This window comes from Dreissena polymorpha, chromosome 1 (assembly GCF_020536995.1).
Source record: "Dreissena polymorpha isolate Duluth1 chromosome 1, UMN_Dpol_1.0, whole genome shotgun sequence".
In the NCBI taxonomy this organism is placed as follows: domain Eukaryota; kingdom Metazoa; phylum Mollusca; class Bivalvia; order Myida; family Dreissenidae; genus Dreissena; species Dreissena polymorpha.
The window spans coordinates 7808001-7930389 of record NC_068355.1 but is presented as its reverse complement, the minus strand read 5'-3'; the positions used below and the strand labels follow the sequence as shown (position 1 = coordinate 7930389).

At 36.7% G+C, this 122389-nt stretch overlaps 1 protein-coding gene and 1 long non-coding RNA gene across 2 annotated transcripts; both read left to right on the top strand.

Annotated features, from left to right (window-relative positions):
• The first annotated feature begins 4055 nt into the window (after positions 1-4055).
• LOC127870204 (uncharacterized) lies at positions 4056-6505 on the top strand. The gene is made up of 3 exons (XR_008044695.1): positions 4056-4087; positions 4703-4839; positions 5216-6505. It is a non-coding gene; the product is annotated as an uncharacterized LOC127870204 (long non-coding RNA).
• A 16871-nt stretch (positions 6506-23376) lies between these two features.
• Positions 23377-92026, top strand: LOC127870087 (eukaryotic translation initiation factor 3 subunit M-like). The gene is made up of 10 exons (XM_052412750.1): positions 23377-23501; positions 35255-35390; positions 42672-42813; positions 44989-45112; positions 73060-73154; positions 73468-73551; positions 74495-74594; positions 78303-78384; positions 90045-90188; positions 91223-92026. Exons 1-10 carry the CDS (start codon positions 23460-23462, stop codon positions 91429-91431), a joined length of 1158 nt encoding a protein of 385 aa, XP_052268710.1. The 5' UTR covers positions 23377-23459; the 3' UTR covers positions 91432-92026.
• Positions 92027-122389: the final 30363 nt, after the last annotated feature.

Genomic DNA, 122389 nt, shown 5'->3' with positions numbered 1-122389 from the left:
AATTGTTAACTTAAATATTGTTTTAACTAAAGTAAAAACAATAAAAAGGTAATTTCAACGCGACTAAGCCAGCTTTAGCGACTTCAGGTGTAAAATATACTTGTAGAATCATGCTTGTAGAAAATAGCATGATACATCGTTATAAAAATAGTATTTCACTCGCCTTATCCGCTACCATTGCGATCTGCTTGTCGGAGTTTTCTAATCACTAGACCACGTGACTATGTGGGCGGAGCGATCGATAATTTGGCGACTGGTCAATTATGTCGGATCTGTTCGAATGGGACATTCCCCTTGTCTTACGTTACTGTATGCAGAGACGTAGTTATCTACGTCTCTGCTTTATTCTAAGTGCGCATGGCGCATTTTTGGAAACGTGAGCTTAGCAATTTCTCTGCAGCAAGAAAAGCATTAAGATATGTTTAGAAAACTGTCGAGAGTAATGCTTCTGGTAACCATTTTGCACGATGTGGGGCGCATCACATAAATTACAAGATGAAGATGCAATGTGAGAAAATTTCATAAAGATCTGCCTGTGGATTTTTAGAAGGTGCTGCACTTTGAAGTTATGACCGTTGGTTTCTGAAGTATGAGGAAAACGGGCCAAGCTCACTCACATTTGACATTTACAACCTAAAAGACACAATATACACCAATCTTAAATTCATTAATAATTCAAATCTGTTCGGAACAGTACAAGTACATTTACACGCTTTGTTCATGTTTTCTACACAAAAGATATATCGTATCGCGGTGCTCATTTATAACTGTAAGAATCGGAAAGCATAGTCTCAATCTCAATTATAAATTCTTCTTTTAGGGGTACTATCTCTCTATTGGAAACATTTGAAATATTTATAAATGTCCGCACTGTTTACTACTGAGATACAGAGCAATAGTCCTTCGCTGAGTAATACAATTGTAAACAAATACAGCGAAGCATAAGAAACCTCCACTAAAAATTGTTTGGTCAACAACTACTCTGTATGCAAATTTTAAATGTTTCGATTACGTTTGGCGATGTTTGTTCATTTAATTACGCCATGTGTCGTTCTGGTGATAACGCATAGATTTATGTCACAGAAAGTCATTTATAAAGTTGTATCCATTTTAATATTGATAATATCATCGAATCTAGCCGAACTTAACCATAAACAACTTGGTTCTTTTTTGGTAAAAAAATTGTCAAAATGGTTGTCCCTGGTTTTGTATCTGCAACAAACATACCTTGCTCCTTGATATAATAACATTGTGAACCATAAAAAAATGAAGTTTTTAATATTGTATTTTAAAATCTGTAAATTTCGTTATATATATATATATATATATATATATATATATATATATATATATATATATATATATATATATATATATATATATATATATATATATATATATATATATATATATATATATATATATATATATATATGGGGCACACACCTTTTGAACGTTTATATCAACTATGAAGTATGAATGAACTATTGATGCAATTATGCCGGTTTCTTGATTGACGTCTTATTTTATTATATTTTCCATAAATTTCAATCTGAGATATTCAAAATTTATATAAATACACTTTACCGCCATATGTCCGAATGTATAAGTGTTTCGTTGACTTACACATTTTTTCAATTGCCTTATTTAAACCCACTGGAAACACAAACACAAGTGACTTTGCTATTTGAAATATTTTGTCATATATAATGACCCTCTTCGACACATACTTTTGTTTCTGCAAAGAGACACGCCAAAGCACCTACTCAATGCGCACTATGGATATAAACATTCTTAAACTTGTGTTTGAAACACCTTGAAGTAAAGAATGTCAGTATACCAATAATTGCATCCGTATGGTTTTTGTCACGAATTAATTAAAAAAAAAAAAATTACCAATTTCAGTTTGCTCATTTAGTAATTAGGGAGTGTTTATGTATTTGGTTTTCAAGAATGACTCAGAAGCGGAAAATGTGTTGAGAAGTTCAATGGAAAAAGGACGCACAATGTTCACTCAATGAACTATTCATCGACTCTTTCCCAGTCCTAAAATAGATTCTACTCAACAATATACATTCGGCAACTTAAAAGTTTATAAAATGTTCTGGTCAAATAAATTGCAAACAAACTTGACCCTTAAGATCCAATCTATACGAAATTAATTCGATGTCTATGCACTCTAAATCTAGCCGAACCCTAAATGCTCTCATATACAATATTTAAACTGCTGTATATAATGAACAAGCCAATTTGTTGATTGCAAGAACAACACATGCCGTCGCCAGTGACATAAAAATGTAGAATGATGGTTTTATAAAAACAAGCACTGTTCCATAGAAATTGTCAAAAAATACATATTTGGAATGAAAAAATGCGTAAGTAGTAACATCAAAAAGTCATCACACACTTTATTATATATAATTTTCTTAATTAACAATTCGACCATATTATGTCTTATGTATAACTGTCTTGGTGATTTGAAAAAAAATGTCAACAAGTGTTTAAGATAACGTGAAAAATGCCTTAACATTGTATTCGAAACATTTGCTGATTGTTATTTTATTTTTTGTATGCCGTTTTTCGATTTTAGTTTCTACCATTTATGTTTCATTTATTTGAGACGTTTTTCCTAATGTATTATATTGATATTGTGCACAAATTATAAAACATGTTTTTTTAAATAATGTAGTTTTGTCAATGCTTTGTTGAGAACTCTCTTTAACTGAGCTTCAAGTTTAGGATATATATGCATTTGACTGCTTATCAGCATGTTTATATGTATCCATGTCATTATGTCATGCATTTTAAACCATTACATTGCTGGTGTAAAGTAAACTCGAATGGACGTCCGTAAGATATGATACATTATAGTTTATTTGCTAATGCAATATTATATTGTATTGTAAGGATTTCGATTATAAGTTCACAATTAAAACACGAGTTCACGTTTCCGCTTCATCATATTTATCATATTATGGATTAATCATCCCAGCAAACATGCACATATGGGTCCCATATGGGCTGTTTCTGGGCAAACCATATGGGTAAGCCCATATGGGAGTCATTTGGGACCAATATGGGCTAGCCCATATGGGAATGCCCACAAGGGTCCCATATAGGTCCCATATTATTGCGCTATCGGGAAAATATGTAAACTTGTATTTATTTGATTAAAAACTCATTTCTTAAAACGTATGTAGGGCTTACTTGATCTAAACTGCTAATATTTTACCCAAAAATAGAAATCAATGCATAAGCAAATAATATGCGGCCCATATGGGTCCCATACGGGTCCCATATGGGAGTCATTTGGGGGCTATATGGGCTTGCCCATGTGGGAATGCCGATAAGGGTCCCATATAGGTCCCAAATTATTGCGCTATCACGAAAAAGATGTAAACTTGTATTTATTTGATTAAAAACTCATTTCTTAAAACATATGCTGGACTAACTTGATCTAAACTGCTAATATTTTACCCGAAAATAGAAAATCAATGCATAATCAAATAATATGCAGTCCATATAGGTCCCATTTGGGCCGCCCAACAAAGCACAAAATCAGCTACCGGGCTGTTTCTGGGCAAACTCATATGGGTAAGCCCAAATGGGAGTCATTTGGGACCTTTATGGGTTAGCCCATATGGGAATGCCATTAAGGGTCCCATATAGGTCCCATATTATTGCGCTATCAGGAAAAAGATATAAACTTTTATTTATTTGATTAAAGACTAATTTCTTAAAACGTATATATGACAAACTTGATCTCAACTGCTAATATTTTACCCAAAAATATAAAATCAATGCATAAGCAAATAATATGCAGCCCATATGGGTCCCATACGGGTCCCATTTGGGCCGCCCAACAAAGGACAAAATCAGCTATCGGGCGCACATTTTTTGAAAATTCTGTTTTTGATATTGCTTTGTTTTCAATAATGTATATACTATGATTAATATGTAGTTATTTTCAAGAGATAATTTTAATTTAAATAATCGCGCAGAAAAATAGTAGTATTTAAATAATATGCGCATGCGCAGATGTTAATTCCGCCTCGCGAAAACATTCAAAACAAAAACACTCGAAACGGTAATTTGTTAAATTGTATATTATACCAAAGACCTATAGATTACAATCTATAGGTCTTTGATTATACACGTAATTTTATATTTCTTTTAAAATCAGATATATATTGCTGATCACGCATTATTTATTTATCTGTTACTTCAATGAATGCCTGTGTGTTTAATAATTTGAACTGCAAATTATTAGATTTCTTATTCGCTTTGCCTTTGTCATGTATTTTCGCGAAGTAAGTCGTTACGTACGATTGTCGCCATAGATCAATCTCTTAGTTAAACTGCTTAATTCAACTTGATTCTGCCTAAAATTCAATACAAACTTTTTATAGCAGACAGGCGCATGTCTGAAAAAATGGAACACTTAATTAGTAATTATGCTAATGCATGAGAATCTTACTCATCTCGTACATTGATAATATTAATTTAAACGTATTACATCAAAGACGTATACTATAATGTTTTTTTATAGGTCTTTGATTACTTGCACGCAAGCCAAGGTTGTCTGCCTGTGGGCAAATTTTAATGATTATTTAAATTAAACACATATTTGCAGATTATTAAAACAGTCTGTGTATTAAGAAATAATTAAATTCGTAATGTTTATTGTACAAATTTATTTCAGAAAATAAAATATTCACCACCGCCTCGTTTGCCAACATCGTCTTTACAAGGAATGTCCAGCAGTGCATGACAGAGGCCGGTCACTCCATTAAGTCCAGGCAGCTGAAGAGCCTTCCCAAAGACAGTTCATAGGACAAAGTAACTGATTTTTGTGCTTGAAACTTTAACTTAAAATTATTTCAGTTTTGGAATTACTGCTTATAAAATACCTGATAGTTAATTACATAAATAATTGATGTAAACAGATAATCTAATATAAAAAATATATAATACACAGTCATTTAGTGATCTATAATAATATATACTTCTTTTAATAAAAGAAACAAATTGACGTTGACGGGCATATAGGTGTAAGTTGCTATAATCAGCCCTAGCTGTACAACAGCTGTTGGGACAAATCGGGCCCGCCACCGTTATATCGTCACACATCCGATATAATTATATCCGACCCAGCTGTGATATATATTATTGTCAACATAATTTTAGGTACAGTTGTTTTTTACTCTGTCGTCAGATGCAGTTACACAGATTTTAACGGTGTTGGAAACAATCAGAGATGAGAACAGGGAAATGAAGCGGATGCTGCAGCGGCTCTTGGCGAGGTCAGCTACTGATGACGAGCCAATGCAACTGCCAGAGAACATCAGTCTTCCAATTGGAACATTTGAGTAAATGGATGAGTTTGAAGAGCATCTTGGTGATGAAGCTACAATCCATCTTTTCTAGGACTGCTGCATAGTTCAAGCTTTTTTATCAAATATATTAAGCAATGTTGTAAATGTAATTGACAGTTTTTTCTCCATTGATCCTAAACCATTCCTTTAAGGCTCATCTTCTAAGAAAGCATACAATCTTTTTTTATCTGGAAATGAAACGGTATATATTCCTTTGCAAAAGAAGAAACAGCATTCCAGTTTTTGAAGGTTTTAAAAGACATATATATATATATATCATGTGCAGTTACGAAAAACACTAGAATGTATGAAGATATCAAAGATAATAATGTGGACTTGTTCTCGAAAAAGGATTTGCCATTTATTTGAGTTTTGGATTTTTCTGCAGGGTTTTTAATTTGTAGTTTATAAAATATTTGGTTTAGTCTCGCAAGTATGTTTTCTACGAATGTTCTTTGAGTACATGGTGTGTTATTTGTATTGGTTAAAGATTTAATATGCATGGGCAGAGCTCCAGATAAGGTTTTGTGAAATTCTTAAATTACTACCAGATTTTCAAAAAGAATTCTTAACTCTGAAATTTTATTCTTAACGTTACTACTAAGTTTTGGAAAATAATTCTTATTTTTTGTAAATGACCTAAAAATAAATAATAATGGTTATTTTCATGCAAAAAAAATCAAAATAAACATACAAGCAACTTTATTCATACTAGTTCAACAGCGTCTTTTCAGTATTATACAATTTTATTTTTCAAAAACCTTCATATGCCCAAACTGCTCAGATTGCATGCCTTAGATGAATTTTTACATATTTCACAATTAAAATGGGTCTCCCCTTCAATCTTTTCAACGATTAGCCACGGGACTTGTCCCTTCCACTCGTTCAATGTTTTTTGTGTGTTTAAGTTTGGACCCATCGTGTCGCATTTTTGTTTAGCTTTTCCGACTGTGTCGGCAACTGAACATACAACATCATATAAGATCTTTTCTATAATGTCTTTCTAAACATTTAACTTTGGCTCACTTTGTGTACAATATGTTAAACGCGTGTTTTTGGACGCTTTGCAGTTTTTTAGGACGCTCTCTGGGCGCTGCCATTGTTTTTTGACAGATAGACTGTATACGCCGCTTTTATTGGAAAAAATGCGCTTTGTTAAACAAACCCGATAACCATTCTATAGTGTTTTTTCCAGGCCGTTTTAGCGTGGCGAATCGCCATGCCCCTGTTTTGTAGCGCCACGCTGCCCCATTCAAAGCCATTTAGCGCCACGCTGCCCTTTCCAAAGGCCGCCGCCCTGCCCTTTTATGAGTACCCGCTGTTTTCTGTCCATATTGATAACATCTTGACCAAATTTCTAAGCCGACTAGTATCAGATTATGACCTCCGAGGCAGCGCGTTTGTGAATTAGTCATGCGTGAATAACCCCATGTCAGTATCAATCGATATGTTATACCACTAATCGGTCGGTAATGTGTATTCCTCCACGATAAAATCGTGGACTGTTACTTCAGAGACTTTTGATGAAAATTTCGATGTTATCCTCGTGGCATTTCATACATAATTCAGTTATATCAAAACATATATTTTTACCCATAATGACATTTAAAAACACAAACAAATTAATTATTATTCGATATCGTCTAAAAGATAATTATTTATTGAATTAATTACTGAGACGTACACTAATTAAACAAAATGAGAATCGCGTATTAGGCGGACGTAAAGACGAATTTACGTTGCTATGCGCACCTGTCGCTTACATCATTTGACATTTTGACAACATGGCGGACATACAGAATTAAATTGTGACTCGGCAAACATGGCAAATAACGTCGTTAACGATCGAATTAACGATGGAGATTATACACTCAGAAGGAATTAATGAAATGTCTGTTATAATCAACGATGCATAAACATGTTTTTGATAGCAACAACATACTTATTTGTAATCTACTCAGTGGGTGTATCACGATATTTCACGGAAACGAGTGCTTGCATATTGTTTGCGATCAGTTTACTCGCAATATTAGACATCTGCAAAGAGTATCGTTAGAAATGGAATAAGACAAACATGGTTTTATTTATATGTTAGTGGATCTTTGTATAATCAGATTCATATGCATATATTGCTTTATTTTCCCCACGTTTTTCGGAGAAAAAGTGGGGATATTGTCGTGATGTGCGTCTGTCCGACCTGGCCACCTGCTCCTCCTACACTATTAGCACTAGAACCTTGAAACTTACAAACATGGTAGCTATGAGCATATGTGCGACGGTGACAGTGACAGAATTTTGATCTGACCCCTGGGTCAAAAGTTATGGGGTAGGGGCGGGGCCGGGTCAGAGATTTTCACTCATTTTTTTTATGTTATTTTACATTAACTTCTTCATTTTTGCACCGATTTACTTTAAATTGATACTGAGCCTCTCTTATGACAATACGGTCAATCTCAACTATGCATGGCCCCATTACCAACCCTGGGGCGCCCCGGCCTCATAAGCCACGCCCACCCAAAATTGCCTTTTACTATAATGTCTTCATTTCTACACTGATTCACTTCGAATTGATACTGAACCTCTCTTATGACAATACGGTCAATCCCAGCTATGCATGGTCCCATTACCAACCCTAGGGCACCCCGCCCACATAGGCCACGCCCACCCAAAATTGCCTTTTACTATAATTTCTTCATTTCTACACCGATTCACTTCAAATTGATATTGAACCTCTCTTATGACAATACGGCCAATCTCAGCTATGCATGGCCCCATTACCAACCCTGGGGCGCCCCGCCCACAAAGGCCATGCCCACATGGGCCACGCCAACCTAAAATTGCCTTTTACTATAATTTCTTCATTTCTACACCGATTCACTTCAAATTGATACTGAACCTCTCTTATGACAATACAGTTAATCTCAACTATGCATGGCCCCATTACCAACCCTGGGGCGCCCCGCCCACATAGGCCACGCCCACCCAAAATTGCCTTTAACTATAATTTCTTCATTTCTACACCGATTCACTTCAAATTGATACTGAACCTCTTTTATGACAATACGGTCAATCTCAACTATGCATGGCCCAATAACCAACCCTGGGGCGCCCCGGCCACATAGGCCACGCCCACCCAAAATTGCCTTTTACTATAATTTCTTCATTTCTACACCGATTTACTTCAAATTGATACTGAACATCTCTTATGACAATACGGTCAATCTCAACTATGTATGGCCCCATAACCAACCCTGGGGCGCCCCGCCCATAATAGGCCACACCCACCCAAAATTGTTTTTGTCCCCACGCTTTTTGAAAAGCGTGGGGATATTGTGGTTATCTCCGCCGTCCGTCTGTCCGTCCGTCCGTCCTGGCCACTATCTCCTCCTACACTATTAGCACTAGAACCTTGAAACTTACACACATGATAGCTATGAGCATATGAGCGACCCTGCTCTATTTCGAATTTTGATCTGACCCCTGGATCAAAAGTTATGGGGGTTGGGGTGGGGCCGGGTCAGAGATTTTTACTCATTTTTTAAGGTTATTTTACTATAATTTCTTCATTTCTACACCGATTGTCTTCAAATTGATACTGAACCTCTCTTATGACAATACGGTCAATCTCAACTATGCATGGCCCCATTACCAACCCTGGGGCGCCCCGCCCACATAGGCCACGCCCACCCAAAATTGCCTTTTACTACCATTTCTTCATTTCTACACCGATTCACTTCAATTTGATACTGAACCTCTCTTATTACAATACAGTCAATCTCAACTATGCATAGTCCCATTACCAACCCTAGGGCGCCCCGCCCACATAGGCAACGCCCAGCCAAAATTGCCTTTTACTATAATTTCTTCATTTCTACACCGATTCACTTCTAATTGAAACTGAACTTCTCTTATGACAATACGGTCAATCTCAACTATGCATGGCCCCATTACCAACCCTGGGGCGCCCCTGGGTCAAACATGCGGCGTGGGGATACGCGTCGGCCTCTGCCGCGCCATTTCTAGTTATGTTTGTCGTGCTGTACAGTGTTTTGAAACAGCTTGGAACTTAAATGTACATTGCAAGGTAAATATATTAATATAAATCATAGTAGGTTAAATACATCAATTACTATATACCATTTAATGTGCTTGTTTATATTTTATGTTTTTTTCCACAGCTGCTTCTGATGCGATTACATGTTTCTCCCTTATTCAGGTATTCACGGAACGTTTTTGCCCTTTTTTGCCTAAACTGCGCGCTAAAATGCCCTTTTTGAAAGTAATGCGCCATGCCCCTTTGCCCTCCTGGGAAAAACACTATTCTATATAAGCACCGCAATGATCTTTAATACGTGAAAAGAACTCAATAAAAATCGATACGAACCGATGTAAAAATAATATTCGTAACTTGATTTTGTAATTCTTAATGGTATGACAAGATTTTAAAATAAATATGTAACAGACTTGAAAATAATTCGTAATTACGAAAATACGACCCTTATCTGGAGCTCTGCATGGGTATGCTTTGTAGTAATGTGTAGTACATCAGGAAAATACTTGAAGGTATTCTGTATATGTAATATATATTTAATATCAAAATAATAGAAGTCCTTAATTCTATAGTCGTATAACTGGTCGACATATATAATGTTATAGAAAAAGGTCTTATTGTTTGAAGTTATGTCTTTATTGTTCCATAAAATAGATTTACTGTTGGTTTGGGTTTATAGATTATGAGTAACATTACTCAATGCGGATAGAACATTAGATAGAAACATGTTTTTGTTAGCAACTTCATGTATAATATTTTTGCTCATGTTACATTTAAAAAGTTAGGAATCACCATATTATTTTAGAATTTTCTGGTAGAATAGTTAACGTGGGATCCTCCTGCTATGTATGTATGAATCCATGTATATGTGTGTAATACTTTATGTAAATAAAAGTTGAGAGTACTTTAATAAATGTTTAAGTCTTTTAACAAAAACCTTGTATTTCTTGCAGGATAATGCTATTAAGCTCTTAAACCCTTTGATATCAGTCTGTTCCAGTAAAAAGAAATAGATAAAACATTTATAAAAAAATGAAATTGGAAGTACATATACAAGAATCTTTTGTCTGATGTTCAATTTGAACAAACAGTATTTCATGTTTGCAGCCTACATATTATTTCTAACATAACCTGAATTTCCATTAATGCGTTGTCCAAAATTTTACAGGCTCTGTGTACCCATATTGAATACAATGCTACCAGTTTGTAGCCCAAATTGAGTACAATGCTGCCCGTATGTAGCCCATATTGAGTAAAAGGGCTACCCGTCTGTAGCCCATATTGAGTAAAAGGAATGCCCATGTTGGACCTATATGGGTCCCGTGTGGGCACCTATATGGGCCCCATGTGGGCTGCCAACATGGGACCCAGATGGGTAGTGCAACCGGGCTCCATATGGGCCCCATCTGGGCTGCCCCATATACTTTAATGGGGCAGCCCAGATGGGACCCATGTGGAGCCCGGTTGCACTTCCCATCTGGGTCCCATGTTGGCAGCCCACATGGGGCCCATATAGGTGCCCACATGGGACCCATATGGGTCCCATATAGATTGTTTGCTGGGATTTTCTTCCTTTCAGGCTCTTTTGATCATATGCAGTTGAAATCTATTACACTTTCCTAGATGTATCGGACTTGTTCACAGATTTTCGTATTTTAAAAACATGTCATATTGCCTTACACATCTATAATGTTTTAAACATACTTAACTTATTATAAAAGCAAGAAAAAAGTTGAATTAAAAATATTGCCTAGCCCAGGATTCGAACCCGGGTCAACATGAAGCAAAAGCGAGTGCGCTACAAATGAGCCACGCTGCCTTTCACGTTCAAAATATGTCAGTGTGCATTTCACAGTTTATTTACAGGTACCCGCTGCATATAGTGGCTGACCTCTTGTTTGAAATTAAAACATAACGCCTATACAAGTTATCGTTCCTGCTGTGACATAGTCAATAAACATACACACAGACCATTTTAGTGTTTATAGCGATTTATTTTTACTGATTTAATTCCAAAACAACGTTTTCCAATGTTCGTAATTTATTCTGAACTACACTCTTGATGTATCGGCCTTTTGACCCAATAACAAATTATATGACCGCAATATCCGGCCGTGCGTATGATTTTGACCACTTTGCTGAACAACAGTATATTAAAGGGGCCTTTGCACAGATTTTGGCATATTTTGAAGTTTGTCATTAAATGCTTTATATTGATAAATGTAAACATTGGATCTTAAAAGCTTCAGTAAAAAATCAAAAATAAAATTAAAAAAAGGAAAAAAAAGTAGCCGGTACCAGGGCTCGAACCAGTAACCCCCGGAGTCCTGGAATTAGTCTGAAGTAAAAACGCTTTAGCCCTCTCGGCTATTTCGCCCGGTATACACAGTTAAAGTATTTTATACGTTATATAAGCAATCTTCGTAGTTTCGCAAATTTAAACGACAACAGAACTCTCCAAATCATTCAATCGTTTTGCGTTGCAACGCTTTATAATTTTTAGGTTTTCAAATCGTCAAAAGATACATATAATGGCTATATTGGACTATGGTAAATATTCAGTAATACTGGTTCCTCACAAATATCATAACTAAAACGAAAATTTGCGAATCTGAAACAACTTTTTTTCAATTTTGTCAATTTACCAAACCGTGAAAAGATCCCGTTAATATAGATTGGAACACCCAATGGTGACGGGTACAATTTTCGAAGGGATCTTGTGCAAAACCACGTGCCCAAAGGTAGCGAAGCAATACGATATATGCGACAAACGAATAAGGATAGCAGTCTGCTATTTACATGAAATCATACAACAATCAATGGACTGCCCGCATACTCAAGACATGTCTAATTATCGAGATAAGCAATGAGTAATTAACTTGGTGTGTTATCATCTGGCATCGCTCTCAAACATGTATCATTAATAAGCTTAGCTCATCCATAATTAGATCGGTATTGATCCAATATTGACACCTCTCCAAAGCATATAGTAGGAATTTGCCAATTTCGTGACCCGCTAATAACATTGAATTTCTGTTGTTTATAATTTTCCAAGGCTTATAATATTTAGTATACATATATTTAATATGATATTAAATTTAATAATATTTAATTTCTTTTTGTTGGTAATTTACTTTGTAACTCTACACTGCGAATGAATTTTAATATTTGTTAAAAATACCAAAACTGTTCGAAATTGAAAACTAGCAATCTGCTTAAAGCTTTCCAATTTACATTAAACAGGAATTTTAAATTACTTTCGTTTTAATGAATTAAAGGTTAATTATTCAACCAATTCTGCGTGGGCTTTTATTAATAAGGGTACAGCAGTGCGATTTTGCAACGATATTTACAGCGCGTGTTCAGCGTGAAACAATGTCATCTCTTGGGTGTTCTCCTTTTTATTGTTGGGTCCAGAGCGTTTGTACTTAAATACTTTGTTATCATATTAAGTCATTAAAACTTCGATTCATTCTGTGAAGAGTATATTTTATATTTATAAGCGTTTTGTTGCCTATTGTTTTGACCGAAATACTTGAAATTGTTTACAAAATTGACCTTTAACACGTAAAAGTATAAGGTTTTAAACAAGCTGTCTTTCCAGCATTATAATCGTAACCTCACTTTAGATTCACTGCATCTATCACTCAAGGTATAGATAATCGGTGATTTTGGTGTGGCAATGATAGATTTTTAATGCGTTTTTAAACAATTAATGCGTTTTCAATAATTCATTGATGCATTCATTTTTTTGATTAATTTAATTTCAAATATTCCACCATATTGACCAATCAATTAAGGATTATCGCAATGATTCCCGATACTATTAATAATCGAATCAAGTAACGATGTCTTTCCACTAAAACAGGTTTGCTCGAAGAACGCGCGTACACATATTTCAGCTATATATGGACGATTCGCGTGTGGTTGGCGTTCTTGTATGTTTTTATTTAATTTCGATTCTTCCTTTGTATTTCCGTTCTGTATATAAAGCTACAATGCAAGCTACAAAATCTGGTTCAACATCCCGTAAATGAATTGGGTGTGATGAAGCTTAATGATATTTTAAAGCTGGATAACCTTATTAAAGGGGCCGTACAACGTTTTGGTAAATTGACAAAATTAAAAAAGTTGTTTCAGATTCGCAAATTTTCGTTTTTGTTATGATATTTTTGAGGAAATAGTAATACTGACCATTTACCATGCTCTTAAATATCCATTATATGCATCTTTTGACGAGTTGAAAACCTAACAATTATAAAGCGTCGTGCGACGCGAAACGATTGAATAATTTGGAAAGTTCTGTTGTTGTAGTTATATTTTGGGAAACTACGAGGATTGCTTATATAAGTAAAAAATACATCCGCTCTAAGCATGAGCATGGATGGTCGAGTGGTCTAGTCGGGAGACTTTCTACTCCAGGACTCCAGGGGTCTTGTTTTTTTACTGGAGATGTTTAGGTCAAATGTCAAAATTTATCAATAGAAAGCATTTAATGAACTTCAATACATGCACAAATCTGTTGGACGACCCCTTTAAACGCTACAAAGCGTTTGAATACTGCTTCGCACCTTATTCTTTTAAAGCGAATTAAACAAACACAAATCCGTAGCTGTAATTTTTCAAAACGGAAGTCATATTTCAAATACTCGAATTGTGACTTTTTGTATCCTATTACTGAAATATAAAATATATATTAAGAGTTATGTTGAAACAAAACATATGTATTTGCTAAACTTTTTCTTCCCGCTGTTTAATAATCATGATACAACTCAGCATAAATAACTTCTCTATACATACAAAAATTATTGTTCATCTTTTATTAACTAATAAAAAGAAACCGTACTGAAAAAAGCAATAACATTCTGTATACAAGTATTTAATACATATCGTGGTCAACAAGAAAACAACGCAGTTAGATGATGCCTTTTATTTAAGAAATAAATCAGGTAAAAACTAAAACGGTAAACCACATATTTGTGACAGTACATATCAACTAAATATTAAATACACACAAAACATTCATAATATCTTCTTAAATGTAAAGTTTATATCGATTTTAAAATCTCTTTTAATTCCTTACATTGTGATGCACATTTTTATTGGAAATGTGTAAAAATATCGCCGGTATTATTTATAACCAATGTGTTTGTACATTATGTGATTTTCAATTTGTTTCTCAGTAATATATTTTGGAATATATAAAAACCAGCAATTCCATGTTGGAAATCAATGCACTTTGAATATATTTTGATGTAATCGTCTGAAAATAATGTGCATACATAACAAGTAATGCAGCAGGGATAACGAACTTAATTGTAGGTGTAGTACTCATGACATGTTCCCATACGTAAGAATACTATGATATTGGTTAATTTGTCTTATAATGACTTTGTAAACCCAATGAGATTTAATACTCTTATAAAATAATGTATGTGTTGCGGTCTGTTCTGCTCTTTTCTTTTTATTGGCGTCGCACTGAAGTGCGGCGACTCGTATGTAATACGTATTTTTCGCTTAAGGGAGGAAAAGTTATTTTACGGATCAATGTATATATTTTTGTTGTCAGAATATCTTGCATAGTGGTGATTTTTGTGTGTAAATTAGCGTAAATAAGTACTGCATTTGTGCCTATTACATTTCCTACAACATTTATTGCCAATAATGCAAAGCTTATTCTTTTTATTAATAACTGATCACAGGGACTTGTTTGTATAAAAACAAAACATAATCAAAATATATTTATTTTGTGGTTTTTCTAACAATAGCGCAGACTTTTGCTGTTCGAGTTTTGGTTAACGCGTATTTTCTTCCATTTTACAAGACGACAGCGATTACACGTTTATTGCTTTATTGATAACCGTTACACTACAGTCACTTATTAATATCTTAGTTAGAAGGTGATTTTTCAAGCGGTTCCGTAGTGTAGTGGTTACACGCTCGCTTCACATGTGAGAGGCCCAAGGTTCGAGCCCCAGTGGAATCAAATTATTTTATTCGTGTTCTATGTTAACTTTTTGTTTTGATGTAGACATTTTAGTTTAAATAAATATGTTTTTTTATTGTAACCATTTTTTGTTTATATTATGCCCATGAAATATATGTGTGAGAGGGTGGGGGGTTCGTAAACACATTAAAACATTTACAGTGTTTTCATATCAATGAGTACTCAACCCCTATCGTAAATGAGCAACATAAGAATAGGTTCAGAATCATCTCCCATTGAAGTTGAGAAAAATATGAAATTACGCTTACAAGATGAAGCAGATTGTTTAAAACCTGCACAGTTCTGTTCCATTAATGAAAACTGCACACGGATGCCAGTAAAAAAGGAAACCAATTTTAATAAAAAGAACTATGAAATATTTGGGGGTTACAATACAAAATCATATTTAATGGTTATTTAGGGGTTATAACACAACATCATAGATAATGGTTATTTGGGGGGTTATAACACAAAATCATAGATAATGGTTATACCAGTATCTTTTTCTATTTTTTTTTTAAAATAATCGGCCATTATATAAATATTTGCAGTAGAAAAAAAATCGTCCCATGTAATTTCATTGAGTGCCTTTTGCACTAAAATTCCCGACGCCATTTGATGCTTTGCATCAATACTTATCTTGTAGGAGACTTAATTTACGAAATAGAATTATCAATGTTTACCATAAAGTATTAACACTGTTTTAAATACAAGATAATCAATTTACTGTGATTACACGGTTAAAGCACTCTAGATATAGTATGAAACGGTGGCTATACATGAACATTTATGTATTTATTGCATGCACCTTTGACAGTATAATAAAATTGTGTAATCGCATGTTCTTCTGAAAGAATGAATAATACAGAAGTTTACAAAATTAAACATGAAAATAATTATCTTTGACGGTATTAAATTGTGATATTATCGTTAACAAGTCATTTTATTAATTTGAACACTCTTAATTGCTTCATTTGCTGCTATCTCGCAGATGAAGTTAAGGGGCCAGACACATGTGCGTCGTGCCACATTTTTTCAGTGGTCGGGTGCTTAAATATAAGAAAAAAATACAATATAAAGCAATACGCTTCGCCAACAATAAGAATGTCGAATTGGATCTCCAAAAATGTACGTCTGCATAAAATGAACACACAAAGCTACGCATTCGTAAACGTTTATTTGCTAAAATATGCCGTATAATAGCATTACCTAAAAGTAAGAGTCGCGAAAAATAAATATTTTTGCTAAAAAACGGGGTGTCCGAAAACTTAGAGTGTCCGAAAACATAGAGTAATTACGGTATATAAGCAGTGAAATGGCGACATTTACATAACAAACAATAGAAAGTATAGTGCAAATAATTCAAAGGAAAAATGAATATAAAAGACTCTACCCAAATGGCCATGCAGTGTTCCGCCCCTTCGCTTGGTTGACCTGGATGCCAGTAACTGACAGACGCGTTCCATTTTCCTAATGTGAGCAGCTTCCACATACCTGTAATCCGCAACTCCGAGGCTCCTATCCAGTAAGTTGGTTCTGTAAGTTTATTATTATGTATATACATAACTGATTTTGATTCAACAATATGACCCAGATCGTTATTAACTGATGTTTATATTTTTATATACAGCAGCCTTGCTTGTCCCAGTTTATATAATCGACACACACAGAAACAACAGGTACTCCGCTATTTTTCGATAAATTTAAATTTACAAATGGCACTACAAAGTTCAATAATTCTTAAACCATAGAATGGTGTTGTTTATTTATTTGAAAATGTACAAATTTATACTTGTCTTTTACAAAACAAAGACGATTGCTCAAATCGAATCACCTAATTTTGATTTATGATAAATACTACGTCTAATACCTACGTCACCATGATATTTTTTCAAAACAATTGAAGTATGTTTTAGTGATGTGGGCTAATGCAAAACCCGTGGGGGCGGTATTTTAAAAAATGTATCCATGATCAATATTTCTTTAATAGCTAATATATTTTTGTAAGGCCAAATAAGGCCTTTTTTGTTAACAGTACCACCTTAGATAATAAAACCGTGTTTAATGAGATGTGAACATATTTTAAAGATTAATGTGTTAATCGACGATGATAATGATTAAATGTTTACAAAAATACAATACCATACTGGTAACATGGCTTTAGAATTGGTATAAACTACCATTAACGTTGCGTTTTGCTTAAAAAATCTATCAAAGCTGAATGTCTGCATAAGGAGCACTTAACTATGGATTCAGTACGTTTCAGACAACTTATAAGTAATAAGGAGCACTTAACTATGGATTCGGTACGTTTCAAACAACTTATAAGTAATAAGGAGCACTTAACTATGGATTCAGTACGTTTCAGACAACTTATAAGTAATCAGTTCAAGACTCTTGGACTGAGCTTAAAAATGTGCAGGTAAAGTTATTGGCTTATGTCATTATATTTATTAAGATATTATAGGACGATTTGAATAATACGAATTAAAAAGACAAATAAACAATTACATTACAAAATAGCGCACAATACAAAAAAAATGTGTGTGCATATACAATTTTCCACCAAATAGAACTTTTTCCACATAACTATCCTTACTTTTAGTTTCCAGAACATGTTGAAACAGGAATTTGTTCTCTTCCTGGTCGTTGATTTCCACAAGATTCGATTTGTGTGGAAAGAATGCCTGCTGGCATGCTACCTGTACGCAATATACATCGAGTTTGAAGCAACTTGGCCGGTCATGTTACCATTTGTTACTTGTACATAAGCTTATCGAAAATGAATGAGAAAGAAGTATGTTCACGGTTCACATGGAGATGCAGACTTTATTGACTGGCACACTGTTAAATTTTTGTCGCATGGCTATTGCAGTTTTAGTTGGTCGCGTTAGCGGCCAGCTAAATTTACAGAGCATATTTTGCATATCAGTATGTGCTTAGAAGCCTTAAGTACGGTAAGAACCACAACTCACTCTGCAAGGGACGAGTACCGCTGCCTGTCTGCAGCAGACGATAAATGATTCTGCTCTAGCAGTGAGTGTATATAGCCTCTAGCAGTGAGTTTATATACCAGCTTGTAAGTCGACATTGCGACATTGGCCAGTCTAGTAATTATCATTGAAATCTGTACATATTGGCTGCTTTCAGGGAAAACGGGGCTTAATGCACGTCAAATAAGATTAGCCTGTGCAATGCGCACAAGCTAATCAAGGACGACAACAGCGAACAACTGCAGTACCTTCAGCGCTTTGATTTTGAGAGCCTAATTGGGCGTTACCATTTACTCGTTCTATAAAATTAACATGGAGATTAATTTGAATTAAAAGTGTAATAACTATTGCTTTATGCTTTTATAACTTTTTGCGGCAAAGCGTCTAATGTTTGCACACATTTGGAATGTGCAATACTGTGCAATAAAGCCGCTACGTCATATGATTGTTTATATCAGTGCAAGGTTTTAGCTTTATAGTAGAAATAGAAATGGTAGGTTTTAGTTACGTGCTTCACTTGTTAAATTATCATTTTTAAATAAAATTACCCAAACTCCGCTTATGTAAGAAAAATATGCACTAAACTACTCAGCTGCACAAGATCACAAGCGGATATATATTGTAAAGTTCTGTCACTCGCAAATACCATTATTCGCGACCCAATCATGTCGGTTGGTTTTGTCCTTGCGGTTTAGCGATGTAATACTGTGGATATATTGCTAGAAAGTGTGTTTGGTATACACCCACATCACGAAAAACGTGGCTCAAATCGAATTTATATAAGAAGCGTCTTACTTGTTCAAGATATACCAAGGGTGTAAATACTTAATTGAATAATGGTGTGCTGCATTTGTTAAGAATATATATGTATTTGTTTTAATTAAGCATTTTCCTCTGCTGACTTCAAGAGAGAATAGTTCAGATTTAGTTTTTAAAAGAAAAAGCCGTTCAGAGGTTATACCAAGTATAAAAATTGCCTTTGCGTTTAAACTCAAATCTTGTTAATATATTAAATAACTAAAATACAAGTGATTGCTAAACCAAGAACATTATTTGTCTATTATCATATGCATGGAAATCAATCATTTAAAATGAAAAAAAACTCGCATTACATTGTCGCCATAATTAAGAAGAAAATACAGTTGACACTTTTCATAAATATACATCATTCGCCACATTTGATTGATGAACTCACATTTACAGCTTTGTAAATGAAGTAAATTTAAGACGAAATCACCGAGCATAAACATAACACTTCAGTTTCAGAACGCTATGCTATTCTGCATTATATTTATTTAATTTCCGATCATCGTTGGCGATTTTTTGGATTATACGTACGTTGTCGTTCACAGAAGCAATTTTAAACCATGTAGTCAAATTGTATATACTCATTTTTCTTGCACGGACGTGTTTGGTATTGAAACTTGTCGTGGTAGTGGTATTATGTTCAAACACGCTGGCCATATTTAGCGATAGCAAAGTATTGTATTTAGGCCACAGTCTTTGAATATGCATTTAATCAAAACTTTTTTTCGCACTCAATGTAGCCTATTGGATGACGATAATTTGTATTTGTATACTTAGTCTTGTATTTCTCATCGAACCATTGTATCCTAAAAAACTAACGCATACGTATTAAAGTGCTCAAATGCTACTACTAGAAAGACATAACCAATTTAAACAATGCCACGAGACACGAATGCATTCAAATTAACTGAATTGTTGTTTTACTTTACGCTTATGTACAGTATTGTCTTTAACGGCTATTATTATGGAGATGTTTAAATTAAAAAAACGCCGCATCTCAAACGGTCTGAATAGACCATACATTAAAACTCTTTAGAGACAATATTGATACTCGGTTTGTTATTGGTGGCTTTCTGTTTGATTTATCGCCGTAATCATTTCCATTTCAATAAGATTGTTAGAAATGGCATTTCGTTTTAAAATTGATAGCCTAATATAATAATGCATTTCTGGTGCAACGCAATTTGCAAAAGCAATCTATTTCTATTAATCTTATTTGCATCTTATTACGTAATACATCTTAATTATATATATGTGATAAACGACATACTCAACGTCACATTTCCAACATTTTGCACGAAGAGAAACACGTTAAACAAGTAATTGGTTTGTAATTATGTACTACAATTCTTATACAATAAAAGTATCAATCAAGTATTTTAGAGTGCACAGAAGCAATTTGCAGTTTAACTACAAAAACAAAAACATGCTCTGTAAATTTTATATTAGTTTAGCAATTGCAGGGATAAACTGTTTTTAACAAGTTCTTAGGAATCATAAATGTTTAGCTTACTTAAAAACTAATCTGAAAACAACAACAACAACAACATCGCTTGGTTTCGCATTTAAATACAAAGCAATACATAAATGCGTTTCCGCTAAATTGTAAAATAATAAATATGTTCAGTTGAAGTATAAATAAATAATAATGCTTTTGCAAAATAGCGAGATAAAGTTTGTGTAAAGCATTTAAACACACGCATGCCCATCAGATGACCAGGATGTTTCATCATTTAGGGCAAAATAAACAAGGTCTTAACGTAATACAATATTATATACATACTATCAATAGTTGTTAATATAATAACCTAGTATTTAATAGTATATGTATGTATTGTAGCAGTGAAATGTATTTCCTTAATCATAAACTATTTACTTTGTAAACACTGAATTCTCACGATGTCCATTTGGGATTTTTATCTACGGGATGTTGTTTTTAATAATCTTGTGATAAGAAACATCCAAAGAAAGAAAAAGACATATTTAATTTGAAAACATTGTTTAAACATAAACACATATCAGATTATCAACATGCAGCGCCACTCAGTAAATGTTGGCAGCGTTTCACCCCTTGACGAATCATTTTTAAATATTGGTGATCTAGATATCTTCTTGTACACCATGAAACATCTCTTAATTTGTAACGATGAGAGAAATATGCTATTAAAGACTAATAGGTATATTTTTAAGTACAAATGCACAATAACCTTTAGATAAAAAATACTGTTAAAATTTAATAAGTTAATGTTTAGTATTAAATCTGGCGTATTTTCATTTGTGAAAACATTTAAAACATTATTGAAAACGATTGTATGTGTATTTCCATGTGTTACAACCGTTTTAAAGACACATAGTATTAAGAAACTAAACTGCCATGTTTAAGCTGTCGTCCGCGAGGCTCTCGAATGTTTCGCGAAACTGAATGAGGCACAATCGGTATGTTTTGTTTTGTCTTTGTGGCGGTTGGACAAGCCTGTCTCTGATTTTAAAGGTACCTTTTCAGATTTTTGCAAGTATTGAAATTTGTCCTTAAATGCTTTATATTGATAGATTGTAAACATTGGATCTAAAAAGGTCCAGTAAAACAACAAGAATAAAATTAAAGAAAGAAAAAAGTAACCCTCAACTGGGCTCGAACCACTGACCCCTGAAGTAAAAAGTCTATTGCTTAGACCACTCGGCCATCCGTGCTCATACAATGAGTGATGTATTTTAAAGCAATCCTCGTGGTATCACAAAATATAACGACAACAACAGAACTCTCCAAATTATTCAATCGTTTCGGGTTGCAACGCTTTATACTTTTCAGGTTTTTAAATCGTCAAAAGATGCATATAATTGATATTTTAGAGCATGGTAAATGCTCAGTATTACTGTTTCCTCTCAAATATCATAACTACAACGATAATTTGCGCATCTAAAACACTTTTTTTATTTTGTCGATTTACCAAAACGTGAAAATGCCCCTTTAACGCTTCTAGCTTCTAGGATCTTCGGTGCCTGATCGGAATCCAAAAAGATCCAGTATCTTTATATTAAAGTTGCACGATATCGATGCCGAATGTTATATTCGCAATGTAGGAACTCATCGCATTAGACTCGGCAACTCTGAAAAGCCTTCTGCGAAACTACGTTGTATTCATTACGCCAGGAGATGGTCATGCATGGAGCGGAATTACATCAGAAAGCGAAACGAACATGACGATTGGAAGAGTTCCATCACTGATTTTTCTGCAAACTTCTAGAATCTTCGGTGCCTGATTGAAATCGGAAAACTTTCGATCTAAATCTTAATGTCAAACGTTGAACACTTTTGACATCAAATGTTGTATAAACTTCGGTTTCGGTTTATTCGGAACACTTTTCGGAATGTTTTTGTAAATCAGCGGAAAGCCGAGGGAGAGGAGATGACATTTTCGAGCTACTTAAGAGCTGCGCTACAACAACAACAGCAGCAACAACAACAACTAATACTACTACTACTACCACCACCACCCCCACCACCACCACCACAATTACCACTACTTTCACTACTACACTACTCCCTTTTTACTTCTGGTTTAGTATTTGTGTGAGTGATTATTTCCTGCATGCTGTGTGTGTGTCTGCAACAACTTTGAAATATGTTTGCTTGGGGTGCGTTCATTGAAGTACGGTGTTTCGTCGAAACTGTGTTTTGGGAGGCTGCTTGCCCTTAAGCGAATTTTACTTTCTGAGTAGTTGGGAAACGGTATGTTTTTGACTGAAATTATTGGAAGATAAATATGTTTCTAAACAGGATACCAGACTTGAAATATTCGATATATAGTAAGTACGCGACAAATGCTTTGAAAGTTTTTTTAGGACTCTATGGTACGGTAGCACTAAGGTGACATCACCGCTCCCCCCCCCCCCCAAAAAAAAATAAGTCGGGAAAACACAAGTTTTGTTTTCCCGTCTCCAAACAAAATTAACTCGGGAAAACACAAAATAAGTCTGTTTTCCCGAGTGTATTTTTTTGGAGACGGGATAACACAATCGCTATATTGTGCGCATAAGATAATCGAACAATCACAGACGCGGATTATATTGAGGGAACAAGATACTATGAATGTAATGTACCGGTAACCGTCATGCAAGAGATTGCGTACTATGGTAATTGGAATTAGTGTAATCCTACCTGGTGTCTTATTTAACGATATTTACAGCACAATAATTTCTGATCACCGTTTACCCACACGTGCGCCATTTGCCGGTTGCTCACCAAAATGAGCATCCCTACTTTCATTGACATAAAGGTTGAGAACCAGGTATATCATAGTGGCCATACATGAGGATAACTCTAATAAGTTTTATACATTGAGCAACTTGTGTTTATTTAGATTAATCATGTTTGTTAAATCACAGATGTCACTATTTTTAAATCATATTTGCATGGGAATTATCCATATGCCAAACCACAGGCAGCAGTATCATAAATTTGCCCCCCTCCCCGGGACCCTACCCCCCCCCCCCCACCCCCCACCGAGCTTACCCCAGGGGTTCCAGATTGTTAAATGTACACCTATTGTGTATGGTTTGACTTTTCAACAACGAATATTGACAAAAATACACAGTCACTGTGAGGTCTCTGTATTGATCCCTTAAGTGGGGCCATCCTTAAAAATTCTTTTGTTTGGCATAACCCGACCGACCCACTAAAGTCGGCCTGACTGAATTTTTTTTGTGTTACTTTCCCCCCCAAATTTTTTTGCTCGCTGGAAATTCTTTCCGCTAAATTTTTTCCTTTCCGCTTAATTTTTCCTTTCCGCTTTTTATCCTTTTCGGTTATTTGCGTCATTTAATTGAATGCTCTTTCAAGGATATCTAGAAAAGCAATGGACAAAACGCGTACCGGTATTTATTTGAGTCGCCTATTTATTTGACATGTGCTTATGCGATTAATTAGACTTTAGATACAATTAAACCGCTCCTGTTTTTCTCGTATCCTTTTAATTAAAATACGCTGCTGTCGTTCAGGATAGTTTGGGAGTAAAGAAACAAATTAATTTATTATCACCGTTCAATTCTATTCGGCAATCGGCAGAGATGTGTAATATTTTCAGCATACACTGTAACTCTAATTTAACGCGGATGACGGGGTCCAAGCCACGCAACAGCCTTATAACGGATCCGCATTTTAAGTTTTGAGCTCATTTATTGCAGAGTGGCTATAAAACAGGTATAGTATAGCCTATAATATAGGTACTGTGTATTACCATTCTGTGTTGTCATCCGCAAATACATGCATATAAACCGAATCGTATGGATAACATTATACATACTGCTCTTCTAATGTGCACATTTATCCGATAATCCAATAAAATTACAACATCACTTAAAAAATAATAATCTTCAACATTTATGACAATAAATATGTTTACGAATTTCGTAAACACAACTATATGCATACGCCATTTTTCAGAAGTGTAAAGAGAACAGTGCATTATGGGGCAGGGCTTTCATTGGACGAGCGGATTTAAATTTAGATTTAATGCAAAACGATACGTGTACAAAGAAAGGTTGTATTGCGTCATACACCGTCATGCAAAAAACGTGCTTTCTGGGGACTTTCTGATACCGGGCAAAAATGAAAGTGAATCTCTGTTAACAATTACACTGCGTTAGCATGTAAATAAATTGTCTTGATTATTTCATTAATTTCTCGTACAAGAACTGAATTAAATGACTAAATACTAGAATGATAATAAAATGACAGAAAAACTTGTTTTATACTTTGCGCGGTATATTTCAAAGCCGCTCCTTTATTACAGAGGCGAACTGCAATAATATCAAAGTAAGAATGTTTTTATCGATTTGAATAACTTTAATTTTATAATTATCCCGCTTGCACTTAACATTGAAATTAGCGCACTGTACCGCTCTGATAGGGAATACATGTAATAAACACTGACACGCGAGTTTTTCACACCTTTATTGACATTACACAACAGATTAACACCAATTAGCTGTCGATGTTGTTTAACCTCGAAGCGATTAAAATCGGTTCAACGGATGGTATAATGAAGCAATCAAGATGTGATCGCTGCCATCTTTGAATTGTCTGAAAATAAATTAACTTGCATAACATGGATTTTAATCAGAAATGGAAGGTTGGAGAAAAAACGGGATCCAAGACCCACCAGCATTATATTGGATTCAGCGTTATAACGGAGAGCGTTATATTGGAGTTACAGTGTATAACTAATTATTTAATTATCACTCTTTAATTCAGACCGGTAAATATTCTGTAGAAAGATAAAAAGTTGTCAGCTTAGAAATATTTATTGACGGGTATTGTCACGTTTGTGTTTCATTTGCTTATCTCTTTATACGACTTTTTGACCGGTCGCTATTTTGGAGGCAGACAGCGATATTAAATGTGTATTCAAATTATACAACATCTACGCATAAATGACCCAATATTATCCGATAGCTCCACCCGTCCTCACGCTTCATTCGACAACGTCATGTCATGTGTAAGCGAGCTCAATGCTGATTGGCCAGCTACCATTTGCACTTCATTAACAATAAGGTCAAGCAATGTCTAATCGGGTACAGACCGGGTTTTGTTAACTGTTCGAATTGCGAACACTTTCATTGAAACAAGGAGAAAAATATAGAAAACCAGTCCGGATTAAAATGGCGGATGTTTTCAACGAAATTTTACTAGATTTTCGCAATTTAGATTTTTCTTGTGCCAAATTCTCAATATTTTTGCAAATGACTCAAATGGCGAACGACAGCGCAAGCATTGCGAACGTGTTATTATTGGAATAAATGCTCACTATTACAGGGCTCCGGCTGTCGTTCGCCATTCGCGAAAGTATAGCGAATTTGGCTCAAGAAAAATATAATTTGCGAATATGCTTAAATCTTGTTAAATTTAATTGAAAACATCCGCCATTTTAATCCGGAGTGTTTTTTAAAACTATTTTTCTGTTTGTTTCCATGAACAATTTGAAGCGCATATGGTAGCTGGCCAATCAACATTGAGTTCGCTATGGGGTAATATTGGGTCATTTATGCCCAGATAATAGAATACACAGTTGATATTGTCGTCTGCCTACAATATAACGGCCGATGGCAAAAGTCGTATAAAAAATAAGCAAATGAAAAGAAGCGTAACACTCAATAAATTATTTTTAAGCTTATCACTTTACAAATTTCTACCGATAATTAAATAATTAGTTACATGTCGAAGATGTTGCACCTTTCTGTTCTTGATTGAAATTAAAATGTTACAATTACTTTCTTGTTTTTTACTCACAAACTATGCTATTGTAAAGTAATATGTCAACCAAATAGTATATTTATTACGTATTTGCAAGGTTACTTGTTTTCATTTCCTGAAGTCAAACGATATGCACATTTTATTTCATGTGCAAAATGCGTACAATTTTTCGGACTGTCCTTTTCAGATAAAGTATTTTTCGTCGATTATATTATATTTTCAAAGTTCTTTATTGAAAAAATAGACTTACGAATACACATGCGGTGATACGGACGGTGCAGAAAAATCTTTACCAGAGGCAGAAGACTTGGAGCTTTATTTGATAATTACCTTTAAGTTTGGTATATGTCGGAGTTCAATGTCAGAAAAAAAAAATACTAAAAAAAAAAAAATCGCTACCTACCTACCCACCAAAATTTACCTGGGATGGGTTATGCCAAACAAACAATTTTTTAAGGATGGCCTGGGAGCATTCTTTAGATAACCCTAAAGACATACTATGGCGTACCATTTGGGTTGAAAGTCAAGAAGACCTACTAGGTAAAAAGAGAAATGTACGTCGAAGTACAACAATTGTACGTCGACATACAAATATAAAATACACTTCAAAGTATATGTTTGTACGTCAAAGTACAATTTGTACTTCGACATACATGTTTGTACTTCGACATACACATTTTCTGAACAGCCAATTAAAACACTTATCTATTGAGCCGCTTTTCCTTCAGATTTATTCATAATAAATGTTTAAAATCTCTTTTTTAATTAAGGACAAAATGAATAAAAATATCAGAATGGCAAAAAAAAACACATAGAAGTTTCAAGTATTTAATGCATTGAAAAAGATTATATACAAATTTGAAGAAAATGCAATTGTTACCTTTTTAAAATTAAAATTATTCAGCATATTGTGAGTATTTATTAACCAGGTTTTCCGAAGGAAAAAACTGGTTATTAGATTGGTGAATGCGGGCGGGCTGGCTGGCGGGCTGGCTGGCTGGCTGGCGGGCTGGCGGAACAAGCTTGTCCGGGCCATAACTTTGTCGTTCATTGTGAGATTTTAAAATCATTTGGCACATTTGTTAACCATCATTAGACGGTGTGTCGCGCGAAAAAATTACGTCAATATCTCCAAGGTCAAGGTCACACTTTGAGTTCAAAGGTAAAAAATAGCCATAAATGAGCTTGTCTGGGCTATAACTATGTCATTCATTATGAGATTTTAAAATCATTTGGCACATTTGTTCACCATCATGGGACGGTGTGTCGCACGAAAGAATCACGTCAATATCTCGAATGTCAAGGTCGCCACGACTAAAAAAAGATTTATTTTAAAACAAACTTACAAAGGGGGTTAATTTTGTTTGTTCATTTCAAAAGTTCAGTTTGAGTTGTCTCCCTTTATCAGATTTTTTTTCACAATGAAAACCTGGTTTTGTGACAATTTTGTCCCTTGTTGATCATGCGGGGCGGAGTATCACGACCGTCCAGCCCATTACTGTGTAGGAAATTCCCAACGGTAACCAAACAGTTACCAAACATTAACGGGATAAATAATGTATCATAACCTCCCCGTTGGTCATATTTTGTAATAACCATAACTTGCATAAGTAAGAGGTTACTTCCGCCACGCCAGGTCAATTAATACGCACAATGTTCAATGGCAAATATCTCTAAAAGCAACAGATGTAAGGTGTCTTCTGATTGGCTAACACTCAAGGGTCGGTGAAAATTGTACGTCGAAGTACATTTCTTGTTCTACCTAGTAAGTCTTGTAGACTTTCAACGGCATGGTACGTCATACATGTATAGACACTAAGTACTGGTCCTACCCCGGAAACAGTTTGTTCATCAAATGTCTCAATCAACTTGACAGCTTGCTTAAGCAGTTGCATTTAGCATACAGTACATTGATTTAACATAATCCACTAAGTTTTTGACTGTCAAATAACACACACTACGTATTGAAAGCCATACCTGGAGCTTTCGTCTGTATACCACTGACTTCATCAGAAGAATGATTTCTACTGTTGGGAAACGTTAAAGGGGCCTTTTCACAGATTTTGGCATATTTTGAAGTTTGTCATTAAATGCTTTATGTTGATAAATGTAAACATTGGATTTTAAAAGCTCCAGTAAAAAATCAAGAATAAAATTTAAAAAAGGAAAAAAAGTAGCCGGTATCAGGGCTCTTAATAATGATTTATATGATGATTTGAATTATTCTAAAGAGGTATATCAAATTAGAATTTCCAAAATCAGTGGACTTGCATCTCGCGAAAAAAGAAGGCTACTGAATTTATTTTCCCAATTTCTTGAAAATGCCGCTAAAATGCCCTAAAATTCCAAAGCCATGGGCTATCTTCCCAAAAAGTGGGAAAAAAACCCTGAGAAGCTGTTCTGCCAAGGCATCACACAAGCCATTCTATCCAGCAAAACTGACAGTTTTGGTTTACAGAAATCAACAAAGGAAGGATTCCTGAACTATCAAAATTTCCAAGCTATGCACACAGTTATCATCTTTGATGATCTTTATTGGTTCTGTTGGTTTACTTGGATGGAACATGTGTGAACTTTTATAGAACTTTGAAAAGTCTATATCTGTCTAGTTATAAACAAAAATCAGCTATGTTATAATAAGATCAGATGTGCAAACAATGTCAAAAGGTTGTTAAATTAACAATTTGAAGGCAATTTTGCTGAAAAAATATGAAAGTTCCCATGCAAATTGTGTCTGTATATCGACAAGTGTCTGCCAATAAATGTCAAACTAGTAATACAAAACTTACCACAAGTATGTAAAAGCACTAAGTACCTGTTGTGATCATTTTTAGTAAGATAGTGTAATTCTAAACAGTAGCAAATAGCTTGTTTAGTAAATGCATAATGCAATTAATATGATTTCCATTCTATTGTGTAATAAATAAATTTGTTGTTACTTGTTAATCCATGATAAATGTTTTATGGCTAGTACAAAACCAGCAATGTTAATTCTGTAAAAGGTAATACAATAACACCACTTTTTACTTTCATATACGTAAATATTCTTGTACTGTAGGTTGATGACAGTGTTTTAGTATTACTTATTTTGTAACTATTATTTTATGTGAAAATAAATGATGTGAAGTGTTTTGTATCTCCACACAATACCACATACCTTTTTAACCAGGTTTTCCGAAGGAAAAAACTGGTTATTAGATTGGCGAATGCGGGCGGGCTGGCTGGCTGGCTGGCTGGCGGGCTGGCGGAATAACCTTGTCCGGGCCATAACTATGTCGTTCATTGTCAGATTTTAAAATCATTTGGCACATTTGTTCACCATCATTGGACGGTGTGTCGCGCGAAATAATTACGTCGATATCTCCAAGGTCAAGGTCACTGTTTGAGTTCAAAGGTCAAAAATGGCCATAAATGAGCTTGTCCGAGCCATAACTATGTCGTTCATCGTCAGATTTTAAAATCATTTGGCACATTTGTTCACCATCATTGGACGGTGTGTCGCGCGAAATAATTACGTCGATATCTCCAAGGTCAAGGTCACACTTTGAGTTCAAAGGTCAAAAATGGCCATAAATGAGCTTGTCCTGGCCATAACTATGTCATTCATTGTGAGATTTTAAAATCATTTGGCACATTTGTTCACCATCATGGGACGGTGTGTCCCACGAAAGAATCACGTCAATATCTCCAATGTCAAGGTCGCCACGACTAAAAATAGATTTAAAAAAAAAAAAAAAACTTACAAAGGGGGTTAATTTTTTTTGGTCATTTCAAAAGTTCAGTTTGAGTTTTCTCCCTTTATCAGATTTTTTTTTCACAATGAAAACCTGGTTTTGTGACAATTTTGTCCCTTGTTATATATGAACTGTGTTATTTGAATGTTTAAATAAAAAATATGGATGATATAACATGATGCATTCTAATATTTGCATTCAAATTGTAACTATAGAGCTAAGTGTATGCAGTTTAGACTGTGATTTTAGAATTGCTACGAAATGGCTAGTTTTTTAGTGGCGACAAAATTTAAACTATTCAACAATAGTATGCGAAAGAAAATTAGAAACCTGCAAGATACCTGTATTTATTAAATATTTTAATTGCGAAACAAGTATGTTGTTATGCTGTTACACATAATTATACATTGATAATAAATAAGAAGACAATTAGTGGTGTTAATGTTTCCCAACAGTAGAAATCATTCTTCTGATGAAGTCAGTGATATAATACAGACGAAAGCTCCAGGTATGGCTTTCAATACGTAGTGTGTGTTATTTGATAGTCTAAAACTTATTGGATTAAAAAAAAATCCTGTCAAATTTGTTAATCAAAATTGATTTGACACATCACATGATTTTGATTATGTTAAATCAGTGTACTGTATGCTAAATGCAACTGCTTTAGCAAGCTGTCAAGTTGATTGAGACATTTGATGAAACAAACTGTTTCCTAGGTAGGACCAGTACTTAGTGTCTATATGACGTCGAAAGTCTACAAGACCTACTAGGTAGAACGAGAAATGTACTTCGATGTACCGACCCTTGAGTGTTAGCCAATCAGAAGACACCTTACATCTGTTGCTTTAAGAGATATTTGACAATGAACATTATTATTATTATTATTTATACCGAATTATGCGACTATCGACCGCTTACTCATAGATATAATATTGTGCGTATTTATTAAACATTATTATTATTATAATTTATACCAAATTATGCGACTATCGACCGCTAACTCATAGATATTGTGCGTATCTATTGACCTGGCGTGGCGGAATTAACCTCTGACTTATGCAAGTTATTGTTATCACAAAAAACGACCACCGGGGAGGTTATTATACATTATTTATCCCGTTTATGCTTGGTAACTGTTTGGTTACCGTTGGGAATTTCCTACACAGTATTGCGCTGGACGGTCGTGATACACCGCCCCGCATGATCAATAAATACTCACAATATGCTGAATAATTTAAATTTTAAGAAGGAAACAATTGAATCTTCTTCAAATTTGTATATATTCTATTTCAATGCATTAAATACTTGAAACTTTATGTGTTTTTTTTTTGCCATTCTGATATTTATTCCTCCCTTGGAAGAAGAGGGGATATTGCTTTGCACATGTCGGTCGGTCTGTCGGTCGGTCGGTCCGTCCACCAGGTGGTTTCCGGATGATAACTCAAGAACGCTTGGGCCTAGGATCATGAAACTTCATAGGTACATTGATCATGACTCGCAGATGACCCCTATTGATTTTGAGGTCACTAGGTCAAAGGTCAAGGTCACGGTGACCCAAAATAGTAAAATGGTTTTTGGATGATAACTCAAGAACGCATACGCAGCCAACAGGGCGAACTCTGAACAATATAACTGAAGCAACTGGTCTGTAATCCTAAATCTATAATTATCAGTCCAATGAAAAATCATCATTTGAGTAAAATAAAGTGGATCAGTAAAAATATTATCAGAATATGAGATTTTTTTGTATATTTTGTATATTAAATATTGTGTTAATGTTTAATTTTGTTGATTAATATAAATATAAGCAGGACAGGGGAGGTAATACACTATTATATCTTTCTTATATACAAGGGAAACAAATGCAATAAGTTTAAATTTCATGTTTAATAAATAGACGATATTTGTTCATGTCAGTGTGAGATCATTTGTTATTTTTTTCATTGTCCCTTGACATATTGCTTTTATATTTTGCATACTTGTTTACCAACATTACCCCAACCTATATTTCCCCCCCCAACCTCAACCCTCCCCCCAATTTTTTTTTTAAACATCATCTTATAAATTACCACACCCACATTATACCCCCCTCTCACCCCCCACCCCCCGACCCCCCCACCCCGCCCCCAAGGGGGGGGGGTTTAAACATCTAATAAATTACCACACCCCACATAGACCCCCCAGCTCACCCCCCCTACCCCCCTACCCCCCACCCCCCCCCCCCCAATTTTTTTTTTTTTTAAACATCTTATAAATTACCACACCCCACATTAGACCCCCTCACTCCCCCCTACCCCCCCCCCCCCCCACCCACCCCAGGGGGGGGTTAAACATCTAAGAAATTACCACACCCCACAGGAGACCCCCCGCACCCCCACCCCCTACCCCCCCCCCCACCCCCCCAAAAAAAACAATTTTTTTTAAACATCTTAAAATTACCACACCCCACATTATACCCCCTCTCACCCCCCCCCCCCCCTACCCCCCCCCCCCACCCCCCCCCATTTTTTTTTTTTAAACATCTAATAAATTACCACACCCCACATTATACCCCCCTCTCACTCCCCCTACCCCTCCAATCCCCATTTTTTTTAAAACATTAATAAATTACCACACCCCACATTATACCCCCCTCTCACCCCCCTACCCCCCTACCACCCCCCCTTTTTTATTTTTGAAAGATCGTCTAATAAATTATTGAATATGAACAATTTCTCCATGATGGCTTACGTTATACTGTCAAGCATTAAATAGTCGAGCGCGCTGTCCTCTGACAGCTCTTGTTAGGTCACAAGGTCAAAGGTCAAGGTCACAGTGACTCGAAATAGTAAAATGGTTTCCGGATGATAACTCAAGAATGCTTACGCCTAGGATCATGAAACTTCATGGGTACATTGATCATGACTGGCAGATGACCCCTATTGATTTTGAGGTCACTAGGTCAAAGGTCAAGGTCACAGTGACTCGAAATAGTACAATAGTTTATGGATGATATCTTACATTAGGTCAAAGGTCAAGGTCACAGTGACAAAAGACGTATTCACACAATGGCTGCCACTACAACTGACAGCCCATATGGGGGGCATGCATGTTTTACAAACAGCCCTTGTTATTATTCATTTTGTCCTCAATTAAAAAAGAGATTTTAAACATTTATTATGAATAAATCTGAAGGAAAAGCGGCTCAAGAGACTAGTGTTTTGATTGGCTGTTCAGAAAATGTGTATGTCGAAGTACAAACATGTATGTCGAAGTACAAATTGTACTTTGATGTACAAATATATACTTCGAAGTGTATTTTATATTTATGTCAACGTACAATTATTGTACTTCGACGTACATTTCTCTTTTTACCTTGTAGGTCTTCTTGACTTTTAACCCAAATGGTACGCCATAGTATGTCTTAAGGGTTATCTAAAGAATGCTCCCACTTAAGGGATCAATACAGAGACCTCCCAGTGACTAAGCCAGTTAGCAGACACCCCATTAACTATACCACAGACACCGAACCAGCTATAAATTCCTGTGGCTAGAAAACAAAAAAATTATAAGATGCAAGATCTTTAAGCTTCGAACATGTAACTCGTTTTAAGATTGATTTTTTTGGATGCATTACTTAATTATTGCAACAATTATAATATTTTGAACACAATCATGTCCATATATTTAATAAAAATACATGGTTATCAAAAAAACTTAAAAAGCTTTTGCCCGTAAATTAGGTATCACCTATAATCATATTAGTGATATGTAACCTTTCGGGATATTGGTAAAGTGCAAGCAGACAAGGTGTAAATACGTTAAAAATTAAAGCTAAAAGACTAAAATGTTAGATTGGAATATCTTTAAATTTTGTGAATAAATGTGTTTCTAATGGATAACAACGACAACTTACCAGAAAATTGCTCATGATCACACGTACAACTTCTTTCTGAGAGCGAATGGAAAATGCGTTACGAATTCTTACAAATAAACAGTAGGTGTTGTTATTGAAATACCGCGATAATACTGGAAGAATAGAGATGCCAACTGTTATGTTTAAAACAAATAATTTTTTAACAAGCGTTTGTGATTTGTCAGGATAATAATTACAATAAGATATCGAAAAGATCAAAGCAATTAAATTCGACAGAAATCTGAGATTCTGCAATATATTTAAGACGGGTTATGTTCAGGTAAAATGCGTTTGGTAAAGACTGTCACTATATGTAGTCAACCAGTCTTCGGCTTATACCCACTGAAGATGAGTATTCAGGGGAGATAATTGAGTAATGACTTAATTCTGGAACGGTTGCAAGAAAAACAAATAATGCGAGAATATTTAGTGCGATTCGCTACACAATTATGATGTCATTGATATAATTTTTCCTGAGGTATGTATTTACATGTGATTTAGCATATGTCAAAGTGTTTTTGATTTGTTCAAGGTCATAAATAGCATCGCAAAAATATATGTCGCGTGGCAAATTTTTTTGAGACGCATTCATGTGGTATTCTTATGTAATTTTATGTCTAAATTTCCATATGTATGAAGGGTCAACGCCCGCTTTGCGGGCTTTTGCCCGTATTTAATTACTAACTTAACAGATTAATGCAATGGGAACATTAACTATTGAGAATAAAGAATAATAAGCAGAAAAACATGTGAACAACAGTTCTTTCCACTATTTGCAATTATTCAACTCTCAGCAAAGGGTTAATGAAAGTTGTAATTTGCTGTCTATTGTCCAAATGTGCAAAATTTGATCATTGCTGCTAGGGCTTAAGAACAGTGATACTTCAAAAACCTATCAACGTTTATCTTTGTATAGCACAAACTCATGCAAATGGTACCATTTGATTAAAGCAAGAAATAAGTGTTTTTTTATCTACTTTGTTTTTCTTTTGTATGCTCTTCCACCATATTTGAAGACTGTGGTAATATGGCCAACTTAAAGTGTCGCTATCGATTAAGTCACACTACACCAATCTTTTGCACATCTCGATAATTGATTGATGAGACTTAAACACTTCAACTTAAATGCGATGTTTCAGACAAGTACATTTCAAATTTCAGACAAGTGAATTGCGTTCATACCTGAAAGAGCTTGGTGCAGAAATCTCTGAAGAAAATGTTGAGGACATTGTCAAAGACTTGTTACAATGTATAGAAGTGAGCGATGTTTGCTGGAAAGAGGTTACTTCAGACAGTGGTAAGTATTATAAGCAGCAAGTTTTGTTTAATCAGGAGTGTGTTAAAGATTGGGACAAATTTATTATTCTGAAAACTAAGTGTTTTCAACTAGTTATACAAGGCATATTACATTTGTAGAATGTATTTACCGTAAATCCGCGAATATAATACGCCCTCGTGTATAATACACACCCCCCGAGTTTGGTCAAAATTTAGAAGTAAAAATTGAAAATCCGAGTAAAATATGCACTAAAAAATCAGTGTCTGAAATCGGCCATTTCCGAAAAAATGTGTCAATTTATTTTTGGGTTGTGAAAATAGCAAATCAATTTGGCGTTATAAAACATCTGTTTCACAGTAATACCCCAGTATATTGATCGCGAAGTTGACAAAGTGGTAACTTCCATTTTTATAGTAGTCTAGATGAATTACTCTTCCGAAGTGTTACAAACTTGGTACTTTAATTAAACTTTAAATACAATTAAACCGCTTGTGTTTTTCTCATATCCATTTAAAATACGCCGCTGTCATTAAGGTTAGTTTGGGAGTAAAAATCGAATTAATTATCACCTTTCAATTTAATTCGGCAGAAAGGTGTAATATTAGCGTCAAAGAACTAATTATTTAATTACCACTCTGTACTTCAGATATGGTAAATATTCGGTAGAAAGATAAAAAGTGGTCAGCTTAGAAATATTTGTTAACAGGAATTGTCACGTTGTTTTTTTTCATTTGCTAATTTTTTTATACAACTTGGCGTCCGGTCGCTATTTTTGTAGGCAGACGACAATATTAACTGTGTATTCAATGTATACAGTGTCTGCGCATGAATAACCCAATATTATCCGATAGCTTCACCCGTCTCACGTTTCATTTGACAACGTCATTTCATGTGTAAGCGAGCTCAATGTTGATTGGCCAGCTACCGTGTGCACTTCAATAACAATCAGTTACAAGTTACGGGGTTCGTTTACTTTTCGATTTGCGAACACTTTCATTGAAACAAAGAGACAAATATAGAAAACCAGTCCGTTATAAATTGCGGATGTTTTCAACGAACTTTTACTAGATTTTCGCATTTTTGCAAGTAAGATTTTTATTGAGCCAAATTCTCAATATTTTCGCAAATGGCTCAAATGGCGAACGACAGCTCGAGCCCTGTTGCCCCCTTTGATGTAATGGTGCAGTTCAAAATGGCTGCCACGCAGCAAATAACAACGATTAAGTTGAAAATATTCACAGGAAAAATTTTGTTCTGATCTAAACTCGTATATAATACGCACCCCCTACTTGAAGAAAAATTCGGCAGGTAAAAAAGTGCGTATTATATTCGCAGAATTATGGTATAAATTGTTAAAACAACAACAACTGGAATTATTATTCTATATAATTAGTTTAAAATAATATTAATTGAGAATCCCTCTAAGAACAATATGAGAACTGCACGAAACTCCTGAAATTGGGAAAAAAATTGCGTTGTGAAGTCTTCATATTTGGAAATGGTGTATTTGATGTTTTGCTCCCAAATACTTTTAAATTGATAACTAAGTGTTGTCAATATTATATTTACCTAGGTTCAAGCCATAGAGCTGCAGATATGTTATTTTTAATATTTTTGTGTGTGGAAACCTTCAATTGTGATTTATAGAGAGGCAGTTTTGCAAGTCAGTCTGCTTTAGATACGCTAGGATCGATAACTGCAATTCTACTACGCTAGAAACGATAACCACTGCCTGTCTGCACTACCTGAAGTAAAATTATGCAGACGACATACTGCTCTAATACTGCAGTGTGTGTATTTATCAATAATGTTTACAAGCTTGTAAGACGACATTGGCCAGTCTAGTGTTTGTCATTAAAATCTGTACATATTGGCTGCTTTCAGGGAAAATGGGACTTAATGCATGTCATATAAGATTAGCCTGTGCACACTGATTAGCCTGTGCAATGCGCACAAGCTAATCAAGGACGACACTTTCTGATTGTATGGTGTTTTTCGTTTGAAGACAGTCTCTGGTACTGGGATGACAATTATTGCATATGCATTTAGCCTTTTTTTCCCAAAATGAAGCTTAAATTATCTTTTTATGCCCTGGTAGGGTGGCATATAGCAGTTGAACTGTCCGTCAGTCTGTCTGTCCGTCTGTCCGTCCGTCCGTCCGAAAACTTAAACATTGCTCATGACTTTTGCAATATTGAAGATAGCAACTTGATATTTGGCATGCATGTGTATCTCATGGAGCTGCACATTTTGAGTGGTGAAAAGTCAAGGTCACCCTTCAAGGTCAAAGGTAAAAAAAATAAATTCAAGGGAAGTAACAAGTTTTAAAGTGAGATAATTTAAGTACTTCCTTGTGAAAATGATCTGTACCTGCCAAATGATATAATCCAAAGGGATATAATAAATATAAATATAATTTAAATCAAAGCTGCGTAGTAGGTGGCATTGTGTTTCTGACTAAAACCTCTCTTGTTTATTAATGATTTGAAAAAAACAACACATCTCAACCTGTGCTTTAAGATACACTCTTTATAAATTTGGATGGGGTGTGTTCATTTCAAACTTGCGATATGAAAAGCTATAACATAATTTTGAAAACTGAGTTGCATCTAAGATTATACAACAGCGAACAACTTCAGTGCCTTCAGCGCTTTGATTTTTACAGCAGAATCAAAAATTTGTAGTTTTTTAGCTCACCTGATTGCTCAGGTGAGCTTTTGTGACCGGTCTTTGTCCTTCGTACGTCCATCCATCCGTCCGTTAACATTTGTTCGTAAACACTAGAGGCCACATTTATTGTCCGATCTTCATCAAACTTGGTAAGAAGCTTTGTCTAAATGAAATCTCGGTTGAGTTCGAAACTGGGACGTGCCGGGTCAAAAACTAGGTCACTAGGTCAAAAAAAAAGAAAAAACTTGTAAACACTGTAGAAGTCACATTTCATGCCCAATCTTCATGTAACTTTGTCAAAATGTTTGTCTTAATGATATGTTGGTTGAGTTAAAAAATGGTTCTGGTCCATTGAAAAACATGGCCGCCAGTGGGCGGGGCAGTTTTCCTTATTTGGCTTTAGAGAAACCTTGTAAACACTCTGGAAGTCACAATTTTTGCCCAATCATCATGAAAGTTGGTCAAAACATTGGTTTTATTGATTTCTCGGACGAGTTCGAAAATGGTCCAGATCGGTGAAAAAACATGGCCGCCAGTGGGCGGGGCATTTTTCTCTCTATGTATATAGTGAAAACATGTCAACACTCTAGAAGTCACATTTTTGGCCCAATTTTCATGAAATTTTGTCAGAACTTTTGTTTCCTAGATACGTGAGTTAAAAGTTTGATAATGGTTTCGGTCTGTTGAAAAACATGGTTGCCAGGGGGACGGGGCAGTTTTCCTTATATTTATATAGTAAAAAGGCTTGCAAACAATCATGAATTAAGGTAATGTAACATGCGAGACAACTCTTCTAAAATATTGCATTTAAGTTTACAGTAGTTACTCCCCTTTGATTATTAATGTTTTCATAATAATACAGTGTAGTTGTGTTTCAGTTATGTGTTAATTAATATTCGAGGTTGGATGTTTTTATGCCCCCTTTCGAAGAAAAGGGGGCATATAGTGATCGGACTGTCTGTCCGTCTGTCTGTCCGTCTGTCCGTCTTTCCGTCACACTTTGCATTTAGGTTTCCAAATATGCTCATAACTTCTATGACCCTTGAGATATAACCTTCATATTTGGTATGCATGTGTATATGGACAAGGCCTTTCCATACACACAAATTTTTGTAGCCCTGTGACCTTGACCTTCAACTTAGGGTCCGCGTTTAGGTTTCGAAATCTGCGTTTAGGTTTCGAAAATGCTCATAACTTCTATGTCCCTTGAGATATAACCTTCATATTTGGTATTCATGTGTATATGGACAAGGCCTTTCCATACGCACACAATTTTTTACCCCTGTGACTTTGACCTTAAACTTAGGGCCCGCGTTTAGGTATCGAAATCTGCGTTTAGGTTTCGAAAAATGCTCATTACTTCTATGTCCCTTGAGATATAACCTTCATATTTGGTATGCATGTGTATATGGACAAGGCCTTTCCATACGCACTCATTTTTTTACCCCTGTGACCTTGACCTTGAACTTAAGGTCCGCGTTTAGGTTACAAAATCTGCGTTTAGGTTTCGAAAAATGCTCATAACTTCTATGTCCCTTAAGATATAACATTCATATTTGGTATGCATGTGTATATGGACAAGGCCTTTCCATACTCACAGATTTTTTTCCCCTGTGACCTTGAACTTGAACTTAGGGTCCGCGTTTAGGTTTCGAAATCTGCGTTTAGGTTTCGAAAAATGCTCATAACTTCTATGTCCCTTGAGATATAACCTTCATATTTGAAAGCATGTGTATATTGACAAGGCCTTTCCATACGAACACAAATTTTAACCCCTGTGACCTTGACCTTGAACTTAGGGTTGGCGTTTAGGTTTTGAAATCTGCGTTTAGGTATCGAAAATAACTTCTATCAAAGCGTTTATAGGGGGCATATGTCATCTATGGTGACAGCTCTTGTTTTAAGCTCACCTGTTTGCTCAGGTGAGCTTTTGTGACTTGTGACTGGTCTATGTCCGTCGTCCGTATGTCCGTCCACATTTATTCGTTAACACTCTAGAGGCCACATTTATTGTCTGATATTCATGAAACTTGGTCAGAAGATTTGTCCCAATGATATCCCGATCGAGTTTGAAACTGGGTCATGCTGGGTCAAAAGCTAGGTCACAAGGTCAAAAAAAAAGAAAATACTTGTAAACACCGTAGAAGTCACATTTAATGCCCAATCTTCATGTAACTTTGTCTATATGTCTGTCTTAATGATATGTTGGTTGAGTTCAAAAGTGGTTCAGGTCCATTGAAAAACATGGCCGCCAGTGTGCGGGGCAGTTTTCCTTATATGGCTATAGAGAAACCTTGTAAACGCTCTAAGTCACAATTTTGGCCCAATCATCATGAAAGTTAATCAAAATATTGGATTTTATTGATATGTTGGACGAGTTTGAAAATGGTCCAGATCGTCGAAAAAACATGGCCGCCAGTGGGCACGCATTTTTCTCTATATGTATATAGTGAAAACATGGGAACACACTAGAAGTCACATTTTTTGCCCAATTTTCATGAAATTTGGTCAGAACATTTGTTTCCTTGATACGAGAGTTGAGTAGGAAAATGGTAATGGTCAGTTGAATAACATGGCTGCCTGGGGGAGGGGGGGGGCAGTTTTCTTATATTTATATAGTAAAAAAAAGCTTGTGAACACTCTAGAAGTCACATTTTTTGCCCAATCATCATGAAACTTGGTGAAATGATTTGTTATATATATATCTCAGATGAGTTTGCAAATGACCCGGTGGGTCAATAAACATGGCTGCCAGGGGGGTGGGGCAGTTTTCCTTATGTGACTATATAGAGAGAAACCTTGTGATCGAACACTATAGAAGTAACATTTTTTGCCTAATCATCGTGAAACTTAGTCAATAATTGGTTTTATTGATTTCTCGGATAAGTTTGAAAATGGCTCAGATCGGTGAAACACTCTTTTTAGCTCACCTGATTGCTCAGGTGAGGTTTTAGAATTGGTCTTTGTCCGCTGTCCGTTCGTCCACATTTGGTTTGTAAACACTCTAGCATTCACACTTTTCAAGCATTTTTTATGAACGTTGCTGAAAGATCTCAGTCAAGTTTGATAATGATCAAAATCACATAGTTAATGCCATAATTATTGCCCTAAGATTGTCCAAATTTTCATTATACTATACAAAATCCTTGTAAACACTCTAGAGGTCACAATTTTCTTTCAGATTTTATGAATCTTGGTCAAAATATATTTTTTTGTAAGCAAAGTTTGATGTTTGGTAAGGGGGGTCAACTCAAAATATAGGTCACCAGGTAAAATATTACAAAAACAAAAACACTCCATACGCCAGAGTTTTGGTTCAATAATGATGAAACTTGACCAGGATGTTTGTCTGGATAATATCAAGGTCAAGTTTGATGTTTGGTAAAGATTAAATGAACCGACTCCTCTCAGGTGAGCGAACTAGGGCCTTCTTGGCCCTCTTGTTTTTCGATAACTTTTGCTGTTGTGCGACATGGTGGAATACGTACGTTTTGCGGTAGATGTCGTAAAGCCTAAGTCGTGATAGTGAACTACGTACGGTTTGCGGTAAAGGCTAAAAGAAAGTAAACATGCGGATGCGGCAGTTCAGGGAAATTATAATAAATAAATTTGTAACGAAAGACGTATTTAAATGAGGTATTGATGAAAATTGAATAACACTTCTGAGAGGGGAATTTTTCAAATATTATGGGGAAAAATATATACTCTAGAGATGGGGGAATGGGGCCGAATAACGCCGAATATTTCATCCAAAAAAAAAAACACTGCTGAATATGATAAATATTGTCTTCTAAAAGGCTATTGAAAATATCAAAGAGAAATTACATAAGTAATCAAGGAGATCGATTCCGTCCAAACACTGGGTAATTGTTTATGGAAATTTATCTTCATTTGCATGATTTTCAGGAAGTCCCCGAAAAGCAAATTTTTTGCATGACAGGATGACACAACAAAACATTGCTTTGTATCTTATTTCATTCAACCTAAATTTAAACTCACTTGTCCATTGGTTGTTATAATTGATTTGAATAGTGCCTCATTAAACGCTGTCCCTAATGCCATGTACACTTTACACTTCTCAAAAATGGTGTATGTTTGTATTTATGAAATTCTTAAACACATATATCGTCATAAATGGTCAGAATATAGATATTTTTAATTGGTGCAGTAATTATATAGGATTATCAGATATATATGCACATAATAAAGCAGTATGCATACAGTTATCGATACGGTAGGGTTAATATGCATGTATTGGCAAATGGATGAGCTCAGAACCTATAATGCAAATCCGTTTTGTGGCCTCAACCCCATGATCTGCCTTATGTTGGAGTTTCAGTGTAGTCGAAACATATTACTACCAGTAATGAGTCTGTCTCTGTTAGGTACTCTTTATTGCAATTATCAAACTTTAAGTAATAATAACTTACATGTTTATGCGTGTGGGTAATATTGACACTAACACCAATTTATTTCTTGATAAATGTCAACATGATGAAAGAAATTTATTAAGACCAATTTGTCTGGGTAGATTAAATGATTATATGCATGGATAACAAAAATATGTAATAGTAAACTGACAATTAAGGGAGACTACGAGAAAGTAAAGTTGACCAGATTTATTTTCAGATTTGGAGATGGTTTTCAATGGTATAATCTCCATGCTGCTGGTAGTACCTTCAGATCGAAATGATGATCTGGTGCATTTATTCTGTAAAAAAGTTGCCAACTTACCCAAGGGTGACAAAAAAGGAAGTGTTCGATTACGAATGTGAGCATATTTGTTGTTTATTCTCTTCTTGTTAATAAATATACATTTTTAGCTCATCTATTTTTTGAAAAAAAATTATGAGCTATTGTCATCACCTTGGCGTCTGCGTCGGCTTCGGCGTTGGCGTCCGGTTAAGTTTTGCGTTTAGGTCCACTTTTCTCAGAAAGTATCAATGCTATTGCATTCAAACTTGGTACACTTACTTACTATCATGAGAGGACTAGGCAGGCAAAGTTAGATAACTCTGGCGTGCAATTTGACAGAATTATGTGCCCTTTTAATACTTAGAAAATTGAAAATTTTGGTTAAGTTTTGCGTTTAGGTTCACTTTTCTCAGAAAGTATCAATGCTATTGCATTCAAACTTGGTACACTTACTTACTATCATGAGGGGACTGGGCAGGCAAAGTTAGATAACTATGGCGTGCATTTTTACAGAATTATGTGCCCTTTTTATACTTAGAAAATTGAAAATTTTGGTTAAGTTTTGTGTTTAGGTCCATTTTATTCCGTAAGTATCAAAGCTATTGCTTTCATACTTGCAACACTTACTAACTATCATAAGGGGACTGTGCAGGCAAAGTAATGTAACTCTGACTGGCATTTTAACAGAATTATGGGCCCTTTCATACTTAGAAAATTGAAAATTTGGTTAAGTTTTGTGTTTAGGTCCACTTTATTCCTACAGTATCAAAGCTATTGCTTTCATACTTGCAACACTTATTAACGATCATAAGGGGACTGTGCAGGCAGTTATGTAACTCTGACTGGCATTTGCACGGAATTATGGGCCCTTTATACTTAGAAAATTGAATATTGGTTAAGTTTTGTGTTTTGGTCAACTTTACCCCTAAAGTATCATAGATATTGCTTTCATACTTGAAACACTCGCAAACTATCATAAGGGTACAGTAAAAGGACAGGTTGCATAACTCTGGTTGTCATTTTGACGGAATTATGGCCCTTTTTTGACTTAGTAACTTTGAATATATGGTTAAATTTTGTGTTTCGATCCACTTTACTTCTTAACTATCAAGGCTATTGCTTTCAAACTTCAAATACTTTCATGCTATCATGAGGTTACTGTACCTGGCAAGTTGAATTTTACCTTGACCTTTGAATGACCTTGACTTTCAAGGTCAAATTATTAAATTTTGCTAAAATTGCCATAACTTCTATATTTATGATTAGATTTGATTGAAACTTTGACAAAACTACTCTTACCTGACATACCACAATAGACTCCACCAAAACCATCCCCCCCCCGAATCCCCCCCCTATTTTTTTTTTTTTTTTTTTTTTTTTTTTTTTTTAGATCATCTCACAAATGACCACCACACCCTCACACTATACCCCCCCCCCAACCCACCCACCCCCCAAATTTTTTTTTTTTGAAACGGTTAAAAAAAACAAATATTTATTTTTATTATTTTATGTTTGAAATACCGTCTTCCTTCGCACCCAAGAATTCCAACCCCCCCCCCCCTCCCCCCACCCGAATCCCCCCCCCTAATTTTTTTTTTTTTAAGATCATCTCACAAATGACCACCACACCCTCACACTATACCCCCCCCCCCCCCCCCCCCCCCCCCAAATTTCATTTAAAAAAACACAAATATTTATTTTTATTATTTTATGTTTGAAATACCGTCCAACCATCGCACCCAAGAATCCCCCCCCCACCCCCCCCCCCCTCCCCCATGTTTTTTGTTTGTTTTTTTTTTTTGCATTTTTTTTCGCATTTTTGGAAAATAATGTAATAAATGTCCACACCCCCACACTATACACCCCTCTTCACTCCACCCCTCCCTCCTTTGTGATTGAAAATGAGAGTCCCTTCACCTTTAAAAAGAAAATAGATGAGCGGTCTGCACCCGCAGGGCGGTGCTCTTGTTAAGACTGGTCTTGTTGAATTTCAGATGAACATATTTTTATAGACTAAGGGAATGATTTAAAAATAAGCACAATCAAAATGTGAAACACTTATATAGAAATATACTATTTGATCATTCCTTGAGATAATAACTTTGTCACTTAATTATTGATTCATACAGTATGTTTGAGCAGCAATCATTAATTTATCATAAAAAGTAATTGGATAAGCTTTGTCATTAAGAACATCATAACTCATGATAAAGAAGAATGTAGCTATTATCTGTGCCTTTTTTCTTGCTAGACTATCCAACCTGTTCCACGGGCTTGGAGATAAGTCTGCGTTAAAGGCAGATATCTACCTCAGCTTGTTGCGGCTCTCCAGAGATGCAGATCTGGCCTCCATGGTGATCACAGATCTTGACCAGGTCAGCTCAAGTTTTCTTTGAAATATCTGATAGAATTCTTTTTAGCTCACCTGGTGAGCTTTTGTGATTGCCTTTTGTCCGTCGTCCGTCGTCCGTTGTGCGACGTCAACATTTGCCTTGTACACTCTCTAGAGGCCACATTTATTGTCCAATCCTCATGAAATTTGGTCAGAAGATTGGTCTCAATGATATCTTGGATGAGTTCGAAAATGGTTACGTTTGCTTGAAAAACATGGCTGCCAAGGGGCGGGGCATTTTTCCTTATATGGCTATATATGGCTATAGCAAAATCTTGTTAACACTCTAGAGGCCACATTTATTGTCCGTTCCTCATAAAACTTGGTCAGAAGATTCATCCCAATAAATATCTTGGATGAGTTCGAAAATGATGTCGGTTGGTTGAAAAACATGGCCGCCAGGGGGCGGGGCATTTTTCCTTAAATGGCTATAGTAAAACCTTGTTAACACTCTAGAGGCCACATTTATTTTCCAATCTTCATGAAACTTGCTCAGAAGACTTGTCCCAATGATATCTTGGATGAGTTTAGAAGTGGTAACCTTTGCTTGAAAAACATGGCTGCCAAGGAGCGGGTAGTTTTCTCTATATGTATTTAGTGAAAACAGTCTAGCCATAATGTTAAAGAAAGATAACCTGTACATACTTTCTAATAGTTAAGTAATAGTTAACTCCCTTGTATAAACCTGGGACTTCTTACATAAAATGTGGTGTACATAAAGACAGTAGTTTGCATGCAATTTAATAAACCTTTCTCATAAATTAAATGTACATGTACTAATGCACTGTAGAGCTTTATCTTTGATCTTTACTGATAAGCCAAGTTAACCTACTGTGTTTTGGTGTATTTAGCAGACTACTGTGCTATGAAACTGTTTCCATGGCAACCTTGTTATTTGGCATTTTCTAAATTACAAAGACTCTTTTGATTGAAATAACTTTTTTAAATTCTTCTTATTTTTTACATTTGAGTAACTGGAGTTTTCCACTCTCCATAAATTGTGTTCTTTAGATTAAGTTAGACTTATTTTATAAACTTAATTTTTGAAGCAACTTCTAGACTAACAGAAACTAATATTTATATCAGTTTTTTTGACAGATTGCGAACTTCTTGGATATGACGGTTGAGTTCGAAAATGGTTTGGACCGGTAAAATAAATTGGCCGCCAGGGGGGGGTCATTTTTAACCAGGTTTTTCGAAGTAAGGAAGGAAGGGCCATAACTTTGTTGTTTATTGTCAGATTTTAAAATCATTTGGCACATTTGTTCACCATCATTAGACGGTGTGTCGCGCGAAAGAATTACGTCGATATCTCAAGGTTAAGGTCATAATTTGAGTTTGAAGATAAAAAATGGCCATAAATGAGCTTGTTCGGGCCATAACTTTGTCGTTCATTGTCAGATTTTAAAATCATTTGGCACATTTGTTCACCATCATTAGACAGTGTGTCGCGCCAAAGAATTACGTCGATATCTCCAAGATCAAGGTCACAATTTGAGTTTGAAGGTAAACAATGGCCAAAAATGAGCTTGTCCGGGCCATAACTTTGTCGTTCACTGTTAGATTTTAAAATCATTTGGCACATTGGTTCACCATCATTCGACGGTGTGTTGCGCGAAAGAATCGCGTCGATATCTCCAAGGTCAAGGTAACACTTTGAGTTTGAAAGTCAAAAATGGCCATAAATGAGCTTGTCTTGGCAATTACTATGTCATTCATTGTGACATTTTAAAATCATTTGAAGGTCAAAAATGGCCATAAATGAGCTTGTCTTGGCAATTACTATGTCATTCATTGTGACATTTTAAAATCATTTGGCACATTTGTTCACCAGTATTGGAGTGTGTGTCGCGCGAAAGAATTACGTCAATATCTCTAAGGTCAAGGTCGCCACACCTAAAAATAGATAAGTGTTTTTTTTCATTCAAAATCGGGTCTGGTAACCGGACCCATTCCCAATGGAAAAAAGTATATATTTTTCCCAAATGGGAGCAAAAAATTCCCAATGGAACCAAAAAAAAAAAACATTTTTTTTTTTTTTTTTAGATCAATATTTTGTTCATCTCCCATCCACATAAGATCAACCTTAGTAAATATAATACTGGACACACTTGTATCCTCAATTTTGAAGCATGTGTTAGCAAAACAACAACAACACTAATTTCCCAATTTTAATAGCTTAATTACGTTACCTGATGTCATATGCTTACTTACTCCGATAGGATCGTAATTTATCCGGAATTTTTCGTCCGAGGAATCCCACACTTTTCATAAACCCATCAGGTAGGTCAGAACGGTCACATAGTGCTGTGTAGCCGTACAACCAAAACGGGACATTACCCAGAATTCACTCTTATTCCGGATGGCGATATACTAAGGCCGACATTTTTGTTATTGACTTAATTGTTGCTTCTGTTTCGCTGGATTCTTCTGTTTAACAGAATAGAGAAGTTTTTGTATTGCGTTAAAACATTCTCCGTATATATATCCGTGTATTTCTGTATTGTTTTGTGTATTTGTTTGTTTGTTCAAGGCAAAATATGCCTCAAACACGTGGCACATGTGGACACATAAGGGCAGCATGGTACAACCATGGTAGCTGCCTGTCGTGTGCAGGATGTACCCAGGATAACTGCTGCCCTTTCTGTGAGCATTGGTCTGCAGATACCTGGGCCATAAAGCGTCGACCCTTCAAGAGTCGTGGACGCAACAAGAATAGTTCAGATCAAAGTAGGGAAAGTTCCGTGTGTCGGGACTTTTCACCACACGATCTTGACCATATGCCACCAGTAGCTGCCAGGCATCGGTCCCTACCCCGTGACGACACCAGACAAAATTTGCCCGGTCCGTTCATCGGGAATGACCAGTTGAATGACTCGGCATCAGATCAACGTAGGGAAAGTTCCGTGTGTCGGGACTTTTCACCACACGATCTTGACCATATGCCACCAGTAGCTGCCAGGCATCGGTCCTTACCCCGTGACGTCACCGGACAAAATTTGCCCGGTCCGTTCATCGGGAATGACCAGTTGACCGGTCCGGAGACTTCACCGGTCACCGGTCAACATTGACCGGTCCGGTCACCGGTCATGCTATGACCGGTCACCCGGTCACCGGTAAACCGGTCACTGACCGGTCCGGTCACCGGTCATGCTATGACCGGTCACCGGTCACCAGTCATTGACCGGTCCGGCCACCGGTCATGCTATGACCGGTCCGGTCACAGGTCAACCGGTCACCGGTCATTGACCGGTCCGGTCACCGGTCATGTAATGACCGATCCGGTCACCGGGTACCGGTCTGTGCCACAGACAGTTCCGGTCACCGTAGATGTTGACACTACCTTGTCAGTACTCCACAAAGGTAGACGCAGCCGCGTTTCTACTGTGAGTCACAGACGTAAACGTGTAGTGTCTGATGTTTCCGGCTACTCCTCCACCTCGGGCTCGTCGTCGTATGACTCATCGTCTACTTCAAATAGCCCTCATCATTATCGGAGGGGACGTCGTTCACGCTCACCGAGTGTTTCTCGGCGTAGATTGCCTCGTAAAAAGCGATCACGCCAGCGCTCGGGGAGACGTTCGATCAGGAAACATCATTCCCAGCGCCGCCGAACAGTGTCTCGGCATCGCAGGGATAAGGGACTTAGACCTTCCTCTATTAGGCGCTCTCGGACTCCTAGGTCCCCTAGTCGATCCTTCTCTGAGGAATCTATTGACACCCTTCCACGTGTGTCGGCCTATATTTTGGCCTCAACACACACTTCAGCCGTTCCTACAACCACTGAGCATAATTTGTATTCAAACACTAGTTTGCATACATATCAGGCTCAAGGTACAGGGGTTAATCTAACCACTTCGGCTGCGTTTTCAGCCCCACGGGTCTCTTCCACATTGCATAGAAGTATACCCTGGGCTGCCGCTACACCATCAAATCCCAATACTTTGTGGATCCAACAGTCGCCGGGAATCTTTGTCCCTTTTTTGACTGATCCTTTACCAGCGACCTCTGGTATTCAAAGTGAGTCTGCTGACTTGATCTCTGAGAGACCTAACTTACCAGCTATATCTTTGATGGTGCCGGAAAACGATTCTCTCATGATAGAAGCAAATGAATCTATTATTCCTACTTCTATATCCACCGGTTTCAATCAATCCAATGCTCCCGCAGACGGTTCGATTGAGGCGGGTTCGGAGTCTGATGAGGCCGAACTTTATTATTTGGCCTCCATCAATCAGGTATACGAACTTATGTTCAATACCTTAGATGAGGACTTCTGCCCCCGCCCTTCCTTGTCTCTTACAGGATCTGCGGTTACCGTTACAGAGCAGGTAGCACGCAGACGAGAGCCCGGCAGGATAAGTAAGGCTACTTCCCGAGTGGATCTACGCCTTCCTATTGGCTCTTCCACAATGGCTGTTTTCCAGTCACTTGAACCAGCCAATAAGCCTTCGCCATCTCCATGGAAAGCCCCTAAGGAGCTGACGGAGCCTAAACAGATGGACGGCGGGAAAAGTTATAAGGCCCCGGTACCCGACCCTGCTACCGGTTTGGACCTTTCCAAACTTCCAGTTCCTGATGCTGACATTAGTAAGCTGTCACTTACAATGCCTTCATCATCTACCCATACATCAGTCCCTCTTTCCCTGTTGGAAAATTGGGAGCTGAGAGAACGCCGTTCCATAGGTCTGGCTAACCAGCTAGATCTCATGGCAGCCACAGCCTTAGACTTGGTTTGGGAGCTCTCTGATTCAATTCCAGAGGAGCTCCGGGCCTTGTTGATACATCTTTCACGTACTACGCAGTGTTCATCTCACAATGCTGCGTCGTCTATGTCTGAGATGTTAAGGCTTCGGAGAGACCTCATCCTCTCTTCCTTGCCCAATAATTTCCTTTTGGAAACAGGCGTAAACTCCCTTCGAACTGCTCCACTAACAGCAGAGTCTCTTTTCGGAGGGAGGATACAGTCGGCACTTACTGCTGATCGTGAAGATCAGATACATGCCTCCTTAGCTAGGAGCAACTCTGGCCAGGGCCCTGTGGTTTTTAAGCGCCCTGCTTCTAAGCCCCCAGGAGCCCAACCGGCCAAGAACGCTAAAAGGGACAGTTTCCCTACTAAGCGTCCGTCTGCTCCACGTCAGCCCACAAATAGGCCTCCTTTTCAGAACAGAACAACTTCCTATCGGAAGCCTTCTGTAAAACAAAATTGGAGTAAGGGCAAACCCAATGCGGACAAGAAGTCATTTAATCCTTCTTCCGGCAAGGGTGGACCTCCTAAAGGTCAGCCCTAGGTCATACCCCTTTCTACCGCCACAACCTCTGATGCCGGAGGTACCAGTCGGGGCCAGACTTATGCACTTCGCAAATCGATGGCTCCAAATAACTTCAGACGCGTGGGTTCATTCTCTTGTCACACAAGGCCTCACTTTTCAATTCGAAAAAAGGCCCCCACTCTCTCGCGTCCCAATAGATCTGGTATCTCCGCATCCACAACTTCCAGACTCCATTCTCGGACTCCTGGAAAAACAGGCGGTAGAAAGGGTTCATGACCCTTGTTCTCCAGGATTTTACAGTCGCCTTTTCCTTGTTCAAAAGAAAAGCGGCTCCTGGAGACCAGTCATAGACTTAAAAGTGTTCAACACGTTTCTAGTCAAACCTACTTTCAAGATGGAGACTCCTGCCTTCATTCGGCGCTCCATCAAACCCATGCAATGGGGGGTTTCCTTGGACCTGGAAGATGCATACTTCCATGTTCCTATCCATCCCAACTACCGGAAGTACCTGCGCTTCTCCTTTCGAGGCCAGGTCTACCAGTTTCGGGCGATGCCCTTTGGATTGGCCACAGCTCCACGAGTTTTCACCAAACTCATGGCTGCAGTGAGCGCACACCTCCGATTACACGGGGTTCAACTGCTTCAGTATTTCGACGATTGGCTCTTACACCAGCTCGATCGTCAACTGCTTCTGCTACACCCAGAGTTCTCTTGGAAGGAGCTCCTCTCTTTAGGACTCCTTCTCAATGTAGCCAAGTCAGACCTCATTCCCTCTCAGGATTTCATATTCGTGGGAATGAATTTTCTGACCCACATCAATCGGGTCAGGGTCTCACCGCAACGTATATCAGACCTCCTTTTGAAGGTCAGATGGGTGCTGTCCCAATCTCATATCACAGCTCAAGATTTCCTCTCACTCAACGGTATCCTGAGCTCTGTAGCAGACTTCGTGCAGTTGGGACGTCTCTTCCTACGTCCTCTTCAGCACTATCTCTCAGCTCGATGGAAATGGTCTCCAGAGAATCTGCTAACACAGATTCCCATCCTTCCGTCCTTAGTCCCCCACCTTCTATGGTGGCTAGACGAGAAGACCCTGTTGGCAGGAGTACCGCTTCTTCCCCCGCAACCGTCTTTACATCTCATAACGGATGCGAGCATGGAAGGTTGGGGCGCTCACCTGGAACCCCACAGCCTGACATTATCAGGATTGTGGTCTCCTCAGGAGTCTCTCCTGCACATAAACAATCTCGAAATGCGAGCAGTCTTTCTAGCTGTTTCTCAATTCTAATCACATCTTCGGGACTCCTGTGTGATGGTATCGACAGACAACACATCAGTCGTGGCTTACATCCAGAAACAGGGCGGTACACACTCTCACTCCCTGTATCTGGAAACAATGAAATTACTTGTTCTTTGCAAGAGCCTAAACGTCTCTCTCTTGTCCAAACACATACCAGGTCGTCTCAACGCCCTGGCGGACGGTTTGTCTCGCAAACACCAGTTACTTCCATCGGAGTGGACACTTCATCAGGAAGTGGCCAATCAGATATTCCTCACATTCGGTTATCAACTGGTCGACCTGTTTGCGACCAGATACAACCACAGACTTCCTCTGTATGTGAGTCCAGTGTACGAACCAGCAGCGTGGGCGGTAGACGCGCTTTCGTTCGATTGGGATCAACTGGACGCTTACGCTTATCCCCCACCCATTCTAATTCCCCAAATCTTCGGGAAAATCAGTGTGAGCTCTTGCCGGATCCTCCTGATAGCCCCTTGGTGGCCCAGGAGATCCTGGTTCAACGACCTTCTCGGTCTCCTGTGCGAATTTCCCAGGGAACTCCCGCACAGGTCAGATCTCCTATCTCAGAGAGGCAGACTTCACTTGGATCCAGACATGTTCCACTTACACGTCTGGCCGTTATCAGGCAATCCCTGCAGAAGAAACGCTTTTCTGTCAGGGCTTCAACGCTCGTTGCCTCTGCAAGGAGAAAGTCCACCAGAGCAGTCTATGATGCTCGCTGGAAACTCTTCTCTAATTGGTGTGTTCGAGGGAAAATTGATCCCCTCAATCCCTCTGCTAGACGCATAGCGGATTTTCTAATCTATCTCTTTGATATTAAGAAACTTTCTCTTAGCTCCATCAAAGGATACAGGTCTGTGCTTTCGCATACCTTGGCTTTTCGTAAGTCATCACAAGTCTGTGCTGACCCAGCCATTTCGGAACTGATCCGAGCCATGGAACTTAAACGTCCTGTGTCTCGTTCTCTTACCCCCAAATGGGATTTGGCTTGTGTTCTTGGATCGCTTATTAAAGCTCCCTATGAACCCCTTAATCAGGCTTCTTTACAGTTCCTAACCTGGAAGACCGTTTTCCTTCTTACCATGGCTTCATCCAAACGTAGAAGTGAAATTCATGCTCTTTCTATCGAAGAAAGCCATCTTCGTTTTGATTCCTCCGATGGCTCTGTCACCTTGTTGTGTCAGCCAGGATTCCTTGCTAAAAATCAACTCCCCTCAATGGCTTCTAAACCCTTCAAGGTCCCAAGTCTTTCTAGAACTTGTGGTAATGAAGATGAAGATAGACTCCTCTGCCCTGTCAGGTCTTTGAAGTTCTATCTTAGTAGAGTTAAGTCTATTCGAGGTTCTCACAAGAGACTCTTCATTCCCTTAAAAGGGGGGGCGATGTGTCTGCGGCTTCTATTTCCCGTTGGGTAGCCTCGACTATAAAAAGGGCTTACTCTTCTCTTTCTTCAAGGGATTCATCCCTTTTTAAGATTAGACCGCATGAATTACGAGCAATGTCGGCTTCGTGGGCATATATTAATCATACCCCACTCTCTGACGTGCTTCAAGCTGCTTTCTGGAGGAATCAGACTACTTTTTCATCTTTTTATCTTCGTTCTCTGGAGTGCCAACAGGACAACTTGTATTTGTTGGGCCCCCTTGTGGTTGCACAAACGGTAGTATCTTCTACGGCATAAGTATATTACGCTTATCCGTGAATTAAGTTAATACCGTAATAACGAAGATTAGCTGAGAACCCGAGATATGGGTTCCGCTTTGATGGGGAGATTTTCGCGAACCTTCCCGCCTCAGCTGCAAATTCAGCATATGATATCAGGTAACGTAATTAAGCTATTAAAACAAATTTTTCTAGTAAAATTCATTTTGATTAGTAATTACTTACCTGATATCGGTAAGTCCCACCTCCCACACCGCTCTTCGTCTAATATTTCATATTTTTTATTGGAATAAGAGTGGATTCTGGGTAATGTCCCGTTTTGGTTGTACGGCTACACGGCACTATGTGACCGTTCTGACCTACCTGACGGGTTTATGAAAAGTGTGGGATTCCTCGGACGAAAAATTCCGGATAAATTACGATCCTATCGGAGTAAGTAAGCATATGATATCAGGTAAGTAATTACTAATTAAAATGAATTTTACTAGAAAAATTTGTTTTAGTCAAAACCCCGCAAATTTTCCCAATCTAAAGGGACGTGGCCCCATTCCCAAAATGGTGAAAAAACCCACTGTAGATTGATTTTGAAACAACTGTGTAACTATTAACAATCAGTAACAATGCACATTTTGATTTCGAGTTGTCTCTCTTTATCAGACTTTTTTTCTAATTGAAATCAAGGTCAATTTTACACAATGGGGTTAACGATACACATTTTGAATTGTCTCCCTTTATCAGACTTTTTTTCAACTGAAAACCTGGTTTTGTGACAAATTTGTCCCTTGTCCTTATATTTATTTAGTAAAAAAGGCTTGTGCACAATCTGGAAGTCACATTTTTTGCCTAATCATCAGAATTTTTTAAATAATTCTTTGAATTACAATTTTTAATAACTTTTAAATTCATTGATGATAGTTAATAACTTATAAATTCATTAATGATAGATCAGGTATATTTTCGATATTTCGTAAGAAATGAAATAAATGCTTTAAACTCTCTGTAAGTGCAGATAGTTTACATCAGTGATCAGTGATGATCTTTGATCAGTGCTTATCATTGCCTGGATGCTAAGAATAGGAGTGCTCTCATTCGATTGGATGTTTACCTATGTTACTTTGCCTGCTACACTTCAGAATCAGGGGACTGGCACATTGTTGACCTCTCCCATAAGAACTAATCAACCAAAACATCGGGGTATACATGTGAAAGACTAATGCTAGACCCCCTGGCTCTAAGTTGAACGAGTTAGTCCACTAATTGAAAGATTGGGGTTAGTGAATTACTAATCTGCCAGACCTGTTTAATGTAGCAACTGTTAGCCTGTTTAATGTAGCAACTGTTAGTTTTATCATGGAGGTGAGTTTAATGTTCTAAGTTGAAATTACACCAAGTAAAAGTGACTTAGTCTTATTTTTCTCTAAATGAAAATTTTGAATTAATGATTTACTGTGTTTCACTAACTGGGAATGTTAAGTTAGTGGAGTTAGTTTAGTTGTTTTAACTAAGTGCAATTATTAGTTAAGTGATTACTTAGGCAAAGTGAATTCAGGTTTTTTTTTCCACTTTTTGGGAAGATAGCCCATGGCTTTGGAATTGGGAATTTTATCGGCATTTTCATGAAATTGGGAAAATAAATTCATTAGCCTTTTTTTCCACACGAAAAGTCCACTGATTAGGCAAATACTAAATTTGATATAACCCTTTATAATCATTCAAATTAAAAGAACAAAATCATATAATACTTTGTTATATGTAATTGAATTAAAATTGAGATAAAATACACATAAGACTTCTCCAAAAAAAAAAAAATATTTTTTTTTTTTTTTTTTTTTTTGAAATTGGGAATTTTTTGACACATTTTGGGAAAAAAGTATACTTTTTGGGATTGGGAACATAGCCAAATTTCGGCTATAAAATCGTGCCAAAAAACCCCTGGAATTAGTATTTTTTTCTCTAAGTGAAAATATTGAGTTAGTGATTAAATAAAGAACAGGACTTAGTGAATTTATGCAACAACAAGTTAGTGTTTTTAATAAGTGATGAGTGAAAATAGTGAATTTATTAAATGACAAATCTCAGCTAATCTTTTAATAAAAGTGATTTAGTGTGTTGTGATTAACACAAGCTATAAGTGATTAATCAAAGCTGAAGAAATGGATTTAAACTGTTTGTTTTCTGAAAGTGACTTACATTAGACTAAAGTGAATAATACAATGAAATTGAGTTCTTAATTATTTGTTTAGTGAAGTGAATTGAGTGAATTCAATTATAGTAATCACGGGTGTTTGTTTATCCTAGTGCTTTATACAGGCATTTGCCTCATACTGAACACAAACTGTTGACCAAGTTTAGACATGAAAGTGTAAAATTGTTTTCAAAACCTTGTTTTAACTATGATTAACTTTTGAAAGTTTATAAATTGTATTTCTATATGAATTGTTTGTATTGTTTGCATTATTGCTTAAATATAAATGATGAATGTTTGGAAAGAATAAAAATAGTTTAGTCACATTGTTGTTGAAGAACAGGTTATTCTCTTTATCTCAGGTGAGCGACTTTGGGCCTTTCAGGCCCTCTTGTTTACATTTATTTTATATCAAATCGTTTCACTATTGAATCTCTGAATTAATATTCCCCAGATAAAATTAGTATTCAGTGCTCGACATTAACTTTTGAAGCCACTGGTCCCATCGGACAAGTAGACCAAAATTTCACTTGTCCTAACCAAAAAGCAACTTGTCCTGACCATTTTATCTTATTCTACTCAGTACTTTGCAAAATAATGAAATAATACAAAATGCTCAAATCATAAACTTTAATCGTTCAAAAAACATGTTAACATAATTGTAGGCAATTTCAATACAAAAAGAATTGACTAGAATAACAGGAAAACTCGAGATTATTGATTTTTAAACATTATACAAAGCCATAATACCAGACAAAAACTTGTGTTTTGCCACCATAAAGCAGAAAATGTTCAAAGTGATGTATATGTACAGTATTGAACTGATATGTTAAACCACGGACTCTAGATGATCAATATACCCTCCGTGGTTAAACAACATACACATAGGTCAACCCTACAGTCTATCAAGACTCATGACCTTTACCGGAAGAAGAAGAAGATGACGTCACTACGTTAATTGTCTGTAAGATTGGTGTGTACCGGTGTCGTAAAATGCATATTCTTTACAAGGGCAAATAACCTTGTTATCTTGGCAAAGAAAAATGTTAAGGGTTGCTTCCCTTGTGAACAGTACGGTGTAGTATCACATGGAACTATCGGAATATCTCGCGCTTTGTCGTTTCAACGTAAACAAAATATAATGGTAAAACTTTTGTGGTAACTCCACAGAAATAATGGATTTAAAGGCATTTATTCTAAGTAATTAAATTATAACAACCACTTGTCCCTTCGGACTAGCAAATTCTTTATTTACTTGTACAGACTTACAATTTGGTTGTCCTGGACAGTCAGACTACCGTAAATGTCGAGCCCTGGTATTAAATAGAATGGGTCTTCAAGAATGAATTTGTGGCTCAGTTCTTTTTATGCCCCCAAGGGAAGGCATATAGTGATAAGGCCGTCTGTCCGTCTGTCTGTCTTTCCGTCACACTTTGCGTTTAGGTTTCGAAGAATTCTCATAACTTCCATGTCGCTTCATATGTAATCTTCATATTTGTTATGCATGTGTATATGGTCAAGGCCTCTCCATACGCATACTAATTTGTACCCCTCACACGTTGACCTTCAACTTAGGGTCTGCGTTTATGTTTCGAATTCTGCGTTTATGTTTCGAAAAATGCTCATATCTTCTATGCCCCTTCAGATGTAACCTTCATATTTGGTATACATGTGTATATGGACAACTCCTCTCCATACGCACACTAATTTTTAGCGAGGCTGTTTTCGGGGAAAACCCGAGCTATTGTCATAGCCAGCTTGTCGTCCGCCGTCCGCAACAGGCGTCGTGCTAAAACCTTAACATTGGCCATAACTTTTTTAATATTGAAGATAGCACCTTGATAGTTGGCATGCATGTGTATCTCATGGAGCTGCACATTTTGAGTGGAAAACTTTCAAGGTAAACATCATCCTTTAAGGTCTAGGGTCGAAAAAACAAAGTCAAGGTAAGTAATAAGCTTTAAATGGACATAGTTATCTGACCTGCCCACGTATATATTTTTAGCTCACCTGAGCACTACGTGCTCATGGTGAGCTATTGTGATCGCCTTTTGTCCATCGTGCGTTGTGCGTCGTCAACATTTACCTTGTTAACACCCTAGAGGCCACATTTATTGTCCAATCTTCATGAAACTTACTCAGAACATGTGTCCCAATAATATCTTGGACGAGTTCGAAAATGGTTCCGGTTGATTGAAAAACATGGCCGCCAGGGGGCATGGCAATTTGCTATAGTAAAACCTTGTTAACACTCTAGAAGTCACATTTATTGTCCGATCTTCATGAAACTTTGTCAGAACATGTGTCCCAATAATATCATGGACGAGTTCGAAAATGGTTCCGGTTGGTTGAAAAACATGGCCGCCAGGGGGCGTGGCAGTTTTCCTTATATGGCTATAGTAAAACCGTGTTAACACTCTAGAAGTCACATTTTTAGTCCAATATTCATGAAACTTTGTCAGAACATGTGTGCCAATACTATCTTGGACAAGTTCGAAAATGGTTCCGGTTGGTTGAAAAACGTGGCCGCCAGGGGGCGTGGCAGTTTTCCTTATATGGCTTTACTGTATGGTAAAACCTTGTTAACACTCTAGAAGTCACATTTGTGGTACAATGCTCATGAAACTTGGTCAGAATATTTGAACTATTAATATCTGGGCTAAGTTCAAAAATGGTTGAGATCAGTTAAAAAACATGGCCGCAAGGGGGCGTGGCATTTTTCCTTAAATAGCTATTTACTACAAAACCCTGTTAACACTCTAGAAGTCACATTTATTATCCAATCTTTATGAAACTTGATCTGAACATTTGTTCTAACAATAGCTTGAGTGAGTTTGAAAATGGTTATGGTTTGTTGAAAAACATGGCCGCCAGGGGGGGGGGGGAGCAGTTGTCCTTATATGGCTTTAGTGAAAACTTGTTGACACTATATTAGCCACATTTATTGGCCAATCTTCATGAAACTTGGTCAGAACATTTGTCCCAATGAAATTTTGCCAGAGATTGAAGCTGGGTCATATGAGCTCAAAAACTAGGTCACAAGGTCAAATAAAAAAAAACAACATGTTAAAAGTCACTTTTTTGGTCCAAAATAATCTTCATGAATCAGCTTGCATTTTTTTCTGAATAGTCTAGTTCCTTTGGCTTTCAGGTGAGCGCCTTAGGGCCTGATGGCCCTCTTGTTGTTAAATATCAAAGCGGCGCTGTAGGCGGCATTGTGTTTCTGACAAACACATTGTGGTAAAAAGTCAAGGTTAAGGTCATCCGTTATGGTCTATGGTAAAAAATACAGATTTAAGGGAAGTAATAAGCTTTAAAAAGGGAGAAAATTATTCAATATTGAACATAGCCACTTTATATATTTGGCATGCATGTGCATCTCATGGAGCTGCACATTTTGAGTGGTGAATCTACATTCACGGTGGTGGCTTTTAATTATTTGCTACTAAAAATAGAGATTTGTTAGAGACAATTATTTTCAAGGTAATTTATATAATTATAAATCTCATATATTTCCGAACCAAGAATTGAAGTTGTTTTCACAGTCACTGTACAGATTTATTATTTTGATTATTTATTATCCAAATGATTGATTTGTCAAAGTTTTTTTTAAAATGATATAATTATAATTTCTTTGATGTTCATTATAAACCTGTGGACTTATGCCCATAGATACATGATAAACTCTGGCTATGTTCTCTTTTTAACCACAGGCTTTGGTTGTCAGTGATGTCTGTCATGGTCATAATTGACTGTGAGACCCCCCCCCCCCTCCCCCCCCCCCCCCCGGTTGGATTGGACAAAATTCAAGGGAAGTAATAACCTTTAAAGGGAGATAATTTGTATACCTGCCAAATGATAAATAGAAATTTAATTTAAATGCGGCGCGGTAGGGGGCATTGTGTTTCTGACAAACACATCTCTTGTTGGGCCACTAGGCCAAAGGTCAAGGTCACTGTGACCTATAAAAAAAAAAAAAAAAAAATTCTGACAAGCTTTCGCAGCCGAGCGTGGCACCCGTTATGCGGTGCTCTTGTTACCCCTCTCACGTTGACCTTGAACTAAGGGTCCGCATTTAGGTTTCAAAATCTGCGTTTAGGTTTCGAAAAATGCTCATATTATCTTCTTTCAGATGTAACCTTCATATTTGGTATGCATGTGTATATGGACAACGCTTCTCCATACGCACACTAATTCTTACCCCTAACACGTTGACCTTGAACTTAGGGTCCGCGTTAAGGTTTCGAAATCTGCGTTTAGGTTTCTAAAATTGCTCATATCTTCTATGTCGCTTTAGATGTCACCTTAATATTTGGTATGCATGTGTATAAGGTCAAGGCTTCTCCATACGCATACTAATTTTTACCCCTCTCACGTTGACCTTGAATTTAGGGTTCGGTTAAGGTTTCAAAATCTGCGTTTAGGTTTCTAAAATTGCTCATATCTTCTATGTCGCTTCAGATGTAACCTTCATATTTGGTATGCATGTGTTTATGGCCAAGGCCTCTCCAAACGCACACTAATTTTTACCCTCTCATGTTGACCTTGAACTAAGGGTCCGCGTTTAGGTTTCGAAATCTGCGTTTAGGTTTCTAAAAATGCTCATATCTTCTACATGTATGTCGCTTCAGATGCAACCTTCATATTTGGTATGCATGTGTTTACGGACAAGGCCTCTCCATATGCACACACATTTTTACCCCTTTGACCTCGACCTTGAGGTTAGGGTCCGCATTTAGGTATTGAAATCTGAGTTTAGGTTTCCAAAAATGCTCATAACTTCTATGTTGCTTCAGATGTAACCTTCATATTTGGTATGCATGTGTATATATGGACAAGAACTTTCCATACGCACACACATTTTTGACCCCTTTCACCTTGACCTTGAACTTGGGGTCCGCGTTTAGGTTTCGAAATCTGCGTTTAGGTTTCGATAAAATGCTCATAACTTCTATCAAAGCGTTTTTGGGGGCATATGTCATCCTATGGAGACAGCTCTTGTTGTTTTAGCTTTTGTTTAAATTTTGTCAATAAACCAGTTTATATTTTATATTATAAAAAAATAAGCACAAATTCTTTTCGGAAAGCCTTTTAGCAACTTGAGACGCAGAGCTCTCATTAAAAATTATTTGGCTATTTTCACCATTTTGTGAATATGGTCGCCGTTTTCAATGTTAAGGAGCTATTTAAAAGCAAGTAAATCTTGTAAAGCTTTACCCATGATAGGTAAAGCTATGACAATTGAAGCCATATCTGTTGATTGTTTTTTTGTTTTTTCAAACAATGTTTTCTGGTAACAAAGAAGTAAAAAACTTGTTGCTACATATTTTTGCCAATTTGCATCAATCTTCAAAAATTGCATTTTAACCCACCAAGCCTGAATTATTATACAGTGATTTTTAGCTCATCTATTTTTTGAAAAAAAATTATGAGCTATTGTCATCACCTTGGCGTCGGCGTTGGCGTTGGCGTTGGCGTTGGCGTTGGCGTTGGCGTCGGCGTCCGGTTAAGTTTTGCGTTTAGGTCCACTTTTCTCAGAAAGTATCAATGCTATTGCATTCAAACTTGGTACACTTACTTACTATCATGAGGGGACTAGGCAGGCAAAGTTAGATAACTCTGGCGTGCATTTTGACAGAATTATGTGCCCTTTTTGTACTTAAAAAATTGCAAATTTTGGTTAAGTTTTGCGTTTAGTTCCACTTTTCTCAGTAAGTATCAATGCTATTGCATTCAAACTTGGTACACTTACTTACTATCATGAGGGGACTGGGCAGGCAAAGTTAGATAACTCTGGCATGCATTTTGACAGAATTATGTGCCCTTTTTATACTTAGAAAATTGACAATTTTGGTTAAGTTTTGTGTTTAGGTCCATTTTATTCCTTAAGCATCAAAGCTATTGCTTTCATACTTGCAACACTTACTAACTATCATAAGGGGACTGTGCAGGCAAAGTAATGTAACTCTGACTGGCATTTTGACAGAATTATGTGCCCTTTTTATACTTAGAAAATTGAAAATTTGATTAAGTTTTGTGTTTAGGTCCACTTTATTCCTACAGTATCAAAGCTATTGCTTTCATACTTGCAAGATTTATGAACTATCATAAGGGGACGGTGCAGGCAAAGTTATGTAACTCTGACTGGCATTTGGACGGAATTATGGGCCCTTTATACTTAGAAAATTGAAAATTTGGTTAAGATTTATGTTTTGGTCACTTTACCCCTAAAGTATCATAGATATTGCTTTCATACTTGGAACACTCACAAACTATCATAAGGGTACAGTAAAAGGACAAGTTGCATAACTCTGGTTGTCATTGTTACGGAATTATGGCCCTTTTTTGACTTAGTAACTTTTAATATATGGTTAAATTTTGTGTTTCGATCCACTCGAAGTATCAAGGCTATTGCTTTCAAACTTCAAATACTTACATGCTATCATGAGGTTACTGTACCTGGCAACTTGAATTTTACTTTGACCTTTGAATGACCTTGACTCTCAAGGTCAAATTATTAAATTTTGCTAAAATTGCCATAACTTCTTTATTTATGATTAGATTTGATTGATACTTTGATGAAACTACTCTTACCTGACATACCACAATAGACTTCACCCAAACCATCCCCCGTGCCCTCCCCCCCCTCCCCCCTCCCCCCCCCCCCTAATTTTTTTTTTTTTTTTTTTTTTTTATAAGATCATCTCACAAATGACCACCACACCCTCACACTATACCCCCACCCCACCCCCCCACCCCCCCCCCAAATTTTTTTTTTGATTTTTTTTTTTTTTTTTTTTTTTTTTTTTAAGATCATCTCACAAATTATCACCACACCCTCACACTATACCCCCCCCCCCCCGATTTTTTTTTTTTTTTTTTTTTTTTCGCTTTTTTGGAAGATAATGTAATAAATGTCCACAACCCCACACTATACACCCCTCTTCACTCCACTCCTCCCTCCTTTGTGATTGAAAATGAGAGTCCCTTCACCTTTAAAAAGAAAATAGATGAGCGGTCTGCACCCGCAAGGCGGTGCTCTTGTTTTTCTTCTTTATTAAGTACCAGAAAATGGCACTTTCCCAACGAGGAAAAAACTGCAAATTTTTCAATTGCTGACAAAAAAATTCCCAATTGATTTTTCTAAAAAAAATATTTTTTTTCAATAAAGTGCAACATATAATTAGTTTCCCTATGCAGCTCTATGACTTGAACGTAAGTAAATATAATTTTGACAAGTTGACAGCATTTAGTTATCAATTTTATAGTATTTGGGTGCACAAATTAAAATACAGTAATTTCCCAATATGGAGACTTCACAACGTTAATTTTGCCAATTTCAGGGTTTTTCGCGCACAATTTATCCAATTGGGCTGGTACTGGTACGTTTCCCTATTGGGCAAAAGAAATCGATGTTATATTATTTCTTCCCTCTGCTTTTTCATTGACCGTTCCAAGGGTAACTGGTAACTCCAGTTTTAAGCTCACCTGAGCACAACGTGCTCATGGGTTGTGCTCATGGTGAGCTTTTGTTATCGTGCGGCATCAACATTTTGCCTTGTGAACACTCTAGAGGCCACATTTATTGTCTGATCTTCATGAAACTTGGTCAAAACATTTGTACCATTGATACCTCGACTGAGTTCAAAACTGGGTCAAAAGCTAGGTCACTAGGTTAAAAAAAAAGAAAAACCTTGTGAACACTGTAGAAGTCACATTTGATGCCAAATCTTCATGTAACTTTGTCAAAATGTTTGTCTAAATGATATGTTGGTAGAGTTCAAAAATGGTTCCGGTCCGTTGAAAAACATGGCCGCCAGGGGGTAGGGCAGTATTCCTTATATGGCTAGAGAGAAACCTTGTGAACACTCTAGAAGTCATATTCTTTGCCCAATCATCCTTAAACTAGGTCAAAACATTGGTTTCATTGATATCTCAGACCATTTCAAAAATGGTCCAGATCGGTGAAAAAACATGGCCGCCAGGGGGCGGGGCAGTTTTCTCTATATGTATATAGTGAAAACATGTGAACACTCTAGAAGTCACATTTTTGGTCCTATCTTCATGAAATTTGGTCAGAAAATGTGTTTTCTGCATATGACAGTTGAGTTCAAAAATGGTTTTGATCTGTATAAAAACATTGCCCCTAGGGGGAGGGGGTCATTTTCCTTATATTTATATAGTAAAAAAAGCTTGTGAACACTCTAGAAGTCACATTATTTGCCTAATCATCATTTTTTTTTTCTAAACATCAATTATATAGATATCTCGAATGAGTTCGAAAATGGTCATGATGGGTTGAAAAACATGGCCGCAAGGGGGTGGGGCAGTTTTCTCGATATGTATACAGTGAAAACATGTGAACAGTCTAGAAGACACATTTTTTGCCCAATCTTCATGAAATTTGGTCAGAACATTTGTTTCCTGGATAAAACAGTTGAGTTCCAAAATGGTTTGGATCGGTAAAAAAAACATGGTCGCCAGGGGGGGGGTCTTTTTCCTTAGATTTATATAGTAAAAACTTAGTGAACACTATAAGTCACATTTTTGCCTGATCATCATGAAATTTTGTCAAAACATTAGTTATGTTGATGTCTCGGACGAGTTTGAAAATGGTCGTGATCAGTGGAAAAACATGGCCGCCAGGGAACGGGGCAGTTTTCTTTATACATATTGTAACACCTGCCTTGTAATTGTTTACTTTGTTTTTGACGATGCTGGAACAGCATCATCCAAGGTATCATAACCATGAAATTTTTTTTCACAATGGCGACCTATGTAAAAGACCGAGCCAGTCCGATTGAGATAACTCGATTTTTCAGTTACTTGCCTTTTGCATTCGCCATTGCGTAGGAGATTGCTCGTCATTGATAACATTCTCCTAGCAGAGTTGTCGTTCGTGTTTCAACATTCAACAATGGCCGCCCCCATGAGAGTCTCGATTCAAAACTTTCTTACTGCATAAATTGGCTTTGTTCGCTATTTAGAAGCTGTCATTTAGGATATATGATTTATTTATTCACTAAATCTCCGCTTATGACAACAATAGTTGGAATTCGAAGGATATATACTCGATGTGAATAAAGGACTTTCTGGATCGTAACAGATGGACACGGCAAAACTGGCATACTGGTATTTTTAGTTATCAATATAAGTCACATTGTGCTTTATAAATTGTATTCGAGCATTTTGCGACTATGATACCCGATATCAACATTTCATCGGGGATTTGCAGATCACCAAGCTGTCCTGAAATTCAACATTGATTTCAAACTCTTTACTGGTTCGTACTCTTTCTTAGTGTTAGTACTTTTTATCATTTTAAAGTTAAATGAACTGTGTCACAGTAAAAGAGACATTAAGGCGATTGTGGCCAGTTTGGATCTAGATCAGCCTGCAGTCGCTTGAAAGCTGTTTGCTTAAAAGCGTTTTTTTGACAATAACAAATAATTTAATTGGATACTGATTGACTGCGCTTTTCCTGTGACCTGGCTCAAATAATAGAATTGTCATTAATCAAATTATTTATTTCGAACATTAATCAATTGTTTTTCTTGTCCCTCGGGATCAATGACTCCAGCACTTTCCTGTTGAGAATTGAATACTGCTTAAGGCGATGCTAGGGGGCGTGAGAGATGTTGCACCTTCCATTATCGCTTGATTGTTCATTGTCGGCTCGGGTACTACGTACATGTACCCCGGGTACCCTTAAGTATACTTACATGTATCCCGGGTACGGTAAATATACTAAAATGTACCCGGGAAATTTAACCCTAAATCAGTCGTTGTCGACTATTTTTTTGTAATTACACATTTATGTCAATTTTCTGTAGAATGGCCTCTATATTATCGGAACACATACTCAAAAAGCATGTTGATGCAGAGTTTTTTCCAAGAGAAGTGTGTTTAAGATAATCGGTTGCGTGTTTTACAACATCGGATTTTGGGCGCGAATACAACTCGGGTACAGTCTAATATGGACCGAGTACAATTACATTTATTTACCGTACCTGGGGTACATGTAAGTATACTTATAGAGTACCCAGGGTACATGTAAGTATACTTAAGAGTACCCGGGGTACATGTAAGTAGTACCAGAGCCGACAATGACCAATCAAGCTCCATTATCCCTCATGAACCGACTCAAAAAAACGAGTCGGCAATATTTGACTTAATTTTTGGTTTGGTTGCTCTCGAGGGATCGAAAATTTCAGAATCTTCCTAAAAGCCCTACGGGTTTGATCCCCAGAAGCGACATTGAAAACTAGCATACTTTGTTATCTAAAAGGCTGCTAAACCTGATATACAATGATAATGTGAATTTTCTCTCACATGATGTTCATCAGTCATATTATATAAAAACTTACAGCAGTAGTAAACAACTGGACAATAATGAATGAACGCATCTTTCATTTGTCTTTGACACTTTGATTTTGACATGGCCTAGATTTAAATATGTGACTGGACTTTACCAGCACTCTTGTAACAGAGCTAAAGTTTAAATGTACCATTGAAGATCACCTAAATCCAGATTTGCTATTATAGACGTGTGAAAAATTTTAAGGGTGTGACAAGTAAGCAAAAATTAGTCATTACCCAGAGGCCACAACTGATCTATGACTGTATTAAAACAAGAAAAATCAGTGCCTGATTTAGATTTCCTTAGATAGTTCAATAAAAACTAATTTCATAAGCCTGGTAACAGTTTAACGGTAATGCTACCAATGTGTCACACCAGGGCCTTGAATTTGAAATCTAGGACATGCATGGTCATTTCTTCATGAAATCAGGACACAAAATTGTATTTTAAGTCCTTAATTGACCTGGCTATAGTTCTCAGATTATTATAAGCTCAATCAGTATATTTATATCATTATTTATGCTTTGTGTATTGTAAACATATACACAATCATGCAGTTACATCATAGCAATAAATAATATCAAAGCTACCCATACTATAAAGGTCATTGACAAAGCCTATGGTCAAAATGTGAACACATTGAATGTAATCGCCCTCTCGTGCCAGCAAAAACAACACGTTGACAGGTTGTCATTTTTGACAGTTCTACTTTCACTTTCATTTTGTGATATTAAACTATTAACAATTATGTGGCTGAGAAAAATATCGCCATTGCTTTTTATGCCCCCGGTAGGGTGGCCTATATCAGTTGAACTGTCAGTCAGTCAGTCAGTGTGTCAGTCTGTCTGTCCGTCCGAAAACTTTAATGGCCATAACTTTTTTAATATTGAACATAGCAACTTGATATTTGGCATACATGTGCATCTCATGGAGCTGCACATTTTCAGTTGTGAAAGGTGAAGGTCATCCTTCAAGGTCAAATGTCAAATATAAAGCGTCTGTCTGTCTGTCCGAAAACTTTAACATTGGCAACTTTTTCAATATTGGCGTGCATGCGTATCTCATAGAGCTGCACATATTGATTGGTGAAAGGTCAAGGTCATCCTTCAAGGTCAAAGGTCAAATTTTGCAATATTGAAGATAGCAACTCCATATTCGGCATGCATGTGTATGTCATGGAGCTGCACATTTTGAGTGGTGAAAGGTCAAGGTCATCCTTCAAGGTTAAATGGCAAAGTATATGGCTTCAAAGCTGCGCAGCAGGGGGCATTGTGTTTCACAAACACAGCTCTTGTTTAATATATTTTCTGCACATTCCTTTAAACAACTTACATCAATACATGATTTTCTTCGTTAATTCAATCATTCCTGACAGACTTGTGTACATATTTCGCTTACATTTTGACGCGCGTAGGAAGGACCGCATTCCTTCCGAAATGTGTATTCATACTATTGCCTTCGAGGAACTTATCTGATGTTTGACGGAAAGGGCCGAAAATGTGCGAGTGTGGGTCAAGTTCCCCACAGGTACTACTTTCCCGTTCCCCCATTTTTTTTTCCGTACCCAATTTTTTTTTCGTTCCCAATTTTTTTTTCATCCCCAATTTTTTGTTCGTACCCAAATTTTTTTCGGTCCCAATTTTTGTGTTCCCAAATATTTTTTCGTACCCAAATTTGTTTTCATACCCAAATTTTTTTTGCAAAATTTTTGTACCAAATTATTTTTTTTCGTACCAACCTACACAATTGTGGTGATTGTGGTGATGTAGATAAACTTATGTTTATGCTTTTATATTCATCCTCTCAAAAGCATCGTCACACCAGTACTGTCAGTACTTTGATTATTCTTACAATAATGATAATTTAAATTACATTTTTTAATAACTTATAAATTCATTAATGATAGTTAATAACTTATACATTCATTAATGATAGATCAGGTATATTTTCATTGTAGGATAATTCTTAAGAAATGAAATAAATGCTTTAAACTCTCTGTAAGTGTGGATGCATATAGTTTACATCAGTGGTCAGTGCCGCATCTCTTCTGACCAGTGCTTATCTTTACCTGGATACTAAGAATGGCAGTGCTCTCATTTGATTGGATGTTTACCTAGGTTACTAGCAATATATGCCAGCTACACCTCAGAATCAGGGGACTGCTCGGTCAGCAGCTGGAGCGTCCAAGGCGAGAGTCTTCAAGTTTCAAGTTTGTTTATTTGTGATATAGGCCTCCGGCCCCTGACACATATATATTACAATCCATGCAAAACAATGGTGTGTGCACAATTGGTTGGAATAACATGTAAGCATATAATCGAGTGGTCAACGATTCTTACAATAACATGCTAAAAGATTGTACAACATTTGTATTTAGTAGAGCGGAAATGTATATTATATATAGATATACACATACATTCACAAACATATACATATACATACATATACACATATATATATATATATATATATATATATATATATATATATATAATTATATATATCATACATAGAAATATATACATGTTATAAAGTAAATATACAACGTAATGGTCCCTGCATATAACCTACCCCAATAGAAGAGACTTTCGAATAGTATTCTAAAAAATGTATAGCGGACTTTAGGTTATATGGGTAGGGCCTATAATACATTGACACACATGGTATACCGAGTAGTAGGCCCTATCGAAACAAAATATAGGACTTTGTCGGTAGGAACTACATTTTAAACATAAGTACACTTTTACAATTATTTAACACAGAGCCAAGTCTTGTGGAAACCCACATAACTAGGTTATATCAAAGCTCAAGAATTAATGTTCGCGTTTCAATGGCGTTAACAATGTAAGAAGAAGTTTGTTTTATTGTCTGTTCATTTTTACTTGACAACAGTATGCACAATTTGAGTATACTTGGGTTTATGAAAAAATTTACGTTGTATATATGTTTTTCGGATATCATGCAATGCAGGGCACTTTAATATGAAATGTAATTCGTTTTCTACTTCACCAGTTTTGCAAATTGGGCAAAACCGTTGTTCTCTAGTTATACCGCGATAACTGCCCGTTTTATTTTCTATCGGAAGAGTTCCGCAACGAAGTTGTGCAAAACTGCGCCTAAATTTACGCACAGATAGGATGTCTAGGTATGCTTCATGTTCGTACTGGGACTTAATATGTTTGTAAAGTTCCAATTTGAGGGATGTATGTACTATACTCCACCAGTTCTGTAAGTATTGGGACTTAGCCCGTTCTCTAAATTCATTTATAAATTTGAGTGGGTTTGAGACATGCTGGTTCATCCAAATGTACTGAAATCCATTTTTGCTTAGTAAGTCATTAATTTCATTGGCCCAATTAAAGAAGAGATTTATGTTTGTGTTCAATAAGAAATTTGTAGCATTTTTTTAGCCGAAATTGTCAAAAACTAGGTCACCGAGTCACTTAGTGCGTTTTAAATATTCAGCATGTTGTCCGCTCTCTAATTCAATTAGTTTTCATCCAATCTTCACCAAACTTGGTCAGAAGTGTAATCCAGTTATTTGTTTAGTGAAAGTGAAGTTTGTGAGTGAATTCAATGATAGTGATCACAGATGTTTGTTTATTCTAGTGCTTTATACAGGTATTTATCTCATACTGAACACAAACTGTTTACCAAGTTTAGACATGAAAGTGTATAATTGTTTTCGAAACCTTGTTTTAACTATGATTAACTTTTGAAAGTTTATGAACTGTATTTCTATATGAATTGTTTGTATTGTTTGCATTATTGCTTGAGTATAAATGATGAATGTTTGGAAAGAATAATAAAAGTTTAGTTATATTGTTGTTGATTTTTCTTGTGCCTCAAGCTAGGCTCAGCCGAGTCCCAGTAGCTTTCCTCGTCACAGTATGTGATAAATAAATAATAATTAAAATTATTGACTTCATTTTAATTTGATAGGCGGCATGACGGGTGAAACGCTTCAGTTTATAGTGAAAACATGTGAGCGACTTTGGGCCTTTCAGGCCCTCTTGTTTAATGTTTGTGCCTTTGTAATCTACAAGAGTGTTGTTTTTAGTCCATTTTTTGTGTCTCACTTCTTTGGCATAAATTAAGGACTGCATGGTGTAATAAGGGGGACTGCATGGTAAAATAAGGGGGACGGCATGGTATAATAAAGGACAGCATAGTAAAATAAGGGGGACTGCATGGTATAATAAATGACTGCATGGTATAATAAGGGGGCATGCATGGTATAATAAGGGAAATGCATGGTATTATCAGTCTTGGCATTAACTTTTTTTAGGCACTAGCCCAGCCGGGCTACCAGCTTGGAAATTTCACTAGCCCGAATCAATTTTAACTAGCCCGAAATAATTGTTGTAATTATTTTACATTTTTAGCTATATTTGCATTGAAGAAACATAGAACAATAAACATTAAACAAATAAACACTTGATTCTGTTTTATTCACAGTTAATATCAGACAAAAAATTTATCACAAGGTCTCAAGACATCTCCATTCATGGTCATTGTCTGAGTCACCGACATCCAGGTCTGTCATGTCAGGTATGCTCTTAAAGGCGGCCTGAAAACAAAAACAAATGTTACAACGTATGAATTTTCCACTCAAATATCTGAATAAGTAAATGCAATGTCAAACTAGCAATAATACCTGTGCATAATAAGTAGAGCAAGAAGGTAACTTTCTGCCCTAACTTCTGAGTCAGCTTGATATAAAACGACTTGTTTAGCAGTATTGATCCATTGCCTAAGCCACATCTGCTTTGTCGCCAATTGTACCAGCATCTAAAATGCAGTATTATAAAACATTTGAATTTAATGTCAGGAATCGTAAATTGACAGATAAATGTTAAAAACTATACTTGTAAGTTAGTGCATGATATTTAATTGCATGTTGTTTTCTTAAATTATGTATGAATTGCACTTACCAGCCAGTCGGCAATGATGGCTCAGAATCAAAGTCTCCTTGGAGACATCAAAACGAAGCCATGACTGATTATTCTTCCATAACTGTTGCAATTTTCGTTTTATTGACTGTTAATAATTTTTGTTGCAACCTTCATTCTCATTTTGCAGTTGATGTGTGAACGTTGCGCGCTCAAAATAACGCAGAAAAGAAATTAAAACAAATTTTTCGCCGCATGTTCTCCACCCAGTAGTAATAAAAGTTATAGCGTCTCGCGAGATTGACTTACAACACTGTTCGATAAGCGTCTAAATCAATGAGTGCTCAAGGGAAATAACAAATGCAGTTTTGAATAAGCAACTATATGAATCTATTTCGGACATGTTACTAAGTTCGGACATGAAAAAATGCATTCGACCGATCGGGCTACCGGCTTAGAATTTTCACTCGACCGACGCAAAAATCACTCGACTCGGTCGACGGTCGAGTGGGTTACGTCCAAGACTGTATTATAAGGGGGAATGCATGGTATAATCAGGGGCAATTGCATGGTATTATAAGGGGGAATGCGATGTATAATGAGGGGGTCTGCATGGTATAATAAGGGAGTCTGCATGGTATAATAAGGGAGTCTGCATGGTATAATAAGGGGTCTGCATGGTATAATAAGGGAGTCTGCATGGTATAATAAGGGAGTCTGCATGGTGTAATAAGGGGGAATGCATGGTATAATAAGGGTGAATGCATGGTATAATGAGGGTGATTGCATGGTATAATAAGGGGAATGCATGGTATAATAAGTGGGGACTGCATGGTTTAATAAGGGGGAATGCCTGGTATATTAAGGGGGTCTGCATGGTCTAATATGCAGGGCTTTTTATGTCCCCCACTATAGTAGTGGGGGACATATTGTTTTTGCCCTGACTGTTGGTCTGTTGGTTGGTCTGTTGGTGGTTTGCGCCAACTTTAACATTTGCAATAACTTTTGCAATATTGAAGATAGGAACTTGATATTTGGCATGCATATGTATCTCATGGAGCTGAACATTTTGAGTGGTGAAAGGTCAAGGTCATCCTTCAAGGTCAAAGGTCAAATATATGGGTCAAAAGCGCTCATTTAATGTACTCTTTTGCAGTATTTCAATATTCAAGATAGCAACTTGATATTTGGCATGCATGTGTATCTCATGGCGCTGCACAATTTGAGTGGTGAAAGGTCAAGGTCAAGGTCATCCTTCAAGGTCAGTTGTCAAATATATGTGGCCAAAATCGCTCATTTTATGAGTACTTTTGCAATATTGAAGATAGCAACTTGATATTTGGCATGCTTGTGTATCTCATGGAGCTGCACATTTTAAGTGGTGAAAGGTCAAGGTCAAGGTCATCCTTCAAGGTCAGAGGTCAAATATATGTGGCCAAATCGCTAATTTTATGAATACTTTTGCAATATTGAAGATAGCAACTTGATATTTGGCATGCATGTGTATCTTATGGAGCTGCACATTTTGAGTGGTGAAAGGTCAAGGTCATCCTTCAAGGTCAAATATATGGGTCAAAATTGCTCATGTAATGTCTCTTCCGTAATATTGAAGCTAGCAATTTTATATTTGAAATGCAAGTGTATCTTATGGAGCTGCACATTTTGAGTGGTGAAGGGTCAAGGTCAAGGTCATCCTACAAGGCCAAACATCATATAGGGGGACATTGTGTTTCACAAACACATCTTGTTTTTTCTTCTGTGAGTATGGCCGTTTTTCACAATTTAAGGAAAAGCGACTCAAATTTTTACAATTTCAAGACATTCGTGACTCAAATTTTTACAATTTAAAGATGTTTGCAACTAAAAATTTTCACAATTTTATAAAGTTCGCTACTCATTTTTTCACAATTTCAAACAGTTCGCAACTCATTTATTCACAAAATGGGAAGGCCAAGGCCACTTCACAAAAACATGAAAAAGCCCTGATATGGGGGACTGCATTGTATAATTAGGGGGTTTGCCTGGTATCATAAGGGGGGTTTCATGATATATAAAGGGAGACTGCTTGGTATAATAAGGTGGACTGCATTGTATAATAAGGGGGTCTGCATTGTATAATAAGGGGCAATGCATGGTATGATAAGGAAGAATTCATGGTATAATAAGGTGGTCACTGATCACTGTGATATACAATTACTGCATAAAAAGTATTATTCAGAGAAAATTGCGATAAGATAATCTGTATGTTTCTGTTTCAGGTAAAGAAATGGATATCTGAGTGGGATATTGGCACACAGAAGATACAAAACATATACAGAGCTCTCCATGAAACTCTAATAGCTGCTAGAATGAGGTTGGGGCAACCAGGAATATATACATGAAAAGCTTTGACAATTCTCACATAACAACTTTTGTATTCGCATCAGATTAAAAAAAGTAAAATCATTACATACCATTCATCTTTAGTAAAACAGATTAACAACAATAGAATTTATATAAGATATTTGCAAATATTTTTTTTCATAATTACTGATCTTCTCACTTCTGCAATTATAGCTTAATTTTGACCATGTTATGTACCTTTAATCTAAGCTTATAGCTCCAAGTTAAAATAAATATATTTACTAGAATCAGTTTCATGATACTTAGGTGTTATCATATTACAGTGAGCAGGCAACCAAGGTGATGATAGAGTTGTTGGGAACTTACACAGAGGATAATGCTTCACAGGCAAGAGATGATGCTCAGAAGTAGGTTTAACCTGGCTAAACCATTATGATTGTTGTTACAAAATGTATGTCCATTGGTTGAAATAAGCCCTTATCTGCAAATTTTAAGGTGGTTAAGCTTTGCAGATAGCTTTCTTAGGATTTGCAAGTAAGGAAAATGCATAGCAAGAATTAAGTCTTACCAACACAGTTAACAAATGAGCTTTGCTCTGTGAAAAGGGGGTTTAATGCATGAGCGTAAAGTGTCGTCCCGAATAAGGGACTTATCAGGGACCACACTGTCCGCTTTTATGATATTTTTCTTTAAAAAAAAGTTTCTTCTTAGCTAAAATCTAGTTTAGGCAGAAAGTGTCATCCGGGGGGACTGTACAGACTAATCTGGGACAACACTTTACGCACATGCATTAAACCCCCTTCTCTGAGAGGGCGGCTCAAATGTTTTTACAACATTATCTTGTAACATTTTATGATGAGCATTCTGAAATTCAGAGCACAATGTCCTTCATATCTTGTTGTTTGGTTAATTGTTAGTAAATCTCAGGGCAATGAATAACATGTCTGTCTAGCTATCCAGGAGGTCCTTGATATGATCACCACTCAGTGAGTGTTCTAAGGAACTTAAACAAAGTAGCAAACTACTGTTTTGACTCAGGAAACTGACACAAGTGTCTCAATGATTATTATACTTTTTATACTTTTAAGATTTGGTATTTTACATTCTATCATGGTTCTCTACAAATTTTGTACAAATAATGGCACAGGGGTCAAACTGGCCATGCTCCAGGATCAATGTTTATTGTAATTACTTGCTACATATTACTACATGGGGCGATGAAGGATATTAGTGACAGCATTTTGTGGTTAAGTTTATACGTCCCTGATTAAAGAGGCATATATTTAGAGAAAATACTGCTCTTAGCACAAATGCTAATGTGCAAATTGATGAAATATGTGCTTTTTTCAGGTGTATAGTGACCTGCTTAGAAGATCCAAACACATTTTTGTTGGACCATTTGTTGACATTAAAACCAGTAAAGTTCCTTGAAGGAGCATTAATACATGATGTAAGTTTTTACAGTGAGGCAGCAGGAGTTCTCACTTACATTTATTTCAATAAAATATGGCTCTATTTTATTTAAAAATTACATTTATGCCCGTTAAATATCATAGTTGACATAACCTAAAACTGCTCTTGTTGTTGCCTTCATGGTGAGCTTTTGTGATCATCATTGGTCTGTTTTTCATCATGGGACCTGCATCGTCTGACAGCAATGTTTGACACACTATAGAGACCCACTTATTTCCTAATCTTCATGAAACTTGGTCAGAACATCAGCAGAGGGGGTAATCACATGATAAACAAAATGGCAATGTCCATGCCAATACAGGTATTTTTCGCCGTTTTATACCCTTTATTACTTGTATTAAGTGTTTGAATGCCGCTCACTTAAAGCCACGCACCTTGAAATGAAAGTAAATTTAAGTAGAAATAAAGAACATATTTTATCTATGCCAATTAGAATATATCTGGTGGTTAACGGAAATCCGTCTTTTTGCGCTTTAAAACTTAAAAATAATCGCGTTTGTTGAAATGGACGTATAAGTATAGAAATTCTACTTTAGGTTTTAAAATTGAAAAAAATAATTAATTACTTGCTAACTAGGCTAAAGATTTAATTTTATCAGTGCCAATTAGGATATATCAGGGCGGTTACAAGGTAGAAATCCGTATTTTTTGCGCTTTAAAACTATTAAATAATCCCGTTTGTCGAAATGGACGTATACGTATTGAAATCCTACTTTCGGTTTAAAAATTTAAAAAAATAATAAATTACTTGCTATCTAGGCTATAACCCTAACCCTAAAATGACAATTTTGCACACATTCAAATTGTGTCTATATGTATTGATTAACATGTATTTCATTTTAAGGTGTGTGGCTTTAATATCAGCAAGAAAGTGATAAGCATTTATTTCATATAAATTTTTATGCCCCCTTTTCGAAGAAAAGGTGGCATATAGTGATCGGACTGTCCGTCTGTCTGTCTGTCTTTCTGTCACACTTTGCGTTTAGGTTTCGAAAAATGCTCATAACTTCTATGTCCCTTGGGATATAACCTTCATATTTGGTATGCATGTGTATATGGACAAGGCCTTTCCATACGCACACAAATTTTGACCCCTGTGACCTTGACCTTGAACTTAGGGTCTGCGTTTAGGTTTCGAAATCTGCATTTAGGTTTCGAAAAATGCTCATAACTTCTATGTCCCTTGAGATATAACCTTAATATTTGGTATGCATGTATATATTGACAAAGCCTTTCCATACGCACAACAATTTTTACCCCTGTGACCTTGACCTTGAACTTAGGGTCCGCGTTTAGGTTTCAAAATCTGCGTTTAGGTTTCGAAAAATGCTCATAACTTCTATGTCCCTTGAGATATAACCTTCATATTTGGTATTCATGTGTATATGGACAAGGCCTTTCCATACGCACAAATTTTTTTACCCCTGCGACCTTGACCTTGAACTTCGGTTCTGCGTTAAGGTTTCGAAATCTGCGTTTAGGTTTCGAAATCTGCGTTTAGGTTTCGAAAAATGCTCATAACTTCTATGTCCCTTGAGATATAAGCTTCATATTTTGAATGCATGTGTATATGGACAAGGCCTTTCCATACGCACAATTTTTTTTACCCCTGTGACCTTGACCTTGAAGTTAGGGTCCGCGTTTATGTTTCGAAATCTGCGTTTAGGTTTTGAAAAATGCTCATAGCTTCTATGTCCCTTGAGATATAACCTTCATATTTGGTATGCATGTGTATATGGACAAGGCCTTTCCATACGCACACAAATTTTGACCCCTGTTACCTTGACCTTGAATTTAGGGTCCGCGTTTAGGTTTCGAAATCTGTGTTTAGGTTTCGAAAAAAGCTCATAACTTCTATCAAGCGTTTATAGGGGGCATAAGTCATCCTATGGTGACAGCTCTTGTTTGCTCTTCAACTGTACTTTACTCGCTTGGAATTTTCTTATTGGGAGCTGTAATTTTCTGACCTGCTAAGAAATTTCGCAGTTAGTAAAGTCCAGATATAAACTAGAGCAAATATTAATATGATATATACGCTAATCACTGTTTTACTGATATGGCTAGAAAGAGAGTGGCATTTTAACAATTAATAACAGAAATAAAGGATATAAAACCGCGAAAAATACCTGTCTTGCTTTGCATGGAAGTCGCAATCTTATTTGTCACATGATTACCCCCTCTGATCAGTTTCATAATTATATTTTGGTTGAGATTGATTGACCTTGGTTACATGTACATAGAGTGAAAAACTAGAACACTTTGTCCACTTAAAGATAAAAATTGTGAACACTATTTATCAATTTTTTTTGCATAATCATCATGAAACGTGTTGAGAACATTCGTTTTAATGATATCTCAGCTATGTTCAGAAAAGGTTTTGGTCTGTTAGTAATCTGTTATCATTTACGCCAGGAACAGCAGTTTTCCTATTATGGCTTTCTTAAAATCTTGTGAACTGTCAAGTTTTTGCCTGATGGTCATTCAATTTGTTCAGAATAGTTGTTCAAATGATATCTCAGCCAAGTTTGGAAATGGTTCTGGTCCATTTAAAAACTTGGCCACCAGTTTTTCCTATAAGGCTATAGTGAAACCTTATGAATGCTCTTGAAGTAGCAGTGTCCATGAAGCAAGCTAATAACATTTTAAGAAATTGTAATCGATTTTTATCTATCGACAAAGGTAGAATTGAACCAAATACAAATTGCCAATCAACATTTTAATATATTCTCTTGACAATTAGGTAGATATTTTAACATAGATCAACTGATGATGAATGTTAAAAACCTGATCCATATTCACATGTTATCCATTAGAATTATAATTAAGTAGTTTTATTAACCAGGTTTTCCGAAGGAAAAAACTGGTTATTAGATTGGCGAATGCGGGCGGGCTGGCTGGCTGGCTGGCTGGCGGGCTGGCTGGCGGGCTGGCGGAATAAGCTTGTCCGGGCCATAACTATGTCGTTCATTGTCAGATTTTAAAATCATTTGGCACATTTGTTCACCATCATTGGACGGTGTGTCGCGCGAAATAATTACGTCGATATCTCCAAGGTCAAGGTCACACTTTGAGTTCAAAGGTCAAAAATGGCCATAAATGAGCTTGTCCGAGCCATAACTATGTCGTTCATCGTCAGATTTTAAAATCATTTGGCACATTTGTTCACCATCATTGGACGGTGTGTCGCGCGAAATAATTACGTCGATATCTCCAAGGTCAAGGTCACACTTTGAGTTCAAAGGTCAAAAATGGCCATAAATGAGCTTGTCCTGGCCATAACTATGTCATTCATTGTGAGATTTTAAAATCATTTGGCACATTTGTTCACCATCATGGGACGGTGTGTCCCACGAAAGAATCACGTCAATATCTCCAATGTCAAGGTCGCCACGACTAAAAATAGATTTAAAAAAAAAAAAAAAACTTACAAAGGGGGTTAATTTTTTTGGTCATTTCAAAAGTTCAGTTTGAGTTTTCTCCCTTTATCAGATTTTTTTTTCACAATGAAAACCTGGTTTTGTGACAATTTTGTCCCTTGTTGCAAATAAGTTATGAAGATTTACTTACTTAAAAAAAGCTTTGAATGAATGTCAGATTAGAACTATCAAGCATATATTTAAAACATTCTGAAACCTTTTTTGCTGTGGATGTGAATGTTAGTATTTCAATTGTTTTATCTTTTCAGTTATTGACAATATTTGTGGCTGGGAAGCTTACACAGTACCAGCAGTTCTATAAAAACAATCAAGAATTTATACAGTCATTGGGTATGTATTTTCTAGAATACAAAAAAACAAACAAATTAAAATAGTATTGATGTTTGAAACTACTCAGCAGTGCAATATATACTAAAAACTAAAATGGACTTTTTTGACTTCATTTTCCCCTCCTTATTTTGCTATATTGTTGTTTAATTGAAAAACGTTTTATGAACAATGCACTGATCATATTTTTGCTCATTGTCCAGTGTAAAATCTCATTTTCATCTTCTATGCATTGGCTACAAACACTTATAAAAATGCCCATTTAGGTTTGCTCCAAGTTCATTTTCACCCTTCATACATGTAAATACATTTGTAAAATGACTGTTAAATTTATGTTCAGCACTTAGTCATTGACTCATTTAATTTTTTGTTTAGTTTATATAGTCAAAGTGCTAGACTAATGGGAGATATCCAGGCAGTCAAATTGAAAATCCTGGCTTCATTTTCCATACAAATCTGGCAATATATTTGAAATTAAATCTGTTTTCTTGAAAGCTGTCATTTTCTTTTTTGATACATCATGGGTTTTGTTTATTCATATTGTCTGCACATCATTAACATTTTATCTAAGCCTATTATTGCCTTGTGTACAAGTTTAGTGGTGCTCTTAATATTGCTCAGTTATGACAATGATTTTCACCTTCAATAAAATCTATGCTTATTTTGTGGTCACGCTGCCTTTTTTTTTTTTCATTAACACATTTGTCCCCCAAATTTATATTTCACTTGATTTTGGACGCAAAAGTCTTTGATTTATTAAAGGGACAGTCAACCACGAATGACGAAAAAAGAAAAGTTCTAAAATACTTTTTTTTTTTTTGCAATGATTTGTTTCTATTGATTTAAATATCACGACTGGTATATAACATTTATACTTGAAAAAAGTTGTTAAGTCTTCATATTTTCAGTATATTCGGTAATAAATTTTACTGGGTACAGCTACCAGGTAACTACCAGTTTAGCTATAAATAACGCAAGTAGATTGATCATCATCGTCACGTGGTAAACACAGGAATGCAATTTGTGCATGCGTAGTGAATTGTATATACTTTATATATAAAATGATCTACTTGCGTTATTTATAGTGTGTATATTGTTGTGTCACCTATTTTCGTGATGTACTTTCGCTTTCACATTGCAAAATTTTATTACCGAATATACTGAAAATATGATTTTTTTCAGGTAATGTAATATACCAGTCATGATATTTTAATCAATATAAACTAATAATTGTAATAATGTAAAAAAAAAACGGTATTTTAGAACTTTTCTTTTTTCGTCATTTGTGGTTGAAGGTCCCTTTAAAGGATCAATTCAAACAATGTCAAATGTACACTACTTTTAATACGTTTGATTTATACTTCACTTGTCCTCTTTGTTTTGTTAGACATCATCATCATAATAATTATAATTTTGTTATGCCCCTGGATCGAGTGATTGGGGGTATATTGTTTTTGACCTGTCTGTTTGTCATTGTATGTGTCTGTCTGTCACAAATTTTAACCTTGGTTAAACTTTTGCAATAACTTCGTGTAATATTGAAGATAGCAACTTGATATTTGGCATGCATGTGTATCTCATGGAGCTGCACATTTTGAGTGGTGAAAGGTTAAGGTTATCCTTAAAGGTAAAAGGTAAAAAAAAAAGCGGCGCAGTAGGGGACATTGTGTTTCTGACATACACATCTCTTGTTTTTATTTTTATGCCCCCCTTCGAAGAAAAGGGGGTATATTGTTTTGCACAGGTCGGTCGGTCCGTCGGTCGGTCCGTCCACTTCATAGGTACATTGATCATGACTGGCAGATGACCCCTATTGATTTTCAGGTCACTAGGTCAAAGGTCAAGGTCACAGTGACTCGAAATAGTAAAATGGTTCCCGGATGATAACTCAAGAATGCTTAGGCCTAGGATCATGAAACTTCATAGGTACATTGATCATGACTGGCAGATGACCCCTATTGATTTTCAGGTCACTAGGTCAAAGGTCAAGGTCACAGTGACTCGAAACAGTAAAATGCTTTCCGGATGATAACTCAAGAATGCTTACGCCTAGGATCATGAAACTTCATAAAAACATTGATCATGACTGGCTGATGACCCCTATTGATTTTCAGGTCACTAGGTTTAAGGTCAAGGTCACAGTGACTCGAAATAGTAAAATGGTTTCCGGATGATAACTCAAGAATGCTTGCGCCTAGGATCATGAAACTTCATAGGTAAATTGATCATGACTGGCAGATGACCCCTATCAATTTTCAGGTCACTAGGTCAAAGGTCAAGGTCACAGTGACTCGAAACAGTCAAATGGTTTCCTGATGATAACTCAAGAATAATTAGGCCTAGGATCATGAAACTTCATAGGTAAATTGATCATGACTGGCAGATGACCCCTATTGATTTTCAGGTCACTGGGTCAAAGGTTAAGATCACATTGATTAAAAACGTATTCACACAATGGCTGCCACTACAACTGAGAGCCCATATGGGGGGGGGGGGGTATGCATGTTTTACAAACAGCCCTTGTTAGAATATAAGATGCATATATCAGTATATAAATATTTAATCTGTTGGTTGGTTGGTTTGTTTGTTTGCTCCAACTTTAACATTTTGCCATAATTTTTGCAATATTGAAGATAGCAACTTCATATTTGGCATGCATGTGTATCTCATGGAGCTGCACATTTTGAGTGGTGAAAGGTCAAGGTCATCCTTCAAGGTCAGAGGTCAAATATATAGCTTCAGAGCGGCGCAGAAGGGGACATAGTGTTTCTGACAAACACATATCTTGTTTTTCTAGTTTTTGTTTATATTATGCTTACAGAAATTAGTGTAAAGGATGCATAGGGAAGTAACAGCAATGTGGTGTTATTGCAATCTCAACAAACAGTTAAAAGTGAATTATCTTTACTTATTATGACAGTACTTGAAATATTTTAAACTTTGTTGTTACACATTGTATGTCTATCTTTTTTGTGTGTATACAATCAAAGTGCAAGAATAATGGGAGATTTCCAAGGAGTCCAGTGGCAAACCTTGACTTCAATTTTACCCTTCATACATTAACATTCTATATTTAATATTGGTTCCATTGTGAGTTGCACAATGTTGCTTCACATTATATTGCTATGTTTTGTGTACACAGTCAAAGTGCAAGAATAATGGGAGATATCCAAGGAGTCCAGTGGAAAATCTTGGCTTCATTTTCACCCTTCATACATTTACATTATATATTTAATCAATTGATTCAATTGTATATTGCACGATGTTGTTGCACATTCTCTTTATTTTTTGTGTGTATAAAACACTCAAAGTGCTAGAATAATGGGAGATATCCAAGAAGTCCAGTGGAAAATCTTGGCTTTATTTTCACCCTTCATGCATTGACATTCTATTTTTAATCCATTTGTTCTATTGTATATTCCACACTGTTGCTACACATTATATTGTTATGTTTTGTGTACACAGTCAAAGTGCAAGAATAATGGGAGATATCCAAGGAGTCCAGTGGAAAATCCTGGCTTTTTTCACCTTTCGTACATTGATGTTCTATTTTTAATCCATTTGTTCTATTGTATATTGCACCATGTTGCTACACATTATATTGCTATGTTTTGTGTACACAGTCAAAGTGCTAGAATAATTGGAGATATCCAAGGAGTCCAGTGGAAAATCTTGGCTTTATTTTCACCCTTCATACATTGCCATTCTGTATTTAATCAATTGGTTCAATTGTATATTGCACGATGTTGCTACACATTATATTGCTATGTTTTGTGTACACAGTCAAAGTGCTAGAATAATGGGAGATATCCAAGAGGTTCAGTGGAAAATCTTGGCTTTATTTTCACCCTTCATACATTGACATTCTATTTTTAATCCATTTGTTCTATTGTATATTGCACGATGTTGCTACACATTATATTTCTATGTTTTGTGTACACAGTCAAAGTGCTAGAATAATGGGAGATATCCAAGGAGTCCAGTGGAAAATCTTGGCTTTATTTTCACCCTTCATACATTGACATTCTATTTTTAATTCCATTTGTTCTATTGTATATTGCACGATGTTGCTACACATTATATTGCTATGTTTTGTGTAAACAGTCAAAGTGCTAGAATAATGGGAGATATCCAAGGAGTCCAGTGGAAAATCTTGGCTTCATTTTCACCCTTTGTACAAGGCTGTCAATTTTTATGTCCCCCACTATAGTAGTGGGGGACATATTGTTTTTGCCCTGTCTGTTGGTCTGTCTGTTGGTCTGTTTGCGCCAACTTTAACATTTTGCAATAACTTTTGCTATATTGAAGATAGCAACTTCATATTTGGCATGCATGTGTATCTCATGAAGCTGCACATTTTGAGTGGTGAAAGGTCAAGGTCATCCTTCAAGGTCAGAGGTCAAATATATGTGGCCAAAATCGCTTATTTAATAAATACTTTTGCAATATTGAAGATAGCAACTTGATATTTGGCATGCATGTGTATCTCATGGAGCTGCACATTTTGAGTGGTGAAAGGTCAAGGTCAAGGTCATCCTTCAAGGTCAGAGGTCAAATTTATGTGGCCCAAAATCGCTTATTTAATAAATACTTTTGCAATATTGAAGATAGCAACTTGATATTTGGCATGCATGTGCATCTCATGGAGCTTCACATTTTGAGTGGTGAAAGGTCAAGGTCAAGGTCATCCTTCAAGGTCAGAGGTCAAATATATGTGGCCCAAATCGCTTATTTTATGAATACTTTTGCAATATTGAAGATAGCAACTTGATATTTGGCATGTATGCGTATCTGATGGAGCTGCACATTTTGAGTGGTGAAAGGTCAAGGTCAAGGACATCCTTCACAAGGTCAAGGTCATCCTACAAGGGCAAACATCATATAGGGGGACATTGTGTTTCACAAACACATCTTGTTGTTTGTTAGAAAATCAGTCTTGATAAACATAACTTTTTTGTTTTGACACCTGGTAGGGATATTTGTATGGTCAGCGCATCATAAAAATTCTATGTAAGGCTATTGTCTTGTGTAGAAGATCAATGGTGCTATAAAAATTGCCCTGGAATGATAAAAGAGTTTCACTCCTTTGAAGTTCTTACTGCGTTTAGTGCAACACTGCCTTTCTTCTTCATTATTTGAAGCCAGACATGTGTCCCCCCCCCCCCCCCAACTTAAATTTGAATAGATAGATGATTGTTGCCCTTACATGAATTACAGACAAATGGGATGAAAAAATGTGCAAGAGCTTTACTTTTAGAGATGTCAAAGAGGAATATCAACTTCATTTTTACCTTCATATAATATGGTCAGCTAGGCTCTATATGTATTTGTATGTCCATAAAGTACAATCATTGTTATTCATTTGCATATAAAATATTTAGTTAGATTTCTAAATAATTGATACATTTTTAAGGAATTTAGTGGAAATCTTTGATTCATTCATTAACAGACATTTTGATTTTAATAAATCCTTGTCTGCACCAATGTTGTGACAGCATTCTTTTTATGCTCCCCATATATATATATATGGGGAGCATATAGTTGCCAGTTTGTCCTTCCGCACTTCCGTACAAACTAAATTCTTGTCCGGAGCATAACTCTTAATCTACTAAAGAGATTTACTTGAAACTTTAAATATAAACAGATGGCAAGTAGGAGAAGTGCAGTGACTAAGAACCATAACTCTATCTACCTTAGTTTTTGAATTATCTCCCTTTATTTAATTTCAAAGTAAATTTTTGTCCAGAGCATAACTCTAAATCAACTAAAGGGATTTACTTGAAACTTTAAATATAAACAGATGGCAAGTAGGAGAAGTGCAGTGACTAAGAACCATAACTCTGTCTACCTTAGTTTTTGAATTATCTCCCTTTATTTAATTTCAAAGTAAATTTTTGTCCTCTAAATCTACTAAAGGGATTTACTTGAAATATAAACAGATGGCAAGTAGGAGGAGTGCAGTGACTAAGAACCATAACTCTATCTACCTTAGTTTTTGAATTATCTCCCTTTATTTAATTTCAAAGTAAATTTTTGTCCGGAGAATAACTCTAAATCTACTAAAGGGATTTACTTGAAACTTGAAATATAAACAGATGGCATGTAGGAGAAGTGCAGTGACTAAGAACCATAACTCTATCTACCTAAGGTAACTGGGGTCAAGGTCAAGGTCACCTAAGCTAATAATAGATTTTCCTTCACTTTTGTTACAGTTTCTCATAGCGCCTTCAATACTTTACCGATCTCTTTCATATTTGGCATGTAGGTACCTTGCATGAACCTCTACCGTTCGATGACGTTTGAGGTCACTGGGGTCAAGTTCACCAAGGCTAATGATAGATTTTTCCGTCACACTTTTGTTACAGTTTCTCATAGCACCTTCAATACTTTACAGATCTCTTTCATATTTGGCATGTAGGTACCTTTCATGGACCTCTACCTTTTGATGACGTTTGAGGTCACTGGGGTCAAGGTCACCAAGGCTAATAATAGATTTTTCCGTCACACTTTTGTTAAGTTTCTCATAGCACCTTCAATACTTTACCAATCTCTTTCATATTGGGCATGTTGGTACCTTGCATGGACCTCTACCTTTTGATGACGTTTGAGGTCACTGGGGTCAAGGTCACCAGAGCTAATAATAGATTTTCCTTCACACTTTTGTTATAGTTTCTCATAGCGCCTTCAATACTTTAGTGATCTCTTTCATATTTGGCATGTAGGTACCTTGCATTGACCTCTACCTTTTGATGATGTTTGAGGTCACTGGGGTCAAGGTCTCCAAGGCTTATAATAGATTTTTCCATCACACTTTTGTTAAGTTTCTCATAGCACCTTCAATACTTTACCAATCTCTTTCATATTGGGCATGTTGGTACCTTGCATGGACCTCTACCTTTTGATGACGTTTGAGGTCACTGGGGTCAAGGTCACCAGAGCTAATAATAGATTTTCCTTCACACTTTTGTTATAGTTTCTCATAGCGCCTTCAATACTTTAGTGATCTCTTTCATATTTGGCATGTAGGTACCTTGCATTGACCTCTACCTTTTGATGATGTTTGAGGTCACTGGGGTCAAGGTCTCCAAGGCTTATAATAGATTTTTCCATCACACTTTTGTTACAGTTTCTCATAGCATATACTTCACCGATCTCTTTTATATTTGGCATGTATGTACCTTGCATGGACCTCTACCTTTTGATGATGTTTGAGGTCACTGGAGTCAAGGTCACCAAAGCTAATAATAGAATTTTTGTTCACACTTTTGTCACAGTTTCTCATAGCGCCTTCAATATTTGACCGCTCTCTTATATATTTGGCATGTAGGTACCTTGCATGGAACTCTACCTTTTGATGAGGTTTGAGGTCACTGGGGTCAAGGTCAAGGTCACTGAGGCTAATATTAGATTTTCTCAAGGTCTCACTTTTTATGCCCCCCTTCGAAGAAGAGGGGGTATATTGCTTTGCTCATGTCGGTCGGTCTGTCTGTCGGTCTGTCCGTCCACCAGGTGGTTGTCAGACGATAACTCAAGAACGCTTGGGCCTAGGATCATGAAGCTTCATGGGTACATTGATCATGACTCGCAGATGACCCCTATTGATTTTGAGGTCACTAGGTCAAAGGTCAAGGTCACAGTGACCAGAAATAGTAAAATGGTTTTTGAATAACTCAAGAACGCATACGCCTAGGATCATGAAACTTCATGGGTAGATTGATCATGACTTGCAGATGACCCCTATTGATTTTGAGGTCACTAGGTCAAAGGTCAAGGTCACGGTGACCCGAAATAGTAAAATGGTTTCCCGGATGATAACTCAAGAACGCATACGCCTAGGATCATGAAACTTCATGGGTAGATTGATCATGACTCGCAGATGACCCCTATTGATTTTGAGGTCACTAGGTCAAAGGTCAAGGTCACCGTGACCCGAAATAGTAAAATGGTTTTCGGATGATAACTCAAGAACGCATACGCCTTGGATCATGAAACTTCATAGGTAGATTGATCATGACTTGCAGATTACCCCTATTGATTTTGAGGTCACAAGGTCAAGGTCACGGTGACCCGAAATAGTAAAATGATTTTCGGATGATAACTCAAGAACGCTTTTGCCTAGGATCATGACACTTCATAGGTACATTGATCGTGACCCGCAGATGACCCCTATTGATTTTCAGGTCAATAGGTCAAAGGTCAAGGTCACAGTGACAAAAATCGTATTCACACAATGGCTGCCACTACAACGGACAGCCCATATGGGGGGCATGCATGTTTTACAAACAGCCCTTGTTTCCACACAATTAACACATATATCGACAAAGCATCATTGGGGAGCATCCATCAGTTTTACTGATATTCTTGTTCTATTTTAAATGTCACCTCTTGTAAGTGCTAGAGTAATGGCAGACATCCAATGAGTCCAGTGAAAAATCTTGATGTCATGTCCACATTTCATATGTATATTTCTTTCGAGTTTTCTACTTCAACATTTCTGTTTATCAAGCCATACATCTCTATTAACATCTGCCTTATTGCAATGTTATCTTTCAATCATAATTTATTATGCCCCCCTTTGAAGAAGAGGGGGTATATTGTTTTGCACATATCGGTCCGTCGGTCGGTCGGTCCGTCCACCAGATGGTTTCCGGATGATAACTCAATAACGCTTAGGCCTAGGATCATGAAACTTCATAGATACATTGATCATGACTGGCAGATGACCCCTATTGATTTTCAGGTCACTAGGTCAAAGGTCAAGGTCACAGTGACTGGAAATAGTAAAATGGTTTCCGGATGATAACTCAAGAATGCTTAGGCCTAGGATCATGAAACTTCATAGGTACATTGATCATGACTGGCAGATGACCCCTATTGATTTTCAGGTCGCTAGGTCAAAGGTCAAGGTCACAGTGACTCCAAAATGGTTTCCGGATGACAATTCAAGAATGCTTAGGCCTAGGATCATGAAACTTCATAGGTACATTGATCATGACTGGCAGATGACCCCTATTGATTTTCAGGTCACTAGGTCAAAGGTCAAGGTCACAGTGACTCAAAACAGTAAAATGGTTTCCGTATGATAACTCAAGAATGCTTACGCCTAGGATCATAAAACTTCATAGGTACATTGATCATGACTGGCAGATGACCCCTATTGATTTTCAGGTCACTGGGTCAAAGGTCAAGGTCACAGTGACTCAAAACAGTAAATTGGTTTCCTGATGATAACTCAAGAATAATTAGGCCTAGGATCATGAAACTTCATAGGTACATTGATCATGACTGGCAGATGACCCCTATTGATTTTCAGGTCACTAGATCAAAGGTCAAGGTCAAAAAACGTATTCACACAATGGCTGCCACTACGACTGACAGCCCAAATTGGGGGCATGCATGTTTTACAAACAGCCCTTGTTTTTAACAACATAATTATTTACAGGGCTTTTGTCCTGATGCGGTATTCACACAATGGCTGCCACTACAACTGACAGCCCAAATTGGGGGCATGCATGTTTTACAAACAGCCCTTGTTTTTAACAACATAATTATTTACAGGGCTTTTGTCCTGATGCGGGGAAATGGCTTAACCTTCAATTTTGGGAAATTATTTATAAACAAAACATTAAAAGGGAAATATAGCTTCATGACATGTTAAAAAAAAAGTTTTTGGGCTAAGGTCATTATACCCCCACAAACGAAGTTTAGGGGGGTATATAGGAGTGAACTTGTCGGTCGGTCTGTCTGTATTAAGTGTCCTTCTAATTCAAGTAGTTTTCATCCGATCTTCACCAAACTTGGTCAGAAGTTGTATCTAGATAATGTCTAGGTCAAGTTTGAACATGGGCCTTGCCGGGTCAAAAACTAGGTCACGGGGTCACTTAGTGCGTTTTAAACATTCAGCATGTTGTCCGCTCTCTTATTCAAGAAGTTTTCATCCGATCTTCACCAAACTTGGTCAGAAGTTGTATCTAGATGATCTTAAGGCCAAGTTCGAACATGGGCTTTGCCGGGTCAAAAACTAGGTCATGGGGTCACTTAGTGCGTTTTTTAACATTCAGCATGGTGTCCTCTCTCTTATTCAAGTAGTTTTCATCCGATCTTCACCAAACTTGGTCAGAAGTTTTATCTAGATGATCTGAAGACCAAGTTCGAACATGGGCCATGCCAGATCAAAAACTTGGTCACAGGGTCACTAAGTACGTTTTACACATTGAGCATGGTGTCAGCTCTCTATTTCAAGTATTTTAATCCGATCTTCACCACACTTGGTCAGAAGTTAGACTTAGTAACTAGATGATGTGTTGGTCAAGTTCGAACGTGTGCCATGCCGGGTCAAAAACTAGGTCACTGGGACACTTAGTGTGTTTTAAACCTCACCATGTTGTCCGCTCTCTAATTCAAGTAGTTTTTATCCACCTTCACCAAAATTGGTCAGAAGTTGTATCTTGATAATGTCTAGGGCAAGTTTGAATATGGGTCATGCCGGGTCAAAAACAAGGTCAAGGGGTCACTTAGTGCGTTTTAAACATCACAATGTTGTGCGCTCTCTAATTCAAGTAGTTTTCATCCAATCTTCACCAAACTTGGTCAGAAGTTGTATCTAGATAATGTCTAGGTCAAGTTTGAATATGGGTCATGTCGGATCAAAAACTAGGTCACGGGGTATCTTAGTGCGTTTTTAACCTCACCATGTTGTCCGCTCTCTAATTCAAGAAGTTTTCATCCAATCCTCACCAAACTTGGTCACAAGTTTTATCTAAATGATCTCTAGGACAAGTTTGAACATGGGCCATTCCGTGCCCAAAACTAGGTCACAGGGTCACATAGTGCGTTTTTTAACATTCAGCATGGTGTCCGCTCTCTAATTCAAGTAGTTTACATCCGATCTTCACCAAACTTGGTCAGAAGTTTTATGGAGATGATCTTAAGGCCAAGTTAGAACATGGGCCTTTCTGGGTCAAAAACTAGGTCAAGGGGTCACTTAGTGCGTTTTAAAAATTGAGCATGGTGTCCGCTGTTTTTTGTGAAGACGACATGCAAAATATTATGTGTCAATGCGGCATGTGGGGGTATTCGTCAGGTCTGTGACAAAGCTCTAGTTCATTCAGCCAGTGATTTAGAAGAAAGCATAAGCAATTATTCAACATTTTTTAAAAACCCTGTTACCATTAAAGCTTTATCTTTAATTCTACCACGGCACGTGACTTGTTTTTTATATACAAAGAAGAAAAACTACTGTTGGTTATTACCCCGATATACCAACGGTTGTTTAAAGTGACATCACTTTGATTGTCCGCGCACATTTTATGAATGAAGACGACGTCATTTGATTGTAATTGTTGTGGTGACGTCACGTTTTCGCGGAAAAGTGGAGGACGTTCGGTTAATATAATTTTCATTTATAACCTCTAAATCGCGGATAACTTATTTTGAAAACGTGTTAGAATCGAAATAATCCACGGGTAACCGTTGATTATTGCGGTAATAACCAACGGTATGGAGTTCCGATGCTTGTTATCAAACCACTCGAGCTACGCCCTCGTGGTTTAATTCCTACGAATGAACTCCATACCGTTGGTTATTACCGCAATAACCAACGGTTACCCGTGGATTATTTCTTAATCATTACACATTTTCCTTCAATTTCGTTACACCACCAGGTCTGTCACATGATGAGAACCTGCGTAAGATGCGTCTACTGACGTTCATGCAGATGGCCGAGACAAGGAAGGAGATCGACTATGAGAGCATACAGAAAGAGATGGACCTGAATGAAGATGATGTGGAGGTCTTCATTATTGATGGTATGTGAACATCAGTAGTATTAAATATAGAAACAGCAAAGAGGTTGTTTCAGGTCAATAACTTCAGTTTGGATTGACCTGAAAAACTTAAAATATAACAAGCTTCCATGGAGATCAAGCTATGGATTGAATACAGTGCAGCTATGGAATTGGTTTCCAGGAAATAAAGTGAATTTAAATGGAGGTTTTGCATTACAATCTTGTATTAAGGTTGCTTATGAGAAGAACTGACATTGAGGATCATTTGGGCCAGTAATGTCACAGTCACATTTACTAAAAATGGAACAAAAAGATTTTTGCATATTGACTTGGCCATGGATGGAGGTATTGTAATGGAATGTTTTTGTGTAGATTGTTTATTATTGTACTCAAGTTGTGACCAGTTGGGTCCAGATTAAGATCAAAAATTACTTTATAAAATTCTAAATAACTCTGTGCATTAGGGGTATTGTTCGGAAATATGTGTTAGTAGCTTTCATGCAGACCTAGCTTGGTAATGCAAATGTTTAAGTTTAATGAATAACTTTGTCCTTTGTTCTGTTGTTTACTGGTAGTTAAGTGGTAAACTTTTGAGCCTTAGTTTTGTTTTTAGATTGGTGGTTATGGGTAAAGAAAGTGTGTCAAAGTTCGGAACATTTAATTTTATGATACAGAATGTCATTTAGTGCGGTGAACAGAATTTATTCCCTAAGGAGTTTTTGAACATTATCTATGATACATATCTATAATAGAAATTCATGATACAAAATTGTTATGCAACGGTATATTGAATGTGGTGTCTCCTTTTGAATGGGAGCATTCTCAAGTTCTCATAGACCTGACTGTTTTTACCAAGGAAATGGAAATGAACAGTTTTGAAGGCTTAATACAGACACTTTTTATACCTATTTCCTTGAAACAGTACTATCAATCTCAATAAAAAAGCATCAAGTTATTTAATTTTCTCAAAGAAAAGACAGATTTGTGGTCAGCAGAAACAAACAAAATACATTGGATTTAACAAACCAATTAAAACTTAATACTTTCTATTTCAGTGGTTAGGACTCGGGCTGTGCAGGTGAAGATTGACCAGCTGCAGCACAAGGTGATCATCACGGCCACGATGCACCGCACGTTTGGGCGCCAGCACTGGCAGCTGCTGCACCAGAACCTGCAACGCTGGCAACAAAACCTCAGCAATGTGCAGACCAACCTCCGGGCCTTAGAAATCATGCAGCAGCAGGCACAGACTGTACCACAGTAGACCAGACAGTGTACACCTTAAAAAGCAAAAGATTGTTTTCTGAAGTCTATTTCAAAAGATTTGCAAGCTTTTGCCAAACTAAATCACAACATTTTTGCAATTGTCTGCCTACCCGGATCACATTAGACTTGCGTGACTAAAAGATTGTAGAATTCAAAGTTCCCAGACTAATACTTTGATCATTGTGTCAGAGTTTTCTCTTGATTTGTGAAGTGCTTGTTTGTGACAGCGATTTTCGTAGGTGTAATTATTTTTTTAAAAATCATGAATGACAATTGTTGCTTAGTGATTAAAAAATTTCAGCTTTCATGTTTGTCAAGTTGACATTGAGGGGCAAGTGAGGTGGTGTGCATATTAAACAGTTATTTTAGTAGTATTATTAACAAGATAAATGTTTTATGCACAGCATTTCACTTGCCCCTATCAAAAAACAAATGAATGTCTATATTTATTTAATGTGTTCATCAGTGAATAGTCGTGTTGGTAAATTAATAAGCTAGATGTTGTAATTGATAAAAATAAAGCAACATTAAATTATAACACCTGAAAAATGCTTTACATCTGTGTATTTAAGAAATAAAATAATCCTGGTATATTTTTGTGTTGGTGACATTGATGTTTGATGTACAAGTTTTTGTACAAGACAAAAGACTTCTTTACTGAAAAGTTTCCCAAATTTAGAAGAATAAATACAAGTTTGTAAACAAGAACAACAAACATGTAGCGATGGTATTTTTTGGTGTATGACAAAATATATCGTGTAGTTGATCAGCACATTTGAAAAAATGTAAATTATGTTTAACATGTTGTTGCGTTCCGAGCGATAGTAAATATAACTTGGTAGTGTGTCACCTTCAATGAATCGACAGACGACGTTTCCGTGTTTACAAAGATTATTAATGTAACATATGAACACAAATAACTATGGAAGGATATGTTTAGTCAAACTGTCATTCAACAGTATGAAAAATATCACCGGTTCACAAGCATTGGAATATGAGTGTGCAGTATCTAGGCTATACATTTAATTCAGTTAGAAAAATTTTCATTGTTTACACTGCATAGATTAACTTGGAATTTAAAACACTGCGAGCCCATCATATACTTCAATGTGACGCTATAATGCACAATAATTGTCTTATTCTTTATATTAGCTTTAACATTACAAGTAGTAGTTTAAAATATTCAAAATAATCTGATGATGAATGTTATTTTATTTATTTACTTCAACAAAGTGAAGGAGTTGCCTTTAAGATGTCGCGTTGCAAACTGAAACTGAAAACTCAGTCCCTTATATACTAAGAGCTCTAGGTCGACCAAAAACATGGTCGGTCGACCACAAAAACATGGTCGACCAAATGCTACTGACATACCGAAATGTAAATGTCGACCAAAATGATGGTCAACCAGATGTTTACGACCAAAATTATCGGTTGATGAGGTAGAATATGATACAAGTATTCTACAGTTCCTATGCAACGCCGGAAGCAATATACTGTAGCGGATGAAACATTTTCCGATTTTAACAACAAAGTGTTTAAATATAAAAATGAGCTGTTTAAAAACATTTATTACAAAAATATGGAACACATTGCCTAGAACCTGATCTATCTAGTATGTGCCATGAAATTAACATAACTTTACTTTTAAACTGATATTTAAAAGTCAGACATTTCTCGACTAAACAATGTTACCGTGGACATGAAATAGAGCGGAATTTACACTCCAGTATGAAAGAAAACATGGATTAAGGACTAAGATAGCCGGATTTTGGATATAACTGGAGCTTTGTTCTGGATCTTACGAACATTGTACTGTTAAAAAATACTGGAAGGGCTAAACAATGCCTTCTTTGAGTTGTATCAGTAACAATCTACAAAGCATGAAAGGAAGGTTTTTAAGAATAATCACTACCCATAGTAGTAGATTGCATCAATACCCCCTGGAATTAAAAGGCCATGCTCCTGCGGCCTTACACTTTTGGTACTTGAAAATGAGAGTGTTGATATTCATAACTTCAATAGCTTGGTTCAAAAATCACCCCCATCAGTAAATTTTCTAATTAATACCTTAATGCTTAAAGAAAAAATTTAAAATGCTTGACGTAATTAATAACGTGTCCTTTGCCTAGATAAAAACAGCAACAAAACAAATATTAACAATCCTTACCCTAAAACAGTTTGAACAATAAACATGCAAAATCTTTACTGCGGCCTATGTCTTAAACGATAGGAGGCACAATAAATTGCAAAATTGTACATTAACAAAATTCCTCATCGTGATGGGATTGTTAGTGAGTTTTTTCCGTAGGGGTTCGCCATCCGCTGTATCCGTCTGTCGTAGAGCTGTCCGCATACTGCGTTCGATACGTCTAACCTCTTGGAGGACATCTGACGCTCTTCTGGCGGCATCGACTGAGGCTCTAGTGCTTTTGTCGATTACCCTTGACAGCCTTCGTAGCTCCGTAATAAGCTGGTCCTCACTGTCTTCCTGGGTGGCTTTCTCGGCTACCTCGGCAGATACCTGCATCGCAGCGGTATTGACCCCCTGGATGAACACCTGTGGCGTGCGTCTATCAGCCTTTGGTGTGTTCAGGATCTCGTCTAAGAGAGGCACGCCAGGGGGCCAGGCGATGAGCGGTGCCGCTATCCTGATAGGCGACTGTGTTGGAGTGAAGATCCTGCTATTGTGGGGAAGGGTTGTGAACCTGGTGATGGCAGGTACCTCAGGCATACTGTAGAACGTCAGCTCGGGGGCCTCAGGTCGGTACAGCTCTGTCGCTCTTTGCTTGTGCTATACATCGTGACTAACTCAGAGGGTGTGGCCACTACTGGCGTAAACACAGCAGCCAGTCTGCTACCTCTTGATTTGTGGATATTAGAGTTATGTCCGCTTCTGTAACGAAACGTGGTGACGGAGCCTTAACCAACAGCTTGTGATAATTCAGCATTAGCCCTATCTTAGCGGCCGCTTGCTGATGCCGACCATAATTTGTCAGGGTTCATGGAACTTAAGCCTTTCCTGACTGCGAAACCTGCACAACCGACAATAAAATGGAACGTTTTCAAGGGCGACGTGGTCCCTCAACACGTGGTCTGTAAGTCTTCCCTTGCGATCGATCGTACCACAGTGGACACACCGGTACAGCAAACCTCCGTTAGCGGACTTCATGGTGATCTCAAACGGTATTAAGTTTTGTTATAAGTGATTAAGTTTAATCCAAAGCCTGATGGTGCCTGGCAGTGTTTCCCAAAGTAGGAATAAGCATGTATTGCCAATTTCCAAACAGTAAATGTACCTCGGCGTCAACTTACAAATGTTTATAACAGATTTCATAAATACTCCTTGGTTAACAATGTCAAAGAGAAACTTAACATAGTCCACAAATGTTTACACTTTCAAAAAGTCACTCACACAATTACAGTTAGTTATTTAAGAAGTTTACGCTTTGCATAGGCAAACCATTTTGGTAAGTCTTTGCCCCTGTACGGCTTCAATTTATCCTGATGTACACGTTTATTATGACCGTCGCTGTCAATTTGTATCAAGAAGTTAACTTTGGATCTCTTCTTTAATAAGCATAGATCCTTTATAGGTTTGCTCGAGTTTTGGACAAGATCCAAGTTTTCGGCTTTCGTTCAAACACCACACTGGGTCGCCCACTTTATATTCTGAAGCCTTCTGGTCGTACTCTGCCTTGCTACACTTTGCTCTTTGTATTAGGTGGTTTCTCGCAATTTCATTTACGCGGACCAGCCTTTTTCGAAGTTGCCCAACGTAGCCGCCTTATTGCTCTGGTATGGCATTGGGGGAAGGATTAGCATACACGAGATCAGCTGGCAGACCAGTGATCATCATGTTTGGAAAGAAACCTGTCGCCTCATGGGGTGTAGCTCTGTAATCGCCAGCGAGACTGCCAAGGTGCTGATCCGAGCTTGTCTGCTCCCCCACTCAGTATGACTTAACCATTTTGATTAGCGTGCGATTGAACCGCTCCACTTGTCCGTTGCCTCTCGGGTTCCGCACACTGGTCCTCGACTTGGTTACCTGTAGAATACTGCACAGCTCTTTGAAGAGATTGCTGTGTATCTGCAGCGGCGAACCCCATCGTACGATGAAATGCTCAATGACTGCATTGGCACAGGTTTCCGCAATTTGATCGGCTACGGGGATGACCTCAACATACTTTGTAAAGTAGTCACTCATGATCCGGATGAACGGGTTGCCTCTAGATGTAACGGGCAGAGGACCCAGGAAGTCCATGCAGAGAAGATCCCACGGAGCTCCTGACTTCAGGTGGCCCATTGGAGCGCGAGGTAGACGTTGTGATTTCTTATTTGCTTAAGAGCCAGCACATTGCTGGACATACAACTTCACGTCGGTCTTGAGGTCGTACCAGTAATGCACCTTGGTGATGTTCGCCTTTGTACGTTTGATACCCTGGTGTCCTACAACGGTGGCGTTGGTCCTCACCTTAGTGGGCACCACCAGACGTTTGCCGGATGCCCCATTGAGCGGACACTTGAGGTGCAGCACATCGTCGTCTAAGTGGAGCTGCTCCCACACCAGTAGGTAGTGTCGCGCTTCAGGGCTCCAGTGCGCTGTATCATCTCAGGATGGCCTTCTTTGTTCTTTGAACAAGGACTTTACAGGACCGATGCAGGGGTCAGAGTTTTGAAGCCTTGTCATTTCCTGTGAAGAGTATGTTCCCATCCAAGCCTTGGCTCTTGTCACCACTCTTGAGGTGTTACCCGGGGTGCTACCATCGCTGCTCTTTTCACATGCCCGGACCTCTGCTCTCTCTTTGAGAATAGGGGGTTTCCAGCTAGCCAGCATTATTTCCGCTCTGCGCTGACAATTCGAACATGGACCGCATTTGAGGGGCTCGCTCATGTCCACCTGGTCACAGGAACAGTCTCTAGGATTCACACCGTGAAAGTGCATCAGAGTGTGCCTGCTTTGTGCCAGGGCGATACTCTTTGCTGAAAACGAAAGGCGATAAAATTTCGGTTCAATGCGCGATTTTACCGCTTGGCTCTTTCATACTGAAAAGCCAAACAAGGGCTTGGTGATCGCTTCTAACAACAAAATGGCGACCTAGCAAATACTGACAAAAGTACTGGATAAAGTAAACTACGGCTAACAACTCTTGTTCGGTGATGCAGTAATTTCTTTCGGCACGGTTTATAGCTCTGCTTGCGTAAGAGATGACCCGCTCACGACCTTCTTGTTCTTGCGACAATACGCCACCTTTTCCCAGGCCAGATGCATCTACATCAAGCAAGAATGTTCCGCCATCATTGAGTGGATAGCCCATCACTTCCGGACTCACCAGTCCATCTTTAATGGCATTAAACGCTTCTTCTTGCGCGTCATCCCAGTGGAAAACTGCGTCCTTGCAAGTGAGTCGTATCAGCGGACGGGCCTTGCGAGCTAAATCTTTGATGAATCTCCTGTGTGGCCTAAACATCGCATCTTGGTTTGTAGCAGGTGACATTTGTCTGGCTTCAACTTTAATCTGGCTTACCGTAGCCGACTGTTCACCTCGTCCACCCGGCTCATATGACCTTTGAAATTATCGTGGCAAATGATTGTCATCGATGTACACCAGACAGGTCAACCACTGCCGGTCTTGGAGTGCCAACTCCATCGTCCTCTGAAAGGTACTAGCAGCATTATTGAGCCCAAACGGCATACGAGTCATCTCGAATTGCCCGAACTTGCAAACGAAGGCACTTTTGGGTATATCTGCTACCTTTAAGGGAATCTGGAAATAACCTGACGTAAGATCCAAGCTGCTGAAGTACTTCGATCCTGCTACTGCGTCCAAGAAATCCTGTGTCCTTGGCAAAGGGAAAACGTCCTGCTTGACTTAAGCGTTCACCCTCCTATAGTCCACACAATGCCGAATCGATCCGACCTTTTTCCTCACCATGACTTTCGGGCTTGCCCATGGAGAGGTGCTCTCACAGATAACACCTTTCTACATGAGGTCTTCAATTGCTTGCTTTTCTTCCTCAGCTAGTGGGACTCTCCTTGGCCTTTGTCTTACAGGTGCCGCATTATCAGTGTTGATGACGTGCTCGGCCAGTTGTGTCAGACCAAGATCCCAGTCATCGTTCAAGAAGGTATCACTGTGTTTGATAAGAAGGCTTGCTATTTGTAGGGCTTCTTGATGACTCCTCCCCAAAGTGGATCGCTCAAACAGGTTAATCAGGTGCCCCTGTAACTCTTTTGACGATGAAATTGGCATGCTTTTGATATGATCCGATCTTGCAGACTCTTGACTTGTCTTCACTCGGCGGATGGCTGAATGGTTCCATTGGTCTTCAGTGCATTCTTCTTTGGCACTCAGGATGCGCTCGATCCTATCTTCCCTACCAATTACGGTGTATTGTCAAAGCGTTACTTCCGTGGCGAAAGGATTTAAAATCCTGATACTACATGTTGGTGATTGATTGACAGTGACCAACGTTGTTGCCATTCGAAGTGCATACATGTCCTCAAACTGTTGGGCAGGTTCGACTATGAAGTCAGAGTTGACGTCTTCGTCATCATCTGTGAAGCGCTCCACAAATATGCTTACAACTGCCTTGGCCATACCGGGAAGTATCATGTCGTTTGCTACCGTAACGCGCCTGGCCTTGTTGGACTTGCCCATCTGGAATAAAGGTATCTCGAGCCTATCGAGGAGGATATTGTTGCTGCTTAACAAGATATCTGCTGGTTCTCCGTGTCTTCCCTTAAAAACGTCGTACCCCAGCAATGCTTCTTCTATTTCTGCAATGATGACCTTTTCAGACAGTGTAACTAGGCCAAGTTCAAGCTCCATAATTGCTGCACCCGCATCTTTAATTGGTGCCCCGTTGCACCAACCAATCGGGCTGATTGGTCCAACTGTGAACGTGAAGTGACCGGCAACTGATTAAATGCCCTCGTCGAGATGATGGTCCGTGAAGCACCCGTATCTGCCGTGAGCGTTACCGGATGACCGTTTACCTTGCCGTGTACATAAACCCCTTCTGCCAGCTTCCTTAGCCTCTGTACCTTCCTACTGGTAGCGGCTTCGTTTGGCTACGGCCCTGTTGCTTCTCCTCCCGCCCATCATGGCCTTCGTAGCTCTCTAATGGGACCTCCCTTTGGCCGCAAGGGCTTGTCCCTGTTCGATTAAAGGGTTGTCTGCTGTCTTCCTTGATTCGGCCTCGATGTTTTGAGAGACTTGTCTAGTGGCTGTACACTCCCTAGCGTAGTGACCCTTCTCATGGCACTTGAAACATTCGACCTCCCTTTTGAGTATTGCTCCTCATGTACCGTATTGTCAGGTCAGGTTGGCCATTTCTTCTCATGTCTGGTATTGTCGGGTCAGTTTGAGTATATAATGTTATATTATTTTATATTACTTTGATTTATATATTCAATACGTTTACCACTTAATATCTTCCATTCAGTTCCATACTATTTTAGAAATATGTAAAACGTAACAAACATAACAAAGCCAACTATGAATTTGAAAAAAGCAAGATTGTATATGCCAGACTTCATTCGCGAATCAATAGTTTAGCCTGATGTCCCTCGGCGACAACTCGAGACGCTTAAGTCAATAAAACAAGTTTCAGTTCCGGTTTTGTAAATTTCTTCAAAATTGAAAGCCGTAAAAACTGATAGTCTTACTAATTGTATTCATATTGATTAAGGCAATAAATCTGGAAAACAAAATCTTATTTGAAGAATTTGGAAAGGGGCAGTTTTTGAAACCGACAGGCTATGAAAAAAGCTCAGGTATAGCATTTACATGTTGATATTATTTTCTGACATAATTATTTTCAGACAAGTCGTGGGACTGACGAGCACCTGATATTTTTAATCCAGGGAGATTTATCGGATGAAATTTGCATTAATGCGTAAAATTCATTTCGGGGGGGGGGGGGGGGGGCGGGGGTGGCAAACAACAATCCAAGATTTTTTTCTGAAGCCAGAAAGGAAATCATCCTCAATCGGGAATAAATCATCAGGTTATGAAACCCCTGATAGTGATGTGTGTGTGTGTGTGTGTGTGTGTGTGTGTGTGTGTGTGTGTGTGTGTGTGTGTGTGTGTAATAAAAATGGTTTTGTATCAATTGTCATGGTATTTTAAAATATGCTGTATCCTAAAATAAGGAACAATATATTCAGTTTTCTTGATAACATGTCATTAAGCTGATCTCCAGACAAATTTGTCCAAAGTAACCCGACAATCCGACATTAACCCTCCCCATTCCTTTACTCCTATAATTAAATATGATGTTGATATACACCAACGGCACACGTCGGAAGATTTACAACCTGCACATTGATAATATCCACTAATTATTATACATTCAAATGACATTCGTTCTGCCTTATATGACTTTGTGCATGTACAATTCTTACCATCCTGCGATACAGTTAGCAAAAGTTATGCCCCGTTGTTCGCACATTTTTTCTACGTTAAGTAATGTTAATAGAGACTTTATAAGCTATAAACACCTTTGAAGCCAAAGGTTCAATAGTTGTATATATGATATATAAAATTGTATAGTGGTCCTGGGCTCTGTTTCATTAAATTATGACTCTAGTGCCGTAACTAGCCACGTCCATTAAGTCAAATAGTTTATACATATATATAAAGCAAAATAACGTGTACAATAGTTTCCTACCGGACATGTGCCTCATCAATTATCCACTTAGATGGACATGTATCCTCAGTGACATTCACCACCCCAAATACAGACCCAGTCGACATGTTATGAATCCTGCGATTGTTTTTTTTAACATTTTGACGAAAGAAAATTATCTAATGGAATTAATTATAAGTCATTCACTTGCCAACAAAGTTTCGCGATTTATTGTTTCAACTATAATGGTAAAATGTCAAGGGTGGAAAAAAGAGGGATGCATATGCCCAAGTGGATAAAGATAAATGATGTAATATATCAACCTGACTAAAATTTGACGGGAGAGCCTACATCAGCCAGTCGCTACGAACGGAATCTACAATAAACACAAGAGGAATTAACTGCAAGGGTTTTGATTTATTGTTACGCTACCTTTGAATCAATTATACGTGAATGTCATACCCTCAAAATACTGGAATTTATTTATGTTGCAATCATGTTTTGATGTTATAATTGTACATGTTAACACTTCAGTATGCGGTGCATTACAATTATTTCCTGGCGCTTTTGTCTAAATTGTCAGATACAAAACGGTTACTTATTTTTGAATAAGGGTAATACCTTTACTATTCTAGATTCCTAGTTCCTTACATTGGTAATGACATGGTAAGAAATGTAAAAATAATGCAGGGTTAAATCAAATAGAACTTCATGTAAACGTGTTCAAATATATGACTGTTTGGATTAAATTATTTGTTTTATCCCAGTCATCCCCAGGATGTTACAAGTGTTTAATTCATATACGGTACTATTTTTCCTTCGCACGCTTTCCTGGTCAAGCTTTGCAAATGTGAGTGATTGTCCAGAATTCTATAACACAACATTATACTAGGTAGAACTTTACTGACAAAATCCTTACCCGCTTGTATATAAGCATCATAACACCCCATGAACAGTATGTAATCATGTTAGCTATAAATGAACAATTGCGCCGAAGCCAATTCAAATACTTGTATACTTCAAACTATATTAAAGTTGTTAATGTAGCTTATAAGTAAAACTGTCATGACATGTTACATTATCAATTTTGCTTGGTTTCTAGCTCATACGACTTTATACTTCAAACTATATTAAAGTTTTTAATGTAGCTTATAAGTAAAACTGTCATGACCTGTTACATGTATTATCAATTTTACCTGGTTTCTAGCTCATATGACTTTTTTGACGAAATGAGATATGGATTTATTACAAAGATATGCAAATAACATCTCGTTTATTATGCAAAACACTAAAACATAATAGTTGCTTTCAATTAAAACGCATATCAAATTTGCAACTTAAACTTAGCATTTTTGTATTTACATTTCCTCCCTCTTAACAAAAATTGGCCCCAGATCGGTTACCTTGTCTTGATACAACATAGCTATGAACTATCACGTGTAACAAAAAGTGCAAAAATATCATGTTTTAGTAAATTATGTTTAATTTGTTTCAATCTGAACATATCCCCCATTTATCAATATAGTTTCGTCTTTAAGAAAGCGGTTGTAAACCAATCTCATATATCATAACCGATTTTGGGACACGGTTCAAATTATAATGGTTTCTTTACTTTGTTCTTTATAAAAGGGCATACACAATGTATCAATCTTTTTTCCGTTTACATTTGTTCTCAAAAAGAAGAAATCCTTTAGGCTATGAAGACCCTTATATGCGGCATTCGACATTAATATAAACTGAAAGTCGCGGTAGGGTATTAAAATAATTAACTTTTAAAGGTGGTTTTGTAACTTGAATTATATGCATAGCGTCTACCAGGCTACTGAAAAAATGAGCTAAATTAAATGCATCAGAAATATGTATTACACATCTAAACAAATCCATCCATAAAAAGCATAAACATATTTTAAAGCGTTTGTGCAGTTTAAACTTGACAACCACTTTTCATCAGCGAATCATTTTCATACTAACATTTGTTAAAACCGCATGACATGTGGAATTATTTTAATATCGGTATGCTTTCATCACTGTTATGAATTTAAATTATTTTATATCGGGATATTTTGTATCTCTGTATGATAAATATCCTGTTTTGAAATATTATATCTATATATATTTAAGTGAGCATGTACGATTTCAGTGTCAACAATTTATTCTCTTAATCTTAAAACATGAATATAATCTGAACGAGGAACGAGGGATATAATATAAAACTAGTAAACAATTTTTGGGTGCAACCATATCAACAAGTACTATTTTCTTTAAAAAGATGTATGACATAAACGTTTACCCTGATACCCACACATCACATTTGTCTATTAAACAAAGGGCAATCATATAACAATACAAGAAATGTTCAGCAATTAGATTATTCGTTTTTTGAGTAGCTTAAACACGGAGAGGGAAAAATAATTAATAAACAAAAACTGTCAAAAGACAACATTATGACATTTGCCTTAGGTCCTGGACATTTGGGCAATTAAACAGTATCAGCTTTTTAAAAGTGCAATATGGGGCTTTGTGGAGGCAGGCTCAGCGCGACACATGTTGGGTATTGCTCCTTGGGTTTGTTATTCTAGGATCAGGTTAGGTTTTGCACTCGGGTTTGGTATTGTGGGTCAAGTTAGGTTTTACTCTTTGGCCAAGTTTGGCATTGTTCCTCATGGCTGGTATTGTTGGGTCAGGTTGGGTATTGTTCCTCAGCGCTGATATTGTCAAGCTAGATTGGGCATCGCTCTTGCGGTCTAGTATTATAGGGTCAGGTATGGTATTGGTCCGTGGGTTTGGTATTGTCGGGTCAGGTTAGATATGTATTCTTGCGTCTGGCATTGTCAAGTTAGGAGAGGGAGACATTAAGCATTGCACATGTGCATCTATACGTCCGTAGGTATATTCCGAATGTGTGTTTTTAACAAATTGACGTGCTTAAAGTTTCTCACTTGAATTACCTGTCTCTGTAGACGATCCTAGATAAAGCAATAATGAGTACCGTAATAACTCTATGTTTTCGGACACTCTAAGTTTTCGGACACCCCCTTTTTTAGCAAAAATAATTATTAGTAGTATAGAAAATGCGCGGCTGGCCCACTGTCGTTTCCCGGTCGTTTCCCTTTAGTTTCCCTTCCGTAAAGAAATATACTACAGCAGTTTTCCTTTCATGTCAACATGAAGTAACCACAATTTTATAAATTTATGGTCTTTCCTCAACCATAAATTTAAAACAAGTATTAAAACTTTCGAATAACACCTTAACCATGAAAATTCAATTTTCTTATTATCGTGACGGGGCGGCTGGAGGACTTTCGACCGTTTAGGCCTATGCAATATATTCTCCTTTTATATGTTTAAGTTCAAAGTCTTGGTAAATAATGTCGTTTGGTTTGATCATTCCGAGTAAGAATGCCGTGATAATCTTGAAAATATATTATTTATTCCAGTTCCACAGAAAGATCAAGCTTTTCCTTAGATATTCGCCTATCGACTTTCGACCTTGAAGAAACGTGTTTAAACACTCCCACCCTCGATTAGCTTCAACCCACGGAGTAACATTTTGTTTAAGCCATATCTCCGTAAACTCTGAAACTCTGGGTCGTAGTTAGATTTTTTAACCATCTGCTGTTGAAAGGTATACAAAGTTAAGATTCTCCCCCAGTTAAGATCTGGTAGCATCTCATTCGCAATTACTACAATACTGTTTTGCATACCGGAACGGTATTAACCACATCAAAGATAGCCTTACTGTACTTGTTATTCTGTAACTCTAAAATACCTTTTTGTAAATAGTAGTCATGGTTTGTTTTGTATATCCTATTTTTTAATATTTAACCTTTTCCAAATTACATTTTGAGAACACACCCATAAGAATCAAAATGTTGGTGTATAACTCCAACCCAGGATTTTATATAAATGTGAGCAAAGCTTGTCGTAAAACTTTTTCTTCTCAATGGTTGTCAAAACCACGAAATCCTCCAATTTACACATATGGTTTCGGTTGCGAGGAAGTTGAAATAGGATATCCTGAACATTAATAAAGTTCTTACGTTTAAGTTCCATTGGTTTATCCTTCCCTTAAATGGAGTCGTATAAGGACGAAAGCTCCTTTAAATCTTCGATTATTTTGTCCTCTAAATACTCAATACCGTCTAACGTTTTCCGACCAAAACGTAATAAATATAGTTTGCATTTTCGTAGTGGTTGGCATAGTTAAGCTGTTTTAAAAACATTATAATGGTATTCTTGGTTATTCTCGAGTACTTAATGTGTGCGTTATCGGGGTCGTTAAGCAGACGAAACGTCTGGAACTTTTGATGTAGCTTCTCAAACACCTCCTGTGGAATCTTGCAATTTTGCTTACCCTGTTACTGCTTTATGCACTCGTGAAAGTGTACTTTACGCGAGTACGTGACCTTCGTAATAATTTTAACTCGATCGTAGTCTTTGTGCACCGCCTGGCTTGTTTTAAGAACGTCATGTTGCGTTGAGCATATTATACAAAACTTTTTACTGCTCTCGTCCATTTCAAATTTTCTCGGGTCGTTATTTTGACAGACGTCGCACACCGTCTTTTGCACCGAGAGAGGTTTTTGTATCTTAATGTTCCATTTCTTATCCACCACCAACTCGGACGAAATGGCCACGTACTGTTGATACAGCGTGTTTTTCTTCTCTTCAATGTTAGCATTTAGCGGGTTGTTCAGAATCTTCATATACTCCAGCACCAGTTCCGTGGATTTAACGATGAACGCGTTTTTAATGAGCACGCGGCGCTCTAGCTCTTCTTTTGTTTCCTGTAAATAACGCACTGTCTCCTCCGTTAATAATGGAGAGGAAAGTAAATCGGTCACGGTTTGTAAGGTGGTCTTTGTCTCCTGTTCTTCCTGTGAAAAGCGGGAAAGAATTTTGTTGTGTAATGAAATAATATTCATTTTTACGTCAGACATTGTTTTCATATATAATATATATATTTTATATCATAAAGATCACGAGGCTCTTGACATGATAGGTCGCACGGTACGACGGGTTAGAAGTTTTATATTACAAAAAAAAATTGAATTGACTTAGGTATTTTTTTACTATATATAAAATGGATAACACAACGGTACAAGAGTTGATTCAACGGCGTATTCAGCAAATTGAAAATCCACCACCACAAGATGAGCATCTAAATACGTATTTACAACAAATAAAATTTGCACAAAAAACATTTAATTGCATAAAATTCAAAAGCTGTAATCCTGTTAAAAACAGTTGGCTTTATGATCATCGTATTATGGATTAAGTAGATTATAAAAAGGATTAAGGTTCATTTCCAAACCCAAACTGGGTATGAAAATGACTTTTACAAGTCTATTAGGCTTTTATTGTCAACCCATGAATTAAACGGTTCGGGATAACCGAGCCACTTGACTAACGACTTGTTTCCGCGTTTTCAAATAACTTTTTCAATTCTATTTACTTCTTGATTTGTCTTTTGCAGGTCTTGTTCATAAAACGTACCCTGTATTTCCTCACCATTACAATCAATAGTTGTATACGTTGGTGGATCCGTATATTGAACTTGTGACACTGTAAACACTTCCTCAGTCCATCCAGGCGTATATCCTTTTTCAAATATTCCCTTTTTCTTAGTGATTCTCACCTTATCGATTTCAAATATTGGCTTACCGTACTTTTGAGGGTGTTTGGAGTACAAATTGAACCAAACTACGCTTTCGTTCTTTTTATGACTAGCATCAACAGGTGTCAGTTTGATTGATGAATGCTTTGTGTTGTTATAATCATTTACCATTTCATCTAAGACATCGATATATTTTCTAGTAGAGTTGGCTGAAAAATATTTGAACATCTTTTCCTTCATTGTTCTGTTCCACCGCTCTACAACGGAACGTTTCTCTTCGTTTTCTGTGGAATACAACTCGACTCCCAACGCCATTACATTTTTATTGTAGAACTCTTTTCCTTTATCGACCCACAACTTTTTGGGTTGCCTTTCCTTAAATATTTTGTGAAATGCTTCTGCAACCTCAACTCCGGTTTTACTCTTTAATGTAACAATCCATCCATATTTTGAAAATACATCTATAACTGTTAGCAAGTATTTTACACCATTATTAAACTTGGCAAAAGCTTGCATGTCTACTAAATCAGCAGCCCATATTTTATCAATGCCACGGGCAACGACTATTCTTTTTCTAAAACGTTTTACAACGGGTCTTTGCAGTTCGTCTGCGAGCTGATCAGTCCATTTTAGTTCTTTAGCCACGACTTTCCCCCCCCCCCCCCCTTATAACCTAACCCAAACTTTGCCTTGGTAGATATTATTGGCTTTATTATACTACGCTCAATTTTTTCACGGATCGTTGGGTCTTTAATAGCATCCATTTGTTCAAGCATACTTTTATCAGCTGCGTTTCTACTTGCTGTATCTGGAAAGTGTTGGTAAGCTAAATCATGGTGGTAGGCAGCATTATCAACTCGATCAACTGGTTTACTCCAGTCTTTTTAAGCACCAGTGTTGAAGTTAATCGTTCGTTTAAATTAGTTCCAGGTCCTGCAAAGTTCATTCCTGGAATATGCATTTCACCTGGAAATTTAGCCCACGGAAGCTTTTCTTTACTAGTTACCGAATTTAACGACGAAACCAAGTCTCCTCCTGTTTTAGTATGCATTTTAACAAACTGTGTTTTAACACAACCGCAAACGACTTACTTTCCGCGAAGCATTGGTTTATTGTTTTTACGTACAACATTTTGCACATCAACTGTTTCAGTTTTGCTTTTGCACTTTACGCAATACATTTTTAAATGAAAAAAATAATTTATATTAAAAATTGAAGTTACAGATCTTTCTTGGAATGATGATATTTTAAAAAGATGCTACAGTAGACTTTTACCGAGATCAATACGAGGTCTTATTATAGGCAAAAGCGGATGCAAAAACTATACTATTGTTAAACCTTTTACTACGACCAGGATGGTTAGATTACAACAACTTGCATGGTTTTGGCGCTATTTCAGCCGGAGTATAAAATTATCAAGAAAGCGTTTGAAGAAAAGCTGCCTAAAGAAGAGATTCTGAAATTGTTTGCCGAACAAGACTATATAATAGAGAAGGACATTTCACCAGCTCTTTTAGTTGAAGAAATTGCTAAATGTTTAGATAGGCCAGCTGATATTGAATGTAATTTTTTTGAAACGTCTGATGATGAACCTGATCCTAGAGACTTGAGTAGCTCTAAAAAGAATTTAATGATTTTTGACGACCTTCAGTTGGAAAAACAAAACAAATGTGAAACTTATTACATAAGAGGACGCCACAGCAATGTAGACTGCTTTTATCTCGCACAAAACTACTTTAAACTTCCAAGACAAACAATACGTGAAAATGCAAACTTTATTTGTTTGTTCCCACAGGACAGGAAAAATATTAATCATATCTACAACGATCACGTTTCAACTAATATGCTTAAAGAAGAAATTAAAAATTTTTGTAAAGTAGCCTGGGACCGTCCTCATGGATTTGCTGTTATAGATATTACTAGTAAAACAAATAATGGTAAGTATAGATCAGGATTTGACTATTTTTACATACCTCACTAATATTATTTTCTATATAAAAATGGAAACAAGAGTGCTTGAAGACATGTTATCAGAATTAAAACAAATTAGGATTAATACAAGTCCGAAGAATTCTTTTCACATTATATTGAAAGGAAAAAGCTCTCGAATTTGTACTTCATTAAGTCCAACAATTCAACTAGATGTAGACAAAAAATACGAAATGGCCTTAGTTAATTTGGAGACCTACTATTCATTTCCAAATATAGACTCTTTAAACAATAATTTTCGCTATAGTTCTGTCAACGAAGAAAATGGTTTGATATAAATATTCCCGAAGACTCATACGAAGTTGATGATATTAACGATTACGTCCAACGAATAATGATGGAAAATAAGCATTACAACTCTGTCTCGGACGATTACGCTGTAACGCTAGAGTCGAACGACAGCACACTTAAAACAGTACTAAAAATAGTACCAAATTATAAAATAGACCTGACACCTGCAAACTCTATCCGAACGGTATTGGGGTTTAATGCAGAAGTATACGCATCAGGATATCACGAGTCAGAAAATATTGTAAATACATTAAGTATTAGTAGCTTGAGAGTAACTTGTGATATATTTTACTCATCATATGTTAACAATTCGAGTGACAAAGTTATATATAGTTTTTTTTCCATCAGTCGGACCTGGGTAAAAAATTATGGAAACACCAGTTAATTTGGTTTATTTACCTGTTAATCTATCGACAATTTCGTCAATTGAGACAAAACTCACTGATCAAAACGGGAAACTTGTAAATTTGCGTGGTGAAGATCTTTCGATAAGATTTCATATAAGAGAAAAGTAAAAATAAATTGAATCCTATATAAAATGAGTCGTTACGAGCATGTAAAAGTAAATATTAGCGAAGGTCAGAGGGAAAAAAATAAAAAAGCTATTCTAGCAGGAGAGGCAGTTTCTATCCGTTTATCACATAAGGATATATCCGGAGAAGTTGTGTTAGCCCTCACTCAAGCACAGATCAACAAAATAACAAAAGCGTACCAAAGTGGAAAAGGAGTGACGATTAAAATGTCAAAAACACAAATAGAACACAATGCAAAAGTTGAAGGGAGATTTATTGGAGCTATTTAGCCGATGTTGGCAACCGCGGGTAAATTTCTTATGTCAAGCGTTTTACCAGGACTTGCAACCGGCTTACTAACCTGCATGGGAGCCGCAGCCGGTAGTAAAGTTGTAAACAAAATTAGTGGATCAGGTGTTATGTATTTAAAGAAAAACGGAAGAGGTTGTAAAGTAACACAAGCAGGTAAAGGATTGTATTTAGCTCCGTGGAAGAAAGGTAGTTCGTTAGGAGAGGGGCTGTATCTTAAATCTGAAAAAGGAATGTACATGAGAACAGGAACAGAATTGCTACTAGGACCAAATTCACCATTTTGCAGTATTCCAATATTAGGTATGCTTCTATAAAAAATATTTACATATATAAAAATGCAAAGATATAGTATGCCAATTCACAAGTTTATCCACAAGTCTAAACGATCACCACCAGCGTCAGTTAAATGGTTGCCTCACGAGAATCTCGCTCACTATTCAACCAAAAGCAGCACGAACTTTTGCATTAGGAATAGGTGTACAACTAAGAGACGGCGTTTGTTCTGTATCGCTCAGACAAAGTTTGAAAAAAAACAGATGTAGTTTACAAGATGGAACTATTGCTAAATCTGTTGACGACATAATTGTTACAATTCAAAACAACTCAGACGCTGCAGTAGATATTGATGAAGGTGAATCTTTATGTTTTGTTTCACATCAGTCGTTTAAAAAAATATTTTTTTAAATATAAAAATGGAGTACAAAGATTCTAAATGTAACGCATACGATACGTATGCTAGTGACGCTAAACTATATCCATCTCTACCACCAGTTGTCGTTCCGTCGGCTCCCGAACTGATAAGAGTTGAAGGAAGTGCTCAGTCATACAGACTTCAAAAGATTAACGAAATTCAGAAAGAAATTGCCGCAGAAAAAGACAAGCGTGCAAACTTGTCTAAAAAGTATCATAGAGCAGTGAGAATTGTAGCAGGAGTAGACAACGCTCTTGTTGTTTCTTCAATGGTGTTAGGTGCTACGGGGATAGAAGTATTGAGTACAATCATTGCAGCGCCAGTTACTGTAGCAATGGAAGGTGCTGCCTTAGGTTTAGGACTATTGTCTATCGTTGGAGGTCAAACTAATAAAAAACTATCAATAAAAGCTGAAAAACACGAAAAAATTAAAACACTTGCAGATGCAAAGTTGAATACAATAAGTGATCTAATATCAAAGGCGTTAGCAGACGATCAAATTTCGGATGAAGAATACTCACTGATTCTAAGTGAATTAGATAAATTCAATCAAATGAAAGAGGATATAAGATCTAAAATACGAGTAGGTATAGGCGAGGAAACAAAACAGTCTCTTATTGCAAAAGGACTTGAAGATGCAATTTTATCGTTTCAAAACATGTTTAGTAAAAAAAAGACGAACACCTCTCAATCAACGTATAACGTCTAAAATCACGTCTAAAATCACGTTGAAAATAACGTTTAAAATCACGTAAAAAATTACGTCTCAAATCACGTCTTAAATCACGTCTAAAAACATTATTATTTCTATTTAAAAAAGTCGTTTTTAAAGATAACAGATCCGGAAAAAAGGGACTCCATGGTGCATGAGTATCTTATGTTAAGAAATAAAATTCGTCAAGACTCTTTATCTGAAAAAGCTAGTAGCCATTGATCAACACAGAGAACTAACAAAACTTTACAAACCTATCACCGATTCGCAAAGAGAGTTAAAAGAAGCAACGTCAAGTGCGATACAAGCACTGCCAGCAGCATTAGCAGCTACAACACCTAATGCCATTACTTTCCCTCAATACCAAAGCATACACGCAGAAGAGGATAAAAGACCGAAAGAAACATTAATAGAACTCGGTTCAATAGCAACTGAATACTTGAGATCAGATGCAGGCAAACAATTAACCGATAAAACATTTGGACTGTATGATAAAGGTGGCGCTTTTTAATTGGAGATACAGAAGTTAAACTATCTGGAGATAATATTATTGTTGGAGAAACAAAATATAATAGAACCCGAGGACTTTGGGAGCTAATTACATCGAAATATCCTGATTCCGATAAATATACTTCACAAGACATTGAATCCTACAAAACAATTTTACTAAACACCAATGCTATTGTGAATCCTGACACGGGTAAGGTTATATCAAGTTCTGGAGAGAAGTACAGAAAAAATATTAAACCAATCTATGAAGCATATTTAAAACCTAAAAAGGCACAAAAAAACAACTTCATTATTCAAGAAGAAAGGAGAAGGAATAGTGTTAATGCCTTCTGATCCAAACATTACGAGCTAATAGTTATAATGCAGGTAATACTGAAGTAAAAAATGAAATCATAGACATAGCAGATGAACTGGTGAGACAAGCGGTAATAGACAAAGAATATTATAAAAAATTAATGTTACGTATTTAAAAAATGATTGTTAAACGAAGGTATATAAAAAACACGTTATCGGCGGTTCTGGAATGTTTGAAACCGTCTCAAATTTCTTTAAGCGAATGGTAGGATCAACGACTGCGAAAACTGCTGCAAATGTCGCAAAAACGGTGGCATCAAAAGTGAGTAGAGCATCGAAAACAGAAATAGGTAAAACGGCTATCGAAGCCGGAAAATCGGTTGTAAAAGAAGTTGGTTTAAAAGATATTGATGTTGGAAAAGATGTAGCTATAGCCATAGCTAAAGCTTTGATTGATGGATATAATGCAACAAAAATCGCGAAATAACGCAAGAATCGAGGGACGCGTTAGCGTCTCTCATAAATATGGGTTCTAATAAAGCAACAAACATCAACAACTTAATTGCGGGTTCAGGCGTTGGGGTGAAGAGAGGTACTGCAAGGGCAAACGCAATATCAATTCAAGATCTTGTAAAAAGGTTGAACACAGGATCCGGTCTTCGTCTGGCTTAAGAATTTTTTTCTTTTATAATTAAAATAGCAACAATGTCGAGCGAAATATTAAATTTTACGGAAGCTGCACCTATTGACGAATCCATTGAAAAATATGAGTTAAAGGCGTATGAGCCTGTAAATGGTACGAATTTAAATTCATCGGGTACCATAACTATCGATATCATGTTGTATGATGTATTTGTTCTTCATCCTGCGGAATCGTACCTACTCATTGAAGGTAGACTAACTAAAGTTAATGGGGATGCATACGCAGACGGTGATGTAGTAACGTTAACAAACAATGGGCTTATGCATTTGTTTTCTAATATTACGTATAAGCTATCTGATCAACAAGAAGAATCGTTGAATCATCCTGGACAGGCTACGACCATTATTGGAATGCTCAAGTATCCGGATGGTTTTTCAAAAGCACAAAGACTGAATCAGCTTCGGACTAAAGATACGGCGGCAACAGCTCATTTGGTAAATAACACAGGCTTTGCTATCAGACAGGCATACCTTATTCAGAAGCCTAACCCCAAGGGAACATTCTCGTTCGTTGTTCCGCTGAAACACATTTTCGGCTTTTGCGATGACTATGACAAGATTGTGTATGGGTTTTAACATACGCTCGCACTTGTTAGAAAAACTGACAACGATGCCATCTTTAGACACAATGACGAAGACGAGGGTAAAGTAAGCCTTGATAAAATGTCATGGTTTATGCCTCATATTTTACCTGCAGATATGGAAAAATTTCAGCTGTACAAATCTATTGAGGCAAAGGTACCCGTCGCTTTCAGTTCTAGACATTGTAAAAGTATAACAGTTCCACAGTCTACGCCGTTCAACTGGAGACTAAGTGTTAGAACACCAACCGAAAAACCGCGATACATTTTGGTAGGATTCCAAACTGATCGCAAAAATAATCAAACAAGAAATACATCGATATTCGATCATTGCAATCTAAATAACATATATGTGACTGTTAACAATCAGCGATACCCCGAGGCTGATTACAACTTATCTTTTCCAAACCAAATGTTCTCACGAGCTTACTATGAAGCGGCAAGATTTAGCGAAAAGTTTTATGGAATGGATCCGCTGATAACACAAAGTAACATTACACCAGCGGATTTCAAAGACCGGTTTCCAATTATGGTGTTTGATGTAAGCAAACAAAGTGAGCGGTTAAAATATGCATCGGTAGAGATGCAAATCCAAGCGACATTCCACCAGAATGTACCAGCGGGAACAGAAGCGTACGCAGTTGTTATTTCCGACCAAATGATAACATTTACCTCTGACGGATCTAAAATGTATATAGTGATGAAATAAAAAAATTGAATTGACTTAAGTAATTTATTTACCATTATGAAATAATGAATCAAATTGTAATAAGTTTGCGTGGTGTAGCGTCAACGGTCTGGGGCACGGCAAGGTTTATGTGGTCCTCCATATGGTTTGATGATGATTGGAAATGTAGGGAATGGGAAATGGAAGAAAAAATAATACAAGAAAAGAAACAAAATGAATATTTGGAATGGCTAGCCGGGGGCAGACCCATGATAGAGAAAGATGAATATTTGGATTGGCTAGAAAAGAAAAAAATGACTATTTGGAATGGAAATGGAAAAGAAAAAGAACGAACAAACATATAGAAAAGATAAAGATAAATATTTTGTTTGGCTAGACAAGAAAAAAGATAAACATTTGGATTGGCTAGAAAAGAAAAAAGATTTCTGTTTTCGATGGCAAGATTGGGCGTTGGACGATCGAATAGACAAAGAAAAAGAAAAAAGAAAGTGGACGAATGAGTCAGAAAATATTGTAAACATCGCTTATGAATGCAATGTGGCTGAAGCAGCTTAAAAAATAAAAAACGACTTAAAGTATTTTATTTTTTATATAAAAAATGAGATACACGAAGAAAGTGCTAATTAACATGTTAAAGGATATCAACATTACTACTACGACTAATCAGAGTATAATGGAGTTAATGTTGATTGCAAAGGAGAACGGATTAGATTGGAATCGAAAGGATATTGTTATTCCAGAACGTAATGCCGATGAAAAAAGACCGCGAGGTAGACCTAGACAGGTTTCACCAAAAGTAATTGTTAAATTAACGAATGTTGAAACTGGAGAGGAAACAACCGATAATTCAAAATACCAAGCAATAAAAGCGCTTGGTTGTAATATAAAAAAGAAAAACAGCGGAGAAGTGGTAAATGGAATGAGGTATGAGGTAACGTTTTTATAAGCAAAACTATATGCTTATAAAAAATGAAAATGACTTTAGTAATTTTTAATATAAATACAATGAATACCAAAACTGTGAAAGAGTTGAAAAAAGATGCAAAAGATCAAGGTCTGCGCGGATATTCGAAGCTCACAAAAGCTGAGCTGATAGCGAGGCTTAGCGCACGTAACGATGAGGATGATGATGTATGGGAAGATGCGAGGGATGATGCAAGAGCTGATGATGTATGGGAAGATGCGAGGGGTGATGCAAGGGCTGAACCAACTCAAAAACCTACTATGATAAATAGGTTATTTAATTGGGCTGTTAGACCTGTAAAGACAGCTGTAAAGAATAGCTATGATTGGATTATTAAGCATACACCAGAGCCTGGAAAGAGAGCGATAAGCAAAAAGGCTGAAGCGTTTAAAGCAGAAGTCAGATCTATTTATAATAAATATTACCATGAGAGGCCGCGAAGTAGTGAACGTGATATTGAAATTAGTGAAAGTGCTATAGTAATTAGAGAAAGTAAAACTGCACTTAGACGTTTTGCAAGACAATATGTTATTGATGGGGTTGAATGAACTGATGCTCCAACATGTTTTGATATTGTTAGGCCTGAAGTTGTAAAGATTATGAGCAAACATCGTCAAATAAAAATGAATCTAGTGCTCGTGTGTGAAATGGAGCGAGTAGATATAAAAAGTGGAGAAGTAATTAAATACGATGTGCCGTTTATATCAACAACTGAATTAGTATTGGAGGGAACTGATGTAGACGAATTGTACAATAAAGCATCAGACAAGATTTTGGAATCCATTTCCATGTTTCAAATGATGGGAAGCAATTGGAGACTAAAGTCCGTCATTAGACTGGAAATTAACACCGTAACGTATAAGCCATTAAAAGGTAAATCATACATTCCATTACCGGGTAAGTTGGTTGCTAAAAAGGCAATTATTAACATGAAGAATGAAGATGACGAATGTTTCAAGTGTTGCGTCACGAGAGCATTATATCCAGTTTTTAAACATTCCGAAAGAATAACCGAACAATTAAAAGAACAAGCAAAGTTGCTTCATTGGCATGGTATTGAGTTTCAAATTGCAGTGAATGAAAATGTTATAAGTAAATTTGAAAGAAACAACAACTTGAGCATCAATATATTCGGTTATGATTCTTAAGAAAATGATATTTACCCACAAGTTATCAGTAAAAACGAAAGTGAAAAGGTGATTGATTTTTTGTTGATTTCAGATGGAAAAACAAAGCATTATTGTTGGATAAGAAACTTTAACAGATTGTTAGCAGATCGAACCGAAACAGGTCATCACACTATGCATTATTGTAAGAGGTGCTTAACAGGACATCGAACAGTTGAGGGTCTTCAAAGACACAAAGAATATTGTTCATTACTCAGCACACAAAAAATAGTAATGTCAGCAGAGGTAACCGCAGAGTATTTAAATCATTACTGTAGATCAATGAGGGTTCCTTTTGTGATATATGCAGACTTCGAATCGTTTATCGAGCCTATTAGTTCTTGTAAACCAAATCCAGCGACGTCGTTTACACACAAGTTCCAGAAGCATACGCCGAGCGCGTTTTGCTATCACGTAGTATGATCTGATGGCTCATTGTATAGTCCCAGGCCTGTAGTGTATTCAGCTAAGAATCAAACATATGATGTCGCGCAATTATTTGTTAACTCTGTTGAACAAACCACTAAGGTTATTTACAATAAGTTCAAATTTTCCGATGAAATGATATTCACGAAAGATGATAAAACTGAATACGATGCTGCATCCACATGTCATATATGCGAAGATGCTGAAGGCGAGTTCCGATTAGAAGGCAACAATGATAGCTATACAAAGGTTCGCGATCATTGTCACTTGACCGGAAAGATTAGAGGAGCAGCACATTCAAAGTGTAATTAAGGGTATACAATTCCTAAATTAATTCCTGTATTACTTCACAATCTTTCTGGATACGACAGTCATCTATTTATTAAAAAGTTAAGTAATGGCAGACAAATTAACTGCATTCCAAATAACGAGGACGAAGTATATTTCGTTCTGTAAGAAGATTGTTGTTGACACGTATACAAACAAAAAAAGGAAAGGAAACACCTATTTATCATGAAATAAGGTGTATCGATAGCTATAGGTTTATGCAATCGAGTTTAGATGCTTTATCAGGAATTCTTACCAATGATCAGTTTCGTGAATTGGCTAAGGTCCATAGCGGTGATGAGTTTACACTCTTGAAACAAAAGGGAATCTTTCCATATGATTATGTGAGTTCTGTTGAAAACTCGAAGAAACATCACTACCCCCAAAGGAAGCATTCTACTCAATGCTCACGGGTAAAGCTATTAGTAATGATGATTATGAATTTGCAAACAAAGTATGGAATGCTTTTGGCTGTAAAACAATAAGAGACTACATTGAACTCTACATAAAGAGTGATGTCTTGCTGCTAGCCGACGTTTTCGAAAACTTAAGAGATGTTAGCAATAAATATTATAAACTAGATCCAGCATGATATTATACAGCGCCAGGACTATCTATGGATGCATGTCTTAAGTTGACAAAGGTAAAACTTAAGCTTATAAACGATTATGACGTGTTGCTAATAGTAAGGCAAGGTATTCGAGGTGGGGTTAGTACAATTTCAACGCGTCTTGGTATTGGAAACAATAAGAATATGGGTGATGATAATGATGAAAGCAAAGACTCATCGTTTATAATTTATCTGGATGCTAACAATCTCTACGGGTGCGCGATGAGTAAGCCACTTCCAACAGGGGGGTTTAAGTGGATGAATGAAAATGAGCTTAACGATTGGAAAAACATTTCATGCACAGAAGGGCAGTGGTGTATTTTAGAAGTTGACTTGGAATATCCTGATGAATTACATGATCTTCATAATGACTATCCACTAGCCCCTGAAAACATTATACCTGAGGGATCAAAAGTTAAAAAGCTTATTCCAAACTTGAACAACAAAACCAAGTATGTAGTACATTATGAAAACTTGCAGCAGTTCGAAAAGCTAGGGCTCAGAGTTACCAACATTCATAGAGGAATTAAGTTTGATGAAAGCCCTTGGTTGAAAACATATATCGACTTGAACACTGAATTGCGAACAGCTGCAACTAACAACTTTGAAAAAGACTTCTTCAAGTTGATGAACAACAGTGTGTTGGAAAAACAATGGAGAACATCGAGAATCGTGTTGATATCCGATTGGTCATACACAAGCGGAAAAGCTCGCTGCAAAGATTAATTATAAACGCTGTACTATATTTGATGAAAAGTTAACAGCTATACATACGAGAAGAACAAAATTATGTTTTAACAAACCCATTTATCTTGGAATGTCTATTCTAGACTTAAGCAAGACAATAATGTACGACTATAACTACATCAACGCTAAATATGGAAAAAGGGCGAAGCTATTGTTTACGGACACAGACGGTCTTGTCTACGAAATTTAAACTAAAGATTTTTATGCAGACATTTCAAACGATGTTGAAAGACTGTTTGATTCGAGTGAGTATCCAAAAGATCACCCCTCCGGAATTAAAACTGGTGTAAACAAAAAGGTTCTCGGAATGTTCAAAGATTAGGCAGCTGGAAAACACATAGAGGAATTTGTAGGACTCCGAGCTAAACTGTATTCGTGTAAAATGTATGAAGGGAAGGAAAACAAAAAGTGTAAAAAAGAGCGTTGTCGAAAACACCATTACACACAACGATTATAAGAACGCGCTGTTTTCTCGCCAAGAATTGCTAAGGTCAATGAACGTTATCAGATCAAACGCGCATGAAATGTATACTGTAACGGTTAACAAAGTAGCTCTAAGCGCAAATGATGATAAACGTATTATACAAAAAGACGGTATTCACACGCTGGCTTATGGAAATAAACTCCTAAGAAAAACAAACATTGATAGCACTATATAAAATGAGTTTTAATACCGAAAAGTATATAAATGTTGAAGGAGGTGTATTACCAAACGAACCTCTATCCAATTTTCAGTTGATAGATGCTGCTAAAAAGTTAGAAATTAAAAACTTTAGGGGTGTGTATGTTCGCGATGAACTTCCGAAAAGCCCTAAAAAGGTAGAATGTGGAATTCTAAATTTATGTGACTCGCGAGGAAATGGTACACACTGGACTGCTTGGATCAAAAACGGTCATGAAAAACTGCACTTTGACAGTGATGGGTTAGCACCGCCAGTTAAACTCGTTTGCTATATAAGGAATCCTGTGTATTATAAAGAGTACAGACGGATGGTGAGGTACTTTTACGGACACCTGTGTCTTTACATTCTTAAACAATGTGAGAGCGAAAGCTTTAAACATGTAATAAACTCATTATATTAAAAAAATGTGTATATAAAAATATCTGTAATCATATTTGGTAAAACAAACGTCGGATCGTCGCAAAGAGTGATTTCAGAGGTGTCACATTATCACAAGCCATTAATACGTTCTTAAGACGAGATGGTAAAAATACAGCTGCTGAAAATATTAACATGGATTCTCACAATCTAATCAATGTATTGGATCCTCGTAATGCTCAAGACGCTGCAACAAAAAATTATGTTGATAATCAAACAGTTTCAAAGTCTGCAGATACTATGACTGGTGATTTAAACATGGGTGGTAGGATGGTTAAAGGATTACCTGTTCATTATCCTACATTGTACAGTGGAAATGAAGCACCCAGTTGGTCACAAGTCACGTTCTAGTTAAAAAATGTTATTCGGGTTATGTTCCAATTTTGGAGGAGAATATTAGTAGAACTGGATTTGTAACAACTGCAAGTTCAGATACTGATGATCAATTTAGAGCATACCGTGCATTTAATAGTCTTAACGATGATGGGTCTAATGGAAGCTGGGCTTCACCACCAAAAACTGGTTGACTTCAAATTAAATGTCCTGAACCCGTGACAATTTGGAGAGTGACGTTAAAAGCTAGAGCTATAGATGGTAAAAATACAACTGGATGGACTATTAGTGGAAGCCATCATGGAAAAGAATTTGAACCACTGTTGAGATCTACAACTTAATTGTTTGGATCTGCTAATGCTCCTTTGTTTTTCGATATTTCAACTACTAAAGCATACCAGTATTATAGACTCAATATAACAGCAAGTTCTGGAGCCGGAGATCTTGGAGTTCAAGTTATGCAGTTGTATGTTTTATCAACCTGAGTTAAGAGTATCAAACTCTAATATAAAAAATGAGATTTTATCCGTTTTTTCTAGAATGTAGTAAGCGCGATACTGATAAGGAAAATAAGAGGTATTTGGAACTTCTTGGTTTTGGAAAATGTGGTATGATTATTGACAAAGACGATGGAACGTCTACCTTATTAAAATTTAATCAAACGTTTGAAATACCAAAAACATACAGCGTCCAACTGCATGATAAACTTAATCAAATGCTCTGGACTAAAAACGATGAGTTTGAAAAGATGGAAGCAACCATTAAAGAGTCAATAAAACAGTGGAACAATGTTAAAAAACGGGATCAACTTAGGTTGATTGACAAATACGTGTTAAAATTAAAGTGTGATATGGAGGAAAAAAAATATCGCAAAGGTGCTATTACCACGGCATTCTTACTCGGAATGATCAAACCAAACGACATTGTTTACCAAGACTTTGAAATTAAACATATAAAAGGAGAATATTTTGCATAGGCCTAAACGGTCGAAAGTCCTACAGCCGCCCCGTCACGAGAATAAGAAAATTGAATTTTCATGGTTTAGGTGTTATTCGAAAGTTTTAATACTTGTTTTAAATTTAAGGTTAAGGAAAGACCATAAATTTATAAAATTGTGGTTTCTTCATGTTGACATGAAAGGAAAACTGCTTTAGTATATTTCTTTACTGAAGGGAAACTAAAGGGAAACGACCGGGAAACGACAGTCGGGCCAGCCGCGCATTTTCTATACTACTATAATGGTTTAAAAGATTTTGGGCAGAATTATTGCAATTTGCTTGTATTTTTTTCACAATATAATCTATAGTCGCCTGATGCGTTATATTATCAATTCTTCTTTAACTAAGGGTTGATTATTGGTAAAATTATAGAGTTCGTCTGTTTTTCCAATATAGAATATATTGTTCCACAATTGCGTGTATTTCAACTTTACCCTGAGATGAGTCGATGCAGATGTTTATCGCTTTTCCTTCTTTCAATGTTAGAATAATTTTACAAATTCCAAAATGTGTTAAGTACTGGGTCGATCTTGCTCGAATTTTCACAGTTTAATGATCTTTACGTGTAAGAGATTTTAAAGACAGGAATAGTGGCTGGCTGTACCAGGTTGGCTGAACTATGGCCCTATGTCAACTGTAATAAATAGAGTATTTGTCGGTGTCAAAAAAATGATTGTGGGGAATGCATGCATGTGACACATTTCTAGGTTGTGTGTTCAAGTTCATATAAGTATCGTTTTCCCTATCCTGATATTCGTTTTGGACAAACCATTTAAAATTGTTTTCGAAATTGAACATTTAACATGTAAAAGTATAATGTTTTAAACAAGCCGTCGTTCCAGCAGTGGAAGCGTGGCCTCACTTTCATGCATTGCATTTCAACACGCAAGGTATCAGGGTCAGTTCGCGGCCAGTAAAATAATCGTTATATATAATATAGACGCTATCGCGTGAACTAGGTGAACTGGAATTTTCTTTAGACCACAATATGCTAAATGAAGATATTCAGCGATATAATTATGGTATGTCAATAATAAATTCTTAATGTGTTTTCAACAATACCATGATAAATAATATTTTTGATTAATTTAACAAGAATTGTTCCACCATATTGATTAATGTATTAAGCATGAGCGCGATGATTCTCGATACTGTTAATAATCGATTCAAATAGCAATGCCCGACAAACCACTAAAACAGGTTTGTTCGAATAACGCGCGTTATAAATATTGAAAATATGTACGGATACTTCGCGTGTGGCCGGTTGACTCATATGTTTTAATTTCACTTCCATTCTTCTTTTTGTTTTCTGTTTTGTATCTATAGGTGTATGACCAGCAATATGTAATAATGTAAAATAAGCCGCGAAAACTCCGCGTCACATCCCGTACTGCGTGTGATGGAGCTAAGAACTGCACAGAAAACGACATTCGCTATCTTTGATCTCATTCATTGAACTCTTTACCTTTTACCAACCACAATCAACGCCATATATATTTTTTAAAGATATTTCTTGTTAGCATTTAATCTTAATGATCACGTTTACTTTTGAACTATTGGTAAGTCTTTGAACAAAGTCGTTGCCAATAGGTGAAAAAAAAATGTGCGTTTGTCCTAAAAGGTGTTTGGTTACCGAAGATGAAATGTCTGACCTTGAGCTTCAAGTCAGTGATCTGTATCTTTCCAATGACTAGTCGACTAACGCATAAACAGCTCATCGTTAAAATAACAATAAGGCAATATTAAATACACATGCGTTAAAATTACAACAAAATTGTTTATGCATTTTTACTAATATATAATTTTTGTGATAATGTAATATATAAGAGAAGGCTCTTTATAAGAGTAAAGGTCGTCGGAAGACTAAATACTGACAATTTCACACAAACAAACTATAAATACACGTATTCTTTGGTAAAGTAAGGACGTTAAGAAATGATATTTAAAAATAAATAAAACATATGATAATTTGATTATAGTTATAAGTGGTGTGACTGCGAAAGTGTTATTTATCATCAGCGAGGTGCATTGAATCAGTTATAAAACAAAGCCCCTAAAAAGCGACAAACATTTCGATCTTTTAATGTTGTTTTTATTTTCTTTTACATTGAATAATTTTCGTTTTGTTTACATTGAATGAAAATATTAATAAATTTAATAAATTTAATTAGCATTCAAATGAATGTTTTTTTAATATTTTGAAAATTGAACTGGCATGTAGCTCTCTACATGTTTATTGAAAACTCTTTACTAGTGTTAATGAGCGATACAAATCTAGCATTTTATGATACCATAAATCTATACATTTAATTTATTTTACGCAAGTATTTTATATCCCTACTATGATCAAACGTGTTTGCATGTTTTCGTGATGATGTTTCAAACACTGCAGTAACGCACGATCTTTACACGTTATAGCGGAGTTAACATTTGCATTTACCCGTTAAATACGTTAAGTGTGTAACAGTAAATTTGTAAAATATTTTAAATTTATAGTTATAAACACGTCATTGTTATCTTTAAACTGGCGAATAAACCCAGGGTAATAAACATTATACATTTAATAGTTCCTGACAATCCATGTCGGACAAATGTCTATACTCTATTTGTTGAATATGTTCAAATATTTTATTAAAGCAACTATCAAGTATTTGGCTTAAATGACTGCTCAATATGCCAAGAGATGATGGAGGTATCATAAATTGTGTTAATGTAATGTACCGCTACCATTTAGTTGTACCCAGCCTATAATTTA

Excerpts from the sequence above, each read along its gene's own strand:
- LOC127870087 (XM_052412750.1), top strand. The coding sequence starts at position 23,460 with ATGAGCATCCCTACTTTCATTGACATAAAGGTTGAGAACCAG. Across the intron at positions 23,502-35,254 it reads ACATAAAGGTTGAGAACCAG|ACAAGTGAATTGCGTTCATA; the intron begins GTATATCATAGT and ends TTCAAATTTCAG. Across the intron at positions 78,385-90,044 it reads AGAATTTATACAGTCATTGG|GTCTGTCACATGATGAGAAC; the intron begins GTATGTATTTTC and ends TTACACCACCAG.